Source organism: Oryza glaberrima, chromosome 3 (genome assembly GCF_000147395.1).
Source record: "Oryza glaberrima chromosome 3, OglaRS2, whole genome shotgun sequence".
NCBI classification, from domain to species: domain Eukaryota; kingdom Viridiplantae; phylum Streptophyta; class Magnoliopsida; order Poales; family Poaceae; genus Oryza; species Oryza glaberrima.
This window is the reverse complement of record NC_068328.1, coordinates 24,056,155-24,200,333: the sequence shown is the minus strand read 5'-3', so window position 1 is coordinate 24,200,333 and position 144,179 is coordinate 24,056,155. Positions and strand designations below refer to the sequence as shown.

The 144,179-nt window shown below is 39.8% G+C and overlaps 9 protein-coding genes, 1 long non-coding RNA gene and 1 other non-coding gene across 17 annotated transcripts; 4 read left to right on the top strand and 7 right to left on the bottom strand.

Annotated features, from left to right (window-relative positions):
• Nucleotides 1–3,566: 3,566 nt before the first annotated feature.
• On the bottom strand, nt 3,567–8,867 carry LOC127765720 (transcription factor PHYTOCHROME INTERACTING FACTOR-LIKE 13-like). Of its 2 annotated transcripts, none has more exons than XM_052290666.1 (9): nt 8,662–8,867; nt 8,180–8,292; nt 7,244–8,075; nt 7,066–7,167; nt 6,912–6,977; nt 6,772–6,837; nt 6,370–6,657; nt 6,111–6,228; nt 3,567–4,059 (listed from the first exon to the last, which is right to left on the bottom strand). In XM_052290666.1, the coding sequence occupies exons 2-9, from the start codon at nt 8,233–8,235 to the stop codon at nt 4,055–4,057; spliced, it is 1,533 nt and encodes a 510-aa protein (XP_052146626.1). In that variant the 5' UTR covers nt 8,236–8,292; nt 8,662–8,867; the 3' UTR covers nt 3,567–4,054. The 2 variants fall into 2 exon arrangements, with proteins under 2 accessions (XP_052146626.1, XP_052146625.1); XM_052290665.1 differs by having other exon boundaries at nt 3,570–4,059; nt 6,111–6,240; nt 8,662–8,866.
• Nucleotides 8,868–19,298: 10,431 nt separating this feature from the next.
• On the bottom strand, nt 19,299–35,517 carry LOC127765933 (protein ALWAYS EARLY 2). 4 transcript variants are annotated; one of them, XM_052290912.1, is made up of 22 exons: nt 35,217–35,516; nt 34,949–35,086; nt 33,435–33,564; nt 32,377–32,475; nt 32,148–32,210; nt 31,307–31,384; nt 29,021–29,210; nt 28,499–28,764; nt 28,033–28,405; nt 27,288–27,371; nt 26,194–26,480; nt 26,023–26,070; nt 24,578–24,614; nt 24,315–24,502; nt 24,044–24,222; nt 23,688–23,970; nt 22,848–23,084; nt 22,599–22,767; nt 21,581–21,717; nt 21,277–21,492; nt 19,837–20,127; nt 19,299–19,712 (listed from the first exon to the last, which is right to left on the bottom strand). In XM_052290912.1, the coding sequence occupies exons 3-22, from the start codon at nt 33,537–33,539 to the stop codon at nt 19,539–19,541; spliced, it is 3,504 nt and encodes a 1,167-aa protein (XP_052146872.1). In that variant the 5' UTR covers nt 33,540–33,564; nt 34,949–35,086; nt 35,217–35,516; the 3' UTR covers nt 19,299–19,538. The 4 variants fall into 4 exon arrangements, with proteins under 4 accessions (XP_052146872.1, XP_052146873.1, XP_052146871.1 ...); XM_052290913.1 differs by having other exon boundaries at nt 22,599–22,740; XM_052290911.1 differs by having other exon boundaries at nt 22,599–22,740; nt 24,315–24,614; nt 35,217–35,517.
• A 2,759-nt stretch (nt 35,518–38,276) lies between these two features.
• On the bottom strand, nt 38,277–39,126 carry LOC127768940 (uncharacterized). Its single transcript, XM_052294609.1, has one exon. The coding sequence runs from the start codon at nt 39,095–39,097 to the stop codon at nt 38,456–38,458; it is 642 nt and encodes a 213-aa protein (XP_052150569.1). The 5' UTR covers nt 39,098–39,126; the 3' UTR covers nt 38,277–38,455.
• Nucleotides 39,127–62,375: 23,249 nt separating this feature from the next.
• Nucleotides 62,376–63,965, top strand: LOC127768106 (putative F-box/LRR-repeat protein 9). The gene has a single exon (XM_052293630.1). The coding sequence runs from the start codon at nt 62,456–62,458 to the stop codon at nt 63,338–63,340; it is 885 nt and encodes a 294-aa protein (XP_052149590.1). The 5' UTR covers nt 62,376–62,455; the 3' UTR covers nt 63,341–63,965.
• Nucleotides 63,966–70,751: 6,786 nt separating this feature from the next.
• LOC127768374 (serine/threonine-protein kinase STY13-like) lies at nt 70,752–75,601 on the bottom strand. Its single transcript, XM_052293934.1, has 7 exons — nt 75,344–75,601; nt 74,714–75,031; nt 72,599–72,720; nt 71,952–72,160; nt 71,698–71,872; nt 71,451–71,585; nt 70,752–71,366 (listed from the first exon to the last, which is right to left on the bottom strand). Exons 2-7 carry the CDS (start codon nt 75,003–75,005, stop codon nt 71,160–71,162), a joined length of 1,140 nt encoding a protein of 379 aa, XP_052149894.1. The 5' UTR covers nt 75,006–75,031; nt 75,344–75,601; the 3' UTR covers nt 70,752–71,159.
• A 5,892-nt stretch (nt 75,602–81,493) lies between these two features.
• Nucleotides 81,494–85,014, bottom strand: LOC127768212 (uncharacterized). The gene is made up of 3 exons (XR_008016560.1): nt 84,593–85,014; nt 81,782–82,371; nt 81,494–81,524 (listed from the first exon to the last, which is right to left on the bottom strand). It is a non-coding gene; the product is annotated as an uncharacterized LOC127768212 (long non-coding RNA).
• Nucleotides 85,015–91,242: 6,228 nt separating this feature from the next.
• Nucleotides 91,243–97,896, top strand: LOC127767237 (protein tesmin/TSO1-like CXC 2). Of its 2 annotated transcripts, none has more exons than XM_052292508.1 (12): nt 91,243–91,648; nt 92,653–92,741; nt 92,829–93,597; nt 94,042–94,263; nt 94,354–94,466; nt 94,537–94,608; nt 94,962–95,142; nt 95,213–95,308; nt 95,620–95,686; nt 96,394–96,559; nt 96,655–97,026; nt 97,152–97,896. In XM_052292508.1, the coding sequence occupies exons 1-11, from the start codon at nt 91,298–91,300 to the stop codon at nt 96,995–96,997; spliced, it is 2,469 nt and encodes an 822-aa protein (XP_052148468.1). In that variant the 5' UTR covers nt 91,243–91,297; the 3' UTR covers nt 96,998–97,026; nt 97,152–97,896. The 2 variants fall into 2 exon arrangements, with proteins under 2 accessions (XP_052148468.1, XP_052148467.1); XM_052292507.1 differs by having other exon boundaries at nt 92,572–92,741.
• On the top strand, nt 91,584–91,735 carry LOC127769082 (small nucleolar RNA Z178). Its single transcript, XR_008016652.1, has one exon. It is a non-coding gene; the product is annotated as a small nucleolar RNA Z178 (small nucleolar RNA).
• Nucleotides 97,897–98,035: 139 nt separating the features above from the next.
• Nucleotides 98,036–102,734, bottom strand: LOC127767238 (organic cation/carnitine transporter 7-like). Of its 2 annotated transcripts, XM_052292509.1 has the most exons (7): nt 102,367–102,734; nt 101,745–102,068; nt 101,108–101,394; nt 100,473–100,710; nt 99,416–99,950; nt 99,128–99,330; nt 98,036–98,546 (listed from the first exon to the last, which is right to left on the bottom strand). In XM_052292509.1, exons 3-7 carry the CDS (start codon nt 101,362–101,364, stop codon nt 98,337–98,339), a joined length of 1,443 nt encoding a protein of 480 aa, XP_052148469.1. In that variant the 5' UTR covers nt 101,365–101,394; nt 101,745–102,068; nt 102,367–102,734; the 3' UTR covers nt 98,036–98,336. The 2 variants fall into 2 exon arrangements, with proteins under 2 accessions (XP_052148469.1, XP_052148470.1); XM_052292510.1 differs by lacking the exons at nt 101,745–102,068; nt 102,367–102,734 and having other exon boundaries at nt 100,473–100,603; nt 101,108–101,246.
• Nucleotides 102,735–115,837: 13,103 nt separating this feature from the next.
• LOC127766063 (protein NETWORKED 1A-like) lies at nt 115,838–125,172 on the top strand. The gene is made up of 6 exons (XM_052291088.1): nt 115,838–116,444; nt 118,029–118,253; nt 119,810–120,157; nt 120,243–121,564; nt 121,665–123,434; nt 123,775–125,172. Exons 2-6 carry the CDS (start codon nt 118,151–118,153, stop codon nt 124,840–124,842), a joined length of 4,611 nt encoding a protein of 1,536 aa, XP_052147048.1. The 5' UTR covers nt 115,838–116,444; nt 118,029–118,150; the 3' UTR covers nt 124,843–125,172.
• A 6,685-nt stretch (nt 125,173–131,857) lies between these two features.
• On the bottom strand, nt 131,858–136,011 carry LOC127767560 (serine/threonine-protein kinase-like protein CR4). The gene is made up of 3 exons (XM_052292934.1): nt 135,512–136,011; nt 135,077–135,226; nt 131,858–134,951 (listed from the first exon to the last, which is right to left on the bottom strand). Exon 3 carries the CDS (start codon nt 134,910–134,912, stop codon nt 132,207–132,209), a length of 2,706 nt encoding a protein of 901 aa, XP_052148894.1. The 5' UTR covers nt 134,913–134,951; nt 135,077–135,226; nt 135,512–136,011; the 3' UTR covers nt 131,858–132,206.
• Between the last annotated feature and the right edge of the window lie 8,168 nt (nt 136,012–144,179).

Sequence of the window (144,179 nt, the reverse complement as noted above, 5' to 3'; positions counted from 1 at the left end):
GTAGCAGCCACCAGGTCTCTACCTAAGTTCAGACTATAAAAACCACATTATTTTTGAACGAATCGGATATTGGGTGTACCAATTTTAATGAATATAAAGCAGAAAACCAAACTATATATACATGTAAAACAATAATCACCAAAAGACGTTTTGCTCCTACTAAGACTTAGGTCTTGGCATATCCCTTGATTTTTATAAGCATCGATGTCTTCGAGAGTTTTTTTTTTAACAGTCTCTAGTTTTTATCATATATTATATCTACATCCCACTACTAGGTGGAGGAACATTTCCATGGTGTGCCGGCAAAGTGGTAGTACGTATTATTTGGCCAGCCACGAGTTACTAGCTGAGTACTCCTCATGGCACATGAGGTTCTAGCTTATATCATCTGTCCCATTTTTCAAACCACAATTTCTCATCATATTCAAAATATATTTGAGTTTTGGGCCGGGGTTGTATATAGCACACTGTACCTCCTTTCGCCTCACTTACATCTGCCAGATCTTTTGGTGAGCAATTCATTCACTTCCCTTATTCAGTTGGCAAACTTTAGCTTCGGCCAAATTTCGAACGAATGCTAAAGTGGCATATGATAGATTGTGTGGTTAAGAAATAGTTGGGCACATATGTTAGCCAAGACATAGTTCAAGAAATATGTCTAAGTTAGGCTAAGATTTACTGACATGTCAAATAGTATGTGGTATCAAACCATACGTCTGCTGTCAAACCTGTGACAAACCTCCAAACATCCCTAAATACGCCAATCCAGCCATCACCATAAATGGGTGATGTACTATGTACTCACCAGCGGACAACAGATTTTGTGACGGATATATATGCAGGCATGCAGACAGGTCCAAGATCTCTGCAGACTGCAGAGAAGGGCCATACATGCATATGGGTCCTAAGGTAATGTGCGCACACATGACACAGTACAATATAGGGAGAGTTGCTCTTGTAGTTAATTGCTGATGAACCAAAAATATTCATATTTATTTTTTTTTAAAAAAAGTGAAAACTCTCTAATTATTGAGGAAAAACAAAGATGCAGAGATTTCACATACGTGGTTGGAAGCTTAGATGCATAATAACAATAATTAATAAGGGTACATTTGAAGGAAAAGCAGGGGCATGCAGCAGAGAGCAGAGCAGCTTCTCGATCGATCAGGTCGCATTCAGACCGACATGGCGATAAGATGGGAAGGAGATTCGTCGCCTTTCCAATGGTTTTGAGAACAATGCTTGTTCGCCCGTGGTGCCGAAAAAAGATTTTCAGAATCAATCTACTGTTGCCCTGTGGTACCACATTGTAACCAGAAAAGATCCAAGCTGGCCTGATAGCTCTGCTGCTTCAAGCCTTCGATCAACCAACATTAATTCTTGAAAAACAGCTATTTAAATTACTGTATTTCCTTACTTATTATGTTTCCTCCTAAAAGTGTGGAGCATTTCAATGCGAGATTTGTGCAAGTCTTATATAAATGTGGGACATTATATTGGCACTTGACTTAAGTATGCATAGGTTAACAACCAGTGACGGAGCCTATTTCAGGCGGCTACTAAAAGGGCTGATGCCGACGCGCACCGTGGGTTGTTGTTGAAAATGGATGACAACCAATAGGAACTTCCTTGCTGCCTGGGTCTCATCATGATGTTGTTGTTCCATCAAAGTTAACGAAGATTTGATCGTACTCTACTTTCTCTTAAAGTTTTTCTTTACGGTTTGTAGAGCAGATACAGTAGCAAACTATAAGCCAACTATAACCACACATTGAGAAGAAAAGAGAAGAGAGAGAAGAAAACGAGCTACAGATTTATAGCCGGCTGCAACACAGACTCCAAAACATTATGTGTGTATGAAAAGTGGGACTGGGTATTAATGGTGTATATATTTTTATAGTTAACTATAGTATGAATAGAGTATTATATTAGCTATATATGATTTGGAGCCAACAGTTGACTATACTATTAAACTTGTTCTTAAAAGTACTGAGAAATAATAAAATATGAGACATGTAGATAGAAAATTAACACGACTAGATACGCATTCTGCATACTAAAAAATAATTTATTATGCATCGAAATATTGGGCGATAATAAATATTTTACATAGATTGTTCATCAAAATGTTTTCTAAATTGGATTTTTTTAATGAAAATTTATGCATTGGATTAAGCGAAATGAAAGTGTTTCTCTAACCCACTTTACAGACTTTTACAAAATACTCATTCATGTACAAATAACAGGCTGTGGCACTTTTAAGGTTGCTGAACTAGTTTTGACTTACCCCTCCATAAAATAAAATAATTTTTTTTAAAAAATCCTACCTATGTTTCCAGGTTCGTAGCTAGGAATTCGGATTTTTTTTTAGAGTAGTACACAATTTAAGAATGCGATATAATATTACGCACTAACTCAAAAAACCACCTACCAGAAAAACACCGTCGGAATAGTCATTTTCTCCTTTTGCATTCACGCTACTTAACAAATTCTAGGACATCAAGAAGTAAAGAACACTGGTATTGCAGCTGCTATATATTGCTGTGCTACCACAATAAACTGAGCCGAGCACCTTCGAGACAGACACATAAAGTAAGATATGTGGTAGTACACCTATTTATCATGTATCTATAGAGGAAAAAATGCTGCATATACAACGATATCGTTTTAAACTGCTTTTGCTCTATTGTACGCCAAAAAAACAAAAATATGTGGAAAGCTTAAAACACCACTAGTTACAAATTTAAATTGCATTTGGTGTTCATTTTCTCTGAAATTCGATCTGCGCATGCGTTCAATCTAGACAACCCGTTTTGGAGGATAAAATAAAGACCAAATTGATGTGGTCTCGCTTCTCAACCGAGAAAAAGGAAAAAATGTACTCCCTCCGTCCCTAAATATTTGATGTTGTTGACTTTTTTAAATATGTTTAACCATTCGTTTTATTTAAAATCTTTTGTGAAATATGTAAAACTATATGTATATATAAAAGTATATTTAACAATAAATCAAATGATAGGAAAAGAATTAATAATTACTTAAAGTTTTTAAATAAGACGAACGGTCAAACAAGTTTAAAAAAATCAACGGTGTCAAACATTTAGGGATGGAGGGGGAGGGAGGGAGTACATTATTTGAGCTTCCCATGTATCCACAAACCGAACAAAAATCTAGACTATATTGAGAACACGCAAACCACATCGGCTCTCATAGCAATGCTGCCTATATCAATTGCTAATATAGAGGAAGAGAGGAGTCAAACTTCCATACGATGCACAACACACCAATTATTGCTGATGTAGAGGAAGAGACGAGTCGATTTCCATATGATGCACGGCAACAAAATCATGTGTAAGAAAAACTAGCTTTGAATAGTTGGCGATGGATCATGATCTTGACAGTGGATCAGTCACCCACAAATTCCGTGGCATTTAACTTTCTATCACTTTTAAAATATGGTAATTAAGAATTTACCACACGATTTATAACATGTAGGTCCAGTGGTAAATTCTCAATTACCACTTGTAAGAGTGACAAATAGTTAAATATCTCACAAATTTCTCGTAGTTTTTTTTAAGGGGGTGGAGAGATTGTGGAGAGGAACATGTTGGGGAAAGGGCCATCAAGGAAAACGGTGTTAGGTTGGGAAGAGAGAGAGAAAGGAAAGAAAGTGTGTCAACTTGTACTTTTTGAAAAGAAGTGTGTCAATTTATACTAACTACTCTTGTTCCAAATGTATGGCACAATTTCTGTCTCTAATGTTAATTCCAATGGTACAAAAGACCAGACCAGCCTTATGCTTTGAACATGCCATCATACCCCTAATTACAATCAGTTAGAGATCTTCAAGAGATTTTGCTAACATCTTCTGCACATCACAGCTAGTTCCTGGCTTCCCAAAGAGGGCAAAAAGCTAAAGAAAACGTCCCCCTGTCAAATTCCTCTGCTCCGTCCTGCTGTGCAGCTCAGTTACCTTTATTGCCATATATACTCATTCAGGATCAATGCAACCATGAATGTTTTCTTCCTCTTTGCTCTCACTCTTTTTTGTTAATTATCCTGCCAAGAACACAAGAAAAAAACATTGGTTAATCCTATACATATACAGATGAAGACATAAGAGATAGGTATAGTACGTAAGTATTATTGACTAGTATACCGATGGCGACAAGCTTAGAACATTACAAAACAATTGAGACATGGCTAGGCAAGCTGCACGCATGAGGAAGCTAGAATGGCCTAATTTTTGGGCATATGGAAAATTTTGTCCGAAAATGATGGATTCTAGCACCACCTTTCAAGCTTATCTTGTCCAATTGCACCAGATATTTCCTTTTATCAAAAAGGATTTTATTCGCGGCGAAAATGGGGTACCACTTGGTAATTTTCAGATGGCAAGTAGTTTTCTCATGATAATAACAGTAGAACAGACAAGTTGAACTAATAAATATGTTTTAGTACTATGAGTGTATTGTGTGAAAGAAAGAAAGAAAGAAAATGTTTATGAGGGTGATGACTGATAAAGACTATTCATGGTTCCAAATATAATTGGTTTTCCACTATTGTTGTGTATATGTATCGCATATGGAAGTTTTATTAATTTTGAAAGTACCATATGGAAGTAGGCTAGACTAAAAATTATGCGGAGAATCTCCACGGTACTAATCATTGAGCTCTGAAAAGTCAAGCTTCTTTCCTTGTCCCTCTTTTCCCCCTCTTTTTTTCTCTTGTCCGTATGCCTTTGTTCTTTGTTCCTATGGAGTCAAAATCCCTTCTTTCTTGTGCTTACAGGGACCAAAATGTGTAATTTAATCTGAAAAGTTTGAAATCTCTGCATTTTCTTTTATAGGCAGAGTACATATGACCTCTACGTGGATTGATATAATTACCACTTGCCCCCATAAGAAAGCCACTGATATACATGTGTAAACGTCAGATATATACTGTATATGCTAATCATATATACTCCCTCCGTCTCTAAATATTTAACGCTATTGACTTTTTTTAAATATGTTTAACCGTTCGTCTTATTAAAAAAATATTTGTGAAATATGTAAAACTATATGTATACATAAAAGTATATTTAACAATGAATCAAATGATAAGAAAAGAATTAATAATTACTTATTTTTTTAATAAGACGAACGGTCAAACATGTTTAAAAAAGTTAATGGTGTCAATATTTAGGGACGAAGGAGGAGGTAGTAAACACCTACTAACCACTATGAGACAAAAAAATGTACGGCTTCCCGATCAAGCTTGCTCCAATAATATTAAGTCGTTGACATACTGATTGTGTCTAGGTTGTCCGTGGAATTTTGAACATGCTCACAATTTAAAATTAAAAATTTACTCCCTTCTCCCTCAAATAACTGACACTATTTTGACCTCAAATAACTAACACAATTGACTACGGCCATCTCAGTTTCAGCACCCTACTTATAATGCACTCCCTCCGTCTTAACAAAAAAAAAAAACAATCGAAGAGGATGTGATTCCTCCTAGTACAACGAATCTTGATAAGAGATTAAATCCTTTCTTAGGTTGGTTTTTTTCGGGGCGGAGGGTGAACTAGTATGGAAGTTGCATGGTTATAATTAGGATGTTACACCCCTGGACAAAATAACATATTTTTAAGTACTAACAAATTCTTTCTAAAAAAGATAAGCGGAAAGTTTAAACTACAATAGTGCCAGAGTCAATTATTTAAGAACAGATTGAGTAGGAGCACATACTTTCTCAAAGATCATAAGAAACTCTTAATAAAAAACATTTTCCTAAACCAAACTTATGTTATATGTACTACTAGTACATACTTCCTCCGTTTCATATTATTGTTTGACTTTTTTTCTTAATAAAAATTCTTTAGGTTTGATTAAATTTATTAAAAAATTAGCAATATTTACTACATCAAATTAGTTTCACTAAATTTAAAATTAAATATATTTTGATAATATATTATTTTTTAAAAAATATTAGTATATTTTCTACAAACTTGATCAAACTTAAAAAATTTGAATAAGAAAAAGTCATATAACTTATAATATGAAACGGAGGGAGTACAATTTAATCGGAAGAGAAGTAGAAGTAGAAGTAGAAGGATCCCATACCTGATCCTGTGTTGGGTGCATTTTCAGGAGGAGGCATAATGCTTCCATTTGGCACGTGAAGTGGTGGATTTTGCTGCTGCTGCACGGCCTTGGCCCCCAACGGATAATACCCCACTCCCTGCAAATAATGCTGTCCCAATACCTCAGCAAATATAAATGTTTCGCACAAATTTGTCTCAAACGAGCTGGGATTTGAGAATTTTTTTTTTTTTTTGGGGGGGGGGGGTGGGGGGGGGAGGGAGGGCAATTTGTAAGAGACCTGGGTCGGCGGCGGCTGCAGGTGGTTGACGCCCAGGTAGTGCGCGTACGGCTCCGCCAGCCCGACGGCCGCCGCCGCCGCCGCCGGCATGTGGCCGCGGTACCCCGGCGAGCCGTGGGCGAGGTGGTTCACCGGCGGTGTGGGCACCACCGGCTGCGGCGCCGCCATGAACGGCATCCTCGGCATCGCCGCCGCCGCCGCCCCCATCCCGACGCCCATCCTCGGCAGATACTGGTGCACCCCCGGGAACATCACCGGCGGCGCCATCCCGCTCCCCATCCACATCATCTTGACAACCAAAATCAAAAAAAAAAAGAAACCGATAAATATATAAATAAATAAATATATATATATATATTTAAATTACGCGCCAAAAACCGTTGCAGTAAGTGCACAGCTCACCTGCAGCTGCAGCTGCAGAGACTTGAGGTACTCGATCGCCTCGTCCAGCATCGACGCCTTGTCAGTCTAGTACAAGTTTTGGTTAATCTCGGAGGATTAGCGAGTGATTAATTAGTGTGTAGTTTAGTTAAGTTGGTTACCTTGTTGCAGTTTGGTATGAGCTCCTGCAGGGCTCTCATCTTCTCGTTGATCCTGTCCCGTCTCCTCTGCACAAACCACAAATGGTGCCAATGGCGTCAAGGTCAGACAGCTTCCCATGGCGTTAAAGACAAGGAGGAAAGAATTGGGACGCACCCTCTCGGAGAGGTTGTGCACCTCGGCGGCGCGGCTCCTCCGCGCCGTCGTCATCTTCGCCGGCGGCTTGCGCGCCAGCGCCGCCGACTCCGACTCCGCGTCCTGCATTGCATCCCACGCGCCGCCGGTGTCAGTGTCAGTGTGCATCTCTGTTGGTGTTCGACGGGAGGACGCCTACCTCGCTGGGGCTCTCGGAGTCCTCGGTGGTGTCGAGCCGCTTGCGCTTGCTGCTCCGGTTGCTGGTGCTCGTCGGCTCCGTGGTGGTGGTGGTGCCGAAGCAGCAGTTGGACCGCCCCGACGACGACGCCACGGTGGTCGCCTCGTGGCCGTGGCCGTGGCCGCGCCCGCCGCAGGGGATGGCGTTCGCGCTCCCCACCGCCGAGGGCGGCGCGCCGCGGCGCCCGGGCTCGCTCGCCGTGCGCTGCTGCACCTGCACCTGGTTGCTCCCGCAGATGCTCGACCCGATCGCGCTCAGCGTCGACGACGACGCGCCGCCGCCGCCGCCGCCGCCGCCGGCCTCCGCCTTCCGCCGAGCCGCGCCGCCGGACGACCTCCTCGCCCGGACGAGCTCCGACAGGTCCCCGGCGTTGTCGCCGCCGTCCGCCAGGCTCATCGTCTGCTGCCTCGAGCAGGACGCGTGCGTCGACTTGGGCGGCGGCATCAGCTCGCGCGGCGCCTCGGACGCCGCGCCAGGCCCGCCACGCTCCTCCTCCGCCATTGCCGCGACGCCCTTGCAAGTCTTGCCTTCGCCGTCGGCGCCCGCGCCCGGGCCAGCAGGCGCCGCCGCCGCCGTCGCCGCGACGGGCGCCTCGTAGAAGAGGTCCGAGAAGATGTCCTTCTCCAGCGAGTCGGCGAGCGCGAACGGGAACCACAGGCCGGCCTCGTCTTCTTGCACCGCCGCCGCCGCCGCCTTCTCCGGCGGCCTCGGCGGCAGCTTCCGGTGGTGATTCTGGCTCTGCATGACGACATGGCCGTTGCACCAGAGCAGCTCAATGAGGTTGTCATCTTCGCTGCAAAAGCACAAACACAAACACAAAAAACATGAGAAAAAAGAAAGGAAAATCTGCATCCTGGATCAAACCGGCGAAATCTATGCTTCGATCAAAGTGCGAACCCGAGTGTCCTGGATGCGTCACCCATGTTGCTCCAATCAGGGACGAACTGGTTCATCGCTCATCAGATGGCAGCAACCATGGATGACGACACGACGATCTCCCCTTCACCTCACTGCAGAAGAAGCAGAGGGCACAAAAAAAAAAAACTTCTTCAGCTCCAAGAACAAAAGCAACAGCAAAAAGAGCTTCTTCTTTTTCTAATAAAATTAATTAACCTTTTTTTTTGTAAAATAAGGGGAAAAAACAGTAAAGAAGGAAAAAAACACTGAAGAATTAACTTCTTTTTTTTTCCTTTTGTAGTGATGAAGAAGCTGTAATTCTTCAGCAGTTAATTACGATTATACCTCGTTAATTAAAACAATAAAGAAAAAACATGCATGCATCTTGTCCACAAAGGCGTAGAACAGTGCAAGAAAAGAACTCCATAAAAGTATATCAAAAGAAAGAGAGAAGTAAATTAAGAAAAGAAGCAAGAACTAACCTAATTAAATAGGCCCAAGACTTTGGCTGGGTGCTCAGCTCAGCTCAGCCAATACTAGCTTCTTAATTTTCACTTGAGAAGAAGCTTCCAATAGGAAGAAGGCTAGCTAGAGAGAAGAAGCAGAGCAAGGAGGAGGAAGAAGAGGCAGAGGTAGAGCAAGGGGGACCGGGCTTGGATTGGCACAAGCGATGGGCCTTTAAGTAGCTGTACAACATTGCGGTTGAATTGAACTGGATTCCTTGAGACAGAGACGCTGATAGATAGATAGGTAGGGGAGAGAGAGAGAGAAAGAGAGAGAGGGGCCGGGGTCCGGACAGGGGAATGAAATCAACGAATGATTAGAGAGGATCAGAGGAGAGATTAGATTTAGTGGGAGTAGTACAGATTTTGCACCTGCAGATCATGTGCATCGCCCAAGGATTAGGAGACCGGGCGTGCTGTGGTGTCGTGTGATCTTTTTTACTTTAACCATTTCGAGTAACTTCGGTTTGCTGGTCTCGCAGCAGCGACACGCCATCTTTTGGAGTCGCAGCCTCGCAGGCAAATATATACATAGAGAGAGAGAGTCTCTGATTGGAGGAGAAGCCGAGGAAGTGCCCTTGTTTGGCCGTTGACGACGAGCAGCACAAGTACGTGTACGCTGTAGGGTGTCGATGGTTCACACTACAGTCTACCACCAGTAGCAGTAGTGTAGTACTACTCCCTCCGTCCTAAAATAAATCAACTTAGTTTAATTTTTTTAACAGAGGAAGTACTTCTGTAGATCTATTTTAAATTCCGAGAAGCGGCAGGGCAGAATTTAGGTTGTATTTAGTTTCACCGGCAAAAATAATTTATCGGGTCACATCAGATATACAGACACATATTTATAATATTAAACGTAGACTAATTAATAATAAAACAAATTACATAATCCGTCTGTACTGCGAGACGGATTTATTAAGCCTAACTAATTCATCATTAACAAATGTTTACTGTAGCATCACATTGTCATATCATGATGCAATTAGGCTTACAAGATTCGTCTCGCAATTTACACGTAAACTGTGTAATTAGTTTTTTTTTTAATATTTAATACTCCGTACATGTGTTCAAACGTTCGAGGTGACGGGAAAAAAAAAGATTGCCCGTGGATCTAAACACCCCCTTAGTTGATAAGAATATACAGAAATCGACATAATTTTATTTTGTAGATTCTGTAGTTACAGTTCTTTAAATCTGATTTAAACGAAAAGCTAAAGTATTTTTTACAAGAGTTTTGAAAAAAAATTTAACTATGCTATCAGAAACTTCTATAAATTGGCTATATATCTAAAGTCTTCCACATCCTAATGACGCAAGTGAGTAAATAGGCTATGATTGTTAAGAAGAGAAAGTAAGTGAAAAAAATAAATTTGAGATGGTTATGATTGGTTAGACGAGGAACTGGTAAAAAAGTAAATATATTTTTAATAGATGCAGCAAGGTACCAAAGTTAGCGCTTGAAAAAGTAATAGCGTCTGGTGCCTCTCACGGCTTGTTTTGCAACATGAGGAAAAATGATTGGGAGTTTAGACGAGAAAGTTAATGGTGAGATTAACATGAAAAATTTATTTTTAGTTCCAATATCATGTTTGGTAGAGACAATGGGAATTGAAACGAAGATTAGTTGGAGATTAGATTTTAAATGAAAATAAATTGTTGGGATTTGTTTAGGCAAAATGAAGGAGAAATTCCTTCCCAATTACCACCCACCACCTAGGCATTGAAAAGGATGGAGTTACTCCCTCAATTCCTCATTCCCATCCCACCAAAACTCTCTTGTCTTCCAACCAAACAGAACAATTAATAGTCTCATCTCTCTAAACTCTCAATTCCTTAAAAAAATTCGTCCACCCAAATAACCCGTCATGGACATTATAAAATCACTATATTGGTAAATATTGATAACACTTATTTAGCACAAATTTAGTTCCCATAAATTATATTTATAAGATTTAAATTGTCCTAAAATAATTGTCATAATAGAATACTAATGGTCCCATTAATCACTATCATTCAAATTTCTTCCTATTTACTCTCAATTATCATTCCACTCTTACGTATACACCATTTAATAAGGGGTATTATAGTCTTTATTCTCAAACCTTAATATATGTTAAAATAATCTAGAATTATAATTATTTTGAGACTGGTGTAGTAATTTGTAGGCATATATACCCACTCCATTGAATTCAAGTGTTAATTATTTAAATATGTTCAGAAAACCACGTAAAAACAAGTGTAACTGTTAACTGTTCATTAATGCGATGGTCTAACTACAATAAGTGTCACTGTTATCTTAAATATGATCCTTTGGGAAGCCTTAATGTCTGGTTGTTTAGGAAAATCTAAATAATCCCTACCACCCTTTACATCTATGTTAAGGTATGTCATCACGTCCATGTTAACAGTACACAGGACATTAAATATCCCGAAATTTAGGGGCTGGAGAACAGTGGAAAATCCATTGGTCGATCCATTGTAAATTGAATTAATATGTCTCCACGTTGGAAAGAAAGCAAAATCATCTAGACTCATCATGCCTAGCTAGCTGGATTGATATATGTTTTACCTACTAATACGTTTAGGCTTTTTTTCTAGTAAGAGGTGTGAAGAATTTTGTTATATGTATATTCTTAAAAAAAACTCACTTAAGTGATGATGGTGAGTGGTAACCCTGCCACTGTCTACACCCACCACCAGATATATATATCGGACCCACGAAGGCTGTGTTCTTCCTCGAATTTTCCTAACTCATCTATCTCGTTTTTCACGTGCACGCTTTTCAAACTGTTAAACAGTATGTGTTTTATAAAAAAATTATATACAAAAGTTATTTTAAAAAATTATATTAATCTATTTTTTAAAAAAATAGTTAATACTTATTTAATCATGCAATAATACGTACTTTGTTTACGTGCCGGGTCCTCCCAAAAGCAGCCTAAATTATAGCGAGTCGTGTGTACCCTTCATTCTCATGCTTAAGAGAGAAAAAAGCATATTCAACTACTCCATCCGTTTCACAATATAAGTTATTCTAGCATTTCCCACATTCATATTGATGATAATGAATCTAGACATATATATATAACATCAATATAAATGTGGGAAATGCTAGAATGACTTACATTGTGAAACGGAGTAAGTAGCTCAGTACATGTGACTCATGAGTATTCAACTAGCAACAAAAAAGTTGCACAGTGAAGAAATTCAATCGAAGGAGTTGCATATCATGAAGGTTAAGATAATGATTAGCGTACGATCCGAAATATTAGAGGAGTGACGCACCATAAAATTTAATTCTCAAACGTTGTCACTCATTGCTAACAACTAAGTCAATACTGCAAAGTTAATTAATTGCTGATAGTGCAAAAAGGACGCTATCTTAGTTGTGTGTAGCTACGGGCAGGGATTATTCCATTTACACAATGTGTTATGGACGGTCATGACTTTTAGTAGTTGTTAATTTTGACTCTTAATTGCACAATTGTACATAGGAGTATTACAAGTAGACTGCCAAAACGATGAAAACACGACCTGTTTGCTTAGATATCTCTGGACTAGTTCATTTTGTTACCACTTTTAACTCTATTAAGTTTTGGTATCATCAAATTTTAGTAGAGTAACAACCTAAATATACTCTTCCTATATATTGTCACTTTACCAAAAACGTGTTTCAGAAGTTTCTTCTCATACAAACACTAGTAATTTTGTTATAAGACTAATTAACTAAACACATCCAGTGTTGCCAGAATTTAGTAACACCAAAATGTGCTAAATTAAATTTAGCAATACCATATTTTGGTTAGGTTAATTTTGATAAATAGAAAACTGAACAAGACCTCTACTTGAAAAAAGAAAAAAAAATGAATGATCGTGATTCATTTTCTTTCTGTCCTCGAATAGATGGCATCTATTCAATGTGTATGTGTAGCCAAACCTAGCTAGCTTTATATATATGTATATATATATATATATGTATATATATATATGTATATATATGTATATATATAAATATATGTATATATATATAAATATGTATACATGTATATATACATATACATGTATATATACACATATATATATATATGTATACATGTATATATATGTATACATATATATATACATATATACATATATGTATGTATGTATATATACATACATACTGAAGATAGAGAAGAGAACAGAGATGAGACAAGACAGGACAGACAGAGACAGACAGAGAGAGACAGACAGAGAGACAGAGATAGACAAGAGAGACAGAGAGAGACAGAGAGTACAGACAGAGAGACAGAGAGAGACATACAGAGACAGACATAGAGACAGTACATATATACAGATATATACATAGATGAGACAGATACAGAGATCGACATATATATACATATACATATATATACATATATATATATATACACACACACACACACACATATATATATATATAGACACACACACACACACACAACTATTAATACTTTTAATATGTACAATGACAATAGTACATTTTCATGAAAACATATATTTACTTAATTAGTTATGTTTCAATGATTTATGTTAATATAAGGTTAGAAGATCAAACATGTACATTAGAGATTGGGTCAATACCATATATTTCAAGTAAAAAAAACAATGGAGGCAGTAACATGGCTATTATTGAGAGTTAAATATATCTTATGAATGTAGGGTAGGAAAAGGTCGACACTATTATTGAGTTAAACATACCAATCAGTTTAACTCGATGAGAAAAGATGAGGAATTAATTAACTTGCTTAGACCTCAGATTCAGAAGAGAGGTAGATTTCATTTTAAAAAAATGCATCATAAAAAAGTCATCTTGAGACATGTTGTTTTCACGCCTGAGTTGTTTGCACCAACTAGTTGGGAAAAAAATAGATTGGAAAATATAGATAATTCACTTACATTGATCAATAGCTATGATAGGTGCTAGTTATAATAGTTTTAATTATTCTAAATAAGTACTCGCGGCTCATGCAACTAAGGTGGTGTTTGGATCAGGGACTTAACTTTAGTCTCTGTATTTAGACACTAATTTAGAGTATTAAATATATACTACTTACAAAACTAATTACATAAATGAAAACTAATTTGCGAGATAAATTTTTTAAGCCTAATTCTATAATTAGATAATGTTTACTGTAGCATCACATAGGCTAATCATGTATTAATTAGGCTCAATAGATTCGTCTCGCGAATTAGTCCAAGATTATGGATGGGTTTTATTAATAGTCTACGTTTAATATTTATAATTAGCGTCCAAACATCCGATATGATAGGGATTTAAAAGTTTTAGTCCCATGTAAACAGGGTCTAACTAACTATTGTGTACCACATACTCCCTTCGTCCCAAAAGAACGAATCTATGACGGGATGTGACACATTCTAGTACAATAAATCTGTCCAGATTTATTGTACTAGAATGTGTCACATCCAGTACTAGGTTGATTTTTTATGGGATGGAGGGAGTATATAACGGTTGTAGCAATCAAATCAATTTACTTGAGTACCAAATGTGGGCCAGAGTTTTATACCATATGGCCCAGTAGTAGACACTCATTGTGACAGATCTCGCGTTGCTGCTGTGAGTTAGTCTCACGTGACGAATTCTTAGATAGATGTTGGCCTATATATATATGTGTGCATGGATCTTATGTCGAATATTTTCACACTAATTATAAAAGGATAAGGAATTTGGTTTATAAGTAGGAAATCCCTCACCTTGTTAGCTCACTTTTATAGTAGAAATTAGAAAAGACTTTCCACGGTCCAATTAACATGATACAGTATATGATAGTAACTATGGGTTAGCACATTTACCTCAAGCGAGAACAACTACGTTAATGGTGGCTATATCTATATTGGTGCCAAAAGCTAACGTCGAATTCGGATGCTAGAGTACTGTTGTAGTCTCATAGGAGTCTTTTAATTAGATCGATCATGTTTTATTTGTTTAATTAAAGTAAATTTCAGTGAACTACATATATTTTGACCATCACAAAATTATAGATTTAACAATAAATTTATCACAACACTATATGTTTAATTAATGTAAGTATAACAAAACTACATATTACATAATAAAATTATCACAAGACTACATATTTTGGGTTTAAATACTTAGCACTAGTTTTATGCATGTTTGAGTTATAAGCATTCAAGTTTTATGATTAAATTGACATTAAACCTATAGTTTGGTGATAACTTTGTTACTAAATCCGTAGTTTTGTGATACTCTACCTTAAATATGTAGCTATGTGATAATTTAGTGTTAAATATATAGTTTGTTATAATTTAATCAAAGTATCTATAGTGATACTTTTGAGTATGTATTTGTTTGGATTTGGCGCCAACAACTGTACAAGTACATGGCGCAAATCCCATTTCTCAAAATGTCACATGTCTCTACCAAATTAAACACTCCCACCCACCCACCCACCACCACTACCTCCACTAAAGGAATACAAATTTTGCTAGAGTGATAGAGGACACTTAAATTTAATTTATGTAATTTACTGATAGATATGAAAAAAACGTGTCACGGTTGAAATATACCTTAGACTAGAGGGCACTTTCGGGTAAATTGGAAAGAGAAATCCTTCAAATAGATAAGAATACCCCTAGGGCCACAGACTACAAAAATGATGTTGGAGTAAAAATTTGAAAATTATAAAACTCTAAATCTTCCACTACTCCATTACTCCGAGTATATCACACGCGACATTATATTCCATTTTTAACGCATTCTCATGTCACAAGCTTTTGGCCTTATGGGAATTTTCGTCTTTTTGATGAATTTCTCGCTCCAATTGAGTCAAGTGTCATTCAACAAATTAAATTATCAGTTTTTTTTTACTACTTCCGTCCCATTGTAAGTGCACTTATGGGTTTCCGTGTCCAATATTAGACTGTCCGTCTTGTTTAAAAAAATTATGAAAAAATAAAAAAAATAGTCACACATAATACTAGTATTATTCATATTTTATCATCTAATAACAAAAAATAACTAATCATAAAAAATTTTCAAATAAGACGGACAGTTAAATGTTGGATATAAACAATGCAAAACTGATGCCTTTCTAGGACGGAGGTAGTATCTTTCAGCCATGACATTTAATATCTATCAGCAAATTACGCAAATTATGAGTGTCTTATAGCAAAAATTATCAAAAAAAAAGCTTCATTTATTTTCTTTTTCAGCTTCCGTATTTCGAGAAAGCAATGCAATGGAATGCACATGCATATATATATCACTATACGAGGATGTTACAATTTTAGTACTACTAGTTAGACAATAATATAAAGAGGGGGCGAACATCAATTCGTGGAAAATCGGCCACATCCAACATGTAGTTGTAACCTTGTAGGCCGGCTGCTAATTAAGTGTGATGACATGGACATGGTGTACCAATTGGACAAGTGGTTGGTTGTATCGAAGAATATTGATGTCCATATTTATAGAATGTCTCTATGTGTGTAACTGAAATAAACATTTAGACATTTCTATATATGTGCTTTTATTCCAACCAAATCTCAGACAGATTTTAGAACCATTAAAGCAAAATTAGTTACGTAGCTAACAAGGGATTTTAATATATTATCCATTTTTAAGCAGTGATATAATTGATGTTAAAGCATGCCGACAATATTACTGTATACTTCATCCGTATCAAAATATAGCAACCTAATACTATAAATATAAACAGACCTAATTCTACAAAATCTAGATAGGGACCAGGTTTATCAGATTCCCTACGTCCAAAAAAAAAACAACCTCACATCCTAATACGACGAATCTGTATATAGAGTATACAGATTCGTTGTACTATGATGTACATGTCACATCCTTTTATTCTTTATTTTACGGAGGGAATAGCGTCTAATTTATTACTAGGTTGCTATATTGGGGATGGGGGAGTATATTTTTGCTTGATGCTCGATGCCAATATGAAGAGGTCAAAAGCTCCAAAGTTCTCCAATAATTAATAACATGTATGGTTCATCATTCCACATGAATTATCAGGCCGGGCAGGCAGCCCCTGTCCACGAAATAGATCCTCCAAACCCTGACCACACACACACCCCATGCATATATATATATATATATATATATGGCTGAGACGTACGACCTCTCGCTGGCACATTATTAGCTGCATGCGGTCACAGGCCGCGGTCACGCTACAGCCAGCGGCCTCCATCGATATGATCTCTCTAGAGCTAGCTAAAGCTTAAATTCACCAAACCAAATACAGTGACAACTCACATCACATGCCTTCCTTCCTGCTGCATTCATGTCATATATGCATATATGCAGAGAGGGTATATATCATGATAATTGGCAGTACTGGTTGTAGCTAGCCCTCCATCGTATGTGCCCATATATATGATTGATATATGGCCATAACTCCAGAGCAAGGGAAAAAAACAATATCATTGTCTGTATTTGTGACAAATACGTATTGGCAAAGTTTCAAATGATTATGTGTAATAGTAAGCGTGAGTGTAATTTGTCTCGCTTCGATTCTTCAACCCTATACGGCCTCTTGAGATCCATTTCAGTCGACTGTATATTGAGTGGAACATGTCTGTTTTTTCGACAAGAGTGGAAGATGTCTTGATCCATCCCCATTATATCGGAGTTTCTTTTCCAAATGATATTTTTAATTCTTTTTCTAGGTTCATTTCTTTTTAAGTTGTCCTTACATGCACCTAGATTCGTCGCTTTCGATTCTATGTCAAATATAATGGAACATCTGCAATTTGGTATGAAACTTGGTCGACAACCAACCTTACATTCCATGCTAGAGAATTTGCGTGCAATAATTCTAGGAGAGAATTGCGCGCATGTATATGCATACGAGGCAGCGGTCTATGCCGGAGAAAACAAGGGCACCCCACATCCCTCCCTGGGCAGGGTCCAACGGCCCATCGACACACCAACAGAGGCACGCGCCGGCTAACAAAATGGCGCGTGGCAGACGCGGACCACGGAAAAAACAGGCGATAAAAACAGCAAACAACCCAGGCAGAACGCATCGCCACTCAATGTTGATCCAACGGCGCACGGAACGGCGCACGACAATGCTCCAAATCCAGCACTCGGCAAGGGCAGGATGACGTGTCAAGTCACGGCAAGGGCCACGCCAGCGGCAAAAGCCGATTTCACCAGCGATTCCCGGCAGGTTTGTATATAAGAGATGTAAACATCTTTTGCTTCGACTGAGAAAGGACGACACACAAACACTAGAGATTTAGAAAGTGATAGCTAGACACCTGAACGGCAACAAAATCATTTTTACCACCTCTTTTTTAAGATTCTTCTCATATCTCCAACCGGCAACTTGACAAGTCCTAATCAATCAGTAGAATTATTATATTTACACCAATTCAATATCAACCAACTAGTTTATAAATAGATTAAAGAGCGGAGGGAAAAGATCCACTTTGAGGAGAATAGAATCTGAGACAGTCAACACACGTTCAACTCCAATCTCAGAAATATAGATAAAAGGCCAACCTAATAAAGTTCTTTTCCAAGAAACACAACCTAAAGTTAATTTATATACTACTACGTACCTCTACACAACCAAGTGGAGTATATATATAGCATAAATGAAATATTTTGAAACCATTTTTAAAGATAAATATAGGCATACCATTTTCTAAAGTTAAATCAAAATATTAAAAGAGATATTGATGGTCAAAGTATATATAAACACACAAAATATTAAGCTGGTGCTCTGAACTGGGATCATCTCCCCATTAATTTTGATGTTTTTTTTTATTCTAGCTGATGTGAGAGCTGATTTCAAACATATGAGTACCTTGTTAGCTGCAACTTGCTAGAACTAGCTTGTGGCTAACAAGGAATAATATGGCCTTCAGAGACAAAAGTGTATTCGCCATTAATGCTGCCTTTTCAAATAAACTCTTACCTTGTACAATGGGAAGCTCTACTTCATACTAAGAAGAACGATATAGAAAAGCTGGTGATGAAGCTGCGAAGTGTGATTGCATTCCTGAGACCACCTAGAGCAGGAGCTTTGGATGAAGCTTTACTGTTCCCTGTCATGTTTTGTCACAAAAAATTTTGTTGGGAAATGAGAGAATCCTAGAGAGTTTGTGTTGGTGGTTCTGAACTTTTGTCCGTACAAATCTTTAGGTGAAAGAATTGATTGCAGCTGCAGTTGGCACGACGATAATACAGTAATCAATCTATCCCTCCTAAGTCGAGCACAATTACTAGCTTTGGTATGAAGTTGACACGGAATTGATCTTAACATTGTGACACTCGAGCTAATGCGAGTGACTGAAGCAATAATGCTCCATCCCATCATAAATATGTAATGCTCAAGGTAGTTACTATTAGAACTTTCACCGTTAAACAAGCACCTTGTGAACTCCTAGACCTTGTTCAGATGGGCCACGATCCTAGCCCGTCCATGTGAAAAGGCTAGGATTTAGTTCAAAATTCTAGCCTACCCATAGAAATCGGGACAGGATCTTTGGCTGCCATACAAAGCCTAAAACTACACTTGGAACACCGACATGCAACCATCTCTTACCATGATGATCTTCAGTTTGCCTAACAACCACCGTTTAAGCCTAAGCTCCCGCTTGGAGTTGGCAAAAGATGCAATAGAGAGCGAGCCAGAGATAGACAGCATGAATATTTTTTACAGTTCACTAATATGGCTAACTAGGATACAACAACAATATAAAAATAACGACTAATAAGTTACATCTTGTATCGACTGCAAAATTAAAATTAGAATTAAAAAAGTTGCACGCGACATACATACATCCATGTGTACATCAATGATGTGCAGGCCAAGGAGCTAGCCACTTGGGGTGGGTATCAACGCCAGCATTTGGTTTTTGATGATGCCCATGCACATCTCGATCTCCCTGAAGATGGTTACATTTTGTGAGCTGCAAGGCTGTAGGCGCGAAAGCGCTGAATCCAGGATGTGCGCGACTTCGGCAGGATGGTACTGCTTTTCCGTGCAGTTCTGAAGATGGAAGCAGCAACATCGTTAGAAAGTAACAGGGGTGCTCTGAAAGTCTTAATTGTTCCACTTTTCAGATAGTAACTACCACATCTGTGGTGCTTTCATATGGATTTCTATGGGTTACCTGGATCATAAGGATCGTAGCAACACACGATGAAATCAACTCTGAGGGAAATTGCAGTTCAGAATCGCAACCATTGGGCAATCTTGGACTAGAAATGTTATTTGTTGCAGGATCAAAGTGGCCAGATGTGGTGTTATCTTGATGAGATGAATTGGCCTGTCCAGAATCAGGAGGTATCCGTCTTATGCCTAGTATACTGGAACCCGAGCCAGTACTGCGATTGTTCAGATTATCGAGTGCCTCCCCTACTTTGGCATAAGCATCCTCTCCTTCACTCACACTGCACATTGCCTAATGAAACAGAAAAAGGTAGGAAGCAAATAAGGCATTGAAACAAAACAAAGGCTCAGTTTCACTCGCTACAAAAACAGAACCAAATAAAATAGGTGATGCTTCAGACATATATAAATAGACTATTTATTTTTTCGGGAATAAGCAAGGAGTGCATTTTTTTCCATTAAGAGAAATAAAAGTTATTTACAAAGCAAAGGGAAAATCAGCAGGAGACCGAGACAGGAAATACACGAGGAATTTAAGCCTAATTCTCACCCTACAGTTGGAAAATAGACTATTTATGTTAATGGACACCACCGCAATCAGACTAGAGACATCAAGTACGTAACTGAAACATCATAATATGCATTAATGATTTAACTTAACTAATTCTAGCATCTTGAGCAGCATCTAAAGTACTATATTGAACATATATGATCGCTTTGTAATTATAATATTGTTCTCTTCGCCACTTACCAACTCTCAATATATTCACCAATATGGTCATCAAATCAATCTGTATAGTTGCATGCCAATTTTATACGATTTCAGCAAATATTCAATTCCATTGGACAGGACTAGTTTACTGATGATTTGTAGCCACTATGGATTTCACTGCATATTGCATTCAACGTTTTAAAAAGAAAGCATTATCGCGTTGTGGCAGGGGGTTTTTACAGCAGATGGGAGCAAGAAAGCAGGTGCAACATGCTCAGCTATATTTGCAGATAAAAAGATCAAGCTTGATTTTATGTGGCTTCTTGTACTAAGTTATTTGTTATGTGCATATAGAACTCTTGAAGAAATAATTCAGAGAGGAAGATGGCAAAGAACATGCAGCTAATGAATCATATAATTATTTGAACCGTAAATATATATACTGTAGCACCACTAGCCTACTACACAGCACAAACTAGAGAGCAGTGGCGAGTTATAGCAAAGGAACAAAATGTTAAAGCCATTGCATAGCTCCCCAAAGCCCATCTGATATATCAGGTTATGCAGAGCTATATTGAGACAACAATTGCACAAGATATTTCTGGGAATCATTCGAAGCATATGGATGGCTGAATATTGAACTGTAAGGACTACATTTTTTAACGGACTCCTAAATTTGATAGAGCAGCATGATCCTAACAGAAATACAAGTATATGTGGATAACTAACCTGAATAGCAACATCAACCATCAATTTTGCTCGGGACCTCGAAGTCTCAATAACTTCCATCACTTGGGACCCAGATTCCTGATTAATATAGCCAAAAAGGTTATACAGGTCTGGTGTGCCAGTTAAGGCTCCATTTTCCATGGGTTTAGGATATGATTGTGCTGGATGCCCATGATACGTGTTGCGTTGCCGCAGAGAAAGCAAGGCCGAAGCCACCTGAGTAGAAAATACAGTATGTTATTCCATGAAGTCACTGAAAAACTACAGGCTACTAGAAGTGGCAGTAATAACTTGGGAACATTACATGATCATTAGAATCTCTTAGCTGTACAAGCACCATAGCATATTGTTTTCTGAAGTGCTCAAAATCTCTAAAAGCTTCTCCATCCTTTTGCCTTCCATACACCTCTTCGTTCATGTGCCTCAATTCTACCAACAAAGCTTCCTACAAAAGATAAAATGGCTCATAGGCAAGATAAAACAATACTAAAAATTATGCACTTGGATCATGTAAAAATTCCAGTGTGTATTCAGTGAATCATTATGCAAAATATTTTCAATTGCACACTATGAAACTAAACTCTGGCCCCTCTAATAGTTCTCGGATTACTATAGTCTTCTGCAGCCACAGCATGGCAACAGACCTCATTCAATATTTACATTTAGTAAATAGAAGGTAGCAGCCAGCAGGAGTATATTATCTCCATTATATAGTTCATTTCCTTACAACAGAGAACCCGTAACCAACAGATAAAGATCAGCATCTGATATTTATTACCCCAAATAGAATATTTGAGTTCTATCTATCCCAAGGTAAAAAGGATATTAATTCATAAGTGAACATCCAGCGATGGAGCTTGAGATAAAGAACTAAGAGGGCAGAGATATCAGCATACTCGCTCCGGACTAATGCTTTACATTTTTAAATCCTATAATTGTATAATAGTAGTGGGAATAAGACTTTTAATAGCAAATAATACACTCTAGGTCTCCAATATAAGAAGAAATCAAAGAAGTAAATACCAAAATGACTTAAGTATAGTGAAGATTATGTACTACTCTGTATTGATCACTAATCACACAATGGCCAAGCTGAAGCTCCATCACTGGAACCATCAATTATTTGAAGCAACCTTATGGTAAGAACTAAGAAACATTAAATACAGTTTGTACGTATGGCTTTCTGCGCATCTTACTAGTTATGAAGCTATTTCATCTTTTCAGTAACAGAAGTGGTGAAGAATTTGTCACGAACCAAAACTCAGTTCCTTTTTCAACTTAAAATATTGGACACACAAACATGAGGACTAAGCCTTTCAAACTTGCCTTTTTATCAAGAGCACGTGATAGTTCAGCAAGAGCCCTTATATCAGCCTCTCTTTCCTGTATCTGTGACAGTGTGCACGGCTGACTGTACATTGACTGCTGAGCAGCAACAGCAACCTCATTTACTGCAACTTTGGCCTGTGCAATTGAATCAACCGTGTCACCCTAAGGCACAAACCCCACAAATGAAATAGTTAGGTTATTCTACAATCTTACAAAAATTAAATGCATCAAACATTAATTACCTTTGCTTGCTTCATTAAAGTATTTATTGGGTAATTAGAAGGTATGTTGGAGGTTGCATCACCACCATCAAAACACACATTTGATGTGAATCTTGTTGGACCTCCAGTACCTAACTCTTTGGACCGATCCTCGAATTTTGCTTCTGAGAAACTATTGTAATATTTGTTAACAATGTTCTGCCGTCTGAGAGACTCTGGGAAATTTTCTAGTGGATGTAGTGGCATACAATCAATATCCTGCAAATTGACAAGTTCCTTTCAGCAATGCACCCACCCAAACTTACCAACAATAAAACATACAGTGAACAATAACTGCCACGCATGACAAAAAATACTCACAATTTTACTGTTTACTAGTGTGGACTGTAGTGCCCATGCGTTGCAACATTTCAATTCAAATTTAGTTCCCAAAAAGAACTGTAAAAACATAAGTATGCTCAAATCTAAGAGTTCTTTACATGACCACGTGACATCAATTAGCTACCAACACATAGACACAACTCCTCTTTTTAATTGCTACGTGACATCAATTAGCAAACACGTACATGTCTGTATACGCAGCTATAAAATGGAGTTGCATGTAGAATCATCACCAACAACTCCTCTTTTTAATTTCTATAAGAGAATATATACATATATAAATATAAGGAGTAATGGGACAAGTGCCCTGCAAGATGTTTGATGGGAATAAAGCGCAATTATCTCCTATATTAAGTTGTTACACTTACTCTAGTTTATTGAAGGGAAAACATAATTCCAAAGTAGAATACAAAACGATCAGCATGAAAACATTTTAAATCAAATGAAGCATCCAACAGAAATTCGGAAGATATTGATTACCGTTACAAACTCAACACCCAGTTCAGGTCGATCAAATTGAACCCGGCAACGATTATGGTCAACATTCAGAACATTCCCATCATGAAGCTCCCTTGTTCTGGGATGACAGGCTATGACACGCTGTCCAACTCCTAAAGGCCGAGCAAGATCGGTTGGTAGACCTTCTCGAACACCAGACCGAAGTTCAGCATAGTGTTGCCTGACAGACTCACGATACTGAGCAAGCTTCTCTCTCTCTTCTTGCAAAAACTGTTTCGACAATCGACGTGGTTTTCCAAGGGAGCTGCAAAACAGCATATTCAGAACTCAGAAGGGGGTAAGCCTAAACACATGGAAAACCATTAAAGATGACAGACCTCCTTATGACACCCCACTCGACACGAGTCAGCCTTGGCACATGACCCAACTTCACATGATTCAAATACTCAACAAATTCACTCTTTTCAAACCATGGAAAATCAATTGCACTATAGAACCATTCAAACGTGCACCATCTACGGAGCAAACGTGAAGATAAGCAATGAGAGAGTGAGTCCTGCACAGATCAGGGTAAATATAAGTTTGAACCTTTGGAGAAGGTAAGAATCATCAATCACCATATTGAACTTCATAATAATAATAGCAAACCTTAAGATCAATGACATTATTCACAGCGTAAGAGAATTTATCACTTCGGAGATCATCAGCACCATCAGTAGGTCTACATTCTGGAGCAAGTGCTTTCAGAATGCCTATTTTGCGGCGACTTCTACCCTTTGATGCTAAGTCAGCTTGCTGAGTTGTGGCACCTTGTGTTGTATCCACAGTATCCATGGCTACATTTCCAAAATCAGTATGTGCTGTAGAGTTTATCATGTGATTTGAAACTGGACTAACATGAGTATGCATACCTTTATTAGAAGATACCTTCCCTTCTTCAGCAGAAACCTAGCAGACACAGATTAATGAATCAAAAGAACGGGAAACTTAAGTTACATATATTGTAACATAGAGGTTTTGTGTGTACAGCTGTACAACAAGCTATGAATAAAACACCAAATACGGGTGAAACAATACGGTGCATAAAATGTTATTCAATCTGAAACCCAGTGTTCTGTGTAAGGTATGTTGTCAAGTATGTCAACATAAACAAATTGGGGTAATAACATCTTCAGCAAATGCAAGCACATAAAGGATCAACCAAGTATCACATTTGAGCTGATTTGGTAGCACAAAACTATACTATAAAATCCTATTTCTCTCCAGTCAAAGTAAAATGTTGCCCTGCTCTTTCTTTTCAGCACGAGCTCCTCCTAATTCACTAATTGGTAGGAAGATATTGGACTTTTGCATTTGAAAAAAGTTTCAGAAGATATGTCTAAAGTAAATGGTGGTTGATAGAGAAATTCTTGCCCGTAAGTTCCAGTATTAGTACTGCGCCGAACATAAAGCTTGTGGCTGGTAGTAAAACATCGATTTTTCTTTTGAGATAGAGTTCGATCCTCAACTATTTCTTGAGATATCTTACGAAATTTTGTTAGGGCATCTATAACAGCCTCTGGTTTAGGTGGGCAACCTGGCAAGTAGACATCCACGGGAAATAACTTATCAGCTCCCCAAACAGTACTATAGGAATCCGTACTGAACATTCCACCAGTAATAGTACAAGCATGCTTACGTTGTCCAAGTCACTAATTTCCATCCACTAAATGCATATATCAAAAAGCAAAATGTCATGTTTTACTCTGTCAAACTATTTCGTAGGTGGAATTAACCCTTTCAACTATTTTTCAGCTCACTTGACCCCTCAGAATCACTGAAAATGGCTCACTATATTCCCAAATATTTCACTTTTTTTATTCCCTTTGTACAAATGTAGGTTGAAATATTGCAGGGTGACGGATAGCAATACATCATATGTCTCAACTTTATTTTTTGGGAATTTAAATCATTGTTTGCATAGGACGGAAGCATCTAAGAGTGACTTAATTCAATATTTGACACGGCATGCAAACTGTTGCATAAAATTCTGAAAACATTTTCTAATATATGCTATGCTGACATCTATGGTCATACAAACTTTCGACTTATATAAGGAGAAATAAAAGGACAAATGTCATTAGGGAGCACAGTGAGTTGTTTTAAGTAGTTAGGTTGGGGTGGGGGTGGGGGGTAAATTAGCCAAAAAAAAAGTTAAGGGAGTTTAGAGCATCAACAAGATAGTTCGAGGGAGTAAAATGAACCTATTTTCTATCAAACAATGAAGAAATAAATGAAAGGAAGATTGAAGATTTAAATGAAAATGTTGATCAGGAGCAACAAAAGAAAAGGACAAAACAGAAAAGGCATTGCATACCTCAGTCTTCTCAACATCTTTAAGTGCACTTTTTTCATCTTTAGAAATCTGTATGTAAAATTAAAATATATCATATATGTGCATTATAAGCAAATTAATTGGCTTGACAGTACAGTGATTTGCAGGATATTGAACAAATAAGGCCAAACAAAATAGTGATTTCAAAGGTACCTTTGCCGCGGAAGGTTTTCTTTTCTTTTTCTCTGTTTGAACACCAAATTTAGAATCTAGCTGCTTTGTTTCAGAAATAGCGATTCCATCACAATTAGGAACTTTGGCAATTCTAGCTTTTTTGCGAGCAGCCATGTCAGCGCTTGCGAGTTCTGACTGCCTTTTAACCTTTTTCACTGTACTTTTGGATTTATCTTTCTTCTCAAGTACTGACACTGCTGCAGGCATACTAGGCTTCTCATCAGAATCATTATCTTTGTTTTCATCCTTAATCTGTGCTGATGATTCTGGAAAAGTCATTGGACGCAGTATTAATAAAACTATCAACACCAAAGAATTACATTATGAAAAAGCTGCTGCATGCTAATTTACCGATTTTCCATGATGTACATGGGATTTTCTCATGATGTGATGATATAACTTAGAACTTCAAAACTATGATATAACTCAAAACTTCAAAACCATCTGTCAGTATAACTGAGTGATAAATTTGTGGCTTTCTTTGTTTGTAGATCAATTGCTGTGCAGTATACACAGTACTCTGTTACCACAAGTACTATGTCACAGATAGAAGCCAGTGAATGGAGGTACAGCCTTTAGGGGCAATGCAAGCACAAGATATCTTTGTTTACAGATTATATACGAGCCATAAGCACAACTTGCTAAACAGTTCAAAATAAACAGCTGCATCTACCCCTTCCAGAAGGAAGATAGAATCACCAGTTCAACTTACGGGGCAGTGGATCTACAAACATTCTAATATGTATTTGTATTTAAAAGCCTTTAAAATATATAAGAATTATATCCCACACAAAATTATAACTAAAATTAGCCTGCACATAAGTTTAGTCCTGATTCTACCACTGCACAGTACAGTACGTAGCTTTATCTTTGTAACCCTGTCTATTAAATTGTCCACATCCCTATGCAAACAGTCGCCACAAATGAGAACAAAGAAAATTTGTATGCAAAACTAAAGAAGCATCAAAGTCCACTAAGTTAATGTTCCGCTACATTGTTCTACCACTAGAATTAAGTATGGAAAAACATCATAATGACCTAAGCCCATGACAATAGTATAGGATAAGACTAACCAGATTCAACGATAGAAGAAGGTTGAAGAATATTCACGGATAGATCAGCTAATGTATGTAATGCATCAAGGGCTGAGCTTTCATCTGCAAAACAAAGGGCCAATCAGGACTGGAAATTTGTGCTAAAAAGAAATGAAAGCAAGAGAGTCCAAACAGATTATTCTTATTATCAAGCATCATGTAAAAAATGTTACATTATATGGGTACATAGCAAAGTTAGGGATTTTACCAGAAAAACAAATGATACTCCAACAGGAATTTTGTAATGTCATGATGATGTAGGTTTGATTTAAATCATTTATGTTTCCAGGGTAGAGAAACTGCTAGTTTATTTTACAATGCAACAACCCAGGAAGACATGACCGATATTATGAAACAGAAATTGAGTGTTGATGACAATAATATAGGACATTTTTGTTTTGCATACTACAAATTTTGAAATATTGTATAGTACAATTTTATCAAATGAGTAAAACAAGAAAAATTCCATCTCATGCTAGCATTTGAAATATAGGGTATGTATATTTTGTATTCATGGGAAATCTCACAAAAGCCTACTCCACTTGGTATAGAACAGTAAGAATACTGAACTGTAGCGATTTTATTTTTACAAATGAAGAAACTTAACCAGTTTGTCTATTTCACTAAAATTTCGACCCAGTCAACATGCGAAGAAAAGGATGACATAATCAAGTTTATGTATTGTCTCCAGAAAATAAAAGATGTTTTCAGAATACAGGCATACCACCAAAGAACAGCTGGCGATTTCTTTTGTTTGATTTCTTAGATGGCCATCTTCCTTTACGGCCCAATCCATTCACCTCTGATTCATCTTTAGTCTTTTTGGCGCTATGGCCTTCTTCAGTGCCACTACAGGCCTCTCTGTCATCCTCAAGTTGATCATCTGTTTTCCGTGCAGCTTTCTTTCTCCTCCTCTGAGTTCTTTTCACCTTTTGCTGAGACTTGCCAGATGCAGAACCTTCGTTATTCATCAAATAGGATGCATATTTGGGATAATCGCCAGTCTCTGCTTCCCTACTTCCTAAACTACCTTCAGGGAAATCAGCATCTACTTGGAATCCATGTAGCTTTGAGCTTCCCATCTCCGAATCAGCATTCTAGAAGCATCATCCAGGTATTTGATTATGTGATTACTTTGTGTAATAAGTGACTAGGGAATGAAGCACAAGATAATTATACTGGGTCCTTACCTTTCTGTCTGTACTTTTTACAGGAGACAGGAACATACGGTCACCAGATCTTCCAGGCGTTTGAGAATCCTGAGGTGAACCTCCTCTTTGAAACACCTCTGCCAAAGCTAGTGCAGCTACATGTGCACCTTCATCATCACCATTACCATCTGGTTTGGCTTGTCTATTTGTCGGCCCTATCTTCTCATCTCGCTGGTACATACTAGCAACAGGCACTCGTGGAGTCCGTTTTCCAACAGCACGTGGCTTGTTCCCTACAAACAAGTCTACACATGTTTCAAGACGTCAAGCCTTTTTTTTTTGGTACAACAAAAGCAAAGATCGCAGAAGAAAGTAAATTGAACTACAACTTCGAGAGGTAACAATCAGTTATATTTAAGACTTATTGATCCATCCCTAAAAAAAGGAGTTGCTGATCCTATAATGGGAAGTACAAAATAAAAACACAAGCAACCAGATAAATGTGACGCGAATATGGCCTATAAAGGGAAGTTGGGCAAAAGGACATTTGTATCTAATTACCTCCAGATCGTTTCTTCTTCAACAGGGAAAGGCATCCATAGCTTGACGAAGCAGGTTGAGATTGCAATTGATCAGGATGTTGTGTATCAGAAGCCTTCGACACAGATTGAAATTTTGCACGACCACGCTTTCGTGGCTTTCTGGAAGTTTTTGGTGAACCATTACTCTCATGATCGCTGTTACTTCCATCCTGTGGCGCAGAACAGATATCCTTAGTTAGAAGCATTTAAAGCAACCAAATACGTTGTTCACATTGTTCTAAGATGTACAGATGCCTTCTTGGCTATATTATTTATTGCTTATCATTTTTGTATTTGCTCCATTCTAGGTAAATTTGGGTGTTCAGTATTCTTTTTGTGGATTTAATGCATAGAAAAGAATATATGGCACACATTAGATACCAATGATTTTTTTTAGATGATGGAAGCTTTATTGAACTCAGCCAAAAAGATACCAATGATATATACATTTGTCTGCTTTTCATAGCAGTTAAAGCATAAACCGAGTGGAAAGGTGGGAAAACCACTCGCTTACAGCTATGGTGAAAATCTGGACAATTACTTACGTAGTTCCATGCTAGGTTTTAATCCAGGCTATGTTGAAAAAGTTTCATTGGAATAACTACAGTATACAGGCCTCATGGTAATATTTTGCATAGACGTTCAGTTCAATTGATGACATTAGAACAATCTTCAAGAGTGGTGTAAAAATACACCATCATGATACTTAAGCTGTGCTATTTCATGTTATAAAATCACTTTGGTGGCCGTAGTTGCACCATGCTGAATAATGGTGGCAGCAGGGTAAACGTAGATCCATGTGGCTAGGTTCAGTTTATGGTTCAATGATGTGATGGTCACCATTGAACTGAGTTTCTAGTGCAACTACTATATGACTGTTATGGGCAGAATCTAGCAGAGTAGGACTCTTTCTTCACTCGTGATTGTGCAACAAGTTCTCCATGGGAAGGGGCATTACCTTTGCCCCTTTTGGTGCACACTCGCGGGCCATTACACCAAATTATTATGATGTGGCCTCTCCTACAGGTAGCTGGGGATGATAGGGCCACTCATTAGGTAGTCACATTGCTGGACCAAGTTTACGAAAAGAAAAAAAAAGTCTACTACACAGGTTTACACAGCCCCAACCTGGATCATTTCACTCCCAAGTGAAATTTAAGTTAAAATTTGGTGCGGTGATAGATGATAAGCAAGTAATGCATACGTGTTACCAAATATTTTCTGAATTTGTAAGGATTGATTACTTATTTTAGCAGATGATAAGCAAGCAATGTTAGTTTTAGACTAATTTTATATTTTTCAGCCTTATGTATGTTAAGCTTATGTATGCAAGATTTAAAATACTTCGTCAAATTAGCTACAATAAACAAGGAAACTATTTTTGAATAGAAGGTAAAATACTTCGTCAAATCAGCAAGCAAAGCAAGTTTTTAGCCTATAAATTATCAACCATGACATGGTACTCAACATCAACCAGTCATCACGAGCTGAGAAGAATTTTAATAGTAATTTATCGCAAGATTGTAGAAAAATATTAATAGTTCTTAGAATTTGTTTTTGATTCACAAAATAGTACAAATTTCAAATATAGCATAATAAATAGAAAATTTTTGGGGTTTTTGGTAGACTAGATTGTGAACTTTTATTGTCTATGGTCACATCAATTATAGCAGAAAAGGGCAAAATAAATATATGACTCCTGTATACTGCAATTCATTGGCATTTGCCCGAAAAAGCAACAAATTAGCGATCGATTGGACATGGAAATTTTGTAGTCATTTGCTAGAACACAATTTGATCATTAAAATAAATATTTGAAGAATTTAGAGAGAGATCCAAACAACCCAAGAACTCCTAGCCTCACCCTTCTCCATGCCCCTGCTCTCTCAGTCCCTTCACCATAACACTCACTACCTCCATGCCTTGCACAATGCTCAGTGATGTGATTGATAAGGATGAGAGTAGGCAAATGGAGGGATATATTAGGGCCATCGAGCTCAAACTGCTATCTAAAATTGAGAAAACATTTTTTTAATCGTTCCTTTGACTACCAGCAAAAGAACATGTTCAGTAGTGTGTTTGGAGTCGCAACAAAGTTTTGTTGTGGTGTGTTTGGAAAATGTGGACAAAGTGTAGTTCATGCGGATAGTTTTGCCATCCATATTCAGGCTATGACTTTTAAAAAAATGCAAGGTTTCCAAGTAACAGTGAAAAGAATTATTAAAAAAAACAGATAAAGCAAATCATTGTCCATGACTAAGCTCACCAGAATATTATAGTGATCAGTCATCATTGCAATTAACCCTGCAGCAGTAGCTGTTCCCTCGGGAAGAGATAAATATGCCTGCGCATGCCACAGAACTTAGTTAATTTATATCAGCATAGACAAAGTGTAAGAAAAATTGTGAGAGAACCATTGACCAAAAACATGAACCAGAAATATTGAGTGTTACTACTTAAGAGGTCTATTGAACAGATCTGCAGGCTCTTTGTTTAGGCTCAGGCTTATTGACTTAGGCATTTAAGCCAATTTTTTTGCCTGTATGTTGCATTTAAGCCAACTTTTTTGCCTGTATGTTTTATAAGTCGGTGGCTTTGAAGCCTTAAGTTTAATGGTGGAGTCATACCTACACTTCACATAAGACAAAAGAACTACTTCAACCTTGCTTTTGGCTTAATAGTGTAAGAGTGGCTTATGGCTTTAAAAAAAACAAACGAAAAAGCTTAGACTTTTCGGCTCATAAGCCGGTTTATAAGCCTAAATAAAGAGGGCCTAAATAGATATATAGGAGGAGAAAGGGCAGATCAAATAAGTGGGATCTGAAGCCTTACAAAACAGCAAATGGTACAGCTAACAGAAAACGACATGTGAACTTCTCATGTTGCAGTAGAAGTGGAAAACTATAGTGTTGTTGCTGGAAATTATTCCTTTTAAAAAGATGAGCTACTAGAAACTATCCTAGTAACATACAAGAAACAGAATCATACCCGAAAAAACTGATGTCATAATTTAGAGTCAGAGTTTGAAATTGTAACAAGGGGGTAGATAGTGGATCCTTAAAATTATGCAATCTGAAGGGCCATTCATACACAAGACTAGGATTTACCTTATTCATGTTGTAAAGAGCCTCCACCATTTCAGATGTTCTATCACGGATAGAACTGGCCACCTGCAAAACGAAATGGGCATTCAGTACTCCAAAGGGGCATGTCTGAGTGCAGAACAAGTACAACTAAAGTTTTAATTATAGCCTAAATTCCAAGTTTTGATTCCTGAAGCAACATCTGCTTCATAAAATAAATAACATTTCATAATAAATACAGCATAAAGCAAACCTTTCTCCAATCTTTTCCATATTTTCTATAGGATCCATAAAAACGCTCTAGCTCATCTTTGCTCCATTGAGAACCTAGCATGTCAGACAGTTTTTTCTTCTGCAAATAATACTCATTGATCAATAAGCAGCGCAGTTGGTATGATTTAGTATAACAGAATCAACAACTTAAAACAGATAAATGCATTAGCAGTCGACAAAGCCAAGCACAAAACTGAACTTTTCCCCTTGTATAACTCTAATGCATCTCAATGGTCCAACTTTTATTTAAAGTTTACACTCCGTAATATCACATATCAAGTAAAGAAGCAGGTCTTATTTATAGGATAAGAAGAAAAAAAAAGAGAGGTTGCATGTGAAAAAATAATATCGATTTGCTGATTCACAAAGTATGTTTTACGTATATTGTTAGTATAACTGATTATATTTATATCACTATATGGCAGATATGCGTGCATGAATAATGCTGGCATATCAAGTCAAGTCATGCATCTTACACTTCCCAGCTCAGTCTGATCAGCTGTCAGAAAAGAATGTGTTCCTTAGTTAGGTGGGTGTACAGCTGGTTGCGGGGTGGGGAATCTGGGGAGGGAGAACCGGAGAAGGATTGGAATTAAAGAGTGTGAAGTGAAGCCTTTGCTACCATATTTTTATTGTGGCGGATGCTAATTTCCTCTTAACTTGAGGGACACATGTGCTCATAGGGACAAAAAAAAAAACCTAGACCAATCTTCTATGGCTAAGGCAATATAAAAATTTGTTGAACATTAATAACTGTGGTAATGAAACTTTTTATAATAAAATTAATTATGTTAGACGTATCCTTGAATCATATTGAAGTTGCCAAGCCAAAGACCAAATCCATGGATTTCGATTCCTGTGTCCCATGCCAGAGTTACACTTCCATAAACCAAAAGGCTAATTTTAAGTGCATATCATATTACTGGCTTACTCACATGTAATTTAGGGCTGCCATTGCCAACAGTACACTCATTTGTCACACACGTACATTTTTAAATAGCTTTGCCATATTCAGGACTGCAGAATATAGATACTTACTCGCACTTTACTTTTATGCACATTTGTTGCATCTTTGTCCTGCCAATCTTCATTTATTTTGGCATATCGTTTATTCACATTTCTCACTTTCCTTGTAGAAGACATTGAAAGTCAGTCACACAGAGCCTGCCTGCAAATAAAAATCACTGGGGATTATCTCTATATGTCTTCAATAGTTCTTACAATAAAATTGCAAAGGTGATAAAAATGGTAAGTAGGACAGGTAACACTATACTCCAAGGATGAAACATGTATTGCTTGTACAATCATCACTGAATCAGTAATCAGGCTTTGACTATAGACATTTATCTATCCGCATGCACTCCAACAACTGCCCCATTTCTCTTCGAAATAGGATAGTGAGTAACAACTAGCAACATATGAAACTATGAATTTACATGACTAATGTGGAATGAAGATGGTGAACGTTGCATGACCAAGTAAAATAACACTCAGCACAATATATTACATTGATGAGAAACAGATATAGTAATTGATACTTGGATGCAATAAAGAACTTTCTGCTTTAATCTCGAGTATCTCATCTATTACTTTCAATTTGTTAGGAATAAGCATCATTCACTCTTTTGCCCATTTTTTACTAGTTCAATAGTGCCACCAATCATCTTGAGCATTTTTGGCAATTGATCAGGGCAATTTATGGTTGACATGGGCATAAATAGCATATTTACATGTGCCAGCATTTGTAGGGGGGGCAGCAGCACACTGTGTGCAGTGGTACTGTGACCAGCATTGTTCACTTACTGCAGAACACAGCTTAACTTATGTTGCTTAAGTGATAGAGTAAGACATTTAGCTACAGATAAGTGGATTGAGTTGGATTGCTAGGCCAAATATTATCTGTAGTTGGCCTAGTGGTATATCTCTTGATCCATCTGTTACAAGCGCTTATAAATAAGCAGACATTGCCATCCTCTTAAAAAACAAAGAAGGAATAAAGAAGTTTTCCTATTATATCACTTGATTGAAGTCCCACACCTTCATGTCGTTCTTTTCAGAATTTCAATCTCTTTCTCAGCGGCAGATACATGGATAATTAGTATGAAACTGATGCTTCATGCTTCTATAAGCAGATACCAAGGAAAGCATAATATGCCTTTTCAGGTGTTTAAAAGCTTCTAGCAGAAATTGCAAAGAAAAGAAAGGTCTAACAAGGTTGCTTCTGAAAGCAATTAGAAGGTGTAGTTCTCCTTAAAGGTGTAAATTTAAATACCCACCTTAGATGGTTTGGCAAAAAAAAAAAAACAGAGAGCACCTAAAATCGGGAGTACAAAGAATATAATGTATGCTTCCCAAGCTTTAATTGGGTTGAGAAGATTATTTTGAACAGCACTGGTACTCCCGAGACAACAGCCTAACATCACCATTTTACCATGGTAACACACACTCCGTGGCACACAAATTGCCACCGCAGACGCAATTCACAAATAATCCAATGCGCACAGCCCTGAGTGCCTGAAATTGGAGGGGCAGCAAAGTAGCTAAGGGCTTACCAGGTGAGTCCTCGATCTCCAACAGACGACGAGGGCACGAAATTGGGGATTCCGGGGAACGTAGACCCTCGCGGGATGAGCTGGGCGGTTAACGCGGGAGCGGCTACAAAAGGACTCCTCCGGCGGCGCGAGGTAGATCTGCGAGACAAACAGGAGACGAAACGGGAGAACCAACCCTGAGAGAGGAAGGAGTACGAGCAGCAGTGAAGAGGACGAGGACGAGGGCGGAGGGCGGAGGGCGGAGGCGGATGAGGAGCGGATTGCATACCAACCAACCAGCGGGGAACCAACCGCCTGCCGACGCCGGAGCCTGGCGGAGGAGGAGGGGGGGCGTCGCCGGAGGTGGGGGGACGAGGCGAAATCCGAAATGGCGAGAACTGCTGCTGCTGCTGCTGGTGGCGCCGCCGCCAGAAGCCGTGAGGGGTGTAGCAACCGCGGCGGCGGAGGGGAGGGGTGGCCGCCGGCGGTGGAGGCGAGGAGGGGGGGGATCGAGGAGGAGGGCGAGGGCTAGGGCTAGGGCACTGGGCAGCTTGCGAGGGGGGGAGAGTGGGGGCGCGCGAGGTGGGAAATGGGGAAGGGAAAGAGGAGGGACGAGAAGCGCGTGTGCCAAAGGGGAAGGAGAGGACGGGGACGAGGTCGAGGTGCGTGTTTCAAATTTTGCAAAATTTTAAATTTATTTATCTGCAATTCAAAATTAAATTTTACCACCTCGGTTCGTTGGGGCTGGGGACGAAAAAGAATTTAACTTCTGCTTGCTTCCGATAACTTAACTTAACTTATAATATCTCTATCCCATAATAGTTCTCTCTAGGATTTAAAATTTGTTTGAATATACTTATCACTGTAAAGCACTAGTTGTCTCATCTATTCCTTTATATTCAAATTTCTTTTTTTTCTACCCTTAAACTACTACTCCACTCCTAACCATACACCGTTTAATGTAGGGTACTATGGTCTTTTTTTCTCAAATCTTAGTCTATGCTAAACTATCTAGAATTACATGTATTTTGAGACAGAGGGAGTAATATATTTTTAGATTGATAATTTATAAAAATTCAGTACATTATTTTTGCATGGCTCTTAAATTTGGTTAGGTTAAAAGTTAGGCTCGTTACCACCCCTACCGTCAATCCTATGGTCGTTCTTAGCCTCATGGTCATCGCTAAGGGTGGGTGGATTGTGTTGCTAACATCTGGACTTGCCTGCCTCCTAACTCACCATTCCGCTTTGTGCAAAATCACATACATCCAAGCAATTTGATGCGACAGCCTCCATCAACCCAACGGCATTGTAACACACGCCGTATTAGCTAGATGATGAGAAGCGATGAAGAATTGGATGCTAGAGAGATGATGGCATGATGCATTGGTAAGGCTAACTCGGGTAATCTATTTGTCCCTCGCCTATCAGCCAACTAGTATCAAATGGTACTTTGCTTAGTGAAGGAGAAGAACATGGTTAATTATGGCAGCCATGGCCACCCCAAGGTGCAAAGATTATCAATCTTTAGCAATAACTAACATGGTTAGTTATTACTCCCATTCAACTTGAGTAGTAAGGGATTTTGCTCCTTGGATCACGGGATACTTTAGAAAACGCAAAGAAATTCTTATGTTTTGTAATGGAGGGAGTATGTTAGAGAATCTACATTCAATAATTTTAGGAAAGACTAAAGAGTGTATTCCAAACAGATAGGAGTGACGACTTTTTTCCTATTTTTCGTAAGCATGTTTTCAGAACAACTAGTTAAATGATATGTCTTGTGAAAATGCTTTCTGTAAAAAAAAGTTTCTTTTATAAAAACCAAATAAATTTATTTTTAAGTTTTAATTGTTAATATTCAATTAATCATGCACTAAAACCTATCTAGTTTTGTGTGCCGCTGAAAAATCCCAAATGAATCTCTGTTTGGGACGAAGCCTTAAGACAAATCCTAATCAATTGGTATAACTATTATATTTCCATCGAATCAATACCAACCAATTAGTCATACTAAAAAAGGCAACGAGTGGAGGAGGGGAAATCCACTTTAAGGAAATAAAATCTGTGACAGTCAAACACACATTCAACTATAATCTCATATAGTGGAGTTAAAATAAGGCCAAAAATCTAGCGCTATTTATATATTCAATCAACTAAGGGCATGCACAAAGGTAGAGACTAATATGAGCTCTCTATACTAATTAATATTACTTGAGACTATCCTCCTACAATAGTAGAGACAATAAAATTTCTAAACCATTAATATACTAAATATTTTTTTTATCATACTTCTTTCCTTTCTCCACCCTCGTGCAACAAATTTTCCGTTAATAAATGCTAAGAGTCGACTCTGAGCTGTTGTCATGCGTACCAACGATGTTTCTCATTCCTTCCCTCTCTTTGTTCCACGTCATCAAATTTACTTGCATGATAACGAAGAGAGCCCGTTATTAGACACCATTGTACATGCCCTAATTAGTTCTACCGGACACTGTTTGTCATATTAATAAAGCATTTCGATTAGGACACTATACATTTCTAGATATTAGTTATTTTGGACGCACATGCATAGCTTGTTGAGATTAATAACCCCTATGCACACAAAATGCATACATTGTTTGTGCTAATTGAATGAAACTTAGGGTCCCTTTGAATCGCAGAAAGACAGAAAACAGAGGAATAGGAAAAACACAGGATTCTGATAAAAATATAAGTGTAAATCAGAGGATTACAAAACACAGAAAACACACAGGAACGACCGTTTAATTCGACCACGGGAAAAACGTAGGAATTAGATGAGAACGACCATTTAATTAGACCACGGGAAAAACGCAGGAATCTGATGAGAGATAAACTCAAAGGATTTTTTTTCAAGAGGTTGGATCTCTTGCTAACTTTCCTCCAGAATCTTTATATGATTACTCATTCATAGGAATTTATAAAGAATATGATATGATTCAATCATTTATTTCAAAGGTTTTCATATGAATTTTTCTTTCATATAATTGAAATTCTGAAAAATTCCTATATTTTTAAAATAAATCAGAGGGTGGGCTTAAAAAACCCATATCGGTACGACCTCTATTCTGTCCAGAGATTTATTAATGGACAAAGATTTAAAGTGAAATTATTTCAGAAGGGATGATATATATGAAAGTTGTCCATTATGCACTGTTAATTTCTTCTGCATTTTTTCTCGACAGCCCAGAGTAACATGCTTCGCTTAAGCCATTGGAAACATTGAACGAAACTTTTTAAAAAAATATGGGTGAAAACTTTTATATCAACATTATTAGTGGTTTAAAAAACAAAGGTGGAACATAGAGTGGATGAAAAAGCTGTAAAATCAACTCTATTTCAACCGATAAACATGTTTATTTCAGAACGATAAGCCAACAATAGGACAATATAAGCCAATAACAACTTTTTTTCCTAGGATAAACATGTTTATCTCCTGCGAATACTCAGACTTAGTGATAGAAAATAAATATTTTTTTCCAGAAAACGATTGTTTGACCACGGCCATTACGGTGACACCGGCCACTTTGGCTGGCCGACCAGCATGCCGCCCGCCGGTGGCTCGTCGCCGGCGTCCATCCCTTTGGCCGTCGGCTCGGCGTCGGCCGGCGGCGCCTCTGCCTCGCCGTTGCCCGCCATCGGCCACGCTGGCGCCGGCCTGACCTGCGCGGGGTTGAGCAGCGACGCCCACATGGCGGCCTGCTCCTGCCGTGCCGCCGCCGCCGCGTCCTCGCCGCCGCGCGGCGCCTCCTCCTCCGTCAGCTGCCCTCCCGTCCTGAAAGCCAGCCCCGGCGCCGCCGTCGCCGCCGCCCACGGCACCATCCTCCCCGCCGCCGGCGCCGGGAGCCCCCAGAGCGGGCGGCCGTACGGGTAGCGCGCCGCGGCGCCACCCGCGACGAACGGGAGCCACTTGGCCGCCGCGGCGCCCGCGGCGCGCCACTGCCGACGCCCGCCGCCACCGGGCGACCACGCCGACGGCGCCAGCGCGATGATCGTCATCGCCTCCTCCTCGGAGCTCGTCGTCGTCGTCGTCGTCGCGAGCGGCCGCGCGGCGGCGCACGGCGGCGGCGGGCAGAGGAGGAGGGCGAGGAGGAGGAGGCCGCCGAGCGCCGCGGCGCCGGCGAACCCGCGGATGCTGCTGCCGGCCATGGTCGATACAGTACGTACGTAGCCGCGCGCTCGTGTGTACTGCAGGTTTTCGATTATGTTGATCTCGACGTCGAGTGTGTATATATATATAGGAGTAGTTTTCTACTAGCTGCTAGCTGTTGATGCATGAGAGTGATCAAGGGCTTAATTTATGTATAGTACATTGTAAACACACGTTAATCTTGCCTTACTCCTACCATGGTTGATCGACATGGTCGTACCCGTTGACCGATGAGAGGAATGGATGGTAAGTGGTAGGTCAGTGATGTAGGTCGGTCATGCCCATGCATCCCTCTCTATAGATGGCCAAAAGGCTCAAGGCCCGACGGCCCGGCCCACGGCACGGTGTTTTGGCCCGGCCCGACCACCGGGCCGTGCCTGGGCCTCTCCGCCAGCACGTTGGGCTGGCACGGCATGGCCGGACCGGTAAGGCACGATGGGCCACATGCCAGGCCCGACACATAAACAATAGGGAGTAAAAATAGATATATTATATGCCATGGTCGAAAGAATAGGGACGTAAAATAGACTTATTTTACCTATATATATGTCAGCCCAAAGAGGAGGGACGGAAAATAGACTTATTTTCACTATATATATGTCACAGCCCAAAGTGGAGGGACGGAAAATAGACTTACTTTCGCTATATTATGTCACAGCCCAAAGAGGAGGGACGAAAACTAGACTTATTTAAAAAGGCACGATGGGCCATTCGCGCCTTCGGGCCGGCCTGGCACGGCCCGACAGCTGGTGGGCCGTGCCTGGGCGGGAGGCGCAGCTCATGGGCCGGCACGGCCCGGCACGAAGTGCCGATCGGGCCGTGCCGGGCCGTGCCGGCCTGATGGCTGGTGGGCCGGGCCGTGCCGGGCGGGCCTTTTGGCTATCTATATCCCTCTCGTCGTCAAAGTGTTAAAAGAAAACTACTCTTCATATTATTCATATTATAAGTCGTTTATTTTTTTCTTAGTAAAAAAAGTTTAATCAAGTTTATAGAAAATATACTAATATTTTCAACACAAAATAAATATATTATTAAAATATATTCAATATTAAATTTGACGGAACTTATTTGATGATGTAAATGTTTATGTTTTTATAAATTTGATCAAACTTAAAGGAAGAGTCAGTAGTAGTTAACAAGAGTTCTTGTTCTAAGACATCATTTTTTAGAAAAAAAACAATCTTTTTGCTACAAATTGCATATATCTATATTGTAAATTACGCTATAAATTTTAAAACTTGCATTATAGCTCTCAATTGTTCAATTGTATTTTTTCTAAGTATAGACATATAAGATGATTAGGGTAAAACAATTGATTATCTACATGGAATAGGAGGTAGATGAGATAAGAGAGATAGTAATCACATATAGGATAGTAGTACAAAATACTACCAAAATCCTTTTTATTTTTTTAGTGTAACTTGCAATAATTTAAATAGCAGGCTAAAACATTTAGTGATTTGCCTTTTTAAACAGTTATAATGATATTTATAGCAGCTAAATTGTATATGAGAGCAAAACACTCTTTTCAAATAATTATAGCCAGAGTTTTAAACTAACTTGAGAAACATTCCAAGATCATCACGCAGTTTGGGCCTTATTAAACTAACTGGGTCGAACTGGGCCTTATTATCCCAGATCATCACGCAGCTTGGGCTTGCGCCCGAAAGCTGCGGACTGCAGAACGGTCAAACTTGGGCTGGATCTGTCGTTGATGGGCCTTACTCTGAAATCTTGGATTGAACGGCAACATAATCAACAATGCGAACGGGAACACAATCGGACGCAGGCAGGAACTTTGACCCCCTAGACTACCAGTTTGGATTAATTATGTGTTTGCTTTTCAGCCATACTTTACCATCATCTGCCAATAAATATTATCACACTTATTTTTAGTGAAGACAATCAAATTTTTGGTTATGCCTTAGCAAGATTAAGGGAATCTTGACACAATTTTTTTAGTCAATGACGTGTGGGATGTGATCTAATGTGTTGAAATAGAATTTTATCACAACTATGGCTACAACCAAACATCTGCTAAGGTGGTTAAACTTGCCCATCCTTAAACTTAACAAATTATGGTAAAGTACGGCTAGCAACTCAAAGACCCCTAAATTTAAGAAAAATTCAAGTACCACCTATACTATCTATTGATGTCTTATCTTTTCGCTTATCAGCCAAAATTTAAATTTTCAACCTTAAATTTGGAGCTGATTTTGAGGTTTTTTTCATCAAAGTTTATTTTTCAGCCTTCGTTTTTAGATCGCTAAGAACACATATAAAAGTTTTATTCACAAATTATTTTTCGTTTGCAAATATGCCGTTTCGTTTATTCCGCGAATAAGCTAAACAATGGCTCCACAAGTACATCTCTCATAAATAAACATAAGCACTTGTGTTAAAGTCTGGATTTAAACCCGGATAAACATATTCCACAAGTGCTTATGTTTATCCGGATTTAAAAAATTTACATATACACAGAGTTTTTGCGACAAGCTACAAAGCTATTGATGTTCCTTTATCAACAATCCAAGAGCATCATAATCATCATCATCATCCGTCTATTAAAAAGAACAAAAATCCAAGAGCACACATGCAGCAGCAAGCAAGGTGAGCCTTACGCTGCCAATCTATCTTCCCAAGTAGCTGGAAAAGCGAGTCCCAGTCTCCCAGATCGATCCCAGTGGCCAGAGTCACTCCATCGAGCTCAACCTTGTCTAGTTAATCATATGTCGTCGCATCCACCAACCAATTAACCAACCAAACCAACCAACAAATTAGGGCACAATCACCTCGTCTCACCAATTACTGTCTTGGTACATCATTTTGCCTTGGTCTCCAAGTGATCGATGGGAAGGCCTAGCTAATCAGTACAATAGCAGGCTATAAGCCAGCTATAAACATATTCTAAAAAGATAAAGGAAGAGAGAAGGGCAGTGTGCTACAGATCTGTAGCCAGCTGCAGCACGAACTTCAAGACGTAATGTGTGTATGATAGGTGAGATCAGGTATTAATAGTATAATAAGCAACTATTGTATGAATCTACTAGTACCTCCATATTTTAACGTATGATATCGTTGATTTTTTATCCAACGTTTCACCATTCGTCTTATTAAAAAATTTTATGTAATTATCATTTATTTTATTATGACTTGATTCGCCATCAAATATTTTTTAAGCATGACATAAATATTTTCATATTTACACAAAAATTTTAAATAAAACGAATGGTCAAACGTTTGTCGAAAAGTCAACGGCGTCATATATTAAAATACGGAATGAGTATTACATTGGCTATAGATTATTTGGAGCTAGTAGTGGACTATACTATTAAACTTGCTCTTACTGCTCTATATTTTCTCCGGATACAGTAATTAAGAATTTTTCGAAAAGGGAAACAGGTCGCTTTGGACAGGTGCCGTATAGAGAGATTAATTAAATTAAAGAAAGACCAGCATCTCGATATCATATGCTACCTTTTGTGATTGGATTGATGGGAGCCACGGCTGTGAGGGTTGACATTATATATCTGAGTGCTGATTAACCTTCTCCCAAAGGACTCTTGTCATGATCAACTCTCTCATGCTGCTAAAGCTGTGGGATCGGTTTCACTGGGATGTTGAAATCGATATGCTGTTAACGATGTTTATCTACTCCCTCCATCCAGTGAAATCATTGTGTCTAAATTTTCTCTCATAAAGAGTATATATAGTCATGCTGTACTATATATTTCTCTCCAACCAACTCTTATCAAATTTTTTTCTAACTTACTTCCAAAAACCATCGTCGGGCTCCTAACCACCCCTCAAGTAGGATATGGTTTACTTCTCTTCCCTTCTAATTTATATGAGATTCCCTTCTAATTTATATGAGATTCGCTTTGATTCATCAAAAAGTATCTCAAGGTACCGTCCAATACCTCATGGTATCAAATCGTTTCTGATCGTTGGATCTAACAATGTCCATCCTGCTTAGCTAAATCCAACGATCAGAAACGATTTACTACCATGATATACCGGTATCTCAAGATATTTTTTTGCAATTTGTATTTTTAATAGAATTGTACTCTTTGAATGATAGACGGGGCGTGTTAATTTTTATTTCTTTATTTTACACATCAGCGTTAATTTTATTTCTTTCTTTTACACACCAGCGCTGATTATTTAACGTTGGAAGCAGTAAGTTTAATATTTCCCAGTACCCAATAATATTGACCGGAGGGGTACAAATTAAGCAATTCGATCCACGTCAAATTCTGTCCTAGTTAATTTCCACATGCATATTCAGCAAGCACGATGCACATAATATATAATATAGTTCCAAACTATAACCAATAAAAAAAAGAACAGGCTAAATGTGCCTTTGTAAAGATGGGTTTTCCTTAATGTAATGTTTAATTATTCCCAACAAACTCCATGATGGTATCGATTGTACGGACAAGAACACAAACAGATTTAAAGTTGGTACGAAATTCACCGAGAAATAAAGTCCTGATCTTGAGCTTGGTGTACAAGAAATTCATAGAAGTTGAGGAAAGCACTAGTGATACGATGGTAGAGTCATATACAAAATTTAAATTCTAATACCAACGAATATTACACATATATAGATGATTTTTCAATAAAATTTTAGTAAGATCAGATATATGTGACACTGGTTTTTGTCTTTTAGACCGTATGTTATGAGACCATTCATAAGAATATGAGTGTGATGTTACATGTGCCTCTAAAAAAATCATAAAAATTGGAGAAAGATATACAGGTCATACGGCCGTTTGAGCCTCGCCAAAAAAACGTGCCTTCTAGAAGGCGTGAGTGTGTACAAGCATTGGTGAGATCACAAGTGAAGACGAGCGAGATTTCCTTTTCTTTTTTCTCTGGACCCTCTTTGCTTTTGGGGATTTGTAGGACGGTTTTCCAGAGTAGCTGTAGGGCCTGATCAATTTGATATCATTTTTAACCGTATTATTTTTTTAAAGTTGTTAAAAAAATATCTACGTTTAGTTTGTTGCTAAATTTGGTCAATACATAAAAATCCTACTAAAATTTTGGTAAATTTTATCAAAACTAGAAAGGTAGCCCGCGCGATTGCACGGGCTTCTCTTTTTCTCTAAGTATTAAAATCTTTTTATGATGACTATTTTTTTTATATATATATATAAAGTTTTCGTAAAAAGCTCATATATATATATATATATATATATATATATATATATATATATATATATATATATATATATATATATATATATATATAATCACCCACATCATGTAGTTGTTAGTCATTCAAATTTCTGATGGTTAAGAGTTTCACACCTTTGCACGTATAAACTTTAGCTACAGCTGAGATCTTTGATAATACTGAACTAATTATTCTTTTTTATATCTGTATTTTTTTTCTTAATGACTCATGAGCAATTAATTTTCTCATGATTTATAGTGATATCAAATTGGACATCCACAAATATGACTTCTAAATATGAAATTTAGAAGTTCCTATGGTACATATCCATTCTTCAAGCGACCTACGATCCATGATTACCTAGCGTGTTTGTAGCCTATAAAACGGTGTAATAGAGACTCATCTATGCAAAAAGTTATTATAATTAAGTGGTGGTTTGGTACTACCATAAAAGTTTAAAAGTTTACATGGATAATTAGGTCAGCTTATAAATCAGTCTTGGCACTTTAAATATAATAACAGTGTGTTAACCATTTTACACTAAATGAGAATGAATGTGTAAGTGAAGTACTATGTATGCATATATATACATAATCCACATAAAAATTAGGGTAATATAGATTTTGGAGTTAGGGTATGACGTGGTCTTATTCTAGTTTCCCTACTCCAATGATGCTATGTAATATTATTCATTGTAATATAAATTTATAGCGTGGTAATAAATATGTAGTGCCTCATTAAAGTTTTTTTTTTGTTAGTCTTTGATCTCCAAACATGACATAAAAAAGTCATTTAAATATGTTTTCATCAAATAGTACTGTAGCAAAGTTTCATCAAGTTCATCATTAGATAGTTCTATTATAAAAACCTCAAATAAAATGATTTTGATAGAATGTCCTACTTGCTCTACTCTTAAATAGTATGTTAATACTTCGGAATAAGTAGTCTGCTGAACCGTCTCATATTTTTAAATAAAACACTCATCTTATAAAATAGGTAATATTCACTAAATGCTTGAACACTTCTCTTTGTTTCTCTCTTTCCAGGGATTAAAATTCAATATCAAAATTGTTTGTTACCCACTTGAGTTCTTGTTTGGTATTATTATTCCAAGGTTAAGGGGATTAATTGAATGATTTCATATGTAGCCTCTTTACCGCAAAGATTTACTATGCTATCATTTTGTGCATGTTAATTTCAAATGATGTGATATAAATAATAATGCATATATATGGGAGTTGAAAGAACGTTTTATCATTACAATTTAATTATCATGGCCTTTCCTTGTTGGCTTGTTGTGGTGGTTCTTTGTAACTCCTACTGGGTTCTTTTAGTGTTGTGATTGGATGGCTCGCAATCTCGTACGACTCGGTGCTAATAATCCTTGCTATAACACCGTACACCCTTGCAACAATCACTATAACCCCATTTGACACCTCAAGTGATTTGATTTTCTATAAGATAACATGCTTTGATATTTTTTTTCTTCAATATGGTGGCCTAGCTATCATGTGCGTATATATATGTAAAGCGATTGAAATCATCCAATGGCCAAGATAAAAGGAACCATGAAATTAATGGAGGATTAAGCGTTGAATGTTTTGCCTTTTATAGAGAATTTTTGAAGTTTATTTTCTTATTTCTTAGAAGCTTTAATAGATGATGTAGGATGGTTATATAGGATGTTTAATGGGCCTTAAAATGCTTTACAATTCTATATATCCTATAGATTAGCTGTTGATATTTTTTGTTTACTGTTAGGATCAATGCTCTTGAGTTTTTCTATTGTTTAAATTCTTATAGAATCTCTTATTCATTATCGTGAACATGTATGTTTTTGCGTTAGCTTTAAATTAAATAATGTTTGTATTCAACTACGTATATTTATAAAGTGATATAAGATAATATAATCTACAATATAATGTCACTTTATCTTTATTATATGATGTTACGCACACTCATAGTAGCCGATGTGATGGACGGATGCTTCGCTACCATTTGTAACTCAACGATTGGTGGATATGTATTTCTACATTAAAATGACACATTAGAGATTAGTGGAACATATATATGCTTGACCTTTAATTTATCCGCGTATAACCTGACCAGATTGAACCCTACTAAGAGCTTTATATTTATCTTTTCTACTTCCGTTTCACAATAAAAAAAATCTGTATACATGAAAAATAGTTTCATAACAGATTTAATAAAATTATTATCAATTCAAAATAAAATGAGTATTTTTTAAGGAACATCGATCACTCATAGCTAGGTTCATTTTATTTCTTATGGCCTCGTAGATATAATTTAGTTATCTGTATCTATTGACTTCTATACAATAATATAATCACCATTATCATGTTTTTAGAATTTTATGATGGTTAAGATTTGACGTCAAGATATGTATTCGTAATATATATATTTAAAATATAAATACATGAATTTAGTTTTCTTATAGTTTTCCTTATAAATCATATAGTATCATGATTCCATAGTAGCAGGAATATTTTCTTCTCTATTTTTCATTTACATTTTTATGATTATTTGAGCGATCGGTAAAATTTTAGAACATGAGCCAACACAACGTATTTTATTTTCAAGAATACCTACGAAGTAGATTTTTTCTCGCACCATAAATTTAGTCGTAATAATTTAAATTAGCAGCTTGATTTATATGTTATAATTTTTTTAGGTTTTTTTTGTTTTGTACTTAATCAATATAGGAGAAAAGGGTGGACACCGGCTGATTAAGTTTTTTTTTTTGAAAATATTATGATAAATAGTGATTTACATCTGACTAATATAGCATGGAAATAGGAGATATCATATAGCATAGAAATAGGAGAGAATTAAAGGGATAGAGGGGAGAGCGTACATCTCTGATCTCCCGTACGCACGGCATGGCCAAGCGGGATATGGATTTTTTTTCCAAAAATATATCTAATTCCATATAATGTTGGGTCCACCAAATAAGTGTAAATCAAATAACTGAAAATCTGAAATAGCGGGTCCACCGGTTTATTAGATTACCACGTGGCAGCTTAGGCGCGTTTGTAGGAGTCCCATGTGGCGGCATGAGAGCGTTTGTAGAAAGTTTAATGGAATTTTAGTACATGATAGATTTTGACACGGCCAAAACTTGGTAAGATTTATTTTAACTTCCATAGTAGTTGTCTCATTCTTTCTTTGGTGATACTACTACCGTGACACACGAAGCTTTTTGCTGTCCTCTCAAGATAATAATGAAGAATTTGGTCAAGCAATACGGCTCTCATACTTTATTATTATCTCAACTTTATTATCTCAACTTTAGTATGAACGGCAATCTCCACATGTGTGTTGCAGTCTCTCTGGAAGTCATGCAAAGTTGATAGCTTCAACAGTCGTGAGCACCAGTGAGCACAAAAAGGATATGTTTCTTGGATTTTCGTTTTTTCCATTCTGCAAGGAACACATATTTTCCTACCGGTTAATTGTCCGATGTTTTGTATCTGCCGGTTACTCAAACCTATAGAACTTTTTGTTGTTGTAAAGATCCATATATAGCATCACTGTAATTAATCTAATTAACCCTCTCATCCTCTCTATCCCACCTGATCTCATCCTCCGTTCTCCTGCTTCTGCCGCAGGCCCGATCAACCCAACTTCCTTAAATGCATATCATACTGGCACTTATCTTTCAGGTCTTGATTATGTCACGTCATTTTTGTTGTGATGCTACAGTCATGTCCTCTTCTAAGTCCTAAGATTTTACACCGTCTCCGATCCGTCTCACAACATAACGATGCTAAGGAGGTCCGTCGGTCTGTCCACTTCCTACAAAACTAGAAAACTCATTTCTCTACTCCAATGAAGCGAAGCCCACGCCTAGTAGAAGCATTAACCCAGTAGACAGCTCGGGTTGTTCCACGCGTCGCTCTCGCGCGGGCAGCTCCGGGGGAGGGAGGGGGGGGGGGGGGGGGGGGAGGAGGGCGCAAAAAAACCCTAGCCGCCCGTGCCTTCCACTCCCTCTCCGCTGCCTCGCCGTCACCGGAGCTCGCCGGCGGCAAAGCCGGCAGCGAGCAAGGAAGGCGGCGACGAGGCTCTCTCTCTTCTTGGCATCTCCCACCCCGGCGCGACGTGGACGGGGTGAAGCCGATGAAGACCCCCACCGCGGCCAGAGGTGGTGACGGCGGGGCGGTGTGGAGAGAGGCGGATCCGGCGCCTCCAAGGCTGGATCTGGCCATCTCGCACCCGGATCTGGCGCGGCGGCGCGGCGTCGGCGCGAGGTGGCTGGGGGGCGGCGGCGGCTCGGTGGCTAGGAACGGCGGCGCGGCTGGTCCGGCGCGGCAGGCAGAGCGTGATGGCAGCGGCTGGTAGCAGCGGCGGCCCACGGCTCGGCGCGGCAACCTAGGGCACGGCGGCCGCGAGCCCCCTTGGCGGCGCAGCCAGGCTGCGTGCCCTGACCTCCGAGGTGCCACCGCGGTGCCCTTCGCGGCTAGGTGGGCGGCGTGGCATGGCAGCCGGGCGACGGGGGCGCTGGCGGGTTGCGCAGGAGCCGGAGTAGCAGTAGCGTCACCGGCGTCGGTGCAAGCCCAGATGGCAGTGTAAAGGGAGCTGACGGCGGTGAGTCGTCTTCCTCGTTGCCGGTTGGCACCCTCGCCCTTCTTGGAACTCCTCCCCTTCTTTGCGGGGAGTTTCTAGGTTGGATTGAGGCGGCGGCTCGTCAGCGGGGGAAGCTCAGGATGCCGAAGCAATGCCACCTAGTCCCGGGTTCTCTTTCGGCCAAAACTGGCGAGGCGGCTAGCGGGTGGTGGAACGGAGGGGTCCTGGGCTAGCTCTCAGGGGTGGTGGTTCGATGAAGTCAGCTGACGGAGGGGCGTTGGTGCGGTGTGGTGGATGCTGCGTGCTGCTATTTGTCTGTGTGGGGGTTCTGAGTTGGTAGACGGCGATCTGCAGTCAAGGGTGTAGGGTCCTAGGCGAAAGCCTAGTCGGTGGTTCACCAGGCCGGCAGCGGCTACGTCTTCGGGCTTCGTAACCTCCTTGGGGCGTTGTCGAGGGTTACCCTCTCCCTTTCTCGATGAGCTTCTCTGGTTGAAAACCACATCTTTTTTTAGATGAGCGATGGCGACATCCTTGGATGTCGTGACCACCATGGTGGCATCGTTTTCGGAGCCTCATTTCTGTGGTGTTGCCGTAGGCCTAGCGGCATTCGGCCACGCTTAGCGGGGGTCGTCTAGTGCTAGGCTTCACCCTCAGCAGTTTGTGCTTGGTTGATAGTGCATTGTGTGTGGCAATGCACCTTGGTGCATTTTGATGTCTTTTCTTGTAACTTTTACTCCTCTTAATATACTCGGCCGGCCTCCTTCGGCCTTTCCGGCGAAAAAAAAAGCCCACGCCTAATCCTTTGTTTTTATAGGATTCTATTACCGAATTATCTACCAATGTTTTCATGCCTATTACAGACCGGCCGTGCAACTTGCCCCCTCTCCCCTATTCCATCCATGTGATTCATGGTGGTGCCACCACCAGTACGACCGACCTTCCTCTAAACAGGGGCAGAGCCAGCGTAGGGCCACCTGGGCACTTGTGTAGGCTCGCTAGCCTACGACAAAGAATAAACACACCAATATTTCACTAGTGCTTCCTCCGTTTTAGGTTATAAGATTTTCTAGCATTGCCCATATTCAAATGGATGTTAAGGAATCTATATATATATAAATATCAAGATTCATTAACATTCATATGAATATGGGCAATGCTAGAAAGTCTTATAATATGAAATGACTGTAGTGTTTTACAATGTCGGTGCCTATTTTGTATTAGAGACTTTGTGTATAGATTCTTATGTTTTTCTATATCTATCATTGCCTCTAAATTAGCATCAACAAACTACCCTGACCATGCTACCTCTAACTCGTTTATATCCGTCATACTGTCCCCCCACGCTATCTCACCTTAGTAAATCGGATAGAGAAGATCACAATAAGTTTTGTTTAGTCTGGCGTCAATTTTTACGCTACCAATATCTTAACACTTCAATAGGATCATACGAATATTTGATTTGTTACCAATTTTTACTTATACTAGCATATATCCTATACTACCAAATTTGGAGTATCAAACATCCGTACTACTTAAAAAGCAATGGCTAATTTAGGTTACTGACGTGTAGAAAATAATTAGTCAACTAACATGCTGACTAAGAATGATTCCTCTCCAAACAAACTAGGCCGGAACATAAGTTAGTGGAAAATGTCCTCTATATATAATATATTGAACCAGAGTCCTAGCTATATTTGCATGTTCATTATGTCCTCTAGCTAGCGAAGAAGAAAATTGACAGATCGACGGAGAATACGCATAGTTGGTGAAACGGAAGTTGTGAGCCGTGTGTTGGCCGCGGGACAAATTTGACGATCGGGAACCCATGCGCGTGTATGGTCACGAGAAACTGATCACTTACATGGTCCATGTATTAGTCTTTGTAGAATATAGTCCATGCGCTCGTAAATATAAAAGATTATATTTTTTAGGTTGATAAGGAATAGAGAATAAAATATAGATGAAAAAGGCAGTGATTGGATTGGCACATTGAATGAACTTAAAGCATTAAAGCATGTGCTTTCTCTCTCTAAGAGCAAGTTTAATAGTACGGCCCACTACTAGCTCCAATTCATTTATAGCCAATCTAATAGCCAATTCATACAATAGCTTACCATACTATTAATATATGGTCCCACATGTCATACACACATTACGTCTTGGAGTCCGTGCTGCAGCTGGCTACAGATCTGTAGCCCGCTACTATTCTCTCACATCCTTATCTCATTAAAATATGTTTACAGTTGGCTAATAGTCTACTATTGTACCTGCTCTAATCGGACGGGGGTGGGGGTGTTTAAACAAAAAGTTAGGAGGGAGAAGCTCCTAGTCTCTCTACTAATAATAGTATTATACTACTAGTAAAACAATCTCAACCGTTCGCGGTTAAGAATGAATCAGTAATTTACTAATACAATGATTATGGGGTAACTTTATCATTTATGTTTTTTTCCCGGCTAGATCAATATTTGGTCATCCATTGCATTGGCATCGCTCACATGTCATCAAGAAAGCCAAATAAAGGGAAAAATATGTTTAGTCATTGCTAAATGATGGTTATACCCCTTGGCACCTATTTTATTTGGACAATAAATGTCCTTTCACATTTCTATTACCGTTAACTAGGGTGATCGTATAAATAGATTGAACCCTTCGATCAAATGAGATAACAACTCATATTGTTTTTTACTAGCAGTACAGGGTATCGTAATGGGGATCAAAAGGTAATGTCTAATGCTATTCTTTGCATATCTCACCATTCTAGGGCCTGTTCACTTTGATGTCATTTTCAACCATATCATTTTTTTGGCAAAGTTGCCAAAAAATATCTACGTTTAGTTTGTTGCTAAATTTAGTCAATATATAAGAAATCATACTAAAATTTTAGTAATATTGTCATCTTGCCAAAATTTTAGCATTGCCAAAACTTGGTAAGATTTATTTTGGCTACAACCTGAACAAGCCCTAATTTCAAATACTTTATAATTGTGAATAAATCAAAGGATCATAATCTTTTATAGTCATGTACGGAGGGAAGTATTAGTCGTTGTACGGCCATGTGATTGAAGTTAAATCATCACAAAAGATTAATGCCAGCTGGTCGATAGACCTTCTAGAAGATAGAACGACGCTTTGACAGTTCAGTCTTTGAGAGAGGACCCATGCTTGCCCGTTCAAATTGTTGCATTAATTTCAGGTGCTCTTTACGGTAATACTAAAAATTACTACTCTAATAAAGCATTGATTACTTTTATTTAAAGGGGTAAGATTTAATCATACTACTACCACCTTAATTAATGGAAAACTTAAATTAATGATGCATCCGCAAACTTAAATTAATGGTGCTGATGCTTACACATGTTCTCCTCACTCATAGTTCCAACTTGTTAATTTCTTCACAAGTTGCAAGCATGTTCAGAAAGGTGCCATGTACGTACCTAGCGGTACGTTCTAAGCATGCTCATTAAAATTTCTGATACAAGTGAGTCTAGCAATCGCCGCTGCTTTAAAATTTCATCTCGATCACAATGAAAAATATCATAACAGTTTAAGAATATAAATCATGATGGTTTATGAGTCTTTCTGTAGACATGCATCGATAAATTACTAAATCTGAGTTAGTAACTCAAGAACTGCTCTCCCAAAAAAAAAAATTCAGGAACTGAGTTGCTAATTCAGAACTGTTCCCTCGAATAAAAACTCACGAACTGCATCCTGTCAGCGATCCAAAAATCATGAACCGAACTACAGAAACATCAACCAAGAGCAAGTGAAGCAACTGGTGTGTCAACATAGTCTTGTTTGAAGTACTTCCTCCGTTTCACAGCGTAAGTCATTCTGGCATTTTCCACATTTATATCGGCGTGGAAAATGCTAGAATGACTTACATTGTAAAACGGAGGGAGTAACTGTTAAGCACTAGTACTACCGATCTCACGTGGTAATGGAACCAATCTTTCAGAGTAGTAGAAGAAATCGGCGTGGATCGATACGATCGATCGATCGTTATTAGGGCGGAAGTAATTAATCGATCGGCGTGGTCGTCGGTGCAATGCTGGTCGCCGGGGGGAGTTGGTCGTCGCTAGGCAGGAGTGGTACGATTATGATCATATCGCCGATGGGGGAAATCGAGCTTAACGTCGACGGTGATGACGGCGATGATTTAACAGAGCCATGGAGGAGGTGGCTGGGAACGAAAGGAAGCGGGCTTGTGCGCTGATCGAGAGCAGCAACGTGAGCTGACGCCGGAAAGAAGGCTCAAGCAAACCAAGGCAAAAACACGGGAGAAACGCAAAAAAACCTAAAGAAGAATTGGCAAAGTACTAATACCTACTTAATCAATGGCCGGTTTAGATTGTTTCTACCGGTAGTAGGATACTACTAGTACGTAGCAGAGAGCACCATACTACGGACTCCAACCAATAAAGAGCACCGTAGTCTAGCTAGCCCTAAGAACTACCACTGTCCCAAAGTTTTCGATTTTATTTGACTTTAGCTAATTTACATACAAAATTCCATTTAATATTTTCTTTTTGAAATTTTTGTTCAAAACCCCCAAATTTCAGAAGTTTCTTGAACTCCGAAATGTAAAACCCTGACCAAATTAATACTTCTTGACCACCATTAACCTGTGATTCTCCTTCGTCGATCATTATTCTTCCTCTCTCGCTGATTTCTTTACCGACTGCAACTGAATGCGATGCGAGGAGGACTAGACCTCCTCCCAGTCCCAGGTGCAAGACTTGCCATACACCTTCAAAAGTGAAGTTACAGAATAATACAGATGATCGAACTCAGCAAAATGAACGTTTCACTTGACTAATGAGACCATCAAATTTTCGTCCCATACCGACCAAATTTGGACCAATAATGCAACGTACGTTCTTCGTGTCATTATAAAACCCTGCCCTCGATTTTCTTTTTCCACACCCAGCAGGATAAAATTCAACAAAGATACTTACACAAGAAAAGCTTTCACACACTGCATAATATATATATATATATATATATATATATATATTCCAGAAATTTCTTCTGTACCCTTGAGTTGTCTACAAAGACCGCGCGCATGCCAGGGCTTTATTAGGTATGATTCGAGAAACGAAGGAAACAATCAGCAGATCGATTAATTAGTCAAATAATTGATCAGTTCAGATTTCACCTGACCGATGACTAGACTTGTACATGTGTGGACTGATGCAAAATTCTTTCTGGTTTTTCATGCCCTGCATTGCTCGAGTCACTACGCCGAACCACGTCATTACTGAATACTGACGGGCCCAAACCGTCATCTTTAACGGATTCAGCTCTTGTCAGAGATAAGTGGTCACTTATGGCAAAATCACATCTCTGGTGGGTATTCTACCTGTCTATGATGAGTGTGTAAATTATTTATGATAGGTCATAACTTGTCACCTGTCACATACGAGTCATCAGTGATATGCCGTAACTTCCCTTCCATCACTGGTGATTAATATCTGATGGGTTGTAACTTACTATCCGTCACTGATGACAAAGCAAGAATTAAGATTTTTGAATTTTAATGCAACAAAAAATATTTTGAATGTTACTAACCATCCTATACATGGTCACACATCAGTACCTACAAATCAATGACGTTTCGTAACTTTCCTTCCATTACTGATGACTCATATCTGATGGGTTCTAACTTACGACCCATCACTGATGACAAAGTAAGAATTAAGATTTTTGAATTTTAAATGCAATTTTTTTTGAATCTTACTAACATCCTATACGTGGTCATACATCAGTACCTACAAATCCACAATGTTTTGCACAATATAGACATGCATGCGTTGAGTTTTGAACTTAAGACCTCCACCTCCACAAAGAGCACCCTTACCAACTCATCTACTCAACACATATTCAACACATATTGATTATGTTATTATTTTTTCTATGCCTGTCTAAATTATTTAACATATATTTAATACCCTAAATGACTTCAAATAAAAACATTATCAACAAACAATTATAGATCTCATTGTGTTTTATAACTTTTACATAGAGAATATTTTCATCCGATGTCATTAGAAGAATTCAGAATTTTGTTTTTCAAAATAGATCTTACCTTATAATGGATATTCGGGCATGCAAACTATCTCAAATGAAAATATTGTCAATTATAATGTTGTTGATCCGGTTGAGCTCTACGATTTTGATATGGGGCATGTTTTCATCCAGGTCATTTGAAAAAAAAACTCAAAATTTCGCTTTATAAAAGTAGCTCTCATCACTTGTAATGCATATACAGGAATGTAAATGATCTCTAATGAAAATATTGTTAGCTATAAAGTTTTAGATATCATCGAGAGCTACAACTTTTATATAGGACATGTCCCAATCCGAGATTTTTTTTTGCAAAATTTTAAATTTTGAATTTTCACTCATCACTAATGGGTCATAACTAGCACCAGGTCAGAGATAATGTGCTCTGCGACGTGTGGTAGTTAAAGACCCATCAAAGATAATTGTGACGAGCCATGGTTGTGAGTTGTGACCCATCACAGATCATCTTTGACGGGTTACAACTACGACCTGTCATAGATGACCTCACATTTGTGTCGTGTCCTCACCATTAGCTATATCTCAAATAGGATATTTTTCGGTAGTCATCTCTAACGAGTCGCGTTAACCTATCATTGATGTCCGGGTATATTGTAGTGAGTTTTTTTTTCTGAACTTAGATGCAGTAATTATTGTAACATGTTTGCTACTTATCAGTCAGTTGATAAGGCCAGGGTACATGACAAACAGCCACGAGGAAGGAGGCTAGACGGAGGTAGCGCACAGACTTATGCCTCATGTGCGAGGCGACAGTGATTGAGAGAAGGGGATTAGGTTTAGAATTGTGCATAATGTTAAAGCAACATGCATGAACCGCCTAAAAACTGATAGATATGCCCTTGTTAGAATATGGCATCACATTTGACCTCCAAAATTGAATTACATGTATGTGGAGTATTGTGAAAGTGTATTGATATGACAATAGGAAAAAACAACATTATTTTCAGAAATATAGTCAAGATATATAGGTATAGATTCTTGGCTGATTACTCATCTTTTTTGTGAAGAAAAAACAAGCATTAATTGCATAGGTGGGTAATCGTAGTTGGTGAAGAAGCAAGTGGTCAATTATGTGTGTGAATTTTGTAGCTCAGCGTACGTATAGATGGATAATCGTGATGCACCACTGACAGAGGCTTGCCTAGCTAGCTCGGTATACGTAGCTGTATTCAGAAGATAGTAGGATTTCAATATCCCAAACTAACACCGGACATCTCTGATTATCCGTATATCCTCTTCACAACACGCGGTTAATAATGGTTGTTTAGTATTGCCCCGTCAATTGGTCAGATAATAAATTAAGAGGCAGTACAGCGACCTGAAATTACTTGCAACGAAGAAAATATAACAGTGGTTGATCAGTGAACACTTTGAGAGTTTGAGTAGTTCTCTTCCAACGAATAAAAGAACAGTGATGAAAAGCTGCACGTACCCATCAGCTGAAACAAAGTAGATCAACCTACGACGACGACATATGTGTGTAGCTATGGCTCATCTCATCTCATACAAATTTTGACTTGGGGATACTTTTTTAATATTTGGTATCATTAACTTTTAAATATCTTTTTCATTATTATTTATCCTATTAAAAATAATTTTAAAAAATAATCTCTCCGCCCCAAAATATAACAATTTGGGGCTGGATAGAACATATCTTAATCTAATGAACCTAGACAAGAAGTTGTCCAGATTCGTTGGATTAGAATATGTCCCATCTAGTTTTAGATTGCTATATTTTAGAACAGATATGGTAATAATTATTTATTTATTGTGATTTATTTCATTATTAAAAATAATTTAAGTATGATTTTTTATATCTTTAATAAAATAAAATAAATGATCCAATGCATATCGAAAAGTAAAAAAAAAAATAGTGTATTAGTCACTATACTTTGTTTCCGTGTGCGGTTTGAAAACTTGCTGTAAAAAAAACTTACATATTACTTCACCTCTTTTTCAATGGAATTTTGTCCAGGATTAGTTTGTTTCTTGTGAGTGAAACTTCCGAAGAAAAAATCTACCACGAAGGCTATACGTGTGCCATATCGTATTCGTGGCAGAGAAGAAATTAACTGCCTTCAAGATGACGTGTCAGACGTGATCTCAATTGAGCATCGTTTAAAAATATTTTATGATCGATATGGCTTGAAGTACTTGGATTTCATTAGCAAGATAAAGACCCAGCTATATATATATACATACATGATTTTCATCTGCAATGTCATACTTTCTAAAACAAATCTATATTAACTTAGTTTAATTTATCTAAATGTCTCATGAAGGAGACGTACTCGTGTCGTTGGCAGGTGGACAAATTCGACGAATCCAAATGTAGGTTAACGTGTTCACAAGGATTTATTTACGTGCAGTCACAAACAAAAAGAAGGATTTATTTACGTGCAGGGTTATGGTTTTGATCAATTCGATTTTGTAGGGACCTAAGGAGAATACAAATATTAATTTGTTGGGAAATTGTGCGGCGTGAGGGACCCAATTTGCAATCTGTTTGTTATTATACTTACAAAGTGCACGAAGCCTATCTTCTAGAAGACATTGGCTACTTTTTGTGTGTGTATATGTCACCAAGCTATCAGGTCAAGCAACAACGATATGGTAGCAAAAGTTAGTTTTTTTTTAATTTTATTATACTTTGAGTATTATGTTTTATATATTTATATGTTGTATGAAAAAACGGAAGCAGAATTACATTTGTTTTTAATCCGGCCAAGGTAATGGACAATGGATATAGTTACCTACTGTCAACAATTGCGAGCTTGTTATTATATTATATCTTGAATCACTTAATAAGTTTAAAATCTATTATACATTATGATAAAAAAATGTTGAGTTGTTTATTTGTTTTGTGTAAGTTAGTCTTGTAAAAGCATCTCTGCGACTTGTTTTTAATATTTTTATCGCAATTATGACACTGGGAAATACATATAAGATAATGCATATCGAATAAAGAGATGCTAAGCAAGAAAGACATGGGGGATATGTTCTTTGTTTTCTCCAAATAGGATGGCTAGCATATATCATGTTTCAATTAATCTTAATTTATCCTTCTAATGAAAAAAAACATATTGCTTCAAGGAAAATTTTTCCCTAAAATGGAAGATGTGCATGCTCCGTCGAAATCGATGTCTAAAGCAAGTCATTGCGTTCGAAGCAATTTATCATCAGCATATTCATCAGTTGAAAGTAATTTTCTTCGTCTTCCTTTTCCTCTCATGTTTATAATGTTATTATGTGTTTTTTACAAAATAAACCAACAACCTGAAACCAAAACCGACTCCAATCAAGAACCAGTCAGTCAGACCATCGGGTTGACCGCCACGCAACACGTGTCGGTATGACCGGATCAACCCCACAAACCACAAAGCACCACTTTCTTCAATAATCTATAAATGCCAAAACCAATTATCTCATATACCAATTATTCATCATAAAATAATAATCAAAACACATTTTGATTTCACACAAAGTCAATAGCTTCAATATTGAAAATTTCTCAAAAAGAGAGATGTGCATATGCCCTGTCAAAATCAATGTGTAAAGCTTGTCATTGCGTTTAAAGTAAATTATCGTCGGCTTATTTATCAGTTGAAAGCTCTCCAAAGTATAAATAGGACAATTTTCTACAGGATTTGAATCTTGCAAAATTCCTCCATAATTCCAAATGAGCTGCCCAACTTCTCTTGTCCTCAGGAATCACATGCCCTTAAGATGGTTGAGTTCCAAATAGTTAAGTACAAGAGCAAAATTCCAGAGACATGTAGAATTTTACCAAGGAAACTAATGCAAAAGTCTTTTTTTGTTACTTAGATTTGTCTTATAGATAGATCAAGCATCCACGCTATGAAAGTATCATGCTTTCTTGCTATATTATTTCTTCACGATGGTGTGTGTACCATCCATTTGCCTCGATGATTCTACAAGCTGTGGGAGCCACGAATTCCAAATCAAATTGAGGGCCTCATGCATAAACCACACAACACAAGTCACACCCACTAAATACAAGTGTATTGAAAATCTCTTAAAAGTGACGATTGAAGGTTGGTGTTAACACGGAAAACTCATCACCCTCTTATTGATATATATTTGTCCTTTAAATGGTGCACAAAAGTCCTGCTAATTACAAAAAAAAGGGTACTATCCAATATATTTAGGATAAACTGAGATGAAACAAAAACGTTAATTTCACCGTGTACCAATCGACGATAAATTAGATTTAGGACGATTAGATTAAATTTTGACCGTGGCAACCTCCTCCTCGTTTCCTTGTGCAATCTTCTGCATGCAGGACCGAGTCAACCTGATCTGTTCCAAGCAGGATTCAGAAAAAAAAAAAAGGCTTTCTCATCTGGTAGGCTTCACCTAACGTTGGTCTGCTTCTGTGTGAAACGTGTTTCTTGTCTCTTAACAATAATTTTGTCCAACAATTTAATCAAGACGCTACAGTACTAGCTATACTTGCTGATTAATTAGATGGAGAAGAAACACTGTAGAATGAAATAATTAAGTAGACAAGTTTGAGCTAAAAGCCATTCAAACTCTAATTACTCCCAAAATTTGACGGATACAGGATTTAATTAGGTCTATCGTAGCTCAATTTTGTGCTTAAAGAAGATCATTAGTAGGTGTCCCTTATCGGACCATTTTGTGGTTGTTGTGTTGGATTCTTTTACACTATTAGTTGAGTTGTGCCTAGCCTTATTTTGTGAAAGGGATATATATTAATTGTCCCTAAACCTTTTGGTATGAAAAGAATCTTAAACTACTTCCTCCGTTTCACAATGTAAGTCATTCTAGCATTTCCCACATATATATTGATGTTAATGAATCTAGATAGATATATATATGTCTAGATTCATTAACATCAATATGAATGTGGGAAATGCTAGAATGACTTACATTGTAAAACGGAGGGAGTATTATATATGCAGAATGTGATGAACAACCTGTGTTCATAATATTTGGTGTTTGCATTACAAGCAGTAATTAACCTTCTACAGTGGCTAGCTGGAGTATCATTTAGCAAGAATTTAAGCTACCGATGTATCATCCTTGATATATATGTTGTTGCTGGCAGACATATAAGCTACGAGGTACCACAATCGATCAACAAAGAAGGCCATAAAACAGCTCAAACAGCAACATCAAGGGGAGCACAAAGGACACTACATAGTGCATGCGCAGTTGGACAACAATTTCATTGGTTCTAAAAGGACCGGAGTATGTTAGTTTCCATTTTAACAAAAAAAGTAAATCATTTGATAGCATTTTTATGCATCTAGAAATGTTCGTCAATATCATGCATGTAACTTGGAGCCTAACGCGAGATTAAAAACAAAAATCAGACGCACCACTCCTCGCTCTCATCCCCAATTTCCACCACCTTGGCATTATCCCCAAAGCCAAGCTCGGGGGCAGCCTTCTGCTACTGCATTGGCCGAGCAAGGCCATCTCAATTGTAACACCAGCCTCATAGTGCACGAGGTAACAATTTTCTAGCCTCTTTTCTCTTAGATTTATTTCTTTTTTCTATTGCTTCTGTTTTTTTTTATCTATTTACTGTTTTCGACCTATAAAAGATGAGAGGCTGGGTTGCTTGATGTTTCAACAGTTGAAACATAATGTTTTATGAATGAGAAGTAAAATATAAAACTAAAATTTTGATTGTTGCACATTTTAGTTTTTTTTTTACAATTTTTTTGGATGTTCTTAGTCATAGAGTTCAATGTTTCATATATGGAAGGATAATGTTGCGACTTGATATTGAAAGTGTTACGTTTTTTTATGTGCGGGCTATCAAAGCGACAACACTACTAGATCGATCTAGAGCAAATGGATTATGGGAGAGATTTTTAATAGCATGGGTCTAGATGCAATGCACTCCCATTATACGTCGATGTATTTGGGCGGAGGGAGTATATATATGGGATGTAACTACACAGCTAGTGGTAGCTGGTTTGTCTAAACCAGCTACCACTCCATCTATAAGAGGCACCATCCACCTATACTTCAAATACAATTTACGATCCGATTGCACCGTTGTGTTCGTAACAATTAAATCTTTACAACAAGATCTCACATGATTATATTTTGATGAAAAATCACAAATTACTTTTATGATATGTCTAAATTACTTTTAGATTTCACTAAGTTACTTCTTAGATATATAAAAGTAAATTCAGTAAAAACTAAAAGTAATTTACATATATTATAGAAGTAACTTAGAACAAAACCAAGGTAACTTTGGCATGTCATTTGAAGTAAATCCGTTGTAGAGATAAAAACATGACTCTATTTATAAATTAAATTAATCAGCACAAATTATGGAATTAACTAAAATAATAATAAAAGTAATCACCTCAGAGCATTATGAATGTTCAATGAAAAAAGGCATTAATTAAAGTTACTTTTTTTTTGTAAGTTACTTCTATTTTATATGTAAATTACTTTTAGGCTTTACTGAATTTACTTTTTTATGTCTAAGAAGTAACTTAGTGAAATCTAAAAGTAATTTAGACATATCGTAAAAGTAATTTGTGATTTTTCATCAAAATATAATCATGTGAGATCTTGTTGTAAAGATTTAATTATTACCAACACAACAGTGTAATCGGATTTTAAATCGGATGAGTAATTTAAGAGAAATTTTTTTTTGAAGCATAGATGATAGGAATATTTATCCTACTTGCTCAATGAAGTAAGTACTAGCACGTGGGTGTCTCTGGTTAAGACTAATTGGAGAGGCCTCTCCAATTAGATTTACCGATATATATGCTAAACAATCTAAAAAATACTTATATGTCAAAACGGAGAGGTAAAAGAATTATGGTAATCTAACTTCTTAAGCACCTAGCTCCGTCATCCAAAAATATCTGATTCTAAAATTCGGTACCCTCCTTCTTTGCATGTTCCATCTCACTTGTACCATGATTTTTTTTCTTCAAAACTTCAAATACATTCGGACCAAAATTTCAAAAATTTCAGTACCCGATACAAAATAGCATAAACGAGATTTTCAACCCTGCTCGATAGCTCCAGCAGTGAGAAATATCTGATTAGGAAGCCTAATACTCCTTTCGTCCCTAAAAAATCAACTTAGTCCTAGATGTGATACATCATACTACAATAAATCTAGACATGTCTCTCATTTCTAGTCTAGATTCGTCTTATTGGGACGGAGTGAGTACTCGTTTGGACGTTCAGTCTGATACTCACTTAGAATGCACACAGTATCCGGCGGCGGATGACAGTCAGCGAGTCCAAGACAGTGGTAAAAGCGAAGAACAAATCTCCAGGCGACAGGGCACGTGCACTCTCACTTTGTCGGAACGAACGGAAGCTTCCACTCCTCCCCTTCTATATAAACACCGCGTCTATTTCGGACGCAAATCACACACTTCCTGTCCATCTCTCTCTAATCTAATCACACCCACCTCCCCCGCCTAATCTCCAATTACCTAGCTAAGCTAAGCTCCGAACTCCTCTCGCCATGGCGGACCGGACGACGCGCTCGACGCCGCCGCCGCAGTGGGCGGAGCTGCCGACGGACTGCCTCGTGCACGTGTTCCGGCGGCTGGACCTTGACGAGCTGGCGTCCGCCGCGCCGCTGGTGTGCCGCGGGTGGCGCCGCGCGGCCGCGGACCCGTCGCTGTGGCGGGCGCTCGACCTGCGCCGCGACCACCTCGCCCGCTTCATGCCGTGGGGCGCGCTGGCGGGCGCCCTTGCGCGCCTCCACGGCGTCCACCGCTTCACCCTCGCCGGCTTCCTCAGGCTCTGCGTCGCCCGCGCCGCCGGCACCGTCGCCGACCTCGCCCTCCCGCCGCTACTCTCCTCGTCGGAGCTCGACCACGTCGCCGCCGAGTGCCCGGCGCTGCGGCGGCTCGCACTGCCCGAGCTCCCCCCCGCCGACGACGCGCGCCTCCCGTCGCTCCTCCCGCGGTGGCGCCGCCTCACCCACCTGGAGCTCGACTCCAAGCCGTCCTCCTTCCCGGCCGTCGCCGCGGCGCTCGCGCTGCACTGCCCCGACCTCGCCGTCCTCAGGGTCACCTCCGGCTCCGTCAAGCCCGAGGACGCCGCGGCCATGGCGGCGGCGTCGCCGCTGCGTGGCCGCCTCCGGTCGCTGTGCCTGGACCGCTGCTACCTCCCCAGGCAGGAGCTGCTCGCCATCCTCGCCGGCTGCGGCGGCGCGGCGCCGCTCCGCGAGTTCACGGCGAGGTTCTGCGTCGGCTTCGACGACAAGGACGAGGAGGTGCTCGCGCGAGGCGCCGCCATCGAGCGCTTCGACATCGGAGGGTCCAGATTGCTCGACGAGCCCGACGGCGACGCGACCAACGGTGATGATTACTGCGACTCCTCCTACGTCGATGTCATCTGATTTTCTTTTAATACTTTTGATTTTCTTTTTCTTCTATATATATAGGTGTATACGTGTAGTTAGACGACGTGTAATTTTTGTGAGCATTTTCTGAATTTTTCTCTAGAAAGAAAGTGTTTGATTTATCCGGTATTGTTGCATCTGGTCTTTCAATGGCTAAACTAGCTAGCTCCCGGGGCTGATCGGACGACTATCATGTGTAGTAATTAAAAATCATTATGAGAAATTGTTGTCAGATAGTAAAATCTATTTAGATGTCTAGAGCCTCGACTACATCGTTGGCTCAGCCAATGTTGGCCTTGTATTTGATAGGTGTCAAAGTAGTTGAAGTGGTTGACAGGGCATTTCTTTCTTTTGGATGGGATTTTTTGTGTTTACATTTGGGTGTACAGATAGTTTGGTGTATATAGGTAACGACCAAAGAGTTGTGCAGCTCATGTAGGGCTGTTAAAAAAGCTCGAGGCTGCTCAAGCTCAGTTCGTCTCAGACTCGAATCGAGCCCGGTTCAAACTCTTAACGAGCTAAACCCCCTAATTGCAAGCTTGCGATCGAGCTTTGTGAAGCTGAGCTCAGGTTTCTCATGAGCCTAACTACGTGTAATTTTTATTTTTTATATGATATAAGTTCGTAGCTCAAGGATAAATTATATATATTCATGTGAAAAATTAGTATATTTTGATATCATATAGGAGTATTAATCTTAGGTTTTCATAATCTTTTTCTTCAATATTATTAATTTAAAATTATTGTTTTTATAGAATTTTATCATCAAAATATATATTATCTTATATTCTGTCGAGCTCGCGAGCCTTGCCGAGCCCGAGCCGTGCCTGCTTAAAAGCTTGAAGGCAGATTAGACTCGGCTCAAGCTTGGAGCCTTGGCAGGCAGGCTTGCTCGAGCTCGGTTTGTTGACATCCCTAAGCTCATCTGCCGATCCGTGTAGCATCAGTGAAATTAGCATGTCTAAGGTCCCGTTCTTTTCAACAACAAGAGTTGGATGAACATAAAGATTTTCGTGGCACACTTTTCAAACTGCTAAATGGTGCGTTTCATGCGAAAACTTTCTATATGAAAGTTGCTCTAAAATATCATATTAATCTATTTTCAAGTTTGTAATAATTAAAACTCAATCAATCATACGTTAATACCACCTCGTTTTGCGTCATCTTCATCTTTATCTTCAGGAGAAAAGAACACCACCTAATTAAACTCTGTAAAAATTATTTCAAAATAGCATGCCTAATATATGTATATATGTGGTTTATGTCTTCTTTTTGTGATTTTGTTCGATATAAAGAAAAAATATCATAATTAATGAATAAGTGCATTCCATTCAAAAATCATTATATTACTAATGTATTTGCGGAGACGTGTGTTGCATATGCACGAATACTAGTTGTTGATAAGTTAGTACTTGTATCTCTTATTCCAGTTGCCAGTCTTTTGTTATCCACGGAGAGTTGATCCTTAAATAACAGTATTTTTAAGCAAACATATTTAATTTCGCAGCCAACTGAAGATGAAGTCTTTTGAAATGGCACCTTAATTTGTGAACACTGCATCCATAGTGAATATCATATTACACACAGCAACATCAATATTTGACTACTTATTGTTTATGTTTGTAGAGCTAGGTCAGTTGCTCAGTTCTTGTTTTTGTTTATATATTGGACAATGGATAAGTTAGGAGTATATATTGCAGAGGTACTTTTACCAAGGAGAACAACCGAGCACATATATATGCCACTGATTACTGGCAGACATTTCAATTGAATATTAGAAATTAGAGTAAATTTCACAAAACTACATGTTTTATGGTTCAAGTTGCAGAAAACCACACATATTTTGGCACTTTGCACTTAAGTACATATATTTTGGTAGTTTAGTTTCACAAAACCACACTATCGATGAATGGATTCATCCGTGTGATGACATGGCATATCCTATTAATTTCGTGCGATGGCTGGTAATAGGATGCCACGTCCTTGTCCTATGTGAAACAACCACGTCATCTCGTGAGTGAATCCTTTCATTGATAGTGTAGTTTTGTGAAACTACACAACCAAAATATATATACTAAAGTGGTTTTCTGCAACGTGGATCACAAAACGTGTAGTTTTGTGAAATTTACTCAAAAAATTAACAGTTCAATAAAAACGAAATACTGCTCTGGACAAAGAAATACTTATATTACATTTTCTTTCCCAGTGATGATGAAAGACAAGACGGAATACTTGAAAATAATTTTTAAAAATGGAAGTGAAAAAAAATTGAAAATCCAGAACGTTTCTTTGTACCACTATATGGACCAGACAAACCTTTTCCGTTATTAATTATTGATTGAACCTTCCATCGATATGATATACTGCCTAGATATCTTCATATACAAGAGCCACACCCCATTATTCAAAAGAATCGTCCATCCCCCATGGTTGCATACGAGGTGGCACAAAACTAATTAACAGAAAGTAGGAAATATAGCTATATAGTATGTCCCTATTTTATTATAAACATAACTATTCAAACCCTTTCACCATCCTTCACCATTATCTAAAAAAGATTCAAACCCTTTCACCGTATTAAATTATGGATAAATTGAAATAGAAGTGCAATAATTACATTATGTGTTTTCTTAATGGACAACCATGTGGCATCTCCAAAGTCTCTACAAGATGTTAACAATTAATGAAATTTGGGAATGCCCCGATTTGCTATAAGCCGGATGACGCTGTTTTGAGTATTCCGAAAGAAACTTTATATTCTTCACAAATTCATTACAAATTTGACGTGTACAAAGGGTAAGACATCCCCACCCTATAAATATGAAAAGTGTCAGCCGATCGATTGAGGATATCCAATCAACAAATGATATCAAATAAATTACTTTTAACTCTTCCTTTATCCTTTAGCTTTTACCCTTCCAAACTCTAACTATTGTCTTCCCTTCGTTTTCACGGTGATTAATGACGCTCTAGGAGGTCTGCAACCTTAATTAGGTGCACCGTTCTGACGAGGTCCCTCTCGAATGGGTGTTCATAGGTTTTAACAACGAGTCCGTGAAATCCAGATTGTCCGGTTTCATAAACCAGGTGATTCGGTTTTTGTGAGGAGCACAATTAATGAGATGATTTGATTACGATATGTATATATGGCTGTTGATTTGATTACGATATGTATGGTCCACTGCTTTGGTGTTTAGCTAATCTCTACGCCAACACAAACATATACTCCTCCATTTCAAAATATTTGATACCGTTGACATTTTAGTACGTGTTTGACTATTCGTCTTATTTAAAAAATTTAAGTAATTATTTATTCTTTTCATATCATTTGATTCATTGTTAAATATACTTTCATGTACACATATAGTTTTACATATTTCACAAATATTTTTTTAATAAGACGAACGGTTAAATATGTGCTAAAAAATTAATGGTGTCAAACATTTTGAAACGGAGGGAAAAAGATAAAAGGGAAAAAGATAATTTATTTAAGAAGCAATTTAATTTATTAGTAAATTTTCATCCAAAGTTGATGAAAATTTATAGAGATAATCTATTATATACCACTGACTTTGTCACACGTCTACGATTTGCCACTGACTTTATCACGTTGTACAATATGTCATCGACTTTTGCTTAACTTCTACGATTTACCATCGTCGTCCTGTTAGTCTCTGTTAGTAGTGTACAAATTTGTCAAAATGACCAAAATACCACTGGGACAAAAAATTTCAAAATTTGGATAAAAATTCTGAAATGACAGATTTTAAGTTTAAGGCCAAATTTTGGATGTTTACAAGCTTATGTTCATAATATGATATTTTGATAAATTTATCCAAATTTTGGAAATTTTTGTTCTAGGGGTATTTTGGTCATTTGTACAAAAATGTACAGTGCTAACGGAGGTTAACCGAACGGCGATGGTAAATTGTAGAAGTTAAGCAAAGGTCGATGGCATATTGTAGAATATGACAAAGTCAGTGGTAAATCGTAGACGTGTGACAAAGTTAATGGCATATAATAGATTCACTCAAATTTATATGATTGTCGTCTTCAATTTCTAGCATGCAAAATGAAAAGACTCCTTACTCTCTTCACACTTTTGTAATCGGACCCAAACCAAAGCTGATATATTGCTTTGTAAAAGCAAGTCACAATCATTATTGTGTGCTTGCAGTAACAGGACTTTCCTAGCTTCTCCATGACGACGTTTAATTTCCTGGCCTAGCTAACAACCTCCTACTGTATGATCAAAGCAAACGATCGATCTGACGTACGTGTGGTACATACAGAAATTAAATTGCATCTAGATGGATATATAAGGCAGTTGTGAGGAGTTACAAACAAGAAACTAATTTGAGGCTCTCTGACCTTAGCAAGTTGAAGTTTATGAAGTGTGACACATCGCTTACTTAATCTTTCAGAGAGATGCTTTGCTGCCAATCCCGGCCGCAAGCATGACGCGGGCATGTGCAACTAGTTACTATTATGTGAGAACCATTTTTCCCGCCACACATTTCTTTAGCCATACTTCGTTCATCCCGATATAAATGCGGTTATAGATTTTTGTGTTCAACTTTTGACTGTCCGTCTTATTTAAAAATTTTATTAAAAAAATTAAAAATAATTTATGTTTTATTATCTAATAACGATAAAAATACTAATTATATATTTTTTTAAATAAGACGGATGGTTAAACGTTGGACACGGAAAACCACAACTGCACTTATATTGGGACGGGGATAGTATGTGTTAACTTAGAATCCAGTGATTTATTTAATGAATATAATCCTTTCGTTTTTTAATAGATGATACCGTTGACTTTTTTTCACACTTTTTGATCCAAACAAGGCCTCAGTGCAGGGCATGAACAGCAATTATAGGCCACCAAACATGAGTGGTCTCTATTAATCTACTACTACCATTAATATAATCAATAGAAAAATCGATATGAACAGTTAATTTATGATTATGAGTTCTACATATACTGGCCACTGGCCAGTAGATTAGTTGAGGTGGCAGTATATATATTTATTAAATTAAGAAAATATGAATCATCTAGATAGTGGCGGAGTTAGGATAAAATTATAGTGAAAGCTAAACCAAAATAACTAAGAGTAACTAAGAGAGATTTAGGGTTGGTTTAGATTTTTTTTTTGACTTCCTAACAGCCTCAAACAAAGTCTATATTAGCCCCTCATCTATATATATATATATATATGGATTAGAATTTTAGATGGGTATTATGGGGGCTCTGATGGTATATTAGGGCAGGGGGTGCCCACGCTGCCTCCGCCCCCTGCATCTAGATCAATTCTACTAGTACTACCACTGGAGGCCATTGTAAAACACATAAAAATACACTACTCCTACAAACAATTAAACCGTTTAATTAATTCCAGCCTCACCTTTTACTGTTCTACGCCATTTCACCGTTGCAAAATGACATTTGATGAGACTTAAGATATAGTGTCTATTCGAAGCAACACAAGTACTACACAACAACACAGACATGCCCTCTCAAAAAAAAAAAGGTTCCATTTAATTTCTTTTCTCGGGGAGAAAAAAAAAAGCAAAACAGTGAAATGTTTTCACCATGAAAGATATATGCACCCACGACAATATATGTGGATATCGTGAACGCGCACGCACGCCTCAGGATATCCATATGTTCTTGTGTAAACTCGATTCGACATGCCTTTCAATTCCCCTTCAAAAAAGCATGGTAAAGAGACACAGATCGACAGAGACAGAGAAAGAGATAGAGAGAGCTTGTATTTTGTGATCTGGGAGAAGGAACCTGTTTACCAGCATGTCTTATCGTGCTAACAACTTTGAAGCCAACCAAAGAACGCTACTTTCTTGGCTCAAAGTTTAAAGAAAGCGAAAAAAAATGCTTTTATGCTTTCCACGAGCTTCAAGAATGTTATTTTGAGAAAATAAATCTCCAAAGAATCAATAAGGTGTATGGGTATGTGATATAGGTATTTGAACTTCCAAAATGTAGTTTAGGTCCCCAATTTATCTTGAGTTTCATGTAGGTTTAAACGGGCTCCAACCCGCTATGTGTGCTAACTTGGTATACTATGGTAACGCCTACCTCTCAGTAGGACCCACATGTTAGTCACATATAGAAAAAATAATAAAAACATATTTTTCTCCTCTCTCTTTTTTATTTTTTTTCAAAATTAAAAACATCTATTTCTCTCCTATCTCTCCTCTCTTTTTCAAATTTTTTCTATGTGACTGACATATGGGTCATGGAGCATGTTGGAGCTCAATTGAACTTATATACACATAGGACAAGTTTAGAGGACTGGAAAATGTATTTTGAGAATTCAATGATCTAGATGGTATGTCCGCACAAGTTTAGGAACCGGTCATACACTACACTTTTAAAAAATTATTCTTACAGGGTAATTAAGAATTGTTCTTTATCAGGAGCAAATTAAGTTAGAGAGAAGTGAAGAGATTTTTCATGTGAATTCTCTCTTCCAAACGAACGGTTAAACCTAACGGGTCTAAATCGGAATTGAAACACTCAAACACACACGGGCCAAATCGGACTACGACCGGACCAAGCATCACACATGCGTTCGACTATGCTCGCGAAAATTAAGCTAGAGAGGAAGGCAGGAAGCTAGCTAAAGACAAGTACAAATCGCATATTATTATTACAGGGTTAGCAAGAAAGGTAAAAAGATTGGATGTGAAGAAGTGAAGTTGGCCACCATAGGTCATGAGAGCGACCACACTAGCTTTATCGATGATGCTTTGCTGCTTACAAGGGGCTAGCTTGTGCACGTCTGCACCAGTTCATTGTTTTTACATGGCTTCCATTGATGGCGGCAGCCATATGGTGTGTTTAAGTTCACGCTAAAATTAGAAGTTTGATTGAAATTAAAACGATGTGATGGAAAAGTTGGAAGTTTGTGTGTAGGAAAGTTTTGATGTGATGAAAAAGTTTAAAGTTTGAAGAAAAAGTTGGGAACTAAACCAGGCCATAGTATAAAAGTGAAGAGTGATATTTTGCCATCAGCTTTACTGGACAAAAGCATGCCGAGGCCGCAATCCAATCAATCAAACCGGTCTCAAGCACTAAATCTGATTCAAAGTTGACAGCGAGTGATTCCATCATCCTACTTTCTACTTTGGACTTTGGAGTACTTATCAGTGCTGGACACTATTTAATTTGGCTGAAATATAACCGGTTTTTGTAAAATTGAGGCTTTCATTTGACAACAAATCACAGGCCGACAGTACGTAATTCCTATATATCTTGGAAGCAAAAAGAACGAAAATATGAAATTGATTCCACTCAGGGAGCCCAGGTTTAAAGGTGACAAAAGACAAGCACAATCATGTCACAAAATGACCACGGATAGAAGGTTGATAACATGCGATCTGCTGAACACAAACATCTTTCCGCCCTTTATTGTATTCATTTTGGATATGAACAGTAAAAATGATTCAAAAGAAGTATTGACCAGTGGCACCAAACGCACAGAAACGTAGAAGTATCAAGAATGCACGACCCGGTATGTGTGTGTATAACCCTCTAGTATAATACATGTGACGGAGTGTCACCAACTCTCTCAAGAATTACTGTTACAATATCACACCGCTATAGAAAAAGACTGTTGACCACAAAGGCCCATATGACAACTGCAACGAACGTACAAAGATGGCAAGGAGCCATGGGGAATTGTAAGCGCCAAACTGCACAGGTGGCAAAGAGAAGCATATGCCATGGTTTTTCCCAGTCATGTAGATGGGCAAAACGCGGTTAAGGGAAGACTGTATCACGAAAAGGAAGCTATGGACCACGAGCCTTTGTGAAGCACAAGCAACCAGATGACTGACCATCTGGTATCATGCCACCACCTTTGCTTGTGTCAAGAGCCTCTAGAAGCTGCACCACCTCATCCATATCAGGACGCTTATCAGGATTTGCATCCCAGCATTTCCGCATGATATTTGCGAATGCACTTGGACAGCATCTAGGAACGTCTGGGCGCAGGTTCTGTCCATAGAAGTAGGATTAATCATTTGTGTGAAGAAAGATAAACTGACAATAGGAGTATATCCGGACTAGAACAAGACAAACCTGATGGACAACAGCAGATGAGACATCGGCAAAACTTAGGTCTGGGTATGGCATGTCACAACAATAGATTTCCCATAAGCAAATTCCAAAACTATAAACATCACATTTCCTGTTGTACGGTTTACCATCAAGAACCTGTTAATGCATACAAAGAAAATAGATTTTTTGTGTGTTACAAGGAAAATCACTCAATAAAAGGTGTCCATCTTGAAAACAAGAAATTTAAAGAGATCAGGCCTGTGAATACCTCTGGGGCCATATAACCAAGAGTGCCTGTCGCACCAGTCATATCCTTTGGATTCTGAGCCTCGACCCGAGCAACACCAAAATCAGCAATTTTAAGGTTTCTCTGTGTATCAAGGAGCATGTTTTCAGTTTTGACATCACGATGTACAATCTTTCTAGAGTGGAGATAGCTCAATCTGCAAAGCAAAGCACCAGCTAATTAGTATTCAGAGGTGAATAGGGCACAAAAATAAATTCAGGTGGAAGGCTAATTACCCTCTGGCCAAATCCAATGCAAGCTGAACTACAACTTTATATGCAAGCTTCCGTCGACTGTTCTTTATCAGATACTGCTTCAAAGTTCCTCCAGCTAGATATTCAACCACAACACAACATGCTCTGGCAGGCAAGTTGGTGCGTGCACCAGCATTGGAATTGTTGGTTGGAATCTTAAGATCTGTAGTCCCCATTGAGGCTCCAACAAACTGCAAAAAGACAATACAACATGTGAGCAGTGAGCTACTTCTGAAATAACCCAAAAGTCAAAAAAAAAAAAATGGACAACACAGGACAAGTTAATTTGAATCAAATTTAATACTCCGTAAACCATGGATCAGAAGCTTTACAAAATTTAACACAAGAACAAGCATATGTACTCCCTCAATCCCAAAATATAAGCATTACTAGAGTTTTTCACAGAGACTAAGGAGAGAGGTGCAATTAAATAAGGGGTTGAGATAAGAAAGTAGGTGGAAAAATTAAATGAGATGGCTGTGATTGGTTTATATGAAGAAATAGGTGGAGAAGTTGCTATGCTTTGGGAAAAAATTTGAATGATAGAAGTTGCTATATTTTGGGATGAAGTATCAGATATGAATGTAGGCATGATTGCTGGAAGCCAGGTGTGCTTGGGAAATATTCACCTTTGTAACATTAGGATGGCTGAGCTTATGCCAAACTGCAACCTCCTGCTTAAATGATGTCCGCAAAGCAGCAGTTTCAGCTTCTGTGGCAAAACCATCTTCTCCCCAATCCAACAGCTTCACTGTATATCATGAAGAATTATTATTTACTTTCTACATGAAATATGGCTTGCACCACATAATTTTGAACAAAACAATGGAAATGATGAAGCGCCATATCATTTGTGAGTACAATACAAGCACAAAGAATTAAACTTTAGATACCAAAGCAATATGTTTTTAGAGAGTTGTATGGCCTATTGTCCTGAACTAACAAATACCCTCATCCACACGGTGAGGATTCCACAAAACTGAAATGCTCCATGGACGAAAATGTCCTAGTATAAAATTCTGATATACAGATGAAAGAATCAGCAATGGGTCAAACACTGTTATCAAGCCACACGATCAGTCACGACTAGTCGTAGATTAGTTGTAAAGTCGGTCAAAGCCACACAACTAGAAGGCCACGACTCGACCAAACAGCAAGTTGCGCAATTAATCGTAGATTTGTCGTAGAAAATCACCAATTCACCATGCTAATTGGTTTTTTTTGTGTTTAATACGTTAATTTTGTTTCTTGTTGGCTTATGTTTTGCTGGCTACTCCATAGTCCATAGTTTATACTATATATAGTGCTTAGTACAGTATAATAGTAGTAAAGACTATATAGTGCATTCCCTGTTTGTGCACAACCAAGTCGTGGACCAGTCGACCAAGTTGATAAGTCGGTTCAGGGGTACCTTGACTTGACAACCATGGGGTCAAAGAAAGCAAATCTTTATCCAGCAAAAAAACATGCAGCATGGAGTAGGGAATATTAAGCTTCAGAGATTGGAGGAAAATCTTATTTGCTGTAGTAAAAAAATTACTATTGAGAATGTTAAAACAATGTTTTTCAGCTTTTGAAAATTACCCAATTTCAAAAAAGACAGAGAATATCAACTGGTAGAAATATTAGTGGAAAACTAAATGAAGGGGTTTGCTTCAGCATTGCGACTAATAAAAAGCTTACGATTCGTTTAATAAATAAGGATTATACTATTTCTTACAGTTATATAATAACTTCAAATGTGCATGGTTTTGATTTTATTGAATAGATTGCATGGACCAGAGAATCACCATGATCTGCTCTTTTTGGTGAGGAAACACAGCAGGCCTGATTTCAGGTCGCTGTTGAAGGCATAATAACAGTCGACACTGCTTAGAGAATATCCAGAATGCCAGCAAGGAAAGCAAAGTACTCATGGAAGAGAACAATATATTAAAATTGTTCATGGACAAGAATGTGCGCATCTAAATTCTTGCATCTATGATAACCATATATCATACTCCAGTCCATAGTTTCTGGTTTGCTGCATTTCTCAACCCAAATCCAACAAAACATTGTACTGCAACTTAGCTATAAAGTTATCATGGATAGACTCTACATGGAGTTCTATCAATTATTGGCATTTCATAAAATGTCTTTATTAGTGCAAGTATTCAAATTGAATGAAAGAGAAAACTTGCGGTGGTTATATTGAACTCATGGTAGGTCGGAAACATCAGTTTTACAAAGCTATCATCCTATTTTTCTCCCAACTAATATGGACCAGCCCAACCAAATTAGACACCAAAACATGATGCATTAAATGAAGCATGAACAATTAACAAGAGACTTCTAAATCAGGTAAAAGAAAGCACAGGAGCGACTGTTAGGTAAAGCTTTTGCTACACAATTGAGGTATCCGGTGTGCCTGTGTAATAAAGTTAAATCAAGCATATGAAATAAATGTGTTCGATACAAACAAACACAAAATGTTCAGCTCATACTAGATAGGTAAGTAATAATAACCATCCTATACCTTGTATGAAACAAGCTTGTGTCTACTTGTTTCAACATGTGTCATATTACCTACAACTACAAGATTTATATCAATTAATAGTAATAGCTAGAATTGCATATGTCACTGACCATCATACACAAGAGACCATAAGACCATCTATTGAAAACATCAGCTCCTAATCGAGCAACGTCCATTCACATTTTCCAATACATTGTAACAAAAAGAGTCTGATAAGAGTGACAGATACCTGCAACATCTTGGCCATCATATGTGCCGCGATACACGGTGCCGTAGGTCCCCTGAGCAATGACGTACCGGATCTCGAGCTTAGCAAGGTCGATCTCCCAGTCCTCCTTGGGGCCCTGCGCCTTGAGATTGGCCTTGCCCCAGGTCTTGGTAAGCTGCTTCTCGAGCTGGATATCTAGGCTGGTGAGATCGATCTTGTCAGCGCGCACGTACGCCGTGTCGCTGCTCCCCAGACTCCCTGACCTCTTCAGCTTCTCCCTCCCCTCGGGGATGTCGCTGGTACTCGACGCCATCTCTCTGGCCGGCCGCCGCCTGATAACTACAAACAATCCCCCAAAACCGAGAATTCCCTTACTCGAAATGCACAATTTCACAATTGGCGTTGCAGGGAACACGCTCGCAAGCACAAGATAATGATATATGGGAAATCAAGAGGCGGAGCTAACGCTGGGGCATGGGGGAATTCAGCTAAATTTGATAAATTCTCTATTGCCTTTTTTTGTTCGAAACAAACTGCAAACTAATTTGCATCAATAGGAGGGGAAAGGAATCGGCACGAGTCAAAGATGGATCTCCGAGTGAGTCTACTACGGCGGCGGCGGAGGGATTGCTACGAGAGGAGGAGGATTACCTTCAATTCGACTCGGAAGCGAGACGGGGAGGGGGAGGAGGAGGGGGGGGGGGGGGCGCCGGGGCACCGCGTCACACCCTCCAAACCCTGCTCGTCGCCGGCGGTGCGTGGGCCGCGCAGAAGGGGAGGAGGAGGAGGAGGGCGTCGAACACCGTGCCCTCCGGGGGGGTAGGGGAGGGGGGAGGGGGTTGGCGCCTCGCCGGCGGCGGCGAGCGCGAGGGGAGGAGGGCGGCCGTGCCTGGGTGGCTCCGGCTGCTGAGCAGATCGGAAAAGAGGAGAGAAGAGGAGAGACGGAGTAGACCAGACGACCAGTAGAGTTGGGGCGGCCGCCCGGCCCGGGGGCAGCGGGAGGGCATTTTGGGCATTTCGTCGGCCTCTTTTCTTAATTTGAAAATTATAATTCCTGACACCGTTAAAATTCATTTCCGTCCAAATGGCGTCCGATGAGACCATGTACAACGCTCCACCGTGGGCAGTGGTCTCGGGCCTCTAGCTAAGCGGGTGGGCAGATGTGCCCGCGCAGTGGGGTGGCTTAAGGGGAAGTTGCGTGCCCTGTAGACGTCATAGTAACCCAACCGCGCCTTAGCTCGGAGCCATGGTCTACGTCACAGGTTGGGTGAATTAGTGAGCCTCAGCAAGTAGCTCGGAGGAGTAGGAGGGGGAGGGGCACTTACCAGATACCAGCAGCCGGCAAGCTCCTTTGCACCGTCGGAAAGAGATCACATCCTCGAAGCTCATCGTCGTGCGCTGCTGCCACTACCAAGGTCGTCGCCGATTGCTGCCAATGCCTCCGAAGAGTCTGGCGAGTCACCAGCGTCCGGATCCAGCGAGCTCGTCGCTAGCCGAGGTCACGGCCGGACCCGGCGAGCTCGCTATCTAGTCGCCATCGCGCTCCCCAACCGTCGCAAGGAGAGGGAAGAGATCTCCAACTCGCCGGCGGAGAGGGGAGAGAGCTCGAGCTCGTAGCCCTCTGCCACGGAGCTTGACACCATGATCTATGCAGCCGAGGATGGTAGAGGCGACACTGCTGCCGACGGTGAGCGGAGTGAGAGGGGAGGCGTCACCGTGTTGGTGGTGTCTGGTGGCTTCGGTTCGGTAGGGAAAAGGAGTGGGGAGGGGAGGAAAATGAGATAGATAGGGGATGACAAGTGGGACCGATAGGAGGTTAGGGGTATATTTGTGTTTCCTTTTGTTATCACGGGGTCCAAATTATAAAAAAAATCAATTGATTTAATAATAAAGTTTTACATGGGCTGACATGCAAAAAACTAAGGGTTGAAACACAAACATCACTCAGGGGTGGTTTCCGTTGTGGGAGTTGTGGTCTTTAAGTTGTCTTTTCCTGCATGGCACATCAAGACCGCTAGTAGTAGTGGTCTCCATTATACATGCCCTAAGACACTAAAGTTGTGTTCGGCAGCCTGTGTTCCGAATTTCTCTCCCTCATGTTCCGCGTGCACGCTTTTTAAAATGTTAAACGTGTGTTTTTTGCAAAAAGTTTCTATAAGAAAGTTGCTTTAAAAATCGTACTGATCCATTTTTGAAAAAATAGTTAGCTAATACTTAATTAATCACGTGCTATGGACCGTGCTATTTTCCATGCGCAGGAGATTTGTTCCCATCTCCTCCTAACGAACTCAGTGTGGTTTCTTCATCTCATTTTGATCATCACCTAAGTAAAGAGCCCAGAGACCTAGGATAACTAAATTTTTATTAATCTATAATTAATTCTCACGATTAAGGTACTACGTTGTTTCGTATCCCGTGGATTGCATCAAGTTTTAAATATTGCATGTAGTTGTACCAATAGGAATTAATCATGGTTTGTTGCATGCAGTGCATTCGATATTCATTTAGTTTTTACACAAATAAATAAAAAGGCACTTGTTAGAGGATGATCATTTTGAGAAGACCTTAAAAACCTTAGATGATGATCAAACTAGGATAGACGAAGTATTTCTTACTGCCGAGTGACAGACACACACCGCTTAGGATTAAATTGTTCCACGTAAATTTGTTGGGGATTAAAGAGACCAATTTCAGCTTTAGCTACTCCCTAACTATGCATAGGGAAAAAAATCCAAATTAATTGTAGTATTGTGAATTATTACATCCCTAAAACTAGCAAACACTCCCAATTTTTCAATCCAGACAAATTATCACCCTAACTCAATACAGAGTGGTTTATATCAGCCCATCCGATGAGCGGGCATACTTAAACATACCACCCCACTTACACTTTCATCCTCTCCGTGTACAAGGGTTAACCTGGGAGTGGTATGGTTAGATGGAAAAGGCCTTATGAGCTGGTTTCACCATTGCTAAACTAGCAAGGTGGCACTAAACATGCGCACACTGCTCTCACAGGCCACACATTCCAAATCCTAATTGGGCCAGGATGTCACACTTGCAACCTCGATGCATACGGTGAGGAGCTGCACGAGGAGCATGAGCTAGAGATGGCGGGGCCTCCTTGTGTGGCCCTGGCTTGATCAACCATGAGCACCACTAATTAAGCTCATAGTTTTGATTGGCTCAATCTTTCGATGAGTTGATGATAACAACAATTTTGGAGAAACATTTACAACATGACTACAACTGTACAAGACGTTGTTGTGTTGCGCCCTTGCGATCGATTCACCTCTCTGTGTGTTGTTAGATCTTGTTGGTGCAAATCAATCTTATTGCCGCTAGCAAATCAAAGAAACAAGTAAGAACAAGATAAAGACAGTTTGATATTGCAAATAGAAATTAAATACGCACGATAACTTGGGGTTTCGAAGATGAGTAATTAGGTGGTCTAGCCGACACGAGTAAGTACAAGGTAAAGTAGCAATGGCTAAACTTTAATCTAAACAAACTCTAGACACTCTGAAGGGATACATGGCTATTTAAGGAGATGAGGGGACGACCAAAGGGTCCCTAGGGTCGTGCTCCACCAGGATGGGGCTCACCCCACATGGGCCGGGGTCCTGAACGAAGTTACAAATCCAAAGGCCCACGACAGGTATCGTAGCACCATGTTTCTTCGATTATGGATGACTGAGATGGAATTTGGCGATGAGGCTAGATCCGTTGCAAAGAGGACTCCGATAAGAGCTATCCATCAAATACTCACAGAACCAAAACAGAGCTTGTATACATATTTGGCAGTCGTTTGAAGTCAGCACGGTAGCAGGTAGCCGAATTTGATTCCATCACTTGGACGGCTTGATCTTGATGTATTCTTCTTGATCCCTGAAGTGAACAATTGTTATACCTATGGTAGTAGGTCACATCATCCTCCTCTTCTTCATAGAAAACCGTCCTCAGTTTTTCCATATGGTGCTCATCGCGTAGTGCATGGTCATGCATATAGAAGTGCCTACATGAAAATAAATGCAACAAACTTTCGTCATGTAATATCATCAGTTATTTAGCAAATAGTATTAATATCCAATGAAACAAATGTACCCGATATAGACGCACAACAAAGAACATCGATGCCACATTTGATTGTTTCGCTTGCTGCTCATTTGCTCCCTTCTTCAGAAGCCGAGTACTCATATGGCGCAACTACCTAGGTGCATGGCGACCACAAAGAAAGATCCGGTCTCTCCTCTTCCTTAGAACCGACCTGATGCTTCAAATCAAAACAACACAAACTCGAGATAACATGATTAGCAATGATACTACTCTCTAGCTTGCTATTTTCTCACGTAATTATAAGAGGTTCCAAATCTAAACATATATAAATTATGTGCACCAAATATAATCCTCTATTATTATGTTTGCCAAAGATATAAAATATAGTATTAGTTGGACATGGCAATTCAAACTTAGCCAATAATTTCTTCTTCAAATTATTTACTAGCTCACAAATATCATCAAACTGGACATAGCCCAAAGTATTTAAAGAAGACAATACTTTGCGTTCCTTAACTTCATTAGACATGTGAACAACATGCTTAAAATCAACACATAAAGGATTAACAATAGGAATATCATGTTCATTCACTAATTGTGGAATGAGTATAAGTGAAGCAGTATCACGCAACTCTTCTTTATCACAAGGAACAACAAAAAAAATCAACTTGTGACAAAGTAATCTCAACAATTGGTTTCATTAATGGTTTCCCTACTATAGCATGAAAAGTGGACAAATTCAATTTATTAACAGCACATTCACCTTGATTAGTTTTAGCATCATCTAGTTTACCTTTGGTGATTTCTTCAAATGATGGAGGTGCATCGAATTTGAGTGTGAATAAAGGGAATGATGGTTCAATCATGTCTCTCTCCTCCTTTTCATGATTATGCACTTCCAGCAAATGGTTAGTAATAGGAGGCAAAAACATAGCGTGTTGTTTTTCCATGTCCTCCTCTATTTGACTTTTAGTATTGCAAGCAAGTTGTAACAAATGAGAAATAGATTTGTAACTTTGACCGGCAAGCATGTCCATTATATGCCACTACTGAATTAAATACCAAATTTACACCGTCAATACCTTCATTAATATGAAAATGTAAAACATCCAACATAGTGGTAGGATTTATTTCTAACAAATTCCACGAGAGTTGGTGTATATTTGGACGCTGGTGACAAACTACTAAAGTTGAGAAGAAATATACATAAAGTAGGAGGAGAATCAAACTCATATTCAAGCCTATGGAGTTTTGGGCACACAAACCTAACGAAACATATTCAAATGGGCCCATTCACCCATCACCATATATATGGGCTGAGGGATTGTCACGCCCAGAAATTTAGCCCCAAATTTCTAGATTATTTTGTGTATTAAATCCCTATCCAGGACCGGTCAGGTACACAAAACGACAAGTAATATATAGTTCCAAACGTAAATAAAGTGTAAATACTTACAGAAGAGGCACTTAGTACTCACATCAAAAGAGAACGATAGAAGCGAAAAAGACGATCCTAGCGGGGCTTCAGCTCCACTCCACAGGCAAAACTCAACTGGGTCTGAGCCTTGGTCCTCTAACTTCGTCTTCAGCTCAGAAGTGCTACACTTTTGAAAAGGAGGAATAACAGTAAGGCTAAGTATAACCATCGTACTTAACAAGCCACACCATTGATGCAGGCGCGCAAGGGGACTCAAGGAAGGTTTGTGGCTATTTGCATAAAGGTGGTTGTAAAGCATTTACAGTTGGAAAATAGTAAAACAATTGATTAATTAAGGTAATATTAGATCTCCACTGATCAACGCTACGCCACGTTGAACAGGCCCAACCATCCCACCTGAACTACACAGTGCATTGGGTCGATTTATTAGGGTGAGACTAATCACTGTGAATCTGGTCGATCGCCCATAACCGCGGGCACGGCTATTCGAATAGTTTTACTCTAGCTAGAGGTGCACAACTATACCCATAAGACACAATCCACTGGCATGTCACCGTGCCATGCATGACATGTCACCATGTCGAGTAATTGTGACAAGACCCTTCATATAACCCCATCTGACCAATCGCATCACACCGCAGGTTTCGCCCCCGCCCCCAGCAGGCAGCGGGCAGCCCCCCTCGTGCCACGGTGAATTCGGAAGCAGCAAAGGCTGTCGTAGGGCCCATCCATACTCCATCACGCCCACCCTAGCCTGGAAATGTCAGCTAGAGGAAAGCTATACTACAGATCAAGTAGTTTACCCATTCCCGCTTGTGGCAAGCGTGGTATGTCTTCCAGGGTTTCCCGCGAACCGGTCCTGCCATGGGTGTGACTAGCAAAACCATGCACCCACAGCCCACCATTATGTCGCATTTTAGTAGGATAATTATGACCAATGAAACATGGCCGGATATTCCGATCACGCAGCTCGTCTGGATACTAAGAGGTCTAATACTGTAATTATCCCGTCAACTGAGCTAGTGGTAATTAAGCATGGCTAAGCATGTAGTTGTAGCTAGGTCAACATAAGTAACACAAGCTAGTTGATTTATTACCCAAGGTTGACAAAGGACAGATATCAAGTAAATATGACACAAGCGAGCAGATAGGTACACCCTATTCCCATGTAATTAGCAAAACATGCATATTTATTTGCAATTGCCCAAACAATAAAACATTTATAAATTGAGATCAACATGTTCAACGGGAATGTGTGACTTGCCTTGCTTCTTCAAAAGAATCTTCTGAACACTTTTCCTCGCGATCGCGATCTTCTGAAACGGCGGAATCTACGTGCTGGCACGCAAAATGAGGAAAACTCTAATAAAAACCAAGTAAACAGTACATGGAAAGTAAACAAACATGTAGAGCTCGATTTTAGATGAATTTTGCAAGTTGAATGGCCCAATTCGGAGTTCGTATGAATTAGTTATGAATTTTAAAGTTTTAAGCTATTTAAATGAATTTCTATAATTAACATTGATTTATTGCGCAATTAATAATGATTTATGACATCATACGAGGGATAGGTGGCACTGTCAAGTGGGCCCCACCTGTCGGTGCCTCAAGGGAGACGGGTGCACGGTGGACCGGGTCCACGCGTGCACTGACCCGCGGGCGCACCACGTGGCAGCCACGTGGTGGCCACGGTGGACGGGGAGGATGAGGTGGCGCCGACGTGGCGCCACGGGGGCACCGATGTCGGGCGGCACGGGGAGGGCCACGTGGACGGCCCAGATCGCCTCGACGGGGATCGGGTGGCCACAGGTGAACGGGAGCGGCGGTAGCCGGCCGGCCAGCCGTCCGGGAGGCGGCGGCGTGTCGGCTCCCAAAACTAATGATTCGGAAACCGACATGTTTAACTATATCAAGCCCTGGATCAGTAGATTGATACAGCTTCAACAATCTGGATCTTCATTGCGTACATTTGAACAAGGCTCCAAAGGAGATGTTATTACATAAAATAATAGGGGAATTTACAAGATTGTGGCTAACTATTACAGCAGAAGTTATAGTGTGACTCAACTCTAAGGTTTTGCTATAGACTTAAACCATCTAATTAATCTATATTTGAGAACTAGGTTGAAATAAGACTAACTTATATGATTGAACTCCTGGCTTCGGCAAGAACTTCAATTTAACTCTGGAAAAAGGGGGTTGAAGCAAGGGTGAGTACAACGTACTCAGCAAGCTATTATATTCAATAATGAATGTATGAAAAGGTAATATTTGAGTAGGATTACGATTACTTACAGAAGGCAGAGAATATAGAAATAGAAAGCCTGATGTTTTAAATGCAGCAGCATTTAGTAAAATCTTGAATTAGGTTTCTAACCAAAGTACCATATGAGTCCCGATACTCAATTCCGTGAGCACGGCTATTCGAATAGATTCATGTTTATTTTACTGCAGTAAATGTACGCTTTACCCGCAATCCATGACATGCCAATATTCATTAGCTTAGTCATGGCAAAGCTTTTCGGTTACTAACATCAGTGGCACCTGTTCCATGAATTCTCATCCTCATGCGCTCTGAACGTAACGTTATTAGCAGCGAGAGGAGTTCTGGCGTTCCCGAGGTTTTTAGAGAGAGAACTGGTTGAGAGACCCCCGTCATCTCAACCAGGTTTTTACAATACACACACACTTGAGCTCAACAAATCATTTACCTGCGCCTCGGTAAATGTTATATTTGCCCTTCGCGGCATATGCCCTTCGCGGCATAAGTTTGCCTCCTACGCGAGGACTTAAATAAGAACCACTGTACAGAGGTACCACCTTTGCTAGATAACCTACTTTGCAAGGTCTGTCCCCATTCTATAATTGCGGTCGTACTCGTTCGTTTGACATAAGTACTTGGTAATAACTATATCGACTGAGACAGTACTAGCCACCCGGAAATCAACCAATTCCTATGTACTATCCAAATCTAAGTTCATTATATTTTTATGCAGACTAACTAGGCAGGGCTAAGCAAAGCTAGCGTATCTGGTTTGCTATATGTTCAGGTTATGCATTCAAAATCATGAATGACTAATGCATAGAATAGATATATAAGAATATAGGATATTTATGCTCAAAGGGGAGGAATAATAACTTGCCTTGCTCCAACGCGAATAAATCCAAGGTAGGCAACCTGATTATCCGATCCTTGAAATACCACAGGTTGCCATCCAAAATAAAATAAACTCTATTGAAGAAGAGGAAGAGCCAAATTCAATAAAAGCCATAAAATGACAAAAGATCGATAAGCGGCTAAGAGAGCTAGGGTTCAGGGTATAATATCTATCTCCTTTAAAGGGTATAGGGATTATTGGGTTAATATGTGTAGGTTCTAAAGGGTTGGAGGCTAGAGGGGATTAAGTAACAATTGTCACTTATATTTTATTTGTGGTTTTTGGTTTCTTGGAGAATAGGGGATATACCGAATAATCTAACTGGTTAAGTGGATATGTGGCTAGCATTGGTCGAGGTTGGGCTTTGGTAGAAGAATGGCTAGGATTTAGTTGTTCTCGAGTCGATGCTAAAATAGGATAGCATATCGGCTCGTATTTCATGCATAGGCTATGGGTAGTAGAAGGGTAAATGGTTGGTATGGAGTTTGGATAGCAGGCTGGCTGGGGTTTCATTTGATTAAGCAGCCGATATCGAGGTAGGATGAATATCGGCTGGGATTTGGGTGTTTGCTAGTCGTTGCTAGAGTTCGGCAGTATAACGACTAGAATTGGTATCTTCTCTAGCCGATGTCAACAGACAGCATAACGGCTAGAGGGATAGGAGGTTTATGTGGGTTTAGTGGGGTGGAAGTGTTACTCTGACAACCGTGAGTGGCGGCAGAGTGGCTAGGATCACACAGAGCCCGAGAGCTAACCGTGCGGCGTGCTGTGGAGGTCGAGGGAATAGTGAAGCTCCGACCGCTGTACGCATCAAGGCGTGGGGTGCCAAAAGCAACACTTCGACCTTAGGTTTGGTTTTGCCGGGCTTTACGACCAACGGTCCGACGTCGGGAATAGTAAATCGCGAACATCCCCATGGAAGGCGTAAAGTTCCAACCGACGGCTTTTTAGTGGCTAAAGGGTATTTTGGAAATAAACGTAAATATTAGGAAAGCAAATATAAGTTTAAATTTTAAATTCAATTATAAGATTAAATCAAATATTTATTCAAATATTTGAATAAATTAAGGAAATTCAAATAAAATATTAAAATAGCAAATTTGGTATCAAAATGTAGGGTTTGAATTTAGATGAATTTAGGTCCAAGTTTCACTGGAATCGGATTTACGGTTTAGGAGATATGGGCTTCTAAAGATTGGATTTTTGAATTAAATCTAGAAATTGCGAAATAGTACTGCAGGGGCCCACCTGTCAGTAGCTCTTTATTTTTTTTTTCTTTTCTCCTTCTTCTTCCTCTCGTCTTCTTGTTCCTTCTCTTCTTCCCGTGAACAGCAGAGAGAGAGAGAGAGAAGGGACGCCGGTGCTCCGATCGTGGAACGGCCTCAACGGCGGCGGCCAAGTGTGTTCCCGAGCGACACGCACCCGGGGAAGTGGTCGCCCAGCGAAGGAGTTAGGGGAGGAGGCCGGAACGGCGACGGCAGGAGCTCAACTCCGGCGATAAGAGAAGGTGGTGGTGGCGGTTTATCTCAAGGTGGAGGGAGAGGGGAAATAGGAAAAATGGATTCTCCTCGTCGAGGCAAACGCGATGGCGTAAGGAAATAGAAAGAGGATCAAAGGAGGAGGAGATCGGCCGGTGGTGGGTGATGGCCGGCCATGGCAGGAGAGAGAGAGAGGAGAGCTTCAAGTTCGGATGTGGGAGAACATAGAGCGACCTTGCCGACTATTTATAGGTCGCGGAGAGGCGTTTGTAGAGGCGGTCGTCGATTTGGTCACGGCGACGGTAACTTGGAGGAGGAGAAGACGGCGCCGGTCTGCTTCCTTAGCGGCGGGTTTGCGGCGGCGTGCGCGTGTGGAACACGCGCACTGGGAGGAGGAGGGAGGCGGCTGGATTGTGGACCGAATTGGGCCGTGGGAGTGAGAGGAAGAGAAGGAAAATTCGGCCCACTTTAAAGAGAAAGAAAGTCTAATTTTCATATAGGTTTGAATAATTGATTCCAAGGAAATTTGGATGGCTAAGTTTTACGAGGGATTCGAATTCGGAGAATATTTGAATAAGAAGGTTTGAAAGGAAATTATATCCAAATATAATTTCCAGAAGAGATATTTTCTGGTTTATTTGAGTGCAATATCTTAGAGATGGAGTTTATTTAATGCACTCAAATAGGAATTCAAAAATATTCAACACCATAAATAATATGGCTCTAGATTTGAATATTTTTGAGTATGTGGAGGGAATACGGAGGGAGTAGAGTAAATAGAATTTTAGCCCAAAATATATGGCATGGATTCTAGAGAAGTATATGAGGCTAATAGGAAATTTGGATCGAGAATCAAGGATAGGTTTAAAATCAAAGGGATGGGTTAACAATTAATTCCAAGAAAATTGGAATTACTTTGGTTTAGGTTCAAAGGTAGTGTTGGAGGATTTCTTGGACCATAATTCATAAAGGTAAAAAGAATTTTCAAACTAAATTTGAATAAAGGAAATTTTGGTCGAAAGAAGGTTTAAGATGCAAAATCAAATAAAAGAGAATACCTCGATTTAACAAGATCAATTTTTAGAATAAAACCACGAAAGATTTTAAATACCAAAGAGGGGTTTTATGCATGTTAGTTTTAGGAGGTCCCTCTAATTATAATTTCTTAGGTTTAAGAAGATATTAAAAACATAAGAATCGGCATGATGCATATAGCTAATTTTCAGTATGTTACACGGCGCTCGGCCCGATGGTCGCCGGCAACAATCATCGGCGCCCCGTAGAAGGATCGAATTGTATCCGAGGAACAAGGGGATACAAAAAAGTAATAAGAGAAACGCACAGACCGTACCGAGCCAGTCTGATCTCCTTTATACTTACCTCAAACAACGAGCGAAGTCGAGATGTTGATGAGAAAGGGGCGAGTCTCAAGGCCCCCGAAGACGAATCAGAATTATCGACTTTAACAGATCGATGTTTTGTCGTTCAATCAAAAGCATGATTCAATTAATAGCTCGGCTTTCGAGTCCGTCTGAGGGTTCGCCGCGGTTCATTGCTGTGCTTACACACTAGGCTACCCTTCCCCGAAAGCTCCGCGGGACCACCTATCACTAGTCTTCGGCCGGAGGGGTTGGCACGTGCGGGAGAGCTTTGGAGGGCAGCGGGAAAGGGGAGGGGAGCTCACCGAGTGGCGCCGATGAGGGGCGACGGCCGGAAAGGCTCGGCGCTGGAAACCTAGGACGGTGCTCCGGCGACTCCCAACCGTGGCGGAGCTGCCACCGAGGACCGGCAGGACCTGGGGAGCAAAAAGAAAGGATTATGAGAGGGAGAGGCGTCGCGGCACGGCAGGGAACGCTGGCCGAGCACGACGTTTGCGACGGGACTCACCGGGGAGCGATGGGAGACGGTTACGGCTGTTCCCGGCGGCGAGGAGGTGGTGACCGAGGATCTTCGCACCCTTGCGAAGCCGACGGCGCAGCACGAGGAGGTCGGAAACGACGGCAAGAGGTGGCTAGAGGCGGTAGTCACGGTGACGACCTCGAGTTCATGGTGGTGTGGTAGTTGCGGTGGCGATTCGGGGAAACCGAGCAAAGGCCGGTGTGCGGCGAGGTGTGGCAGCGCGGTAGGAGGTAGCAGCACGACTGGGCGAGGCCTGTCTCACCGGCGGGGAGCAACTAGAGGCCGAGGAGAGATTCGCGGCTCGGGTTGGTGGTGGTGGCGGGGTTTAGGTAGGGGATTGGGGAAATGGAGCGGTGGCCGAGCTCGCCGCGCGGCGGTTAAGCTGGTGGTGGTGGCGCCATAGTGCGGCGGCAGCGGGAGCGGCGGTGTTACGCGACTGGAGGACGCCGGCGGGCGGCGGAGCTCAGGCTCGCGGCGAGAGAGCGGCTAGAGGGCATGGCAGCTTGGGGGAATTGGGGAAAAAGAGAGAGGGAGGTGCGGGGAGTGTTTTTATAGCTCCAGGAGGAGAAATCGTGGCCTGGATGGGCGGCAACGGCCGGCGAGGTGGGGTGGCGACGTGGGCACGTGGCGGGGGCAAACTGGCGCCGATTCTTGCGTGGGAAGTTGGGGAGGAGAGTGGAGGAAGTAGGGCGGCATCGGGCCCGCATGGGAGAGGGCGCGAGGGAGTCGGAGGAGGTGGCGACGTGGGGAGGTGGGGAGGCCATGGAGGCTGGCTGGAGGTTAGGGATGGCCCTGACAGGTGGGGTCGCGGGTCCCACCTATCGGCCAAAGGTTAGAGGGGAGGCCGTTGGGGGGGTTATGTGAACTTCAGAGGGAGAGGGGAGCAAGCGGGCCGAGCAGCCCAAAGAGGAGAGGGGAGGGAGGCGGCCTGGCCGAAGGGGAAAAGAGGAAGGAGGGGATTGGGCCGAAAGCGGCCCAAAGGGAGAAGAGGAATTTTAATTGGTTTTCTTTTTATTTAATTGGTTAAATGAACTTTGTTAAAATTACTTCTTAAGCTCTGAAAATTCACGGAAAAATCTGGAGAGTATATTAGGGCACAAAGAATATTACGAAATATTTCTGGCCATGATTTTTAAAGGAAATTTTTAATTCCGTCAATGCTTTCGCTTGATTAAATTGCTTTAACTTTTATTTAATTTCTAGAAATACATTGTTTAATGATTTTTAATCCCAAACTAAAATCGGGGCGTTACAGGGATTCTCCACCAGAGTGCCAGAAGAAAAACCAGGGCCAAATGGGTCAGCGAGGGTTCGGCCGAACCCTACTGCTCCGATTGGCCTTAATTTTCACATGTCGGTAGTTACCGACTATCCAAGGCAGTTGTGACCGTTTCTGCCGGCAGAAACCGTCATAGAGAGGATAGATGGCAGCTCAAGAGTGAAGATGCTCCTTTGGATGCTTAGCATCTCACATTTCCAAGGCACCTCTTGGCCTATAAATACCCCTCTCTTCCTCACTTGTACACACCAAAACATGAGCTGAATTACAAGAGTCTCTTTTGTACCTTTTATGTACATTAGAATAGGGAGAGAGTAAGGAAGAAAGAGTCGGATGAATTCCAATAATGTTGGTATTTTGCTATCGATGCCTTAGCAAACACTTATTCTATGGTTGCAATCAAATCTGTAGAGCTTTGGGTAGGTTTAAGTATGTTGCAAAGGAATAGCAAATGCTCAAATCAGAGAATGCAAAGTTGAATAACCGTTTAAAGTTAAGTACCGAGCTGGTCCTACACTACAATGTATTAGAGACGCGAGCGTAGACACAAACGTTTTAGAAGATAGCACTAGAAACAACACAAGCACAACTCTCATATATGAAAGTAATCTAAAATATAGCAAATAAAATTTCTCTTTCATTCTTTCCTTTTTTGCTTTTTTTTTCTGTTTTGCTCTTTTCTTGTTTTTATGGTGCCGCCTTTTCTTTTCTATTTTAAGCACCTTTCTGTCTTCTGCGTTCTGCATTCTTTTTTATTTTTTTTAGCAAACCAACTTAAGAATCTCAATGTAAAATTACAAGGGACTCTAATATAAAATATAAAAATTATAGGGAATTGAATGTAAAAGTGTGAACCCTAAAATTAAAATTATAGAAATATAAAAAGCTGTCGTTCTATATGTTTCATTTTTATAAATATATCATAAATCCGACACATAAAATTTTTTCATAAGGTATTAACAATCCAAGACCATGGCAGCAAGATAATTATGTTTTCATATCCCGATGAACAGATAATTATGTTTTCATGTCCAGACGAAATTTAATTTGGCGATGAGACTGGATCCGTTAAAAGAGGACTCCGATAAGATTTTTTATGAAGTAGTCATGTACCCCAAACATAACTTTATGCACATTTAGCTGCCCTTTAAGGCTAAATAGTTTTTTAGTTGTAATATATATTTTATAAACACGCATTATAAAGGTGAGAAGAGTAAACATTACTAAAATAATAAATAATAAATCAACTAGTTGCAAATAGTAATATGGTATATTATTTTTGATAAACAATGTTGATAGTATAATAGACAACTAAGATAACCGCATAAACAAAATAGTATGAATATCTTAGTTAGAAGACTGTAAATATCCAATTCCGCTTATAAAAGAACTTCTTCAAACATTTTTTTAAGCAAATTCATTAAAGATAGTTTAGATATCAATGTTATTCAAGATACTATTCTCAATGCTACACGTAGCAGCCATCACATTGACATATACATCCTCAGGATTATCACCAGAAATGCACCGTATGTGATTATCAGTTTTATTCTGTTCCTTTTCTAAGCATAGAAAAGATGATTTTAAGGAAACATTCCAACACCTAAAATTACTAAGTACATTAAAAATTACTAAGTATATTAAATGCCAAAACAAAATCCTAACCTAATTTTTAATTTCGGGACTAAGTAGATGCAAATGAGAATATGAGACGACAAATTGAAAATTAGAAGATCTCACCGGCCCTTAACCCTAGCCGCTGATAGTGTCTTGTTGGAGGAGGGAGACCAGACACTAGAGACGTGATGCGAAGTAGCGTACCAGCCTATCACAAACTCACGGTCAGTCCGTCATTGAATCAGACGTCGATGCATCACCAAGAAAGAATTTGGAGCGGAGGCGGTGGAGCTTAGCTGTGATGCGAAAACGATGCGTCCGCGGCGATGCCTCCATCTTTTTCTAATCGACGCCTCATAATTGGACTACCAACGCCAATATGGGAGGGAAAGGGTGAGGGCAGTGATGGACCTCTAACCGGCCTGGGCCTTAGGCCAAAGCTGACCCTAGGAGAGGAGGTGACCTCTAATGAGCGGTAGAGATAGGGAGGATGTCCATCAAGATTTGTCGGGGCGAGTACGATGCTAACATCACAAGGTATGAAGTGGTATGGTCAAGGAGGGTGCTGGCGGCGAAAGATGGAACTATCTGGGCTTGCCTCTTCGTGGTAGATCGGGAAGGGTGCTGGAGTCTAAGCTCAATTTTAAGGCAATGGCTCAATTTTAAGGCAATGGCTGAGGTCGGAGACAAATAAGGAAGGCACTAGAGGCGGAGGTCGATTTGAAGGTAATGGTGGCCGGTGGCCACCTCGAGCTCCACTCACTGTGATTTTTGGCTTCAGTTCAACTTGATTCTCATGTGCAAGACAAAATCGAGAAGAACAAGAACAACTACAACAAGTGTTATGCTAGCTAGTTGGCTCCATCGACTGTTGCCTTGATGACAGTCGTGGCAACCACGTGTGAAGTCACTGTCGTTGTCGGCTGCATGAAAGAAATGTTGGCTGGACAATTCTATTGCAAGGGAGAGGAGAGAGTTGACGGTGGTGCGAGCGTTAAAAGAAGAGGTGCACCACAAAGGAAGGGGGTGGGTGGGGAGACGGTTAGGGATGGCAACTAGCGAACGAGCACATAGGAGATCTCAGTGAGCGTGGTGCAGAGCTCGTTGTTGTTTGGGAAAGAAAGGGAAAAGAAATAGATAAAGGAGTAGAAGAGTGGGGGCTAACACCTGCTTCAATTTTTTTTTCTAATTTCTTTGACAATGAGCTACCCGTGGATGCCACATGACAGAAATCACCAAAGAAAGTTGAGGGAAAGACATACAAATATAAAGGTTTTGTGATCGAGGGATGTGAATTGGATTCAACCATTATAGTACGTTTTCCCATGTACTAGTAAAGGTCGTGTTTAGTTGTTTAGGTGCAAAATTTTCGAAGCATACATGACACACATTTGAAGTATTAAATATAGACTAATAACAAAACAAATTATGTAAACCGCGAGACGAATCAATTAAGTCTAATTAATCCGTCATTAGCAAATGTTTACTGTAGCACGACATTGTCAAATCATGGCGTATTTAGGCTCAAAAGATTCGTCTCGCAATTTACATGCAAATTGTGCAATTGGTTTTTTTCGTCCACATTTAATGCTCCATGTATGTGTCCAAATATTTGATGTGGCGGAATTTTTGGAAGTTTGAAGGAGACTAAACACAAAGTAACGAAGTAGTAGTCCTAATATGGGCCCCAGTCCTTGCGGGCCAGCCCACTACCCAGCAGGTCCGGCCGGCCCATGTCCTCTCAACAGAAAAAATAATCCGTTCCTCGCTATCTCCCGCCCAACGCGCTGCCCTCCCGTTTTAAAAACCCTCGCCGTCTCCGCCGTTGAGAGCGCCAAGCCAACGCCTCCCCCACCATTCACGCCCTCCTCTCCGCCGCCGCCGCCGCACGCCTGCCTGGACTGGAAATGCTTCCCCGATGCGGACCCCGGCGCCAATGATCGCTCGCGCCACCGCCGCCGGAGGAGGAGGAGACTGATGATGGAACCGTCTGACACGCCGCCCCCCGCCGGCGCCGACGGTGCCTCCAAGGTCGACCCTCCAGCTCGTCTCTCCCCGTCGTCACCTACCTCTCTCTGTCACTCGCTCGCTCGCTCACTCTTGCGCCTGATTTGCTTCTCCTGTTGTTCTAAAGATCTGCCCTTGTCGATTCAATCTCTGGTTTTGATCTATGAGTTTGAATCATGTGCGTTCATGGACGTGGATTGGGTGCTTGCAGAGGTTCTCAAATTTACCACCTTTGGGAATTTTGGAATAGATCATTCATTTCTGTGAATTCTTTTGTTCGTTATTTTTTATGTAGTTATGCATGTTTTCATATGCAAGATTGATGATGTGCTGCCAGATATTTGTGGATCGAATTTCCGTTTCTCTATCTCTTTTCTGGATGCCAAGTGTGCTTCTATGTGTTTTGTTGGCCACAACTTTTTTATTGATTGGGAAAATGTGTCTCTTTTCATGATTGTTGGTGTCTGAAGAGAGGCATTTTTGGTTAGTAATAACTGACTGATCTAAAAATCATTCCCTCTGTCAGAAATTCAGGATTAACGGATCCTCTTGCCTCTGTCTACTTTCGTGGGAGATTCTCTCGCTGGAGCATAATGGAATATTTGTGTTTTGATGCCGATCAGTAATGGATTGCATTCACTTGATCTTCAAATTTCATTGCTTTCCCACAAAATGTTATCCCCTTTATGCTGTTCATTCTTCACAATTAAAATTGGAAAAGCTTAAAGCCGTTTGATGTCCCCTCAGATTGCATAAATGGTTTCTCTTGGAAATGTGTTCACATCTATTGCTGTTAGGACAACATCATTTTTCTAACATTTGATCTGTAATGTGATGCTTGCAATTTATTTGTTAAGTGAGCAAACAATTGTTGCATACTCTGATTAAAAGATACTACATGTTATGTGGTAGTTATATATGTTTCTAATTAGATTTTACACCTGCAGGACTCTCCTTTTCTTAATTTCGTCAAATCTCTCTCCCCTATATCATCATCTCAACCTCTAGATGCTGTACCAAATTTACAGATGATCAAGTCATCAGATTTGCTTCATATTCCTTCAATCTTCACCTCGCCAGAAGTTAATTCACAAAAGGGATCCAAGACTTCAATTTGGTAACCTTAGTCTTATATTAACTGATTTCTGACTTTCTGTAAGTTTACTCATTTTGGCTTAATGTATGCTTACTATATATTTACTAGGAATACTTCTGCAAAGCCTTGTCAAGACGGCTTGTCTCCTTATTGTCACATGACTCAAATAGGAAGATCAAGTTGTATAAAACAGTCTGGACCCATGACAATTGCTTCAAAAAATTGCAGTATAGATCGTTCCCTCAGCCAAGCTTATCATGATTCTCCTGATAATGCATCAATTTTGCCAACTAATTTGGCTCGGCGCATCCAGCTTAGTAGTGATACCTTGGGAAGTGACAAGAGACACGGCATCGCTGGCAAAACAGATCATGAAACAGCCCAGAAACATGCAAAACTATCATGCTTTGATCAAAGATGCCTAGACAAAATGAAGCAATTGACTTCTGGAATGAATGTTCAGAAAAGAGATCTGGCTAAAACACATAACGATGAAATAACAGCATGTGATTGGGATTACTTGGGTACTCAATATGATAGTAGTGTTGTGCCAGAGTCAGATCTGAGATTTGAGACAGCAGAACTATTACTGGAGACACCAAAAAATGGTGATGCCATGCCTGGTAAATCTTTCTTGCCAATTGTTGAAGCAAATTTGGAGAATTCAAGAAGAAAGCTGTTTCAGGGATCAGCTGACTGTTATTCTCAGAGTGCTGTAGATAACATTCATGCTTATTGTACCTCTCGAGGGAAAGAGGTCGCAACAAATCATGTCTCTGGAATTCTACCTTGCCCTAGAGAAAGTCAATTGATTCCAGATCATCACTTCTCTGACTCACTTGAAGTGCCCAGCGATTACATGGCAATGAACCCCAGCGTAGGCATCTTAATATCATCTATATACTTTTCTGAGCTACCTACCATTGCATTATAGTTGTATACTTCTTCATAGAAATAAATGATTCTTTGTTTGTTTCATTTCTCAATGTGATATAGTATTTGTCAATATCAAATTTAAATTTTCAGTCTGACTGTCTTGTTGACTGGCTAGAAATTATGGTATCAAAATTTTAATTGTTTACTTATGTAATGCAATGGAATCAGCAAGACAATTTTTTTTTGTGATTAAGGAAATTTTAATTTGACCTGTCTGGTGCCCCTTTCTATGTTTTATAGTCAACTTTTTTAAAAAAGAAATATTGTCAGAACTATTTTATTTTTTATCACAAATTTTCCAGTCTTGTCTCATATTATTTTATCTTGCATTAATCCAAATCAAGTATTATTTAGTACTAAAATACAACTTGTTTTGATCTGGCAGGCTGTATCACAGCATCTACGTGGTTTGCATAGGCGCAGTCTCTTCAATGACAAGGTAAGGGATCCTACTATGGGTGTGCAGAGTGTCTCAAATCTTGGAGCTTCAACCTGTGCTACTAGGCATAGAAGTATACCTGATGATAACTACTCGAAGCTTGTGGGATCCCCTGTCTGTGCACTACCTAATGTTGATTTGCATTTGGTCCGAATGACAGAAGAAATGGTACCATATAACATGACATGCACTGTTAATTCCACTCTTTCAATATCTGAACATAATACTGAGATTAATACTGTTGTTCCTGTCAATCAGCTGGCTCCCAATACCAGTGAAATGAACACACATAATCAAGACAACTACTCTTCTCAGGCAACGATGCCTACGAGTGCTGGTAATTCTGGTCAAGAAAATCCCAAGAGAAAAAGGTATTCTAGGTATATATGTCTAATTTAAATGATTACTCTGCCAATCGTAAAATCATGTCGAATTTTGCAGGCAGAAATGTCAAAATGGCAATGTGGACTCGTGCAAACGTTGCAGCTGTAAGAAGTCAAAATGCTTGAAACTGTAAGGTTCCTTGCAGTTAACTGTTATTTTTCATGTGCATTCTCTTATAATATCCCCATAGAAAGGTCATAGGGAACTGTATCAAATTACAATACTGTAATTCTTGGGTTATTCCAAGGTATGTTTAACCACAAACGATGATCCCAGCTGAAGTCTGGTTTTAGGACCAAAATACATGCATATTATGCTTGAATTGTATGTAGCTTCTAACTTAATTATTAAAGCCGTTATAACATTGACTTGGTTTTGAATATTATTATTTACAGTACCTAATTCTGGATGTTTGCAAGTAATGGTTGCTAGATGGTTATATTTAAAGTAATAACCTTGCATCCTTGCTAATACCTTTGCAGTTATTGCGAATGTTTTGCTTCCAAAGTGTACTGTTCAGAATCTTGCTCCTGCCGAGGGTGTTTTAATGATCATAGTCATGAGGAAACAGTTTTATCTACTCGCAATCGGATTGAATCTCGTAGTCCACTAGCTTTTGCTCCAAAAGTAATTCGCACTTGTGGGCCTGGTCTGGAGTTTGGGGTAAGAGCACATATCCTTTTGCTTTTCTTTTCTGTCATTATTGCTCATAACGTTCTTTTTCATGGCATAGGAAGACTCTAACGCAACTCCTGCTTCATCTTGTCATAAAAGAGGTTGCAATTGCAAGAGATCATATTGTGTGAAGAAATACTGTGAATGCTTTCAGGTTCCAATCCTTGTACCAGTCTTATATTGGGCCTGTTTGGGAGAGCTTCTTGTAGCGGGAGATTCTTCTAGAAGTAACAGCTGCCATAAGCTCCTCCAAATAGTCTAGATTTTCACTCATATCCTGAGAACCCATAGTTGTAGAAACCAGAAAATGAACTAGAAGCTAGAAACTGGATTTCCCAGCTTCTTCAGATTCTTACCAGCTGCTTCTCAGAATTTTAAACTCCCCCAAACAGGGCCATTGATAACTTTATTGCCTTTCATCGGTTTAACATACTGACTATCATCTGATACATATTTTATATCTAGAGTGGTGTGGGGTGCTCCATGAGTTGCCGATGTGAGAATTGTAAGAATTCTTTTGGAGCAAGAAAAGGTGAGTTTGACTTTTCCTTGATAATTTTCTTAGGAAGGTGCAATTGAGCAATTCATAAGTCACTCAATTTAATGTACACTGCATTTTTCTATAAGCTCTTTGCTTGCAATGTTTTATTCCACCGCATGGGTTTAGGTCAAAAGGAGTAAATTTATTAGCTGCCAGTTCCATACTGTAAAAATGACATCGCTTTCTTAGGATCTTTGTATGGTCAAATTGCAAAAGGTTATACCATCTCAAGAATGTCTGTTCATGTGAAATCCCCATCCAACTAGATTAAAGTACTATGATCAAAATGAGCAATATCATGGGCCGTATGGTTAACTTTCTGTTGGGAAGTTCTTCACCCAAAGACCGTGGAACATTGAGATTGCCATAACTTGGCAGGTGGCATTGTCTTATCCTCATTCTCTACTAAGGCATGCCTGAGGTCTTACGCCCCTGAATTTCCAGATCAATCATATTAGGTTGCTAGAGTATTTTTCATAGTTGCAGCATCTCACATTGATTGAATTATGATAAATATCAGTTTCAAATAAAGTAAATCAAAGTAAAATTTTATCCTAGATGTAAATTTTAAAATGGATCGTCAATTATTTTGCTGCTGTAACCATGTTTTATGTGAAAATATGCTACATTTTGCTCTGCCTTTATTGCCTTTTTAGTTGTCCGTTTTTACCAATTTTAATGCCTTAATGCCTTTGAAGGAATTGAACGGTTTGAAACCAAGGAAATTGAGCGAGCAGACCGAAAAATGAAGGATCATCCCAAGGAAGAACAGTCTGAGATGGACAAATATCATGCATTATGTGAAATCTGGGGTGTTCGATCCACGGAGAACCTATTCACAACACCTTCAATGGATTCTCGCAGGTTTGTGTACAAATTGTAGACATTTTATCATGATTCTCACTGACTCCCTTCCAAAATACCATAACATACATATTTTGTTGCTGTGTTCTTTCCAGAGCTTTTGCCCTATTCCCATCTGAATGCCCCAAGAGCTCACTTACATCATCAACAAGAACTTCTTCCCACCTACATTCTCCCACGAGAACAGATGTTTTGCTATCTCCTTTTGGGAGCTACACACAAATGCTTCTTGGGAATGAAGCATCAGATATGCTGCTGCAGCAAGGGGATTCCTCTTGCACCGCCAGCTTGAGGATTGCGTCACCTAACAAGAAGAGGGTGTCTCCCCTACGCACCGGAAACACCTTGTCTCCAACGTGTAGGAAGGAATTGGGTCTGAAGAGCATCATCCCCCCCTTTCCTTCTCTCACTGGTGATGCTAACAGTGAGCTCCAGTAATTAACCTGAGTTCAAATCTGCCACCTGAGGTATATCTCCCAATCTTTTTTTTTTTTCATTTGATGTAAAACTGCTAGAGCGATTTTATGGTACTTGAGAAGGTACCGCCATATTTTCGTACATGTTAGTGATCGAATTTCCGTTTGTTTTGAAGGTTCTCTGTTTCTTATTGATCTCCTGGATCAACATATATAGACCCTGTGGTGCATCTATTGCTGACAGTATCTTGGCTGAGGATTTCACAAACCCTTACCGGGACTTACTTTTAACACTTCAGAGATGACTAAGCTGCTTCATATCCAAAGCCTGATGCTCAGTAACTTATAGGAGTCGAGCGTTAATATATATATAGGTTCTTTGCACTTCTGCATGTACATGTGCTCACTGACATGTGGGTGCAAAGGGTCTCAATCCATATATGAAAACTTGTTATTGTATAGTCTTGGACACAATTTACTACAGCTACATCTCTATGCATTCCTCACCATATTTAAGATATAAGTATATATTTTACAGTCTATAGTTATCTATTCTCTTGTCCAAATTGGGATCTCAGCGTGTTTAATTTGCTGTTGAATGTTGGTCTCCAGTAAAGAGAGTACCACGTTCAGCTTTCTGTTTTAGAAAAATCAAGGGCTTACCACTCGAAGAGTACAATAGTTAATAGTGCTTGTTAGTTGTTGTTACTACTACTTGGCTACTGAATGCCTTCTATTCGCCGCATATAACAAGTTATTCTATAGTGGGATTGCGTATTTATGTTTAGGGCAACTGATTCTAAAATTTACAATAGGATTTGTGGGTGACTAATAAAAGATGAAGATCACAACACACATCATCCATCAGCTAATTAAACTCCAATGCATATCTATATATCTTACAGTGTTGATTCCACTCAGTGTAGGTAATTCTCTCTTTTCTCATAGACATAATCATTTCAATTAATTTTTAGTCTCTGGATTATTTAAGCTTTGGTGATAAATTCAACTTTTTTTTTTGCATAGGATCTTATTTATGTGACGCCCAAGGGCCCCAAAATATTGGAATGCTCCTGTTTATAAACATCAATAAAGCATTCTTAGATGCTTATACAAGAAATGATGTTTACATAATCCATTTTACAGTCCAGCCTGCTTAGCAGTCTGGTGTGTACTCCAAAAATAAAATGCCTAAGTTTGCAAAGTCCACATATTTGAGGAACTTTACAACTTAATATCCACTATAAAAATCTACATGTATAATGATATGTACACCCCCAATGATAAATCTGATGAATAGTAATCATCTACATGCCCATCTAAATCCCAACTTCCTTTAAAAAAGAAGTGCAGCATGAACATCAATCCATTCCACGCCCTTTAGTCTCAATAGGGAAGAGAAAGCAAGCAACTCCAGCAAGGAATAAAACCAGCTCAAAAACAAGGATGGCTTCCATCTGGTGGCAGCTTCTCAACATGCCAACGGCGACAAGAGGGCAAACAACCCCACCGATTCTGCCAATAGCGGTAGCGATGCCAACACCGGTTGAGCGCGCAGATGTTGGATAAACCTAAAAGTAAGGAAATGGAATTAGATCATGGTAAATAGGCTCTGCTGGAAGGAGAAAAAAAATTGTGTAATACACATGTTGAAAGACAGTGCATCTTTCTCATAACTCATAATACTCCGGGTTATCAGCTAGAGTTTTGACAAATTAGTGTAGCTAAAAAATGAATATAAACAGATCGCATAGCACGATTGGTATCGATTTCGGTCACTGAGATGGACCAGAAACAGGGACCTGGCAGAACTCCACTGAAGTAAGTTATAATGGAATGGCGTTTGTGTTCAGTGTTCACACGAGTGATTTTACAAAAACAATGTGTCTTAATTTTGTAATAGTGACTACCTACACCTAGAACATTTTCATTTCTCTTTTTGCCTGCCGGCATTGCCGGCCGAGATCATGCCAACATAATAGAAGGAAAATATTGAGGATTGAATATTCAAAATTACAAGCCAAAATACATTGGCTATATGGATTAGCTGCCTACTGGATGATATTTTCTACAGATTAATAAAGCAGAGACTATGTAACCTAGCGACCAATAAAGACACATTAACTATATGTCATAACAAGTTGATACAAACCTCTGGGGCATATAAACATAAAACTGTGAAGCTACCCATGGCAACGGCGCGGGCACCAAATAGAAGGACAGTTGTCAACAGCTCATTCTGCTGAAGCACAAGTGGTCCGATGAAAGCACAGCATGTGAATAACATGAACCACATCGAAGCTTTTCGGCCAAACCAATCAACAAGAACAGCAGATAAAATCAGGCCAGGAACCTCTGTTAAGAGTAGTAGAGCGATGAGCTAGTGGAATGTACTGTAGCCAGTCATGTTATGTGAAGAAACAGAATTAAGGTACGATACCTGCTAAACTAGTAATGAATGTATCTTTGTAAAGGTTAACATCTTTCTGTGGCACTACATTTGTTTGCCCAGATGTGCAGCTTCTATTTGCATTGCTTAGTTGTGCGGTCAACAATACTAGCCCATAATAAGCAAATGAATTTGCGAAGAAAGCAAACCAAAGAAGAAGAGTTGATCTTAGCAATTTGCGTGACAATAGCCTGAGCAATGCAGCAATGCCACCACCATATTTGAAGCTCATGGCATTGTCAAATGTGCATTCCTTCTCGCTGACTGGGAGGAGATCTTCTTTCTCAGAAGTAAGATCACTGTGGTCAACTTTTGCTTCCTGATGGTATATGAGAACTCCAGGAGGAAGAGCTGCTTGGTTTGTTATAGCAATTCTCTCCAGGACAAGCATTGCATCAGATGTTCTATTTTGCACACATAAATAGCGCGGTGACTCAGGTGTAGTTCCAAAGAATGGAATCAAGAGAGAGCATGGAAGTGCAGTCAATGCTAGCAACCACCTCCAACTCAATACTGATATAACAACCTGCAAAAGGGATATTATTAAATATAATTTCTTAAAATATATGCTTATGAAAAATAAAATAAGAACTACAAAATCCAAAACCTATCACTCCGTTGCTCAATCGAACATCTTCTGTTTTGGTTTTCATTTGTTAAGAAATCAGGTTTTTTTTGCGTTGAATTAGATAATTCAGAGTTGAAATAAGAAGGTAGAAGTATGATATCAGAGAGTACAAAATAGTTATTAGTCTTACAGATACTGCAACAAAAGTACGAAAATGATTAACGTGCTCACACAAATAGTCCACACGCATAACCTGAACAAACAGACATCATTCTCCATTTGATGCAGCATTTTGATTTTTCATGTGGCACTGGTTTCAGAAATCAGCCTAGACTATGTTCTTGAAACCAAATACATGCATTATTTGTGGTTTTTACTTATCCTTTCCTTAACATACAGAATGCACCTTCAGTAGACAAACAAGTTTAGCATGAAAAGGTGAAAGCTATAAGCCACAAAGGACAACAAAGGGTGCCATACCCATGCAAGTGAAGCCTCCAAGATGGTGCCAATAGTCCAGAAACAGGAAAAAATAACCATCCAAGTGCCACGATTTTGTGCAGGAACAAACTCCAAAAACCAAGATGTAAACACATGTGCACCGCCCACTCCTATGCCAACGAGAAAACGTAGAGCCAGCAAGCATGAATAATTAGGAGAGAAAGCACTTAGAAAACCCATTCCACTGGCAAACAGGGTTGAAAATAGTAAGCAAATCCTGAAATAAGATACATAATGCTTTATATCATCCATGATCGTAAAGGAGGAAATAAAACAAGTACATAATTAGAATGGATGTACAGTGGAGGCTCTTTTGTAGCCTCAACTTTCCTTTGAAGTTTGAGTTCATTGATAAATTCTTATAAAAACACAACTTAGGCTTCCAGAATTCAGAGGCTTTACACTAATGCAAATACTAACCTATGATATAGGTTTGTATCGGAGTTATCAGTTATGTAACAGAGAGATCGAAACAAGGACACATATTCAAGAGTTGAACAGCTAGAGATCAGGGAAATGTAAATCAAATTCAAAACAGCAGATTTGAAGTGGTTAAAGCTCCTAATTGTACCAGAAAACTGAAACATGTAAGCTTGCATAGAGTCAATCATCACCTTCTTCCATATTTGTCAGACACAAAACCCCAACCAGAAGCTCCTATTAGCATACCAGCAAACACTACACTTGAGAGCAGACTCTCATTTTCAGCAGAAATGTTCCACTCCTCCCGCACCAGTGGCCCAACAAATGACAATAGCATAATTTCCATGGACTCTACGACCCAACCCATGCCTGCATATGCAAGCACAAGTAGTTGGAATTTCCCAAACCCCATGAATTCAAGCGCTTCATCCGTAGTGTATGTTTCCATGTTGACAGCGTCTGCTTTGTGAAGGCGAGTCTGTAAGAAAAACTGTTAGTACAAACTTTTGGTAAAGTAACTAATTGATCGATCGGCTTTTCAGCTGCAGTCTGCAGACAGTATGCACCACACGGTGTATTTAGAAATGCCAGAATGATAACCATTAGCACTAATTGCAGGACGAAGCAGAGTAATGAATGTGCAGAAGAGAAATGCCAATGCAATGCAGTTCATGATGCTACAGTGGTAGGTCAGGCAGGATCTTCCACTCTGTCTTGATTGGAAGATGAGAAACAAGTAAACATATGAATTTTCATTTACAATCTTGAACACCATGTATACCTTAATAAACAGATAAAATAAATAAATAAATATTGCACTTTACTTACCGTAGGAAAATGAAAGCCCTGTCTTTGATTTTTTTTTTCCTAAGCTCTGATGACTGACGACTGGTAAGATAAATATGAAGATTGGACAGCACAGAATTTTATTTCAACATGAATCACAGCCAATTTGCCGTTGACAACTCAACCATCATATAACTGAAATATCCGTTGAATGATGATCTGTTGCTTGCTTCTTCTTGTAGCTTATTAAGAATAGCCCTTAGGGACTTGACTGAAGACCTCAGATGAGAATAAACCAAGAAATGAATTTGGCTGGGAGGTTCCCCAATCTGGACCACTGGCACCGCAATGAAAATCGACGTGCACCTGACATAAATTTGAGCGGCTGTGAATCACTTGAACAAACAGGCGATGAATATTGGATTGGTAAGCTGAAGCAAACCAAAAAATAGAGGAACTCCTTGCTTTTCTTTCCTTATTTTCTTTATAAAATCAAAAAAGAAAGAAAAAAGGGCGTGTCCTTTTTACGCAGTGGAGGGAAATAAACAAGAAAAGAAAGAAAAAAAGAGGAGCAAATGAATCTGAATCCAGAGGAGAGGAGGGGGGGGGGGGGGGGGGAGGGGGGTAGGAGAGAGAAGGGGTTGTGGGGGAGCGAGGAGCGAACCGTGGAAGGTGAGGAAGCGGCCGGCGGCGTAGACGACCCGGCGATGTCCGGGCAGGGGAAGAAAGGAGGAGGCGGCGGTGGAGAGGTTTAAACAAACAAGAAAGGGATTGGCGCGCATTTGACGTAAAGTAATAGAGGAAAATGGTTGGTTGCTTACCAGGTTCAGGTTGTGGTGGATATGGAGGAGGATGTCCCTTTCCAATGAATTTCAATCAATCAGGGACATGGGCGGATGATGGGGGATGAACAAGGGGCAGAGGATGAGGATGACATGGATATGGATGTGCGGCCACGACACGCCACCGCATGCCGCGGGTGGGACCGTGGGAGCCGGGAGGCGGCGTCGGTTGCCCACGTCGCCCACGACGACGGCGACGAGGACGAATCATCCACACGCCTCCACTCCACGGGGTAGGGTAGGTCGACGACGACAGCACAAGGCGGACCAAATACACCCACTGATGACCCACAACATCTGCATGCATGTCCAAGTCCAACAAGGTGAGGTCAGGCTTTTCACAGCGTTGGACCAGAGTTGGACGTCCGTGTTTACAGAGAAAAAAAAAAGAGTACACCAAAGGTCACTCTACTTGTTATCGTACACTTACCGTAAAATCAAATATATGACATCATTCAACTTACAAAACCGTTCATTTTAGATTCTTTGGTGGTTTTAAATTTGTTAGCGGGACAGACAAGCGGGTTTTTTTAGTCTGCTTATCTCACTTCTAGTTTATTTTTTCTTCTAAATTTTATACTACCATATGATAAATCAACTAGCAAGCAGATCTTTATGCCCGTAGCGGGACTACCCACTTGCATCCCTATGGGACCCACCATGCCATGTTAGGAATAGCTGCTCGAGGCGAACATGCTTCGTAGGCTGCCGCTGGAGAGGCGCGCCTGCACCGTATTCAGGATATCGAACACGGCGAGGGTCTCTAGAGCAGGGCTCGTGGCAAGAAGCAAGGGGAGGTCGTCTTCAACCATGACCACATACCCGAGGACGAGCTCCAATAGGTTGGGGAAGGCAGCGACGCAGGGAGAGGGATGGAGGCAATGTCGGGGAGCCCCCATGAGCCAATGTAGAGGCAGCGGAATGAAGAGTAGTTGAATAGCGTGGTGGGGAGGGACACGCTGGGAAGTAGGTAGGGAGGTTGACGAACACGAGAAACTCGATGCCCTTGGCGACAAGGAGGTCGAACCATCGCGCGGCCACGCCACGTTGCGCGTCGTCGTCAATGAAGCTACAAGAGAGGCTGACGAAGGCGAAGGGACCTGGGTGCGCCTCCAGGACTGGGAGACGGTGTTGTTGACGACGCACGAGGCGGCGCACGCGTGCGCGGGCGAGGCCCGACACCTCCCTGCCGGAGGAGGTGGGTGTCGACAAGGACGAGAGGGCTGAAGCGCTAGAGGCAGCGCTAGCGGGAGGAGAGCATGGCGGTGCACGTGCCGTCCTTGGTGGGGAGGCGGGAGATGACGGCGCGCAGGAGGTCGTTGGGGAGGAGGCTGATGCGGTCATCAACACCACTATTGCCGTCGCCGGTGGTGTCTACAGCGGCGGAGACGGGCGGCTCGGGGATGGACAAGTAGAAGAACCCGAGCACCATGTCCATGAGCGGGGTAATCCCCTCCAGGTCCAGGCCATGACCCATCTCCTCGGCGGCCGGAGGATAACTGGAGGCGCGCGGTGCGTCCATCCGCCAACAGGGGAGAAGCGCGACAACGACGCTTGGTGGTGAAGACGGACGGCGGACGGGGGAGACCGGAGGCACACGGCGCGGCCGGTGGCCGGTATGGGAGAAGAGCGGTGACAGTGCTCGGTGGCGAAGACGGGCTGAGGCTAGGGGAGACCTGAGGCCACCGTGCTCCCCCTGTCCTCTTCGATCTCCCCCCGTGCTCCCACCGTCGCCACCCTAACCTTCTCCCACGTCATCGTACCACCGTACCTCCTCTCCCACCTCGCCCCGACGACCTCCACCATACCCGCCGGCCGCCCTGGCTAGAGAGGAGAAAAGTGAGAGTGAGAGAGAGAGAGGAGGAAGGGAGAGGATGGGAAAGAGAGAGGGTGGTGACGTGGCATTCTGGCACATGGGTCTCGAATAAAATCCGGGTCAAAACCACCTAAGAACCTAAAGTGAACGATTTCGTAAGTTGAGAAATGTCATATATCTGATTTTGTGGTTGGTCTTCGGTGTACTTTTTCCTTGCAGAGGTTGTCTAGTTTCCCATTGCATTATTTAATACTTCCTCCATCCCACAATATTACAACCTAGAATCAGATATGATGTATCTTAGTACTACGAATCTAGACGGAGGATGTCCATTTTCGTAGTGTTAGGATACATCACATCCGGTCCGGTCCTAGGTTGCAATATTTTAAGACGGAGAGAGTACTTCCTCTATCCCATTTTAAATATATTTTAAATACAATTATTGGTTTCAATGCTCAATATTTGACAGCTCGTTTTAGTTTTTTAAAAAATATGATTAGTATTATAGCGTTATTAGACGATAAAATATGAATAATATTTTATATGCGACTATTTTTTAAAAAAAATCACAAGTTTTTAAAATAAGATATGAAGTCAAATATTAAAAAAAACTCACAACTATATTTAAAATAGAATTTAAATAGAACGGAGGTAGTACGACTAATCTCAGCTGACTTTTAGCCGTCCAAAGGTCAGCTGAGATTCACGTCAAAAACTGCAACGGTAATCCTCCCGCTTATCCTCTTTTTTCCCCCGCAAGGTGTGCGTCTGCCTTTGCCGCTGTTGACTTTTTTATAAATACTACTCACTGTTTCTCTTAATACATGACACTGTTAACTTTTCTTTATATATATATTTAACCATTCGTCTTATTCAACAAATTTATTTAGGGCTTATTTATTTTATAGCTATTTTTAACATTTCAAAATTTGGCATTATCAAAATTTTGGCAAGTTGACAACGTTACTAAGTTTTAGTAAAAATAGGCTAAATGTGATGTTGTCAAATTCTGTAGACATGGCTAATATACGGTAACAATCTAAATGCCTATTGTATGTTTATCAATTTTATCAAATAATGGTATGGTTTAAAATAGTCTCTTGCTAATATTTTCTTCTCCCATCTGCTTGTTCTCATCTTCAAGATCCCAAATTCTTCACACTCATGTCCATAGTGTCGACAAGTTGAGCTTCAAAATCAGCAGTGGCGGCATCGCAAGCCTGTTAAGCACCCAGGTCAGTAGCATCCACGCTCACAACGCAGACACACTCATCTATTTAAACACGCACACTCACATGTTACCTCTCATATGTTACCTCTATGAGCACCTCCAAAAGATTAAGCCTAACTATTCGTAAATGCGAGCATCCGTGTTAAATGTAGAATTTGAACCCACATGAACTGGTTTCACCACAAGAAACCTAATCAGTTGAGTTACGCTCACTTCGCAGCAACAGAATTTTTAAAGCAAGAATATTATCATCGACTCATTTCCCCTACCACTTTTTGACATATTTCAACTTACATATGGGCTCTTTTCACCCCACTATTTACCTTATTTCCACACTCCAGAAGTTCCAGAAATGCACATATATTGACTTAACAATACGATCAAACATGTCCATTATTTTCTTTAGGCAATTGAAGCAAACAACCACTGCAGGATGTTAAAAACTTTTTAGTACCAGTTGTAGTAGGTTGTAGCAAACGAGACTAGTAAATCAAGACTAAAGATCTCGATCTGAACCGGTACTAAACAGACATATTAAGTCAAAAAAAATATGTAAGATGTGAGATTCAAACTAAAGATCTCCCACCTCAACCTTTACACGCGTTATCATCTCACTTACTATACACATCTAACTTAGATTGAGATGTTTTCTTTTGAATAACCTTGGAGGCATCTCTAGTACCTGTTGGTAGGTACTAAAAATAGTTTCTCTGGTAGTGAACACCTATTTTTCGAGCGGTCGAAAGAGGGCCAGAGGCATGGAAGATCCAGGAAGGGAGCACAGGCACAGGCCGGCTGTGTTTAGTTCCACGGTAAAAAAAATTTGGTGAGTCACATCAAATATACGAACACACATTTCATTTGAAGTATTAAATGTAGACTAATAACAAAATAAATTACATATTCCGCATGTAAATTGCGAAACGAATTTATTAAGCATAATTAATCCGTCATTAACAAATATTTATTGTCATATCATGACGCAATTAGGCTTAAAAGATTCATCTCGCAATTTATACGCAAACTATATAATTAGTTTTTTTTCGTAAATATTTAATACTCCGTATATGTTTTTAAATGTTCCATGCGACGGGAGAAAAATTGCCGTTGGAATAAAACACCCCTGAGTCTATATTTCGTGTACTACCAAATTCGCCCAATAATTTGCCCCCTTTTTTTTATAAAAGGGAATGACTGACACGCATCGGCATCCTGAAGAAATCGGCGATCTTATTATATTACTATTAAGCTTGCGTGTGGCAATTTGCGAACTTGCAATGCAAAATCTGTTCTCGTATTGCGCAAGTGTACTAGTATTTGACCAGATGATCATAGTCACAGACACAAGTAATCACACGTATATATTATATTTGTTAAACCTCTGTTCCTTGTCAGTAAGAGTTTAACTTCAAGTTAAACCTCTGTTATTATATTTGTTCGTTACAACCGTTTGCTGTACGATCGTACTATTAGGAGTGTACATGTATGTACACTAGCTAGTACAGTTACTATTTTCTTTTTGTTACTATACTACGTACTCCACCATTCGTTATCCTATTATAAACGGACGGACGGATAGTCTATCTACTCCAACTATTTCATATTAAATCGTTTTAATTTTTATTTTACTCAAATATTTTTAATTTCGATAAGTTCATAAAAAAATATAGCAAAATTTTCAACACAAAACTAAATTTTTCAATACTATGAAAAAAAACAAAACGATTTACAATATAAAACGGATGGGGTAACAGTAATACCCTGGTTGCAGACTTGGTATGGGCCAAATTAATCCCAGGGAATGGCCAGGGCTTGGCCCATGCCGAATGAGGCCTCGGTGGACATGGAGGAAGAAAACTACGGCCTCCAAGTCATGCATTTGGGATTGGCACAAAGCTTGCTTATTTTGCAGGCATACAGATACAGGAACTGGAACCAACGACAAGCTGCACCCAAAAAACAGCATAAAATTTATTTCCAGGCATTGTCTTCCTGCAGTAGATATTGCTCGTCTTATCTCTGCTCGGCATTGCCTTCTGTATGCGTGCATGCAAAAACAAGAAGATGTGATAAAAGTTGTCGATATTATATTAGTCTATGGGGATTGATTGAGCTTTCTGCTAGCCACAACCACAATTGTAACTAGGGTGGTAATGGGTCAAGGTTTATGGGTCCTTAGTCCTTACATAACCTTAACTACCTACCTCTATATAGTTTTTGGTAAAAAAGAATTGGAAAAAGTATGAATTACCCCCTGAACTACCGCGGTCGTCCGATTTACCACCCTAAACTTGAATATTGGATATTTCACACCCTAAACTTGTAAAACCGGACAAATTACCCCCTGCTCCAAACCGTTGTCCTACGTGGCATACATGTGGCGCTAACATGGCATTCCAATCAAAAAAAATAAAAATAATAACATGGCCCTACATGTCATATGGAGTACCAGTAGTACTAAACTCTCTCTCCTTCCCTTTGATTTCGCGGGCGCGGCATGGCGCAGAGCCAGACGCGGCGCGGCGGCGGGGACGACGGGGATGGCAGGAGGAGACGTGCTCACCGGCGAAGACCAAGGAGGAGCTGCGCGCCGGTATATGCGGAGGAGAAGCCACGCGCGCCTGCGGAATCGAGGAGGACTAGTAGCCACGGAGCTCGTGATGGCGGCCGAGGGCAGCGCCAGGGAAGGCGGCTCAGCTCGTCGGGAACTGCGGCGCCGTGGAGGTCTGCGACGACGGCGACCACCCCGTCCCCATGGGCTCCGTCAAGCGCCGCGCGCCGACACCGCTCGATTGGGCCGACGACGCTGCAGACGTGGGAGGAGATGGGTATGGACCAAGCGGCGGTGAGGCCGACAGTGACCTCGCTGCCGGGGACGACGACAAGCTAGGCGCGGGCCCTCCAGGATGGCGACCCCAACGCCACGACGGCGCGTGCCATCCCCACAGCGCTGACGAAGGGGGGAGGAGATAGAGAGGGGAAGACGAGGGAGGAAGGGGAAGGATCCTCCTTCCCCACCGTTGCGGCGGCACGGACCGCTCGCCCCCACGAGCCGCCATCCCCCGCGCACTGCCGTCCGCCGCCAGCCACGCACGCCTACTCCTGCGTCGCCGCCGCCGACGCCCTCCTCCACGGCGTCGTCGGTCGCCCGCCGCGGCGGCACCTCCGCCTCCGCCTTAGCCTCAGCTGCCTGCCGCCCGCCGTACGGGGAGCTCCGCCTCCACCTTAGCCGCCCGGGGAGCTCCGCCTCCGCCACCGCCCGCCCGCTCTGCTTATGCCTCTGCTGCCCGTTGCCCGGGGAGCTCCTTCTCCGCCGCTGGTCGCCCACCGCTCGGGGAGCTCCGCCTCCGGGGCCGCCGGCGCACCCCCGTGCACCGCTGCCCACCATCCCCGCGCCGCCCTGTGCCGTTGCGCGCGCGTGAGAGAGAGAGAGGGGGGTGGGGAAGAGGTGAAGAGGAGGGGAGAAGAAGGGGGGTTGGGCTGACAAGTGGTCCCATATCTTTTTTTATCTGTTTTGGCTGACTAGACTGCCACGCATGCGTCCACGTAGGACCAAAACCGGACTGGATCAACTTAGGGGGGGTAATTCATCCGGTTTGTAAAGTTTAAGGTTAAAAATAATTGGTATTGAAGTTTATGGTGGTAAATCGGACGACCACAATTGTTCAAGGGGGTAATTCGTACTTTTTCCAAAAGAAATTATAACAATTGAGCAATTATTTTACCGTTGGGACTTTTTAGCTCAAGTACCTAGGTTATATAATTTGAAAGATATATAGCTTTGAAATAGGTTATTAGTTCCATCAATTGATTCATTACCGTCGGGATAACTTAATGACTAATTATTTGTTGATTATGGTGGTAATAGCAGCAATTATTAGTGGATGATGACCGGCTATGTAAGTCCTGGAGATGCCAAAAAAACATAATGTTGGTTTATCTCCCGGATAACAAGTAGGGAGAATTTGTCGCATGGAGGCGCAATCCAGCCAGTTAATTAACATGCAGGAGCAATAAAAGGAAAGCAATGCCATATTCAGAGGTGCAATCACAACCTAATTAGAAATTGCCCCCAATTCCCCACAACTAATTTATAACAGGGAAGAGGAATCCAGCTGGTTGAAAGATGATGATCGCTCTACTTCTCCCTCTCTCGATCCCTAAAGCCCAAAAAACTGATGATCGCTCCAAGCTAAACATTGAAGAGATTTTGGCCGTGTTTAGATCCAAACTTTTTCTTTAAACTTTAAACTTTTTCATCACATCAAAACTTTTCTACACACACAAACTTCTAACTTTTCCGTCATATCGTTTCAATTTCAACCAAACTTCTAATTTTAGCATGAACTAAACACAGCCTTTGTAGCAAGATTCTTTGCTTTTGAGGCGACACTGCTTAGTTAGAGGAGGACGATCGCCTGCAATGCATTTGATATCAAGCAGGCGATCTCACACTCAAGGTCCCTCACACTGACACTACCTTGACGACCACCCGAAGTGAGAAATACTTCTTTGATCATGTTTAACCTTACGATGTAAGTTTTGACATTTATAGCGTAATTACAATATAAGTATAGATAATTTACAGTGTAAATACGATTTGATTGGTTTTTTTTTAAAAAAATGTGACGCTATAATAAATAGTTACCCACTTAAACGCTTTGAAAAAGGATAAAATGGTTGTTTCATTTAGGCATTTGTTTTGCAGGCTTAAATTCCCGGCCCACCTATGGGAAATGGGTTGGCACTGAGGTATTCATGTCAAACAAGGCCCAATAGAGGCACATATGGTCTTTTCGTATTAGTTTCTTTTTTTTTTTTTAGATTTAGCACGTTGATGATCAATACACAAAACAGATGGGTATAGTTGAACGGATGCAGTAGTACTAGCACATGTTCTGTGGTCCTCTACAGACAAACAGTTAGTAATTAATAATTTCTATTTGGAAAAGGGTACACACGTTTGACCATGAAGAAAAGGAAGAGGAAAATAAGGAGCAAAGCTCACCGACAAAACAGCGCCGTGACATATTGTCATCAGGATGATCTGCTTTACTATAGCGCTATTAAGAAGGCTCCAAAACTTATTAATCAGCCTAATACAAAATTAGAGAAAGAAAATCGCTAGGAGAGAAACAAGCGGGCACTTGTTTTAGCGCTGGCTTGCACAGCGTCCACGCCATATCCAGGATAGGAGATGAGAAAAAAATTGTTATATGGGTCTCATATGAAAAAATTTGATATATTTAATGTATGTATGCTTTAACCAAGGCAGCTTATAACTAACTTGTAGTTAGCTTGTTATATGAGTTAGTTCTACCTTTGACATGACAAAATTTTGGAGCTTGCCGCTAGCTGTGCTTTTGACCTTGCTCTAACACGTACGTTGAACAGTGGAAATAACCAATTACCGAATTGGACACGGACAAACGACGGGCATAAGAGAAGGGGGGGGGGGGGGGGGGGGGGGTTAGGAATAAAAAACATTGACTACTTCGGGCCAGGCGCTGAGGCTGAAATGGCAAGCGAAATCCCTCAGAGCAGCATGATATAGGCCCTGGACTTTGGTGACCAGACACATGGGGAGGGACGCCGAGGATATTTTCTTCGCGGCAGCAGAGTATGTAATTGGTAATGGGGAAAACACAATGTTCTGGACCTCTAACTGGCTGGGCAAAGGTTGCGTTGCTCGGCAGTGGCCGATCCTTCTTTACACTTATGTTAGCCGATCAAATCTAACAGTGGCTCAAGCGCTGGTACAGCACACTCTTTCCAATGAAGCAATTGGTGAATTCTTTCAGATATGGGATGAAGTTCAGAGACTCTCCCTTACTTCTGAAGCGGATAGGATCAAATGGAAGCTAACTGGTGATGGGTCCTTCCCAGCTGTATCCTCTGCTTATGAACTTTTCTTCATGGCCACGGAGATCTGCCCTTTAGGAGAACTCGTTCGGCACTCGAGGGCGCCATCACGGGTGCGGTTCTTCATGTGGCTTGCGCTCCAGGGTAGATCACTGAGAAGCTCTGGTCAGGACTGGGTAAATTCCCGGTGCTGGGAGACGGGGAGAGGCTGGATTGGCACTGTCGGACTGGTGGTTGAAGTACAGACTAGGTTGCCCGACCAGGCATAGGAGCTCCTTTGGCAGACTGTTCATGCTCATTTGCTGGATGATATGGAAGGAAAGAAATGGGCGAATCTTCGATCATCGTGTTAGAACGGTGCCACAGTTGTTGCAAGACATCAAAGGAAGAGATTGTCATTTGCAAGGAGGCAGGAATCTTTACTCAATGTAATTAAGTGTTTGTATAGCTTTTCCGCTCGGTTCTTGGGTTCTTCTTCGTTCACTGGACTGGGGCTCTTGCCTCAGCCCTACTCGACATAATCGTGTTGATGTAACACACTTTTGTTTTCATTTTCTCCCAATCTTAATGAAATTGGTCGGCCTCCTTTGGCAGACCCGGCAAAAACAAATGGTGGGTATTGACATTGTGAAACGATACAACTTCTTATATGTGCCTCTGCACATACAGATTCGTCGAAAATAGCTCTTTTTTTTAATAAAAAACACATTAAAAACATATGTACTCAACTACTCATATATGCTAATATGCATATGTACACACAATATCCTATGAACAACATATGCACACCTTGTTTTTATGAGTACACCTAAATTGAGTCATGAGTACATCTCAAATAATCACAAGGGTTTATACTGGGATACTAGCTATGGTGGTAAAACATAGCCTCTTATTATCTGTTTATTGGCTTTTTAGTAAACAAAATTAATTTTAAAATTTCATTTTAAAGTTTATTTTGGTGGTAAAACATAGACTCTTATTATCTATTTATTTCTTATTAGTAAACAAAACTAATTTTAAAGTTGATTTTAGATTTTTTTTATCGTAGATCTATTTTTCAGCATTACTTTTCTAATTGTGAATAATAGAGAGGTAATATTTTTATCAATAAATTAGTTTTGTTGCTTACTACATATTTATATGGCTTATCAGTTATAACTCAACCAATTAGAGCGAATAATGGAGATATATGCAACCAAAAACCACAATCTTGCCAAACATATAAACCACGATACATAAGAGTTCACAAGTCAACCAACAATAACATGTACGCCTATAGATTGGCTTTGAGTGTTAGTGTGTAGGCCAGCCTACCATCGTGGGCTATCCAAGTCGCACAAAACCCGTTTTACCACAGCTCTAATCGGAGCTATAACCTAAAAGACTAGTATCCACATTTTAAGTTGTACTCTCCTATCATCAATTACCGATGTGTGACTAAATCTAATAGTCTATTCTATCACATCGACCCATGTGGTTTTGAATACTTGTTTTCATGCCAGGCCCAACAATCTCTTCTATGCATTAGAGCCCATATGATCTTAGAGACTTATTATCGGGGCTCTTCCACTATACAACCCATGGAAATTATTTTGGGTTTTCAAACCTGAGCTCTGATGCTACTTGTTATATGGCGCAACCTAGCACATAACCATGAGCTACCTAGGTCATATACACATTGGACCTGCTCTATCACAACCTACATTAAGTTGTGCTCTTCCTTATCGATTACTTATGGAGGATTAAATCCAACATTGAGAATATTTAAAAATTTTATGACGAAGAAAGGTTTAACTCGGAAGAGCGTTGCACTCCATTTACAATATCATACTTTTTTTTAGATAATAGATTATATTAACCCGGTCTCTACACCTTAGAAAGGTGTACACAACCCAATTTACAATTTCATACTTGTACCTTATAACAATGGTTAATCCAGAGGCACCATACAATTTTTTATTTAGGAAGAAGCTATGGTCTTCTGTTAATATGATTGAAATTTGTATGTTTCTATGCTGACCCTATCTATCTAAACTCTACCTATATATAGCACTAATTGTACCAATACCTTACCATGGGCTAAAAGAGATTCTATTAATGACATGCTTTTATTCCTGTACAGAGCATGGCCTTCTTATGTATTATTGGAAAAAAAATGTATATTTCCAACTACAAAATGTTGTCCCCTAGAAGTTCTTGTGTTCTTTGAATTGAATCATCAGTTTTGTTGATCAAGAATGCGAGCACTGTTGCATTGACGGTTTACATGCAACAGCAACCCTCTAAATATTGACAGTTCACCCAAATGTCCACTGTCCTCTTTTATTTATCTTTATCTAAAACCAAAAGGAGAGGATATCCCCGCTTTTTGTCTCCTGAAGAGTGAAGATTAATGGTCATGGTCTCAGCCCCCAAGCAAAGCAATCTTCTTAGCTTTGCATAGCTTTTTCCTAAATAAATAAAACAGAGCATCTTTCACAGAAAAAAAAGAAAGAACGAAAGAAAGAATATCGCATGGACGAACACGTTGATCACAAATGCATTAGTTTAATTAACTGGACAGCCACCTCTTAAATCATAAACTGTCCATAATTAGCTAAGCTATTTCCACATCCATTTCTCCCCAACACACTGAAAGAACATGCTCCTTTTTCTTATTTTAACACTAGAAAGAATGGCTCCAATCAATCGACCAAGTTTTAATTTAATTGAATTTGATTAACTCAAATGGATGCCGTCCTCTTTAGCTATGAACCATACATCTCAGGTTTGTTCTACTAGTCTTGATTCGCAGCAAAGAATAATCCTTGTGCAAGCTACATTATGATTTAGGCTCCCCTGTCGGTGCAGGTAGTAGTAGGAGTACTTGTTAGTGAGCTAATTAATCAGTGATGGCATTGGCAGGTGAGCTTGACAGGGATGAGTATGTGTATTTTTCTACATGTGCTTAATCCGTACTTAACAAGTTTGATCAACAAGAACACACACCGATCTTGCCTAGCTAGCTACTATACACTGTGTATTAGCAAAAGCTTGGCATATTTTTCTTCAGAAAAGGAACAGCTTGACATGCAAAGTAGAGGAAGCTTTCTTAGCTAAGTAGTGCAGGATTGTGTTGTTGCTAGCTTGTAGTTTTCATGTTGGAGTAAGCAAAGAGATCAGAAAATGATCGCAGGTTGAAACGTTAACGTCAGAGGAGCAACGTCTCTGTAGTGAAAAGTGAAAGGTAGAAAAATATGGTTGTAAGTAAAAATTTTTTTGGCTGTTACTCTGAATTACAGACAAAGCAACCTAAGTCAATTATATTCAGTTTAGCGTCCCTGGATCATGGAAAATCAGCACATGTTAACAGCAAAGAGGAGGCAGGTAGCTGCAACTACCCCTTGACGACCGATGAATAATTCAGGTCGATTGCTAGTAGCACTGCTAGTATCTGCAAGTGCAATAACACATGCAGATACTAGCGCGTCATTCATTTCACATTGCAAAATGTTTTGGGTTTCTAAGATCTATGTATGTGTTATATATATATGTTCAAATTCCTATGGTAGTGGTGAATCTGAATGGAGAAAAAGAAACTAAAATATCTTATAATATAAAGTTGAAGGATTACTAAACAACCACATGCTTGGGTGACTGAAAAACATCAGTGAACTCATCTTCCAAAGCAGTAGAAAGTTGCTGGAATACTCCATAATATTTACTTAGCATCATGTTTGTGGTTTGGCATTTCGATCTGAGCCGTTGTACCCTGATCAGACGGTCTGGAGATAGTGATTAGCTCCGCAATTAACGATCCAGCTGCTGAGCTAGCGTCGTTGTCTGTCAGCTGTAACTCTGTACTGCTTGACTGGTGAGAGGTGGTGGGGTCAACTGCCGACAGCTAAGGTGATGGTTGGCTGGCTAGCAGCTAAATGTACTGTCAACCTGAAATTTTGCTGGAATTCTAGGTGCTTATTAGTGATTCAATCCAGTGTTTTCCATCGTTCTACAGGTCAAGTAATCACTGTAATCTAGTGCGTGACGATAAACACACGCACACAAGTGACAAAAAAAAGTTTTAAAGAGCTCATGCTTACAAAAATAAAGAGGTTTCACTGTACAGCAGCACAATCACAGACTCACAATCATGCTCCTAATCATTCAGCATTATACACACAATTGGTTTGGCCCCATTCTTGGCATGTATCGCCCACATGAATCACTAATTAACCAACTAATCCTGCTTAAAAGAACGCAAGGAGCTAAAGATTCTGACAAAAAGAAGCTGCTGCAGCGCTAATCATCACCAACTTATTAGTAGTTGCCATTCTCCCAAGGAAAATTCCCAACGTTTTCCAAGGACACACATGCAAATCTCCTTGGAAAGAAAAGAAAAAAACACCAAGAAATAATTCAGAGACAGAGAAATTATTTCAGAGCTTTTGCTTGCGCCGTCCAAGGCAGCCAGTGAGTCCCCACTCTCACAACTCATCACTCGCAGCAGCAGTCAGAGACAAGAACACTGCTTCAGCTTCGCTCTACCAACCAATCCATCCAGCCAGGAATTCGGTTCGTACAAAAAAAAAGGAGGAATTTTTCCTCTCTCTCTCTTTTTTTTTCCTCCTTGTTCCGTCCGGGATCGCATTGAACTCGTTCGTGCCGCAAAATCCGTCCTTTCCTCCTCTGGGTTTTCAAGTTTACTACACGAGAAAGAAACGGACAATTAAATCCCGATCCATCAGACCATCACCGCCGCTCCCCACTTTCTCTCTCTCTCACTGATCTGATTCGGTGATTGATTCCCACTCTGCTGCTGCTGTTGCTGCTCTCTTTCTTCCTCGCATGGTTGTTGCAGCTCTGCTCTGAGGAGAAGAATAATCTTGGTGCTGATACATTCACGGATACATATCGCGGCAACCGCGGTTCAATCTTGGGAGATGGCCTAGGGGTGGGATGGGGAGCAGCTGGATCTCCATCGGGTTGCAGCTGCAGATGCAGAGGGAAAAGAGGTAAAAATTTCCACTGAAATGTCCTCTCTCTCCTCTCCTCTCCTCTCCATTTTTCTCTCTGTTTTTTAATAATTTGTTTTTCTGATGATATGCATCGGGTTTAGTTGTGAATTCCTTTTCCCGTCTCCTGTTCTTGGGTAGCCATGGCCTTTGATGTTTGTTTTCTGTGGTTTCATATGATTGTATTGCTGCTCTCTTTCTTTGCTGCGAGATCGTCTTTTTGCAGGTTTCTTTTGGGGACTGTCTCGTCATCATCAGTTCAACCTTTATGAATTTCAGAGATTGTATCTTTTTTCTTTTGGTGGTTACATTCTTCCCCAATTTGCCTTCTGTTTCTTCAAAGATCAGGGCTGGTGGGGGATTTAGGAACTCTTTCGGTTTTCATGTTTGCTCCGTGTGGTTTCAGGATTTCAGTCCATTCATGCATTTATTAATCTACTTTTTTTTTCACTGTGTTGTTCATCAAATGATGATCCTTTTTTCTTTTCTGGGGATGTCTTCTTTTGTTGATTTGTTTATCGTTAGTCTGCGAAATGCTCTTCAAAGATTGGGAATTCTATTGTTCTTTGCTTTATTATGCATGTAGAGACTGTCTGGAAAGCAGTTTTTTTTTTCTTTTCTTTCGGCTCATCAAAGTATCAAACGATGCTATTTTCTTCCTAGCAAAATAAAAATAGAAATAGAAATAAAAATGATGCTGTTTGCTGTTACTGGTTTGATCACAGTCACAGCGACATATAACCGATGAAGAAACAAGTAATTAATGCGGTCTCCTTCTTGAGTTCTTGTTGTGTTTGGAAATCTTGCTCCATATGTGGGTCATTTGGGAGCTGGGAAGTGGTTGGGGTTTTATCTTTTTATTTGGGTTGTTGAGTTCTCTTGTCAGAGCCCACCCTTTTCTCTATCATTCCTTTATTATTGCTTGATTCTACATTTCCTAACTCTGCAAGCAACCTATGTTTGTTTCTGAACCCAGGATAGCTAGGTAGTATATAGTTTTTTTTTTTGAGCCATTGATGATAGCTTTTGATTTCCTCAACTCGGTATTCTTTGCTTTGCTTCATATTCATTGTTTGTATAAAATTCTTGTTTCTCCTCCTTTTATGCTGTTTTGATCAAATAACTGATTACTCTTTGGTTGATTAGTGCTGGAGTTAACTCTCTAGCAATTATATGTTTTCATGTTCCTTGTTACAGAAAAAAAAATTGTTGACATGTACATAAGCGAATTATGAAGCGATCTTCTGGGGATTGGGATGCTTGCAGTTTCACTGCTGCTTATTCATTATTGCTTTTTTCATCTTATATTATAATAAAACCCATGTTTAGGAATTGGATAAATACTCCACAACTAAGCTATTACTTGGAGATTTGGCCGCTACTACTTTTTTTTTTTCAATCTGTAATGAAGTGCCATGATGTGTTGACTGTGGCAAGGTAGTTGCAGTATTGATCTTCTGCTGTGAATTTTAATAGTAGGAAACAGAAAGTGATCCCTTCTTTACTCATATATTAGTTGTCTTTTCATGTTCAGTGTATTTTGTGCCTTGTGCCCCCAGTCTGATAATTTTTATTATTTTGCAGGTAATTGACTGTGATAGATCGTGAGTACCTGTTGTAACTCATGTTCCTCCATCTGTGGTTTGTAAAGGATCGAAGTTTCTTTAAAGTGTGAAAGTAGCTCTGCTCTTTAGCTTGTTGGCATAATGGAAGAAACATCACCAACCAATATGAGGCGCAAATATTCATGGTGGTGGAACAGTCATATCTGCCCGAAGAATTCAAAATGGCTTCAAGAAAATCTGACAGGTAAACAATCTAAAGCTATCTGCAAGCATTTCCTTGTACAGCACACTATTTGGATTTCCTTGTATGGCATTCTTCCATTAGAATTGTAATCCTGATACAAAAATGATAATCGAATGGAACGGAAATGGTGAATTCGAATTTCATGGACAATTAAATAAGTTTAATAAAAAGTGAAATGTAGACTTTAAAATGTGAGGGTTATTCAACCGCGAATTGATCTTAATCTCTCTCTATCCTCTCCATTGATTGTAGGTTTTTAGCATGTGATTGGTGATATAATGCTGACCTTTCAATTTGGAAACCTAGAAAAAAATGAGACATTTTGTGTGAAATCTGGAAAATCTTATGCTGTTTGCATAGTTAATTAAGTGGATAAATGACCTTGGTATAATGTGGATATTAATGATTTTTCTTGGCTTTATGTGATCTCAAGGATATAATTGTACACATTTTAATGAGCAAAAATATTCTCTCAAAAATTTGTTAAGTAAAACTATGTTATGTGCCTTACAATATAATATCAGAGAAAAACCTGCACTGTGTTTAAATTATAATTTAGCTTTCGAGAAAAAAAACTTGCACTGTGCTCTAGTACCAGTATAGAAGTCATGAGAAATTGAGGAAGCACATGGACATGTTTAGGTGGTGTTTGAATCTCCTGAAGATGAAGATTAAGTGTTTCACATAAAAAGGTGATAATGACGTGTGACTAATTGGGTTTTAATTATTACAAACTTGAAAAATGGATTAATCTGATATTTTAGAACAACTTTCATATAGAAAGTTTTTGCACGAAATGCACCGTTTAGCAGTTTGAAAAGCGTGCCACGAGTATCTAAATTTTCATCCACCTGTTACAGAAGAAACGAACGGGACCTTAATGCCATAGAACACTACAGCTTAGGTCTTGGGTAGGGGACTTCTGTACTGAATGACCAAAATGCTGATGTGGTACTATTTGCTAATGTTAGTTAAGTTAGCTTACAGTGGAACTGAATAAGTTTAATAGTTTAGCTCCATGATAGAGAGAATATCAACTTCAGCTGCGAGCAATGCACTACTACAAGTTTGTCATAATACTGTTTTAGGTAGAAAATTTACTGAAATTCAGAACAGCTCCTACTGTAGTCTGCACTGCAGACTGCAGTACTTTGGTCACATATGGCACTTGCCTACCACTCTGCTAACACGATTATACAACTCCTGAATGGGTATACCTTCGAAATGATCTGCTGTATCTTTTGAATTTATAATGTTATTGCAAGTCATATGTTTTAATAGACATTAATATGCACTTGATACGATAATCAATTAATCATTCATGAGTTAGCATGAATCTTCCATTCTGTTGATAAGCTGACTTCATAAGTGAAGGCCATGTTAGCTTATCAGCTGAGTTTCCAATCCAGATGTATAAAAAATGGATGCTGTGAGCTATGGAATGTTTCACTATCATATCTGTGCATAGTATGGTGCTGTAATTCCATTTCCAGCGTTGCAAACTTTTCATTCAAGTTTGTACTGAGCTTATCTTTTTTAATGCTTGATTAATACAGACATGGATAGAAAAATCAAGATGATGATCAAGATCATTGAAGAAGATGCTGAATCATTTGCAAAAAGAGCAGAAATGTATTACCGAAGGCGTCCTGAGCTGATGGCCTTGCTTGAGGAGTTGTACCGTGCATACCGAGCTTTAGCAGAAAGATATGATCATGCAGCTGGCGAACTCCGACAGGCCCATCGTAAGATAGCGGAAGTATTTCCTGAGCAGGTTCTGGTGGACTTGGATGATGATCTCCCAGCTGAAACTGCTTCTATCGAAACTGAGATGGACAATCCAGACATGGCTCCATATTTCCTTTCTTTCATCAATGCTAGTGATTCAAAAAAGCAAGCTAAAGGTAAGCCCCCATAAAAAAACTTCAGAAAAGCTTAATAGAATAAGAGTGAAAATATGAGTAATTTCCAACAAATGTTCTTGTGCAGACAACCAGGATAACGAGAGGCTGCAGAAGGAACTAGAAAGTTTATCAGAGGAAAACAAAGACCTGAAGAGTAGAATTTCATCATTGTTAGAGCAGACTAACAAGGCTGAGTTGGAGGTTGTTTGCCTCAAGGAGGCACTTGCACAACAAAATGCAGAGAAGGAAGCCGTAGTTTTGCAATGCCAACAATCGACTGCTAGATTACAGAACCTCAAGTCCGAAATATTGCATACACAGGAGAAGTTCAACAGACTGAAAGAGGAAATGCAAAGTGGATTTCAACCTTTTACCACAGCTGACGAACGTTCTGTACTTCTTGAAAAAGCAAACCAGGAGATGAATTTGGAGCTGAATAAGCTGAAACATATGTTGAAACAGAAGCATGAAGAGCTAAACGAGAAGCAAGCTGAGTTGGAAAAGCTTAACATCTCTACAGAGGAGGAGCATCTCAAGTGCATGCAAGCAGAAATGGCTCAGCTCTCTTTGGAGAAGCAATTAATACTTGCTCAGGACAAAATGAGGCTTTTGGCTCTTGAGAAGCAGATTGAAGTAAGCAAGGCAAAGGACACTGAAACAGAAAAGGTTATGCTTGAGAAAGAATTGGAGAAAATTCAAAAAGAGAGCACAAGTTTGAATGATCAAATTCACTCTTCCTCGTCCATGATAATTCGCCTGCAGGACGAGATAATTACGATGAAGAATGCACAGCGGAGACTCGAGGAAGATGTTTGCCGGCATGTTGATGAAAAGAAGACACTTCAAAATGAGCTTTGTCACCTTAAGGAGGATAGGAGTGACTTGGACAAGAAACACTCTTCAATCAAGGAGCAAATACAGGCTGTGGACTTGAATGTAGAATCACTACAAGCACTCGTACAAGAATTGAAGGATGGTAATGTTGAGTTGAAAGGGATTATAAGAAACCATGAGAGCACAGAAATTCTGTATATCGAGAACCTAAGGCGTTTGGAGAGGATGTCAGAGAAGAACTCATATTTGGAGAAGTCTTTGTCAGCTGTGACTACTGAACTCGAAGTTTTGAGGGAAAAGAAGGCAGAACTGGAAGAATCATGCAAGCACCTTAGCTCCAAGATTTCCAGTCATCAGTCTGAGCAAGCTGTGCTTGTTGCACAAATCGAGGCAATTTCTCAGACTATGGCAGAGCTATTTGAGAAGAATGTCTTTCTAGAGAATTCATTATCTGATGCTAATGCTGAACTCGAAAGCTTAAGAGGGAAATTAAAAGAGCTAGAAGAATCTTCAGAGGCATTGTATAGTCAGAATTCCGCACTTCAACATGAGAAGAGTACTCTTGCTTGTCAGGTATAGTGCGTTGCAAACTTTATTATTACTAGCAGTAGTCATCAGAAATCAAACAATGTTCGAACCTGTTGGTTACTGGGCTTTCTTATTGATGTTTCAGGTTGATAGAATCAGTGATACCCTGCAGAATTCGGAAGCACATTGTGCAGAGCTAGAAAAGCGGCACTCTGATCTACAAGAAGAGAAAGGCTCAGTGCTTGACGAGGTGATCAAGTTACAGGAACAGATAAGATTTGAGAGGAAGGAGCACAATGATCTTGAGCACTCTAGAAAGTCTCAATTGGATGCTCTACACGAGAAAATCAACGTACTGTCGCAACAAGATTGGAATAGAGAGGAACAGCTTGAAGAGGAGGAACAAAGCATTGTAAAAGCTCAGACAGAAATCTTCATCTGGAAGCAGTGTTTGGAAGACATTGCAGATGCAAATTCAGACTTCTTAGCACAACTAAAAATGAAGCAAGAAGTATGTCAGGTTCTGGAGGAGAAAATGGAGTACTTATCGGAGAATAATCAGAAGCTAACTAAATGTATTGGTTCGGTGTCGAAAGTCTTGCATTTGGAGGAGAAGTATGAATCCTTAGACCAAATGAAGCTTGATAGCATTGCGCATCTCATCTTGCATGAGATCAACTGCGTACTGAACACTATATCTGATGCTCAGGATGTGAAACAGAATGAACTTGTTGAGAAGTCACTCGTTGTCACACTCTTGGAACACTTTGGACAAGAGGTGGCTGATCTAAGGTCAGAGCGAAACACCCTGAAGCAAGAGCAGCAAGCAAAGAGCGAGGAATTGCTCCAGCTTCAGAGAGAAAAACAAGAACTTGTGAATATCACTGATGAGTTCTGGGAAGAAGTGGAGACTCGTAATCGCAAAGTGGATGAGCTAAGGGCAGAAGCAAAGTTCTTGGTCGGACAGTTGTCAGAACTGCAAGGGTCTCGGAGGTCATTGCAAAGTGAGATTATCAAGCTTATTCAAGAAAACTCAATGCTATCCGATGAACTATGTGATTCCAGAGAGAAAGAGAGGGTTTTCGAAGATGATTTTAGCATTCTGATCAGTGAGGTAATGAGCAAAGATATCCTTTCTGTGGTCTTTAGAAGCCTTCATGAAGAGAGGACATTGCAATTGGTGTCTTTGCATAGTGATTTTGCACAACTGCAAGCAGCAGGCAGTGAGCTTTATCAGGACATCAAAATGATGAACATGAAGCTTGGGGATTTAGAAAAAGAAAGTAATGAGTGCAACAAAGAACTCAGTAGAACCATCAGTATTTGTAATTCGACTAGTACAGAAAATGCTATAGGAAGTGGATATCCAGTGGGAAGGGACACCGATCCCCTGAATTCTGGAAGGAGCCAACTGGAGTACCATGTAAACATGGAAACGGGTGAGATAGAGGTTGACATGGCTGGCCTTGAGAAATCAAATGAAATGTTACAAGAGGAAGTACATAAAATGCAGAATGAAATGGAAGTTCTTACAAGCAAGGAGAACTCTGCAATTGACATCAAATCTTGTGATGAAGACATCAAAAGATTGCTGGCTAACATGCAAATGGCCATCGTGAATGCGGCTCTATTCAAGGAGAAGGTCCTTGAGCTCATAATAACATGTGAAAGTTTTGAGATAAGCAGTATGGTACAGAAGGAGGTGCTCAAGGAAGAGATCACCCGTAGGAACTCATATGTAGATGAGCTGAAGGACAAGCTGAATGCTGTTGAGATTGAGAACAGAAGGCTGAAAGTTGATTTGAATGGAGATTTTACAGTGTTGGGGTCATTGCAGAATGAAGTCAGTGCCCTAGAGAAACAAACCTTATCCCTTGCCAATGATTGTTTGCAATCAAATAAGCTCAGGATGGAGGTATAGTTCCCTGTTGCATTTCATATTCAGGATCAAATAATTGTCTGCTCGGCTGGTTTTGCTTTAGTATATACTGTAATATATTCTGCCACTCTAATAAGTTGAGCTTTTTCGTAGCGTATTAACAAATCAAACTCAAACTATTTTCTCCTTAATATTCAGTTGGTCCAAAAGATCAAATTCTCTTACAATTAATATGCAGTTGCCCAACCTAACATTTCGAAGTACTAAGGACCAGCATTACATATCCGCATGTTTTCCCTAAAAAGTTTATTCTGAAAGGTTTATTGTGAAGTATCATATTTCTTGGGAAACTTATTTGGTGTTTCTTCTTTTGAAGGAAAATGCATTATCAACTCAGGTTTTGAAGACCAATATGAGATCGAGTGATGATCAGAATACAGTACGGACGGTAAAAGACATGGAGCTGCAGAAATTGCATGGGACCATCAAAGCACTCCAGAAGGTGGTTACGGATACAGCCGTCCTTCTTGATCAAGAGAGGCTTGATTTCAATGCCAATCTGCAAGAAGCGAGGAAGCAGATTGAGGTGCTGAAGCTGAAGGAGATTTTGGATGATGATTTGATTGAAATGAATTATGAGCAAATGCTGAAAGACATTCAGCTTGACCTCATCCAAATTTCTTCTGGTAATAAAACCGGTTCCCTTGGTCAGGCCAATAAAACTGTAGCACAGGCAAATGAGAAGATGCTTGACTCTCATGGCATCGTTGGAGCTAGCAGTAGCCATGTACGCAATGATTTGAGACCGCCGCAAAGTGAGTCGTTTGAGAGGGACAATTACAAAAGGCCTCCCTCTGAACTGATGGTCGTGAAAGAACTCAGCATTGACAAGCAAGAGTTACCAAGGTCAATCACCACGGAGCCGCACCAAGAGTGGAAGAACAAGGTAATCGAAAGATTGGCTTCTGATGCACAAAGGCTCAATGCCCTCCAATCCAGTATTCAGGAGCTCAAAACAAACTCAGAGGCATCAGAAGGGCTCGAGCTCGAGAGCGTTAGGTACCAAATAAGAGAAGCTGAGGGCTTCATCACTCAGCTGATCGATAGCAACGGTAAACTGTCCAAGAAGGCTGAGGAGTTCACATCTGAAGATGGTCTTGATGGGGACAACATTGACTTGAGGAGCAGACACCAGCGCAAGATCATGGAGCGTGCGAGGAAGATGGCGGAGAAGATTGGGAGGCTTGAGGTGGAAATGCAGAAGGTGCAGGAAGCTCTGCTGAAATACGAGGAGGAGCAGACTAGCACAAGAACATCAAAAACCATGCACCGGCGATCGAAAGTGCAGCTGGTAGATTTGCTCTATGGTAGAAGGCGGGACAGTCGGAAGCAACAGCGATGTTCCCCATGTGGTTGCATGAAAGCAAATGCCATTGATGACTAACTCGCCTTCATGCCGCTTCTTTTTAAAGGCAAAATGGAAGGCTAAGCTTTTCAGTTTCAGAACTGTAGCAAGTCATCTGCTGTTCATGGTTTCTTAGGTAAATAAGTGGACATGTAAGGATTGTAAATGGTAGTCATTGACAGTTTCTTTTTTTCTGAAACCATATGGACAATAACCATCTGTTATAAATTTTATTTCTTAGCTTGTAAAATTAAGGTCAACTTTATTTCTTATCATGTTCCATGATATGTGTAAAGAGAACATGACAATGTTTTTCTTTTTTCTGTAAGAAAGACGGGTTATAATTAATTATTTGAAGAACCTGTTATGTGGATTTTTGCACAACAGAACTGATGAACCATTTGCAAATGTTGAAATTCAAGGTTGCCGGCTGGATTGAGATCTGATGGACATTTTGTATACTGCGGTTGTCAAAAGGCGGCAACTGATGGATTGTTTGTTTTTTTGGGGGACAATTTTCATCATTTTGCTTGGCTTTCATCATTTTGTATGGTCAGGGTGAGACCTGAGACAGACTTTGGATCCATATCGAGTCCATCACTCTGATCTCATTTGGATGGACCAAAATTCTGGCTCTGAACTCTAAGAAATCCCCTGAAATGATCACATGTTTGGCCCTGATGAGAATAAACGCTGCAGAATAATCATATGGTGAGCTTTCCTATCTTTAGGTCATTGTGACAATTTAGATGGACGGCATGTAGGCATTGGATGACACCTACTAACAAAGAAGCTGCAGGCAAGAAAATCCTCCATTGATTTGGTTTCTGTGTCTGCAATTCAGAGAGCATGAGAGCTTAGTCTGGTGAAGTTTCAATTCTGCAAGCTGCTGCTTGCACTTCTTGTGCTGCAGCTGAAAGCTTCAACCAAACGGTTTTTTTTTTTCGCAGCCTAGTTCAAGCAAACTAACAGTGAAAAATTTATCTCAAAGAGTAAACAAGAGTTCCAAGAGGAGCAATTGCGTGAGATGTGGGAAAAAAAAAAGGAAACAAGCTGTCACTAACAAAAGTGAAGATTTATCCTTCTCTGTGGTTTTTTTTTTTTGAGGGAATTGCAAATAAGGGACTTTCCCGTGCAATTTCGTGCATGCTAGATTTTAAATGTTGAATTGGTGATATGCTACTCTTACCTTATCTTTCCTGAAAAAACATTTTAATTTTCATGCTCAGACACTCCATTTTACCGAAAACTTGTTTTTAAAAGTTTATTTTCATGGTTGGGCATTTTTAATTATTTCACTTTTTGTTGATCCAAATCTTGAAAATATCAAGCGAATAATAATTACACATTTTGTCCGTTGAAATTTTAATGTGTAATACTCCCTCCATCCCATAATATAAGGCGCGCACGTGTTTCAAGATTTAACCTTTAAAACATTTGACCAACACTTAGTATAATATGAAATGATTTTTATTTGTTAAAAAATATCATTAGATTGAGATTTAAATTTACTTTCATATGGCTATAATTTTTTTGCTATAAGCCTTATAGTATATAAGAAATTATAAGCTAAATATTAGTTTTGGAGATCGTGCCAACTTTAACCGTGCCTCGTATCATGGTATAGAGGGGGAGTAATAATTACTCATCATTGTAGGTCACATTAGATCAATTTTGCTTACAAAGATTGTTTTTGCCCAGGTTCACACTAAGTAGGCAAATTGTTGTATTGGAATAAACAATTTACAAGTTGTTGTACCTATTTGCACTCACTATACAAGTTCATATACCGTGGCATAATTTACTCTATTTTTAGCATAGTTTTATTTCCCTTTTTAATGTGCCCACTAAAAATAAGCCTTTTTTTTTAAAAAAATGTAGGAAATATGTCATAATAATTTCAAATTTTAGAATTAATTACTACTGATTTGTACTAATATTGGAGTCTCAATTTATTCTTTATATGATTCAATTTAGAATTTTGGAAATAATAAGTGCTAATCTATACTCTGTTTGGAAGTCATAATTGATATATATTCAATCGTACCTTGTTTAGAGTCTTACTTAAATTAGGAATAATAATATCAAGTCGCACTTGGTGTAGAGTTATGGACTAAGAATTAATACACATAGAGGCATACTTAGCATGGGGTTTTAATTGCAATAATTATGATAACTAGGAAGGTAGCCCACGCATACGCGCGGGCATGTTGTTTAATCTTGTTTGAAATTTTATTACAAATGTTTATGTGTGGATGATATTTTTGAAATATTTTTTAACTCTATTTTAAATGTATGTTCGCAAATAACTGGTTTGGGCATGTTACTTGAAATTTTATATCTTCAAATTTATTAGAAAAAAATGTGTCACAATAATAAAGTTAGTTCATATCTATTTGTATTATGTGATTCTTTTTTTAAAATTTTTGGAGTTTCTAAACTTTATATAACATTTTTTATTTTATATGCCATAGACTACTTTAAGTAACATTTTAATTTTATTATATATTAATGAAAGATATTTTCTATTAAAAATATAGCTAATGATACTACTTCATCTAATCGAAAATAGACTTATATTACTTATATTCCCTTTGTCACATAAAGCGAAGCAGTTGAATTTTATCTCAAAACAATAGAAGAATTTATATGTAACCGGGATAAAAGTGATTTATTTTAAATACTACCACGTTAATCTCCAAAGTACCGTATCATATTTTGACAAATATCTATAATATCTATAGTACAGTGCATGTTAGTTCAGTATTCGGTTTGTTTTCATCACCTATTGTTTCTAATCATATGAGACGCCATTGGTAATTTGGAGAATACATATGTACATTTAAATTAGCCTTGTGTATTCGTCAAGTGTTTTTTACACCTAAAATATGATGTGAAATTATTATCATAACATTAATTATTATATGTCGGCTTCATATTTGTGATGTATTTAGGGCTATAGATATTTAGTAGTTTATTTATTTAAGGGAATACAACCGTATCACAAATTGGATATATAATTTTAAAATAATTTAAAAGATAAAACGCTTAAAAGCATTGATTGGGTATTTTATATTTGCATTTGCGTAAATTTGAAGATTATTATATTTTATCCTTAAATTGTAGAAAATTCTTTTTTAAGGACTACCAATTTTTTTGGCTTTATTATAAGTACACTTTCGTTTTATGTTCTTCCAGCAAACGATATGTAAGCAATATTATTCTTTTCGATCATATGTACATATGGAGTACTTTTTCTGGTCAACAGCTACATATTTCTCATGTATCCGTATATAGGAGAAATGCATTATTTTTAAATATTAAATATAATCTAATGGTGTAAAATGAAACAACCAAATTGTGTTGCTTTCATTTTTACAAATGTAGATTTAAATTAGTGTTGTGTATTCGTCAAGACACCCTAAAATTTGATGTGAAATAAAAAATTATCATAGCATTAAATATTATATATATCAGCCTAGTATGTTAAGATAGGACGAATAAATATCATTGATGGGATATTTCATATTTATAATATAAATTTAGTTTAACTATGTATATTTATGTAAATTTATAGAGTAATATATTTATTTTTAAATAGTAGATAATACTATTTCATAAGACCATCGATCTTTTCCTAATGATTCACTTTTTTTATTGTTTTTATAGTAAGGGATTTTGAAAATACTATTTCAAAATACCACCGTGCGTAGATTTTTCTTTGTTCTGATGGAAAGTAGGTAAGGTTTATTTCTTTTTCCAAGCCGTATGTACGTACGGACTATTTATGTATTTTTAGCCTAACAATTATATAGTTCTCCTGTATACATACACAGAGTAATAAGTATTAGTTTTTAAAATAAAATACATTTAATCTAATGGTCTAATATTAGGTTCAACAATTTAAGTGAAAATTAACAGTGATATTTGCTTAAATTTATATTGCAATAGATTTTATCTTTAAATAGTAGAAATCTCTATTTTAAAGATAATCGATTTTTTTAATGGTCCTACGTATGTTATGTTCGTTTTATTGTTTTTTATAATAAGTCTATGCGTAGTTTTTTTTTTCTTTTGATAAACAGTAGGTAAGATTCATTCTTTTTTAGTCGAACGTAGTATGAACGTACCTATGGAGTTTTCTTTTTCCGGTGAACAGTAAGATAAACGATAATAAGATTCATCGTTTTTTAGTCTCACGTACGTACGTACCTATGGAGTACTTGTGTGTTTTTGTTTTCTTTTTCCCGTGAACAGTAAGTATTAGTTTCCTTTTAAATAAAATACATCTAATCTAATCTAATGGTCTAAATTATCGGATCCACTGATTTAAGTAAAAATCAACGGTGAGATTAGACATTGCCACATGACGATCTATGAGCGTTTGTAGAAGTGCCACGTGGCGACTTGAGAGCGTTTATAGGAAGTTTAATGGACTTTTAGTATATAATAGATAGATATAAATATTAACAAACACAAAGGTGCACTCCACTTGGAGTCACAATTTAATGATTTTGGAAGATGAAATTAATAAATATAAAACTCACGATTAAGTGGTAATCTAATTTAATTTGGTGCTACCTGATAGACGATGCAGTGACCATGACATATCTCCCTAGGTGTAAGCGAAATTCGCTAGATTATATTACAAATCAACAACATACATTCGTGGATTATTCATGCGACAATTATTAAGGATATTCTTGGGTGCAACGATTTGCGGATCAACATCCCAACATCAGAAAATTTATAGGGTCGCCCAATGACTTACCAGAGTCCTAATCGATGTCGGTGCAGATTAGAAACATGTAAAGTAACAACAAAAATTGAAACCAAAGGAAGTTCAAACGAAAATCATCCTTGAAAAATCGTCGTCTCGTCGCATGCAAGAGCTGGCCTTGAAGTGCATACTCCCTCCGTCCTTAAAAAAAACTCAATCTAGAAACATTCCCTCACGACGAATGTGGACTACCTAGGTTGAGTTTCTTTTCTCAAACTCTCTAGACTATAAAAAATATCTATGCGTTTCAACGGGTGAAGTTTATTTTAATCTTATTATTGTTATATGGTTTAGTTAATATGAAATTCACTGTGTGAGTTCGCTTGGATATATATATTTTTAGAAAATCATAAGTTACAGTTAGGAGTCCGATCGTATCAAGTTAGCATGCGACTTTCTTTAAACAGATTTCTTATATGATTCCTTATGTATTACCAAAAGTGAATGATCTTAGAAACCGACTCAAATACGGATATGTATTTTCAAAAGCAAACGAACTTAAATACCGACTCATACACGGATGACGTACCAAAATACCGGCAAAAACATCTTCAATTTTTATAATAGTAGAGATTCGTTATTCTAGGAGGAATTACATCTCCGTCTAGGTTGATTTTTTTTTTGACGGAAGGAGTAGTTCTTTGCCTACACGTGTTGGATTGGTAAAAGCACAACTAATCAACCTGTGGACTAACCTATGATTGGATGATGTGCCGAACGCAAGCTTAATTGGGCTTTAGAAGTCCATGGTTATCTACAATATTAAGTTAACGGTCAAATCTCTTGACTCTTGAAGTTAATATGAGATCTCTTATAAAGTATCCAATTAATTAGTATAAGAGCAGGTACAATAGCAGGCTATAAGCCGGCTATAACCATATATCGAGAAAAAAAGAGAAGAGAGAGAAGAAAGTGGGTTACAGATTTGTAGCCGGCTGCAACACGGGCTCCAAAATGTTATGTGTGTATGAGAGGTGGAACCAGGTATTAATGGTGTAGTATATTTTTATAGTTAACTATTATATGAATGAGTTATTAGATTGGCTATAGATGTTTTGGAGCCAGTAGTTGGCTATAGATATATTTTACCTTGGCATTTTCGAGTAACGGTCAAAAAGTTCAAAAAGCGTGCTACTGCTTCCGTTCTTTTTTAATGCCATTTAATTAGGATATTGACACATTCTCTTATATATTCATAAAAAATAGTAAAAATATGAAAGGAAAAACGTAGAAGATTTTTTTATGACAATTCGTGGCATTTTTCACGTATTAAATCTTAACATTTTCACATTTATGAGTGAGTTAAGATTTTGATGTTTATCTGCATACATTTTGATATCTCGTATATTTAGGGGATAGCAAATATATTTTAATTTTTTAATGGTCAAAACAAAGCTAGCTAGACAGAATTGTTTTTTTTTTTCCCAGAACGGTTGCATTGTCACATTTCCTGTTCCTTTGAAAACAACATATTTGTTTCCAACTTGATTAAAGAAGAAAACGCAACTGACAAAATCCCAAGCATCCAAAAACACTATAAACAATGTAATTTTCACAACCATCCCAAAAAAAAAAAGGTCCCAAACTGGAGACTTGATGCAGCATTCACTGAATAACAAGAATAATTATATATAAAAAACTTGCAGATGGCCAGTGAATCAGTTTATAAAATGAAATAGACGAAGAATCCAAATGCAAGGTAGCATATGCTAATGCGATGAATAATTTCAGTCAGAAAAGTAAGAAAAATATCTAATACATTTCGTATAGTTTCAGTCAGACGATGAAGCAAATGTTTGGATTATAATCCGAATAAGTAAAAATGTTTTTAAAAATCACTGCTTTAAATGTAAAATCGTTTATAATCTGCAGCAAAAGCCAATGGTGGTCTACATGATTGCTTGTGAAACAAGGGTCCGTAACAAAGGCATAATAGCGTGTCCTTGTTAGGTCGCCGCAACATTAATTGATTTATAACGACCTGCCTTGATTATGTCGAAAGCAACAACCTAAACAGATCATATGGACCATGACATTCATAACTCTCTACCAAAACCAGATCACTCAGAAATAAGTAACTTGCACTACCCCTCCTATTGAATATCTAGGGATCCAGGGGCAAATTAGCAAACAAATAATGATGTTTCACCAAAATAAATTAAGCAAACTTGTACAAAATATATATATATAGCTAAATGGATGCATGGTAAAGTAATCCAGGCAAGTAAATGGGGAAACTAAAAGTTGCATTTTGATTGGCATACAGCATTGAAATTTGCAGGAAAAAGCAAGACTAGACATGCAAAAGATGTTTAGGGTACAGATCTGTAAGCTACAGATGAGCATCCATCAAATGTTACCATCCACATATAAATAACATCAGGAAAGAGAGCCAAAAAAATTTAAAATAATCTACAAAGAAATGCCTCCGGCTGCTAAAATTTCTTCCAGTGCTCTCTATAGCTAGTTCTCTCTCCCTTTTAGATGGCCAGGTACCATTGGATTTATAAACATTTCAATGCAATTTCCAATATAGCAACGGCAGGTCACATTGGCTGAATTCACAATGCTGACCATAAACAGCAGACAGTTGCCTGAATTTTCAACTGTTCTTGACATTTCATCAGAAGTTGTGCTGCAAGTACAGGTTTTCCTGCGGTGAGGCCGGGCTGATTTCTTCCTCCAGCGACCGCAATCCATCACCTATGCTGCTCCCGACGTTCCTTCCATCTGTGGTTGTTCGTCCATCCATGTCAGCTTCAGATGCCGAGGATTTCCTCCTCTGAGATGAAGTCACACTTGGAAATGTTATCCAAGATGGTGCTCTGTACTCAATCCGCTGATCATCCCCGTCAACGAGATCATTCTCCGAGCACGAATGGTTAGATGACCTCTGCGATACCTTCTTGTGCATCCTGCTACTCCCAAGAACAACCTCAGTTGGCAGAATAGGTTGCTCAATGCACGGGCTACCCATCAGCAGTGCAAGGGCACGCTCTAGAGCTGTTGTTACCTTATCCATGGAAGGACGGTCTTTGGCTCGCATTCTGACACACTTGCATGCCACAGCAGCGATCTTCTTGAGAGCCTCAAGATCAGAGGGAGGAGATAAGACAGGATCAAGAAGGGCAGAAATGTCTCCAGCTTTGATCAATGGTACTGCCCATTCAACAATGTTTCCTTCCTCAAACTGCATGTCAATAGCTTTCCTGCCACTTAGGATCTCTAGAAGAACAACTCCGAAGCTATACACATCAGATTTTGTTGTCAAGTAATGCAGACGGTAGTACTCAGGATCAAGGTAGCCAAGTGTCCCTGCAGGCAGCTCTGATAGTGGGGTACCACTATCTGCTGGGCCCAATATAGATAGACCAAAGTCAGCGACACGCGCATTGTGATCCTCATCTATCAGTATGTTTGAGGACTTGATGTCTCGGTGAATTACTGGTGGGCAAGCATAGCCATGCAAGTACTCGATCCCCCGAGCAGCTTGGACAGCAATAGTGACCCGCCTGGCCCAATTCAGTCTCTTCTTCAAGTTCGGATCCTTGCCATGAAGATGCTGATAGAGGGATCCATGAGCCATGAACTCATAAACCAAGAGCCTCTCGCTGCCATCCTCACAATAGCCAAGCAGGTTCAGCAAGTGCGCATGGTTGAGCCTGGAGAGGAGGTCAAGCTCGGTATGGAACTCTTTTGAGCTCTTCTTCACATCCGATGCCTTAATTGCACGCTTCACGGCAACAACTGTACCATCCCTCAGAATGCCCTTGAACACACATGAAAAGCTGCCTTTGCCAACTTGTGAATCCTCTGAGAAGCCCCCTGTTGCTTGCTCTAACTCCTCGTATGAGAATTCCTGAGCTCTCCTGATCTTCAAGTCCTCTACATCAGGCTGAATCTTCATGTTGTCCTTCCGGAAAGAATATGTTGTATTCTTTGCCAGCCTCAACTCATTCTTTGAACACTGGCAATGTCGAAGTTTGTACCGGACATACAGGCAAGCAATAGCGGTCACACTGAACACCAATATGACGGCAAATGCAATCTCTGCCACAAAAATGCGCAGCTGAAAAGCCATGAACTTGCGGTTCTTGGTCCGTTTCTGGGACAAACAAAATGACACGCACTCATCTGAGGCACACTTTGAGCAATCAAACTGGCAAACACGGTCAGCTGTGGCATTGCAAGGTGATGACTCATATGAGTCATCTGGGCAACCAACACTGCAGGGCAAGCAGAGTCTAGAATTTGCAGGTTTACATGTCTTGCTACCACTGCCAACTTCACCATGGTTTGCGTATTCATAGTAGCCATGGCTGCATGAATCAGATACACAAATCCCAGGGGATACCGCCATTGGTAGTGCTAATGGGCCACTATGCCCCCAGCACATTGGCTTCAACGATGTCTCGGCCGGCACCCCACAAGTGAAGTAATCTCCAGCCACAATTGCATAAACTCTGAGCCCTTTTGGTGCAAGTGTACTGTTCTGAAGTGTGAAGCCCCAGCAAGCCACTTGGTGATCAAGACTCCTGATGCCACAAGCATGGAACCGCCCACCGACCACGGAGACCATTGCATCCATCGGAACTATGTTCACATCACCATCATCAATGGAACTGGGTGTTGACATCTGCTGCATCTCCAAGCTCCTACCCCAGCAGAATACCTGCGCATTCTCCAGCACCCCGCAGACATGGTAACCACCTGCTCCTATAGACTGGAACCGCACATTCCTCGGAGCTAGCCCAATGACACCACTAACCGATTCATCGCCCCAGCAGAAAACCGTCCTGTTCCGTGCAAATAAGCCGCAATTGAACACAGAACCAGCTGAAATGGCCAATACAGCTCCGGTGACGGTATGTGTGGCGGTCATGTTGTATCCCCAGCAATCAATCACCGATGTATCTCCATTCACGCTGTGAAACCCCTTGACAGATGTTCGTAGGGCACAAAGGTGGTTGTCTCCTGCACTGAGCTCCGAGTACATGGCTCCCTCGACCATCGGCTGCGGCACACCAATCTTGACATAGGAGTTGCTCCCCCAGCAGTAAGGCTGATTGGTGTCGAGCAATAGGCCACAGGCAAACCCATCCCCCGCAGTAACCCCTACGAACGGGATCCTGCTGGGGGCACCGTACACAACGGAGGCATCCGCGCCGAAGCAGGTGACCAAGTGAGAACCATCCGAGTTGAGCCCGCAGAACACGGGGCCGTCCTCGCCGTAGGACACGGCGATGGACGCCATGGATCCAAGGCCATAGGCCCAACTGGGCAGCAAGACCAGGCAGCAGCACAATGCTACAACAGGCACAATGTCCATTTCTTGAAACTTGGAGGGGTCTACACAAAATTATTTTTCCTGCAAAGGTTGCAACATTTTGGGCTAAGAATCAGCGGAAATCAGGCGAGTCTAATTATAACCGAAACGAAAAGGTTGGAACTTTTTTTTTCCCTCTCTCTCTCTCTCTCTCTCTCGGTGCATACCAATCAGGGATGGTGCAGCGGCTAACGTGGCGCATCGGGGTTCACTGGAAGCATACAATCCCCAATCTTTCGGGATAAAATGCGACTGCTGGTGCTCCTCCACCTTTGCAACAGCAGCAGCAAACGAATCCCAATCCGCAGCAAACTAACCTGGATGGATTGAACAGAGAGAAAAAAAGGCTTGGATTAGACATACTCCTGTAGCTAGCAAATAAAAGGCCAGAGCTTTTAGCCTCAAGACAATGCAAGAAATCTACTACATTTGATGAGGAAGAAAAAAGTTTGAAACGAATCTAGCAGTATCTCGGATTGGATCTCCACTCCAATCACCGCAAAGCTCACCAACTCACCAGCGCATGCAGCTCAAGTAGTAGTACTAGTAGTAGTAGCAGTAGTAGTGCACTAGTACTACTAGGGGAGACAGAGAGCGAGTACCTCGGAGCAGGGGGGGCGGCGGTCCGGCGAGGCGAGGGGAATGTCGGCGGCGAGGCAATCGGGGAAGGGGAGACGACGACCATGTACCAAGAAGGGAAGCTTTTCTTGGGAGAGCAGGCGCCACGGGCATTGCACGGCGGCAGCGGCGGCGGCGGCGGCGGCGTAGCCGTGCTGGATCCCCGGGGAAGAGGAGGAGAGGGCGCGGATGGGTGGTGGTGGTGTGGGGAGTGAGAGGAGGAGAGGAGAGAGGGGGAGGGCATTGAATGCGGCTGGCTGGGTGGGAAGGCGATGTAGGTGGCGATGGTAAATGGGAGAATTGAATGCGCCTGTCCTCTCTGTTCCTTTCTTTCTCCTCTCTCACCTTCGCCTTTTGCATGCCGTCGCGTCGTCAGGTGTGAAGCCACGCCAACAACGGAGGAGGCCCGCGCGCGCCTCCGCCGCGGCGGCGTCGGCGGGGGCGGAGGGGAGAGCGGCGGCGGAGGGAGTGACGGACTCGGGGATGGGAGGTGATGTTTTGTAGTTGTTTCTGATTTCCGGGGTGTTTGATGCAAAAGTGTAAGGGTTTCTATGAATTGATAAAATATGAGGACTATAAATTAACGAGTTACAGGGACTGGCCTGCAAAATTAAAGACAGCCTAAAACTCTTCTCTGGATAACGTCCAAAGGGAGCGAATATTTTTTCCTAATCACAACATTTTTCTTCGTGAATCCTTGCGAAATTGATATGAGGTCCCTCTTTTTTAAAGCCGGCACCTCCTTCGAAATAGGGGATTCAGATGATGCAGGAATACAAAAACAACACGGGATTTTAACAGAAATACGGTTACGCAACAATGTATTACAAAATATAGAAAAAATGTATGAATGGTCATTTAAATAGACCAAACGAGAAAATGCATAAATCAGATGAAAGAGATAGACTTGAAGAAAATTCTAAAGAGACTGGAGTTCTCATTAACTTTCTTCTAAATTTTCTATAGGATTGTTTATTTCAGATGGAATTTCAAATTCTTTGTTTCAGGACTTAATTGAAAATTTTTCCATAGGATTGAAATCCTCCATATATCCTATATCTTTCCTACAAATTAAAGAGGGCCTAAAGGTAATAATGAAGGAATTTCTTAGCATCCCATGTACAGTCGTGTTATCAAGTTATAGTTCTAATTAAACCATATAGTCAAAGACTAACTTTTTATGAAGCCCTGCATTGTAAGAATATATAGAAAAAAGGATAATCCATCCATTAAAAAAATATAAGAACTTTTGAAGTTTTTATGAGATTAAGGAGATAGATGAAATTAAATAAGAGATAGTTGTGATGGTTGAGATAAGGATGTAGGTAGAAAAATTAAATGAGAGATTGTTGAGATGAATTATATATTTATATGTACAAGCTGCTATATCCTACGATAAATTTTACGAATACTTGCATTGGTATTTGATAAAGTAGGAGTATTCTAGTCTATTGGGTTTTATATTGCTATATGTGAGGGATGGGTTAAAAATAAACTTATTTTGGAACGGGGAGAGTTATATTAAGCTAAGTTTGAAATGCTAGAAATAATTGCATTGGGATTGATAAAGTGGGGGTATTCTAGTATTTTGGGTTTTATATTGATATGCATGGAATGGGTTAAAAATAAACTTATTTTGGAACGGGGAGAGTTTATACTAAGCTAAATTTGAAATGCTTGAATTTGCTATATTGTGGGATAGAGAGAGTAGTATCTTATTACTGACTAGAGTTCACTCCATCTCGACCTAAATTTCGTAAATAAAGCAAAGCAAGCATACTTATTTTTAAATATAAAATACACTACTAGATTTCAAACAACACTACTAAGTTTTAAAAAAAAACTATGAAACTTAGGCTTCTTTGCAATATGTATTGTAATTTAAACATTTCTAATATTTTCAGGAATTTGTTCATTTTTATTGTTGGACGTAAGCATGCAACTCTATCATAGATATGGTCGATAGGTACAACCACATATTTCAATAAGTTCTTGTGTCAGTCTTCATAAACTCTAGTATTCATAATTAATTAAAATGAGTAAGTCAATCGTATGCATACATAGCCATAAAGCCATATTAACATTCATGAGATATGGCAAATGCATATATCACATTTAACGTTTAGAATATAATATCTATATATCTCCATTAATTTTTGCATAAATATATTATTTTTTATTTTAAAAAGGGACCAATACATATTATGTTTGATCTGCCATTGAGCACAAATAACCTCACCGTCACTTAATCACATGCACCTTACATTACTAATCTAAAACTAAGCAACACCAACAACATACAACAACAAGCCATGAGATTCACAATCAAGGTTTAGATTTTAGAATACATTAAACTTTGCAAATATAATATTAGCAACTAAAATGTAATTGAGTACATCGCATATATTTGCCATATGGTTGAAGGGGATTGATTTAGATTCCAATCTCAAGTTTAGGTCCATGGTGAACATTGGTACAATGTCATTCATCCAAGATATTTGTCACGTATGAATTTAGGATGACGCATAAGATAAGGAAAGAGAATGGTGATATCTGTCAATTATCATATGGTTTTATAAACAACTTTGTATCCTATCCTATCTTCCTATATAGTTGGTACCCACTAAGAGACATTTACTCCTATAAAGCAATACATGTAAGAAGCCATATCATCAATAATTTTAAGCCATTAGATCATATTAGTACAAAGATAACAACCGTTGGATCAAGAAGCTACTTATTCATCCAATTCAATCATTTATTAGTTATCCATTATTAGGTATCGTTATCTGAATCCATTTTCAGAAAAAATGTGAGTGAAGTAGAGAGATGCAAACTATCTAACTACAACGATGCCTATATTGCGCATGAAAATAATATTCATATATATTATAACAATACACAATGACACTTGGAAAAATAAAGCATGAATTGTATTGTGATAACATAATGCATATATAAATCCACATTATCATATATTTTGCATATACATAGAGTTGCACTTAACCATTTAAAACTTTGATTTTGTTTGACGATAAAACTATAAAACCCACGGCAAAGACGCAGGGTGCCAACTAGTTTAGTCAATGGTAGATCTAGGAAAACTTTAATGCAGATGAAAACATAACTAGCTAGTATTTAATTACTATAACCCCAGTGTTGTTGGGCCTTGGATCCGCTGGTGCATTTAGCTCCGTTTTGTGGCTATCCATAGGATCGAACCATTAATTATATGAATATGCTAAATGTACTAAATAGACAACCTATTTGTACAAGTTGTTTGTGCCATTTTATGCAAATAGCACATGTCTAGACTATTTTTCATGCCCTTGGCAATAATTTTGAAAGAATAATACTTGATGCCCTTGGAAGTAAAATGTAGTCAGATTGCACCCCCCCCCCCTTTTTTTTCTAATCTCACTATATTCATTTCTACATGGGCACCATGTGCATGATTTTCTTTTTATTTTTGTTTTAAACATTTTTATAGGGACGAGCCCTGCTACTACAGGCTACCAAATATCCTAAGTGCATGCCTAGCTAGGTTGTGGCTTGTGGAGGGTATCAAACACATAGATAGGTAATAACTTGGAGGTATCAAGCTTTTCTTTAGATTGGTTATATGTAATAATTTATCTGGGAGTTCTTTCAAAAGAAAAAATCACAATTAAGATGGCCACTAAAATGGATGCATCTTCCTTAATTCTTCTCTCTCTCTCTTTTTTGAAATGGGAACTAGTTTTAATTTATCTAAACACATAGGTATTCTATATGTGATACGATGTTATATATGCTAGAAAATCTTGATTGTGTATTAAATATGGGATACTCTATAGACATGCATTTACCCCAGCGGAACCCCACTATATACCAAATTATGTACGAAAATAAACGTTATACATATGGATAAAGTCTGAAGAAGATAAGGAAAGAGTCTCAAAGTGGAAGTCGGTAATAAGAAATCTCCTTGCTCCCACATCACTTCCGATACTAGAAAACCATGAAACTATGTCAAGGTTTATGCTAATGGATGCATGTTATAGAGTGGTGTTGAATTCGCTAATTTGGTTTGTGTATGGGTTATCTATTTACCAGAAATTGAATATGCTAATTATAGGTAGTTCATCTATGTATATGGGTAATGGGTACACATTACATACGTACACACATGAGGCTTGACGTAGATAGACCCTATCATGTGCGATGGAGTAGAAATGTGAAGATAGGCAACAGTAGTACTAGGAGAGGAGTGGCAGGGCATAACTCGTGTGACTAGGTATTTCAACTTATTTTTCTCTTGTTTTCTCTTTCTTGTTCGGTTTTGTCTCATGCTAGATTTATCACCTACTGCATGTCCACTTGCCGGGGCAGTGGCCCCTGGCTACTGCATGTGAACGGACACTTAGTACAACTTCAATGTTATTTTTTGAAAAGAACAACTTCAATATTATTATATGAATTGAAAATATAGTTTTCATTTTTTTCATCCTAAAATAGATTTTCTAGAAATACTTACATTTTAAAATAGGGCGTAGTAAAATTCAGGGCTCCTTTAAAACCCAAGATTGAAAACACTTTGGAATAAGAAAAACACAGAATTTTAATAGGAATACAAGTACAAAGTACAAGATTAGAAGACATAGGAAAATATACTAGAATTATAGTTTAGTAGACTTTTAAGAAAAATGTAGAAATCATATGAGAGAGATGGACTGAAAGAGAATTTTTCAAGAGGATAAAAGCTCATGCTAACTACTTTCTAAATATCTATATGATTGTACATTCCCTAGGAATTTCAAACAAAATGATATTCAATCATTGGTTTCATAGGCTTTCTTAGAAATCTTTCTTACATGATTGAAATCCTCTAAGGGTTCCCTTATTTTTCACACGCACGTTTCCCAAACTGCTAAATGATGTGTTTTTTTTTAAAAAAATTATGTATGAAAGTTACTTTGAAAAATCATATTAATCCATTTTTCAAGTTTTTATTAGCTAATATTTAGTTAATCATATGCTAATGAGTCACTCATTTTTTGTACCGGAGAGTTAGTTCTGAACCTATAACTCAGCCTAAGTTTGTTTTCCCTACAAATCATCAAAGGGGCACTCAACCTATAGGTCCATCATTTTGCATATGCTAATTATAAGTTGTAATGGCTTACTAGCAATTAAATAGTTTGTGGTTAAAAAATTTATACTATGTGTTCTTAATGATTTAAAAGTCAATGTTGGAAATTAAATTGTGATGAAAAAAACCCAAATCAACTCTAATTTTAAGATTTAAATTTTGGCAGTAGTTGAAAGACAAACGATGGAACTACTAAGCTGAAAGGTGGTCCATCTAGATGCAAGGGTTTGGATCAAATGGTGGTACATATATGTATCTACTATATCTTTAACCTTGGATCAAACTCTAATATGGTCCATGGCCTCCAGTGCCATTTAGCTAGCTTCTTCAACTTCAAACTTTAACTTGCTTGTTTTCCGTTAGCACGCTTTCAAATAGTTAAATGCTACGTTATTTTAAGAAAGTTTCTATATATAAGTTGCTTAAAAAAAGCAAATAAATCTATTTTCTAAATTTATAGTAGTTAATACTTAATTAATTATGTGCTAGTGAGGTTTCTCGTTTTGTGTGCCATAAAAATTTATCTCCAGTTGTGGTGATCGAACGGGGCGGAAGGAACTAATAAAAAAGCTTATGAGAATATTAAAAGAGTGAGTTCTAATTTAATTTTTAATTTTACAACTATACATTATTAGAATAAAGTATTCGACTAGCTTACAAAGGCCGAAGATTTTAGGGCGTTCACTGTGCGTCCTTCCTATTTGTTGTTCCTCACGTACCACGTAGACCAAGAACTTAGTAAGCTACGTACTCCACAATACCAAGAACTTAGTAAGCTACGTACTCCACAATACAAGTGGCTTGTAGTGGGTCCCACCAGTCAATTTTTATCTCCCAAATCCCAATCTCTCTCTTCTATCTCTCAAATCCCAGTCTCTCTCTTATCTCTCCCCTATCTCCTCTTACTTTCCAGCGGAGGAAACGAAGCGGCGACGTCGAGGGCCGGAAGCCACGACTGATGGCGGCGGCGGCGCCGAGGGGGCTCCACGCTTCCACCTCTCCTCGTCGGGACGGAAGCTGTGGACGACGCGGCGCAGCGGAGTGGAGCGGCGGCGGTGGGACGCCGAGCGGATTTCTCCCTGAGCCACCAGCGACCACGGCTTCTACTTCTCCTTTCACAGCTTGTGCCTCCGGCTTCTCTCTTCTCCTCCCCTTAGCCGACAGCACTGCTCATCTCCTCCCTCGACCGCCAGATCTAGTGCCTGGCCAGCGGCCACCCGGCGGCAAGCGCGGCGGCGGAGGCCCCTGAGTCAAGAAGGAAACGACGACGAGGAGGACTCCTGCGGGCCAGATCTGGGTTCTCCGTCCACCTCGGTGGTGCCGGTCCACACCTCTCCTCTTCTCTGTGGCGGCGGATGGTGTACCGCCGGCAGTAATTTGCTCAGCCAACCATGACTGCGTGAGGACGATGGAGGATGGAGGTCTCCTTCCCTGGCCACTGGGACGAGCCGAGCTCTCTTTCCTCCCTCTCCTTTCTCTGGCGACGAGTGTGGGCTGGCTCTGACAATGTTGAGAAATTTTTGATGAAGAACGTGTGGCTCAATTTGATCACTCGTACTTGGTTTGGTCACGGGAAAAGCCTGAGAATCTCTAATGTGTAAGGTTGAGGCTAAATGACACACAAACGCATTGTGAATGGCCTTACGAGAACCATGCCAGAATTGTGTGGGCTCTGGATTTGACTGTAGCGGGCGAGTGATGCAAGGACTGAGGAGGTTTGACTATGGCGTGCACACGTACGCTGTCACCCCACCCGCATGCCTTTCGAGGGCTGTCCTGCTGCCTGTAGGACTCGTAAAGTTGGCATCGCAAGACGAGCAAACGCACAGCACAGACTTCAAAATTTTACCAGTAGACTTCCACTCCTCCACTATCTGATGGAGGATGGGTGTGCCGTGTGCGTGTGCTGGCCCATCCACTATTGGCCCACTCCTCCACAATCTCCTGTGTTCCGGGAGTTTAAATCTCCCTCTTTCTCAGGTATTTGCTCACTTGCTAGTATCGGCGTTTGCTGATTTACTCTAGATTTTCCATTGTTGATTTTTTTTTTTGAATACGCAAGGAGCGCATCTTTGTATTAAGAAGGAATAAATGTATGTACAAAGCGGGCCAAAAAGACAAAGCGAAGGGGACAGGGTACAGGAGGAGAACCAAGAAACAAAAGCCTAATCTCCAACTAAATTTTGCGACCCTTCTCCACTAACATGAGCTACCAAAACGGGGATTGCAGCTCTAGCTAGCCACCACAACTCCGCTTCACCCGTCATAACCCTTGCAACCTCCGCCCAAGTTCTGCTCTTCTGGTTGAAGACTCGATTGTTTCTTTCCTTCCAGATCGTCCATGCAACCAACGTCGCGATGGTGTCGAAACCCCGGCGATGTTCCTTGACCATCTTCTTGCGACAGTCGCACAACCATGAGAGGAAAGAGTGTTCATTGAGCGGTAAGCACTCCGAATGCCTGATAGCTCTGAGCGCTACCCACCACAGTTGCCGCGACTCCGGGCATGCGACCAAGAGATGATCAATCGTCTCTTCGCATTGATCACACAGAATACATCGATCTGGGTGCGACAAACCATGACTCCGGAGACGGTATGCTGTCCAGCAACGGTTAAGAGCTACCAACCAAAGGAAGTAGCGACAGCGAGAGGGTGCCAAAGATTGCCAAATTGGCTTGTACTGGAGACGAGTTCTTCCAAAAAAGAGAACACGATAAGCCGAGCGGGAAGAGTATTCTCTTGAGGTCTCCCACCGCCAAGATAGAGAGTCCGGCTCTTCAGAAAGCTGCACTGACCGAAGGCAATCCCAAAGCTTGAAATACTCTAGGATCGCTTGAATACCCAACGTGGAACTGATGTCCTGGATCCATCTTCTGTTAGTCATTGCCTCAGCCACCGTGCGACGATTCCGGAGACGAGCAGGGACTGCAGCATATACAGCCGGCGCTAGCGACCGAATGGAGGAACCCTGCATCCAGCAATCCTCCCAAAACAGCACTGAATTCCCATCCCCTACCAAGCATACCATGGAAATCGATACTAGATTGCACTCCTTCTGCGAGACCGGAATACTAAGCCCTTGCCACGGCTTTTCCGATGAAGTTCTCTGCTGCCAGAGCCATCGCGACCTCAGGGCGATTCCCAACCTCTCTAGATCAGGAATCCCCAAACCACCATACTCCTTGGGCGAGCAAACTCGAGCCCATGTGACCCGACAGACGTCGCCATTTGCAGAAGCTTTTCCAACCCAAAGAAAGCTGCGACGGATCTTGTCAATCCCTTTGATAACCCACTTCGGTGCATTGATGGCCATGAGTAGGTAGACGGGAATTGAGCTCAGTACAGCGTTCACCATGGTAGCCCGGCCAATAGGCGTCATCAAGTGAGACATCCAAGAAGGCAAACGGCGCGCGATTTTGTCAACCAGTGGCTGCAAGTCTTCCTTCTTCAGCCGGAAGATGGACAGAGGCAATCCTAGATATGTGCAAGGGAAGGAAGCGACCTGACATGGCAATTCATC

Bases quoted from the DNA above. Each gene is read 5' to 3' on its own strand.
- LOC127765720 (XM_052290665.1), bottom strand. From the start codon at position 8,235: ATGAACCAGTTCGTCCCTGATTGGAGCAACATGGGTGACGCATCCAGG. The intron at 6,838-6,911 runs GTAACCAACTTA...AACTTGTACTAG, and splicing joins TCATACCAAACTGCAACAAG to ACTGACAAGGCGTCGATGCT. The intron at 6,658-6,771 runs GTGAGCTGTGCA...TTGGTTGTCAAG, and splicing joins CTCTGCAGCTGCAGCTGCAG to ATGATGTGGATGGGGAGCGG.
- LOC127765933 (XM_052290910.1), bottom strand. From the start codon at position 33,539: ATGTCTTCTACAAGGAAAGTGAGAAATGTGAATAAACGATATGCCAAA. The intron at 28,765-29,020 runs GTAATTAGATAC...AAACATGTGTAG, and splicing joins GAAGAAGAAACGATCTGGAG to ACTTGTTTGTAGGGAACAAG. The intron at 24,615-26,022 runs GTATGCAATGCC...TGTGTCTGCTAG, and splicing joins AAGATGTTGAGAAGACTGAG to GTTTCTGCTGAAGAAGGGAA.
- LOC127768940 (XM_052294609.1), bottom strand. From the start codon at position 39,097: ATGGCCGGCAGCAGCATCCGCGGGTTCGCCGGCGCCGCGGCGCTCGGC.
- LOC127768106 (XM_052293630.1), top strand. From the start codon at position 62,456: ATGGCGGACCGGACGACGCGCTCGACGCCGCCGCCGCAGTGGGCGGAG.
- LOC127768374 (XM_052293934.1), bottom strand. From the start codon at position 75,005: ATGGCGTCGAGTACCAGCGACATCCCCGAGGGGAGGGAGAAGCTGAAG. The intron at 72,721-74,713 runs GTATCTGTCACT...CATGATATACAG, and splicing joins TGATGGCCAAGATGTTGCAG to TGAAGCTGTTGGATTGGGGA. The intron at 71,873-71,951 runs GTAATTAGCCTT...TTTGCTTTGCAG, and splicing joins GCATTGGATTTGGCCAGAGG to ATTGAGCTATCTCCACTCTA.
- LOC127767237 (XM_052292507.1), top strand. From the start codon at position 91,298: ATGGGCCCCAGTCCTTGCGGGCCAGCCCACTACCCAGCAGGTCCGGCC. The intron at 91,649-92,571 runs GTCGACCCTCCA...TTACACCTGCAG, and splicing joins GCGCCGACGGTGCCTCCAAG to GACTCTCCTTTTCTTAATTT. The intron at 93,598-94,041 runs GTAGGCATCTTA...TTGATCTGGCAG, and splicing joins ACATGGCAATGAACCCCAGC to GCTGTATCACAGCATCTACG.
- LOC127767238 (XM_052292509.1), bottom strand. From the start codon at position 101,364: ATGGAAACATACACTACGGATGAAGCGCTTGAATTCATGGGGTTTGGG. The intron at 99,951-100,472 runs GTATGGCACCCT...TCCCTTTTGCAG, and splicing joins TGGAGGCTTCACTTGCATGG to GTTGTTATATCAGTATTGAG. The intron at 99,331-99,415 runs GTATCGTACCTT...TACTCTTAACAG, and splicing joins ATTCATTACTAGTTTAGCAG to AGGTTCCTGGCCTGATTTTA.
- LOC127766063 (XM_052291088.1), top strand. From the start codon at position 118,151: ATGGAAGAAACATCACCAACCAATATGAGGCGCAAATATTCATGGTGG. The intron at 120,158-120,242 runs GTAAGCCCCCAT...GTTCTTGTGCAG, and splicing joins TTCAAAAAAGCAAGCTAAAG to ACAACCAGGATAACGAGAGG. The intron at 123,435-123,774 runs GTATAGTTCCCT...CTTCTTTTGAAG, and splicing joins CAAATAAGCTCAGGATGGAG to GAAAATGCATTATCAACTCA.
- LOC127767560 (XM_052292934.1), bottom strand. From the start codon at position 134,912: ATGGACATTGTGCCTGTTGTAGCATTGTGCTGCTGCCTGGTCTTGCTG.